Source organism: Haemorhous mexicanus, chromosome 22 (genome assembly GCF_027477595.1).
Source record: "Haemorhous mexicanus isolate bHaeMex1 chromosome 22, bHaeMex1.pri, whole genome shotgun sequence".
In the NCBI taxonomy this organism is placed as follows: Eukaryota; Metazoa; Chordata; class Aves; order Passeriformes; family Fringillidae; genus Haemorhous; species Haemorhous mexicanus.
The window spans coordinates 592,029-732,159 of record NC_082362.1 but is presented as its reverse complement, the minus strand read 5'-3'; the positions used below and the strand labels follow the sequence as shown (position 1 = coordinate 732,159).

The 140,131-nt window shown below is 49.5% G+C and overlaps 3 protein-coding genes across 8 annotated transcripts in view; all 3 read left to right on the top strand.

The window, feature by feature from the left end:
* Window positions 1-49,433, top strand: part of MTMR4 (myotubularin related protein 4) — a 55,071-nt gene extending 5,638 nt beyond the window's left edge. For 3 of the 4 annotated variants that reach the window (XM_059866342.1, XM_059866341.1, XM_059866343.1), the window contains exons 2-19: window positions 14,968-15,049; window positions 23,883-23,972; window positions 26,447-26,563; window positions 27,200-27,282; window positions 27,481-27,647; window positions 29,486-29,582; window positions 35,046-35,159; window positions 40,348-40,544; window positions 40,725-40,853; window positions 41,893-42,004; window positions 42,432-42,627; window positions 43,077-43,262; window positions 44,066-44,236; window positions 44,345-44,499; window positions 44,851-46,045; window positions 46,381-46,491; window positions 46,737-46,825; window positions 47,208-49,433. In XM_059866342.1, the coding sequence (XP_059722325.1) occupies window positions 15,047-15,049; window positions 23,883-23,972; window positions 26,447-26,563; window positions 27,200-27,282; window positions 27,481-27,647; window positions 29,486-29,582; window positions 35,046-35,159; window positions 40,348-40,544; window positions 40,725-40,853; window positions 41,893-42,004; window positions 42,432-42,627; window positions 43,077-43,262; window positions 44,066-44,236; window positions 44,345-44,499; window positions 44,851-46,045; window positions 46,381-46,491; window positions 46,737-46,825; window positions 47,208-47,385 (3,390 nt within the window). In that variant the 5' untranslated portion in view covers window positions 14,968-15,046 and the 3' untranslated portion in view covers window positions 47,386-49,433. The remainder of the gene's footprint in view (window positions 1-14,967; window positions 15,050-23,882; window positions 23,973-26,446; window positions 26,564-27,199; window positions 27,283-27,480; window positions 27,648-29,485; window positions 29,583-35,045; window positions 35,160-40,347; window positions 40,545-40,724; window positions 40,854-41,892; window positions 42,005-42,431; window positions 42,628-43,076; window positions 43,263-44,065; window positions 44,237-44,344; window positions 44,500-44,850; window positions 46,046-46,380; window positions 46,492-46,736; window positions 46,826-47,207) is intronic. The other variant, XM_059866340.1, reaches the window with a different exon arrangement.
* Window positions 49,434-68,707: 19,274 nt separating this feature from the next.
* Window positions 68,708-129,011, top strand: RNF43 (ring finger protein 43). Of its 2 annotated transcripts, XR_009489135.1 has the most exons (10): window positions 68,708-70,271; window positions 109,782-109,904; window positions 114,295-114,369; window positions 115,724-115,855; window positions 116,366-116,467; window positions 117,166-117,321; window positions 117,826-117,928; window positions 118,405-119,907; window positions 125,982-126,290; window positions 126,480-129,011. XR_009489135.1 is itself a non-coding variant. In XM_059865662.1 (9 exons), exons 1-9 carry the CDS (start codon window positions 70,035-70,037, stop codon window positions 126,023-126,025), a joined length of 2,475 nt encoding a protein of 824 aa, XP_059721645.1. In that variant the 5' UTR covers window positions 68,708-70,034; the 3' UTR covers window positions 126,026-129,011. The 2 variants fall into 2 exon arrangements, 1 of the variants encoding a protein (XP_059721645.1); XM_059865662.1 differs by having other exon boundaries at window positions 125,982-129,011.
* Window positions 129,012-129,116: 105 nt separating this feature from the next.
* Window positions 129,117-131,662, top strand: SUPT4H1 (SPT4 homolog, DSIF elongation factor subunit). 2 transcript variants are annotated; one of them, XM_059866013.1, is made up of 6 exons: window positions 129,117-129,260; window positions 129,786-129,892; window positions 129,996-130,051; window positions 130,227-130,280; window positions 131,154-131,180; window positions 131,275-131,662. In XM_059866013.1, the coding sequence occupies exons 1-5, from the start codon at window positions 129,183-129,185 to the stop codon at window positions 131,171-131,173; spliced, it is 315 nt and encodes a 104-aa protein (XP_059721996.1). In that variant the 5' UTR covers window positions 129,117-129,182; the 3' UTR covers window positions 131,174-131,180; window positions 131,275-131,662. The 2 variants fall into 2 exon arrangements, with proteins under 2 accessions (XP_059721996.1, XP_059721995.1); XM_059866012.1 differs by lacking the exon at window positions 131,154-131,180.
* Window positions 131,663-140,131: the final 8,469 nt, after the last annotated feature.

The following is a 140,131-nucleotide window of genomic DNA, read 5'->3' as shown; positions in this document are numbered from 1 at the left end:
AGAGGCGCTTCTGCCTTCCTTCCCAAGTGGCAGACTGAACTTCCCAAAGGCTAAAATGTTCTGTTCTTGCTGAAAACTTTGAAGCAAACCCATGGCATCTGCACACATGCCAAAAAGCCTGTGCTGCCCTGGAGTTCAGGCTTGGGGCAGTAGAAATGAGTCTCTTCAGACACGAGGCCTGGGGAGGCTGAAGTTGGATGTGGGATGGAGCAGCCTGTATGTGCCAGGACAGAGTGTGTGTTGGGATGGGGAAGGAACAGCTGTGAAGTATTTGGGGGTTTGGTGGGAAGAAACACAGCAAAGTGGGAGCTGGTGAGCTCCTTTGGAAACACTAGAGACTTGTTTTTCAAGCTGCTTTATGAACCACTGAGGATGCTGTGTCTGTGGTACATTCCCAGTGACCCGGGGATGTTAAACTTTCCTCTGGCTGTGCTGAAGTACAGTTCATCATTTGTGTCCTCTTGTCAACTTTCCTCTTCCCTTGGGTAAGTCTGGACCCTTTTCAGCCATACATTCCCTCTCCAGTGCTGCCTCAGGGTTTCTGACAGCCTGAGACTTATGTCCTCTTTATGTGGGATTTATTTCCTTTGATGCTCTAGTTCAGTGCTGCTATATTTTTTAAAAGCTGTGGCCCTTGTGACTTGGGGAACTGCTGCTGACTTCTGGCATGATGAGTGTGTGTCTGTGTGCTCCAGGGCAGCCGTTTTCCTCCAATCCCAATGGACCATGGGATGGCTGGGAGCCTGCAGAGGGATTAACTCGGACTCCTCTTTCTGGGGTATCAGCTTTTCCTTCTGTGTGTTTGGATCCTTTGTGCTCCTAAACAATGTGCCTGGTTCTTCTCAGTCCTCTGCAAGTATCTGTCTCACCTGCGCTGGCCTCTTCATCACCTGCCTCCTGTGGAGGGAAGATCTGCTGCTCCTGGAAAGTGTCAGTGCTTAATATTTTGTTGTCAGGAAGTCCTGGCTTGTGCTTTTCATATCCACCCCTTCAGAAGAGGTAACTTCTCTAAGAAGAGAAGGTTCTTTGTGTCTACACACCTCCTCTGACAAACAGGTTATATCTTAAGGCCATGGAAGTGTGTGCAAACCCAGCTAGGGGAAGTGGGTACAGTGGGAGGGAGTCTGAGCAATGAGCATTTTCATTTTGCTTGTAGCAAGAAAACATCTCCTCTAGACCTGGTTTCCACAAAGTGCCAGGGGCTCTGCCTGTTGCCCCTTTCCCTTCTGCAGAAAGAGGGAATAACACCATGTGCAGAGAGAGGGACAAGAGCTGAGGTCAGCAGTGGCTCTTCCCAAAGAAGCTGTGGCCTAGCTGAGCTGATTGATAAGCAGCTGATTGGGAATTTTGGTGCTGATGCCAACTCTGACACTGCCAGCCTTGGTTGATGCTACAGCTCACAGAGTACAGTGCCTTTATAAAGTAATTTTGTTACCATGTTGAGGGAGTTTTATCATACCCAGGATAACCATATCCTTCCTGTTTGCACTCCAGCTCCTTCACTGCTGCCCTGCTCAGGGCCTTGCTGCCTCTTAACTCAGGTGAAATTGCGTTGGCCTCGAATGTTTGTTATCACTGTGCCCTGAGTGTTTGTGTTTGGATATAGCTGCCTACAGGAAGAGAAAGTCCCTTGATTTCCAAGGAGAACTGCTTGTTTGTGCTGTGAAGTCCCTATTTTCTAGGGGCTGTTGAACCTGTGGTACTGCAATACTAGAGGATCTTTTCTTTAGAACTGCTGTGGTGAGGGAAGGGGCTGTGGGAGACTCCCAGGCACTGGAGGGGGGTGCAGAAATCCCCGAGGGGACCCAAGAGCGAGTCCCAGGCGTTCCCTGCATCTTTGCTGGATTGCACTGTCCTTCAGGGCCGTGTCAACGATCCCTTCAGCAAAGCTGTTGCTGCAGCAGCTTTGCTTGGTGACAGCTCCACTTCTGCTCCTCCTGGCACTTGGGATCCTTGGAATGGGTGTTTACCATGCCCGGTGAGATCAACGGGGAGTGTTTGGGGCAGCGTCTGTCGAAAGGGTGACCTGGGCACAGTTCATCTTTGCCATAAACTTCACAGGGATGCTGGCTGTTTCTGTGTGATGTGGTGATACTGGGGATTATTGGCCTGGAAGAGCAGATCCTTTGTTTGTCTCCCACAGCTGGTTGGGAGCACAAAAAACTGTGTTGGAGAGGAGCTTTGCTACTTGCTGAAGGTGAAGGATCAGCCTTGGTGCAGGAAGGGGTAATTAGTAGAGCTGCCTCAGGCTGAGATTTGATGGATGTAGGGAGGAGCAGGGGCTGCAGAGAAGCCTCTGCAGGACTTTGAGACAATACGTGATTAGAAGAACTGAATGAACGGACCTGCTTTGGCCTGAAGAACTGGTCATGTCCTTTCTGGTGCCTCTGGCTGACTCATACCACTGAGTAGCTCCCAGCATCCAAGGTACTGTGCTTGTTATAGGGCACCCTGGAGACATATTGCAGGCAGCTGCCAGAGGGAACGCCACATTACTGGCAGGCAGCCAGCACAGACTGGATGCAGATCCATGGGAAGTGGATGCCAGGGCTGGGATGTGCCAGCAAGCGAGTCATATTCCTCTCTGCTGTCCTTTGCACTTCCTTGGGCTGGCATGAGGTTATATCTTCCTTATCCTGTTCTTTGCTCTTTCCCCTTTCTGGAACTGGAAAGTTCATCTATCGGGACTCTCCAGGGAGTGCCACTCTTCCCAGTATGCCAGTGAGCAGATGGATCCCTCTCTGCCGTCTCATGTCTGCATTTCCAAACCAAAGTGGGTAGCTCAGCACCTTTGGATGCTGGCTAAGATGATCCTAGACAGAGCCTCTTTTGTTCAGCAAGGAGAGTAAATTGAGATTATTTTTTAATGTGAAACTCTTGGATGTGGAGGTTCTGTGCAGATTTAGCTCATTAGGAAACTTTGCAGAAAGCTTTTGTTGCCATTGCTAAATGAGGCAAAAGTGGAAGTAAAAGTGGTTCTGTGCTGTGAAGTGGAATAATAGTTTTGTTTTATAATAAACCACAGACTTATGGACAAGTGAATCCCCCACCTCCCTTTCTCTTTGTTCCACTGCATCGTTCCTTCTTCAATAGGTGTTTTTACTAGAGGAATTCTCAGAAGTATGAGAGGAACTGTTCTTCCTGTGAGCTTGTCTTTTACTGAAATACAAGAGGAAGTTCCTTAGACTTCTGTGAAAAGGTTCAATAGGTCTCCTGGCAGAGGAAGTCACATTTTCAGCATGTTTTACTAATGATGAAGTACTCAAAACCAAAGCTGGAATGAGCAGCCAGTTCCTCCTTGGAATTCCCTGGGGAGCAGCCGCCCAGTGGGTGGGATCCCACTGCCCTTGTGCTGCCACTCCTGCTTCCTCCCTACAGCAAAGGGTTGATACTAGAGCGATAGAAGCTGGGAGGTGGGATGTTTCACTGAGTGCTGCAACTCCAGCTTTCCATTCTGCCTGTTCTCCAGAAGATGTGGGGCTGGAGCCCAGGATGCTGGCCTGTGTGGCAGCATGGGCTGGAGTGAAAACACAGTGCTGGGGAAAACCTGGATTCAGCTGGAATTGCTGATAGAGCTGCCACTGATGTTGGTGACCATGGGGTTCCATCAGTGCATGTCAGTGATGCACTGTCAGGAGGAAGGGAACTGTGTTTGGGCAAAGATGATAAAAATCCCAGTGCTTCCTGAGATTTGTATTTGGGTTAGATGAAGTCTGATGCATTGCAGTCTTGTCCTAAACCTTGTAGAGGTAGGAATTTGATCCTTAATGAGTTTTATTATAGTCAGTTATGAAGGGGAAGAAATCCAAGGCTCTGTTCCCTCTGTGAGTTGCAGCAGATGAGACTAAATCGTCTGGCTCCTCTCAGTACTGAGCTCAGCATGTGGCCACCTTCTTCCCTCATCCTGCTGGAAGCTGCCAGCAGGGAAGGGACAGTGTGTGTGAATTTGAGCAGCTCTTGCTGCTAGATAAGCTGGGGACTTGCTATATATATCAAATTGCCTTCTCTTCCCTTGTATCAATTGGTTGGGGATTTCCCTTTCTAAGAGTGCCTTTGGAGCAGCCGGCATGGCCAGTGCTGTTTTTAGAAGCAGTTAAGCTCATGCTTAGAGAGAGCACGAGATGGGAGCACTTAAGCTCAGCTGAACTTGCTGATCTGCCCACATCCTTTGAGGTGAGGTTAATGAAAGCAGGTCAGTGTGCAAGGCACTACCTTCATGGGGTTTTCCATTGCTGAAGTGCAAACCAGTTTTGAAAGGCTCCAGACACCTGGAAATTAAAGACCAAAGGCTCTGATTTAACCTTCTTAAACTTTGGGGGCTTGGGGTAGGAAAGGGGAATTGTTAAACACCAGATAAAGTTTTGCTTGGTTTTAGGAGGCATACCCCCTCCAGAAAAGCTTCATGAAGGCCAAGTTTCCAAGTTGTTGCCTGGTTGTGAAGAACAGCTGTGGCAACACAAAGCCCTGAGAGGGTTCCTTGGGAAGGAGGATGTTCAGGCTGTAGACATCACAAACCATCAGGAGACAGTGCCTGCAAACTCAGGGTTTTCATGGGAGCCAACAGCTCTGACCATGCTCAGGTTGGACATGTAATTGAAAGTGAGCTCTTAGCTTATTAATAACTTGCAAGGGTTTTCATCTCCTCTTGTGGTCTTCTCTAGCTTGATGGTAAAAGCCCTGAGCAGATGTTCATTGCTCTGTTTTAGAGGTTCTTCCTGTGATGGTACAATTATTGCAAGTTTTGGAGAGGAGCTGGCTTTCCCCCAGGAGCGGGGAGGAGTGTTAGCAGAGCTGTGTGTTCCCAGCCATGTTTCAAGGGTCAGTGCTGCAGGGCCTGGCACAGGATCCTCCTTGTCACTTGTGAGGAGGCTGCTGGGGAAACTGGGCTTGGTCTGGGTGAGTCAAGAGAATAAATCCTGATGCTTCCTTGTCCTCTCAAGCCTGCCGATGGTTTCGGTCACAGCTTTTTCACATATGTGTTTATGTGGGTTACTAAAAGATACTTCATTTTATTCCTATGGAAGAAAACTACCCTTGGAGAAAACAGGCTTTCCTAGAAATTTTGCCTGTGGTGAATGGTGGCAGTTGAGCTCTGGCCTGGGGTCTGCCTCCAGCCAGCAACATGAGTTTCCAGAGCTGAGGAGCCTCAGCCGGACCTGAAGCATGGCTGTCACAGGGCTATGAATCCCAGCAGTGTTAGTGTGATCATCTGGAGTAAAAGCAGTATTTTCAGTTTTCAGACACTGTTTCTATTGACTGTCCCAGGGGAGATTCTAGATCCTTGCAGGCAGGTACCACTTTAGGTGCCAGAGGTGTCCTGGCTGCCCTTTACCAAGGGCTATAGTTCCCCCCATCCATCCTGTCCTCTGGCTGCAGGAGAATGCCTCAGAATCCTTAGGACTCCTAAGGTAATACCACATGGGTATGTTTATGCACTTGTATAAAATAATAATAGTTACATTTTTAATAACAACAGGGCTGACATTGTGTTGCTGCTGTTTGGTTGAAATTATTTTTAAGTACCCACATGTTGAATGCCAGGGTATTAGACATGGGTGCTTGGGAAAGCCCTGAGCTTAGCTGGGAAAACCTGTAGTGGGGTTGGGAGGGGAAGTGGCACGCTTCAGGACTTTGTCTTTGGATTTCAGAGCCTTCTGGCGTGTTTGGTCACATATCTCAGGTTTTTTCTGCAGTCACAAAGATTGCCTTTCAGAAAAAAACTGTGGCTGTCTGAGACTCCCCAAGCTGATGGGGAGTTACAGGTGAATTCTCCTTGTGCATAATGAGTATTGAGTGTTTGCATAGAGACCAGTTTGGACAGCACTTCTCTGGCCTAGAGACTTGGGATGTGACCTCAGTAGTGCAGGCACCGTTTCCTTGAAGCTGTTGCTGCTTCCTTCCTGAGATTGAGTTGAAGTCAGTGCACGGTGTGGAGGGACGGGTGAGAGCAGCCTGAGAGGGAGCCCCGGCCCGCACATCCCTCCCTTTGGAGCTGCAGGACGCCAGGAGCAGGCAGGAGCCTGGATGGCAGCTGGGATGGGTCTGTCTGCACTGCTTTGGGTAGGGACCAGGCAATTGTTTGCACTTGAATAAAGGCTTAATTGTGACTTGAAATGTCCCAACTGCTTTTTTAAAGAAAAGCAAACAAAGCTGAAGAACAAGAGGCTGGAGTTACAGGGAACTTTGAAGATGTTTGCCAAAGCCGTGCTTCCTGTCTCTGTCAGTCCCTTGGTTATGGAGTTCAGCTTGGAGCCTCGGCTTTTATTTACTTCTCTGCCAGCTTGTGATGAAAGGCCTGTATGGTGGGCATGGCACGGGGGCAGCAGGGCTCTCTCGGTCCGTGTTTCCTCCACGTGCCCCCATGGAAAAGACTGAGGGGTCTGTCGCTGTGTGCAGCTGCCTCGGGCTGGCTGGGATGGGAATGAATCAGTGCGGTGATGGCAGCGCCTCCGCCAAGCCCTGCTGCCGGCCCTGCTCCTTCCGAGCACAAAGCAGGAGGCAGACGCTGACCTGGCAGGGGACCATCCCCGGTGTGCTGCTGCCACCTGGTGCCACCGGCTGCCCCAGCCCGCGGGCTGTGGTGCCGGCAGAGCCACAGCCTCAAGAGGAGAGATGAGCTGAGAAACTCCTGCTCCTGGTCGTGGCTCTACTTCCTTCACCGTCATTGCATTCCCCTTGAAACTCCGATTTCACTGTCTTTAATGAAAAGAGCAGACTCAGCTGGCAGGCAGGCAGGCTGCTGAAATTAATTATGCTTAAAATCATTGCAGAGATGGATAGCAGTGCTCATTTGCTGGCAAAGTGGTGGGCTCTGTTCTCTCATTATCCCGTACACCTTGATAGCATCTGGGTGACACTGCTGGACCCTGCAGCTGGGGTCTATCAGAATCTGCCTGTGCACCCCCATCTCACAGACTTGCAGAATGCAAGGTTTGAAAAGGACCTTGAAGATAGTTTTGTTCCATCTTGCACATGATATAAACTGTTTTCTGGCTCCTCTGTGTATCCATCTCTCCTGACTCCTGGCTGAGCAAGATGTGGCAGAGGAAAGGATGAGACAGACAAAATGCTGATGGGGACATGGTCCTGGAGCTTGGATGTACCATAAAGATCTCCCCCTCCCTGGTTCCTTCACTCTTCTGCAAAACAAGTCGTCATTACACTGCTTTGACAGTGTCCCCAGGCTAAGCCGTCCCCTGAGCCTGACACAGAGGTGGCTGGTAGGTCTTGGCTCCAGGTGTATCCCTGGCCCAGACTATTGAGTTCAGCATTTTTTAAATTTTGGTGGTGTTTCCCTCCCGCAAGATCTAGTATTGTTTGTCTGTTTCCCCCTCCAGCTCTTTCTACACCCTCTTCTACATTCCTGCATCGTTCCTTCCATCCTCAGCAGTCCTCAGTTCTACACTGTTCAGCAGCACGAGCCCCAAAACTGCCTGTACCCCAGTGTTGCTCCTGCTCCAGTGATGCCTGCTCAGCTTAGTGACCTCTGTTCCCACCAGCAGCTCTGCCCCAGGGTCTGCATTGTTCTTCCCAAGCTCCGTGATCTTCAGCCACCTCATGTGTTTCCTTTTCCAAAATTACTCCTGTTCATTCTCCCTTTTGGCAGTGGTACATCCATGGCAGCTCTGGGGTCCAGGCCTGCCCACAGCCGTGCAGGCTCAGGGCTCATGGCAGAGCTACTCTGGGCTATACTAAACCAGAGCTTTGCTTTTATTTGGCATTAAGCCTGTAGCTGCTCCAGGCACCCCTCTGATTTCTCCATCCTTCTTTCTCCTTCTTTTTTACTGCAGAGGACCTTGTTTCTTTAGAGGGGAAGGACAAAACGCACTGTCAGCATTTCCTCCTGGCACTCAGCTCTTTTCCCTGCACCAGGCACAAGTTCTCCTCTGGTTTGTCCTCTGATCTCTGACCCTGTGCTGTCTGTTCCTCCCTGTTACACTATTCTTCTTCCCCGCTTGCTCAGTTGCTCAGCTGCCTCTGAATCCTTCTCCATGCTGTGTAGTTTCTCCCCTGTTAAAAGCAAATCTCACCTCTGCTCCTGCTCACCTCCTATGCCTATTTTTTTTTTCCCCACTTCCACAATAAGTCCCTTGGACACAGCCCTGTCAAAGGGAAGTCCCTCATCTCCTCAGCCTGGAACTGCTGCTGCAAAAACCCTGAGCTTCACTAAATCTCCATGTTACTCTCCCCACCTTCACCATTTGGGAGATTTGACTCCATGGCAGTTGTGCTCCTGAAATCCTGAACTTGCTCTGCCTGTTCTCTCCTTTGCTCTGCTGCTCCTCCTGCACTTCTTTGGGGATTTGCTGTCCCAGCAGGGCTCTGGTTTCTTTCCTGTTGCTCTGTGTAACATTATCCTCACGCATCTCCTGCCCTCCTTTGCAGCTGGCACAGGCATATTCTGTCCCTCTCGCCCTGTGCCTGGCTGTCAGTTACAGGCCTGGATAATCTGTCCCTGTGTTCCCTGTGTCCCTCTGTGGCTGAGCCCAGCCTCCAGCATCCTCCCTGTACAGCTGTATGGGCTTGCCCTGGGAATGGGCATGAGGACCAGCCCAGCACTGGCCACATGTGGGTGTGTTTTTGAGGGCTTTTCTCCCGGTGCAGTGCAGTCAGGAGCATTCCTGGCTACGGCACGTTTCCCTGAACCCTGCAGTCCTGCAGAGAGCTGATTTATGTGTCGTGGCCTGAGCTCTTGGGAACAGTCCCATGTTTGAAACCTAGATGTTCCTGCCTGGAATGCAACTGAAGCCTCAGCAGCCTTCAAAGAAGTCATGATTACTTTTAAATATGAAGAAAGATGCTTTCAGGGTATTTTAATCATGATCTGACTCCTGGCTTGGACAACCAGGAAGAGTTTGCAAGTCATGACCTTCTCCTGGTGGCTGTGGGTGAGTCGGGGTGGGATGTGGTTCTGTGCCATGGGCTAAGTGAGGCAGTGGCCGAGTCTTGCTCTGTGTTGGCCTGGGGCCATCCCCTGGAACTCAGGATGGGCCATGCAGTGTAATGGCAGGTGGCCCCCTCCCCTGGAGTAATTCCTCTTGCCCTCCTCACATCTCCCAGGTAGGATAACTTTGAACATGAGATTCAGTCTGTGGTCCCAAGTCACTGATCCTGGAAAGAGCACCTGGAGGTTGGGGTGTGCCAAGGGCACCATGGGCAGCTCTGCTTACCCAGAGCCTGTGGAGATTCATGTATTCAGACCTGGACTAAAACCAGCTATTTAATGGAGTTTTAAACACTCCGAGTAACAAAAACGACAACTTTTCCCATAAGCTTGATGGAACTTACTCCATTCTGAAACTTCATCTACCAGTAATTGGATTGAGATCTGTCCTTGGCAGCAAGACCAATACTTAGCATAAATACTGCAGTATATTGAGGAATTATTTTATTTTATTATCTTTGGGTTTTTAAGCTGCATAAGTTTTGCTTTGGATCCATACATGGCATTGGTCTTCCTGCTCCAAGTGTGCTGGCTGAGCTCTGGCAGTTGTAGCCATGGTCCCAGCAGTGCTGAGGACAGAAGTGCCACCCATCAGTCCCCTCTGTCATCACTGCTATTATATATTTTTGCAGTGGACTTTTTGCCAGTCCCTGTTGAGCAGCTCATGTGGGGGTGCCTATGAGATCCTCTAATCTGGACTTCCAGCAGCCCTTCATCCATGGGTAATTCTTCATCTTGGAATTCAGCCCTTCCCCTGGTTAGACCATATATTATGATCCCTTCATGCTGCAGAGCAATCTGAATACTTTGGCAACTTGTTACCATCATCTGGTATTGCTGTGACATTCGGGGGCTCTGGTAGCCCAATCTTTTCTTATTAATAGTTATTCAGCAGTAAAAGAGTTTTGTTGTTGAGGAGCAGCTGGTCGTGACCATCATTAGAAACAATCCTCTTAGCTGTAATTTTGTTTAAAATAACAAAGACCAGCTCATTCAATCTGCTTTTCATGTAACTGTGGGGTCTGACAATTACATTTTTAGCCTCTAATTAGTGGGAGGCTTGAGATGGCTGTTTCTGTTTCATTTGGGATCACAATAAGGCTAATAGGTTTCCTGGTTTTTTCCTTCTAACATTCCCTTTTTAATATTGGACTTGTTCTTCCCCTTTAAGTGCATGAGGACCAACTCTACCATTTTAGCTGAAATTAAAGCAAAAATCTCTGCCTGGGGCAGATGCTGAGTGCAGAGGGCTCTGCTCCAACTGCAAACAATGGCTGGAGTTTTATGAGCAATTAAAATCGAGTCTCGTAGCAGGGAGTGAGGAGCTGCCAGGGGCCACCCACCTCGCCTGGGGCACCCATGACACCCCTGCAACCAGGAAGCCTTAGCCAGCACTTGCTCCCTTTCCCAGCTTCCCAAAGCTCCATGTGTGTATGTGTATGGGCGCCTCCTTCCCACAGGACCCCTGTTCCATACTGTGCTGGCAGGTGATGGCAGGGAGCGAGTGTTGTTCCTCATTATTCTGTGTTCCCTACATTGTTAATCCCACTGTACTAGAGTTAGGACTTTCAGCTTTTTTCAGAGGTTCCTGTAAATTCACACCACTGTGCTTTAGTGGCACTTCCATGAGATCTGGGGAGGCAGAGGGATAGGAAGTGATTCTCCTGGGTTTTGACAGCCCAGTTGTTTGTGGGGATTGCTGCGATTCCTGTCACATCCTGGCTTGGATTGCAGCTGAGAGGGGACCTGGGTGTTGCAGGCCAGAGCTGCAGTTTGGACTTTCCTGCTGTGTGTGTGACAGTCTGGCCAGGGCTGAAGGCTGAGCTTCCTGGAGGATGCAGGCAGAGCTTGGTGGTCCTGGCCAGGTTCTTCCAGCAGCGTCTTCCACCCTCTGCAGGGAACGGGGACAGAGGTTTCCAGACACTGCTCCAGTCCCTGCCCCTCTGTTTCTCATCGGGAGGGCCAAAGATCCCTGGAGGCAGCAGTGTGGTTGCATAAGGAAGTGTGGTGTGAGTCACGCGAGCAGGAGGCGACGGGAGAGCAAATGGGGAGTTTTACGAGTGTTCTCAACTCTGACACGGCTTTATAATCTGAGGGCTTGTCTCCCAGACTGAGAGTTACAGGGGAGGTTACAAGCTATAAAAATGCTCAAGAGAAGTGAATTATTTTCTCTACTTCCCCCAGCCCAGCTGTGTCAGGCGGCATCACCTTACCAGCCCCACCTGCAGCACCAGTGCCTCTTTCCTGTACCCCCCTCCAGTGAGCTGGGGGGGGGAGGGGGGCAGGCAGCTGCTGGCCCCATGCTCTGCCTGTGACTGCACAGCAGCAGAAAAGCCCGAGGCTCTGGGCTTTGGGGTGACTCAACGTGAAAAACTCAACATGAGCTATCGTTGTGCCAGTGACAGGACAAGGAGGAATGGGTTCAAACTAAGAGAGAAAATTTAGGTTAGGTATATTGTGAAGGAATTCTCTGTGAGTGTGGGCAGGGCTTGGCACAGGTTGCCCAGAGTAGCTGTGGCTGCCTCTGGATCCCTGGAAGTGTCCAAGGCCAGACAGGATGGGGCTTGGAGCAACCTGGTCTTGCCCATGGCAGGGGCTGGAACAAGATGACCTTTAAGGTCCCTTTCAACCAAAAGCATTTTTTGATTAAGTCATTCCATCTGTGTGTGAAAGCCATTATTCTCTTTTATCTTCTTTTCAGTGTCATCCTTTTTGTCTTGGATTTCACTGTCCCTGGTCCCTTCTTCATTTAAATCTGTAGCATCAGCCTCCACCTTGGCATAGCAGGTGGCCAGCCCCAGCCCATCTCCTGTGACCAAGATTTCAAGGAGCGCTTCTGTCCTGGATTTTGGGGTAATCCAGCCTCTCGCGTGGGAGGCTCCTTGAGCAGGTGCCAAACCTGACTTCCGCAGGAGAAGTTGGTGGGTCCAGCCCAGGGAGGTGCTGGACAGCATTGCTGGGTGCAGTGGGCAGCTACCACCTCTCTCCCAAGGGCTGGAGACCCTGGGCTAGAGGCCACAGGGGCAGAACAAGCAGCCAGTGGGACACAGCAGCCTTTGTAAGGAGGAGGGCTATGGCCAGCCCTGAAACAGAAGGTTGCATTTGAGATGCCAGCACAGGGGCACGTGGAGCTGCACAAGTGCTCGAGCAAGACTGCCTGGTGGCCTGGGCCAAGTGTCATTTGGGTGAGGCTGGAGGTCCCCAGAGGAACAAGCAGCACGTGGATTATTGTGGTATCTCCTGGCTTTTTCTCACCCCATAAATTCTCAGGAGCCCCTTCAGCTTTGCCCGTGCTCCCACAAGAGGAGGAAGGCCCTGGGGACACAGGAGCAGCAGCATTCCAGCAGGCTGAGCTCATGGGGCCAGGAGTCCTGCTGCTGTGGATTGCCTTCCTCTTGGGCAACTGGCTATCCAGAGAGCTGGGGGATGGGAGTGAGGCGGAACCTCCTCAGTCTGACGCAGCCACAGAGTTTCAGTTTCTGGTCATTGCTGACTTGTACAGGGAAGGAACTGAGAAACTGCACTGGCCATTAGCAGTGATTGCATACACTGGTACAAAGCACACTGCAGGAAGACTCCTGGTGTTCAGTGTTGTCCATAATTCAAGTATCTTCATGTTTAGGGAAAAAAGCATATTTAACATTTTTCTTTCCTTTCTTACCTACAAACTAAATGTGCTTCTCATGTCACTTGCAAGTCACCAGTTGGCAGTGACTCTCCTGGTAGCTCCTGCAGGAGGCTCTTTCCTCTGTTAAGTCTGATATGTGAGATCATTTGCTAAGTAGTGGGAAAAAGGCTTTTATAGTTCAAAAGAGCCAGACTGATCTGGGTTTGAAGTGTGATAGTGCAGTATTTGTTTTTTTCTGTTTTCATAGCAAATTTGATTCCCAGTGTGTGGGAATCACAGTTTCATAGTTTCCTGGAACTTCATGATCTGCTTTTAAATGTAAGGTAATGTGACAGAATGGTTTGGGTTGGAGGGGCCTTACAGACCATCTCGTTCTACCCCCTGCCATGGCAGAGACATCTTCCACTGTCCCAGGCTGCTCCAAGCCCCATCCAGCCTGGCCTTGGACTCTTCCTGGGATCTGGGGGCAGTCACAGCTTCTCTGGGCGCCCTGTGCCAGGGCCTGCCCACCCTCACAGGAAACAAGTCCTTCCCAATATCCCATCCATCCCTGCCCTCTGGCAGTGGGAGCCATTCCCTGTGTCCTGTACCTCCATGCCTTGTCCAGCTCTCCTGGAGCTCCCTCAGGCTCTGCAAGGGGCTCTGAGCTCTCCCTGTGCTTCTCCAGGTGAGCACCCCCAGCTCTCCCAGCCTGGCTCCAGCACAGAGGGGCTAGAGCCCTCAGAACAGCTCCATGGCCCCAGAAAGATATGAATTAAATATAGAGATATATTGCACAAGACTGGAGTCCTTTCTGACCTCCCATTCCTTTCTCCTGTCCTTTCCTGTCAAGTGCATGGTGGAATGTGAGAGATGACCTGAAAGGCCAAGGATAACGATTCCAACCTGGGCACAGCAGGAGCAGGGTGGGAGCAGCTACCTCACTGTGGGAATCCTATCTCAGCAATGACTCCTCTGTACTGGCATTCACTTGGCCTTCTGACTTAATTCTGGGCTGGGAAGGAAATCCCTGAGCAAAGGAAAGCCTTGGGCAGATATTCAGAGCTCTTCTGTAACCAACACAATTTCTGAGTGGTGGAAGGAGGGAGATTCCCAGCTGGGGTGTGTTGTGTGAGATGTTTAGATAATCTCCAATTGCACATTTGTTGGCATTTGTATTTCACCTGAGGAGGAGAAAGGTTAAAATTAATGGTGGCAAAATTTACGGAAGACCTTGAGCATTCCCAGAGCTCTGACGGCTACAGGGAACCAGCAGAAATTAGGTTGAGTTGGTGAGCTCTGAGCCATCCTCAACCTACTTTGAAATACTGAAGATCCCTGTTTAAAATGTCATTGTATTTAAAAATCATTGGGACACACACATGCAGATTTCTGTGCTGCTTCGCAGAATCCCAGAATGGTTTGGGTGGGAAGGGGCCTTAAAGCCCATCCCACCCCCTGCCATAGGCAGGGATACCTTCCACTATCCCAGGTTGCTCCAAGCTCCATCCAGCCTGGCTTTGGGCACTGCCAGAGATGGGGCAGTGGGAGGCTGCTCAGGCACATGAGTGGTACCAGGAGAGGAGTGCCCAGGGTTCAGCTCATCCCTGGTCCCAGTCATTAATTGTAGATTATTCCATCCCTTCTGGGGGGCTGGAAGAGCAAAACAGAGGCAAAATGTGGGCAGATGAGAGAGATGTTGGTGATCAGCTGATCTTGGAGACACCTGAAAGCTTTGAGGAAGGGTCTCTTCCTCCATGGAGTTCCCAGGATCACCTGTGGGAACATCTGGTCCTGTTGGAAAAGATCTTGGAGCAGGACCTTATTCAAGTCTTGCTGCTTGGCTTTCCCTTTCCTATAGATGCCCCCTGTGACCTCCCTCAAGCAGGGCAAAGCTGGCAGAAGGACTTGCTGGTTTTTCCTGGTACTTGGAGTGCTTGCATCCTGCCCCATCTCCCAGGCAGGATCCAATTGGATTTAGAGGTGTTTTTCTCCCAGGACCACAATGATCTTCTCCAAACACTCAAGTTCCCTGTGAAGGATCTTCCCCAGGTCCTTGAACCACAGTGACCAAGCCTGTCTTCCTTCAGCTCCCTCCTGTGTTCCCCCAAAGTGGGGGGTTTGTGCTTGGGGGGCACAGGCTCTTGTGTGCTTATGTGACAAGTCCAGGGTGCTGTGTGAGTGACCAAAAGGATTTGGTGGCTCCCCCTGATGCTGAATCTGGTTTCCAGCAGCTCCTGGAAAGGGCACAAAGCAGAGGTTGGAAGGGATAGAGAGAGACTGGGCACTGGCCTCAGGGGGTCTTGATTTTTTTTCCCCTCTGTTCACACTGGAGGACCATTCCTGTAAATAAAATTTCTTAACTAAATTCCTATAAGCTAAACTTCTGCTCTGGTTTGTCTCCTATTTGCTGCAGGTGAGACTTGTGGAAGAACAAGAAGAGACTGAGCAACTGAGCTGTGATTGAACCAGGAGGGTTTAGACGGTGTCTGAGGATGGTGAGTCCATGTTCTATTTCATCTCTACAGGATGGACATTGAGGGGCTGGAGCGTGTCCAGGGAAGGGATTGGAGCTGGGAAGGGGCTGAAGCCCCAGGAGCAGCTGAGGGAGCTGGAAAGGGGCTCAGCCTGGAGAAAAGGAGGCTCAGGGGGGCCCTTGTGGCTCTGCACAACAGGAGGGGACAGCTGGGGGGGGTCGGGCTCTGCTCCAGGGAACAGGGACAGGAGGAGAGGGAACGGCCTCAGGCTGGGCCAGGGGAGGGGCAGGTTGGATATTGGGAAAATTTCTCTCTGAAAGGGTTGTCCAGCCCTGGCACAGCTGTCCAGGGCAGTGTCAGTGTCTCTGTGCCTGGAGGGGTTTAACAGCCCAGTGGATGTGGCACTTGAGGACATGAGTTGGTGGTGGCCTTGGCAGTGCTTTGGGGATGGTTGGACTCATTGATCTTAGAGAGCTTTTCCAACCCTAACGATTCCATGATTCTGGTCTGCCTCTGTGGGTGGTCTTGTTCTTTGTGTGTCCAAAACTTGTTCTGCTGCTAAATGTAGGAGAAGAAATACAAGAATGGGCAAGAGGAGTACAACAGTATTGTGTATTATATACAGTAACATAATAGAGAGGATGTATCACTGTCGTCAAGATGCTGTTAACAGGAAATATTTATTCCTAAATCTCTTATTGGAATATATTTTGAAAAAAAAGTAAGACTGAAACCCCCTTCTGTCTCCCTGTACTACTGACATAGTCATCCAGTTTTTGTGGCTTACTGATTTATTTTTTTCTTTAAAACTTACTGCTGGGGTTTCTCATTGTGTTCCTCTGTCGCCTTTCAGTGAAGGATTTCATACCATGTTAATAACAGCTCTGGTGCCACCAAAGAAGCAGAAATTTCACAAGAATTAGTCACAGAAAAATGTGGTAGCAAAGAATCTGAACCACAGCCAAAGAAGCCAGATTGCTGATAAACTCAGATAAAGGGCCTCTAATACCTCCAGCAAGAAATAACCCAAAATAAAAGGGATCTGCTGGGAGGAAAAAACTGGGGACTGGGAATGTTGAAAGATGTGCTGAGAGTGTCCTGAGGGGGGGTAGTTTGAAGAGGAGTGATCTGCATGTGGGCTGTGGGTGGGCAGAGCCTGAACTTGCTGCAGTGACATGGATCAGCACCAGCTTCATGTTGTTGTGGGGGAAGAGGTGCTGAGGAGAACTGCAGAGATAGACAAAGGGCTGGAAATTCAGACTGAGGACATGAAAATTTAGGTTAAACATATAGAAAAAATAAAAGATAAAAATCTGGCAGAGTGCTTGACGAAATGGTGACATCTCCTGAGGGATTGTCCCGGATATATTTTGTTAACAACTGGAATAGGAAAGGAAACGTGCTCTCTGCATGAGTTAAGCTCTCAGCTCGAGTAGCTACACACTCAGCATTTTTGCTGTAGCCCCTGTCCTTGTGCTTTCTGGTGCTGCCTCAAGATCTCCTGTGCTTCTGCTGGAAGAACTGATCCCCATGCTGCAGGGTGAGGAACTTAGTCTGGGGTGGGGAGTTGAAAGTCCTTGCCTGTCAAAACCTGAGAAAGGGCCTCACACTTCAGCTTGGAGCTGCCCTGGTGTCACATTGGAGGTGTGAAACCCAACAGCTCCTCTGGGTGGGATTGAGGTGAGAGGGATGCAGATGTATCCAGATATGAATAAAAAAAAGGGAATAAACACATGGAAAATGCATCCAAAATCTCCCCAGGATACACGGAGAAGGCCAGACTGAGCCCCCTGAGGGCAAGGCTGGTCAGACACCTGAGTGACAGGGCCCAGTGAGTGCTGCAGAGGTGCATGACTCAGGTGTGTGCCCTCACCTGGCAGGACCTGCAGCAGCATTCCCTCTCCTGACTGCCAGGATACCGACACTGTAGGCATATGGTTCTTACTCTGTGGAGGGGCCCATGACTTATCTGAGGTGGGCATTGGCAGCCATCCCTCATCTCCTCGTGCTGGTGCATGGAGTTGACAGCCTGTGACTTGTGCCCTTTTGTTCCTCTCCTCAAAGGTTTCTTGCTACATATTCCAATCCATGCTCACCTCTGGGCGCCCTTCTGAACTAATTCCAAATGCAGTATTACAGATCTATAAATTATTCTATCATCCAATCCAGATTAAAAGATGACACCCACCATCCCAGTCCTGGTTTATGGGGTATAAAACAGTAACTTCTCTTTGTACAGGTTTAAAGGTTTGTTTCCACCTCAGGTTCGGTAGCCTTTCAGTTCACCCACAAACCTCCCTAGGCTTTGAAGAAATTAACTATGTAGGGGGACGCGAAACAAAGATGCCCTTTGTGCAACAGAAGTAGGGGAGGCAGAACAAGAAGTGCCTTTGGTCACAGCTCATCAGTCTCAGCATCAGCTTATGGAGAGAAATATGTGTCTGAGGGCAGCTCATCTCACCCAGTGTAGGCATCTGCCAGACAGAAAGAGAATAAATTTTAACTTTTAGAATAAGATAAATGATGCGAGTCTCTGCCTTCCCCATCTCACCTGGAAAAAAAAAGATCTAGATAACCAGTTCCTAGTTTGATCTTCACTGAAAATAAATATTCAGACCTGGAAGGATCTAAAGTAGAGTATCCTGATGGCCCCTCTGTTGCTGGTGCCCCTGGCTGTCAGAGAGAGCTTCCCTGGCTCCCGCTGACTTATTTCTCATGTCCTGGAATTCCCTTTCCAGGACAGTCACCTCCTTCTGCCAATTTTTCTGTTGGTTTCCTCCAGCTGGAGGCAGATCAGAGCAGTCTGTGCAGTGGATGTGCTACCAGGGACAGGGCTGTACATGCAGATTTCTGCCAGCCCTTGCCTTCCCTCCCCTCTATCTGTAGGGTGATGTTCCATGCAGGGGTGAGGAAAAGCCCACCCTTAATCTATAGATGGGATGGGTGTGGTGCCTTCTAAGGAGAGAGCAATTTTATTTGTGGTGCTAAAAAGAAATAGGGGATAAAGCTACACCCGGGTTGGGAAGGGTGTACATGTCTGTGGAAAGCTGAATCAGGTGTGCTGCTAACTCCCTGCAGTGACTGGGACCAGTTTTTCTCTTAGAGTCATGGAATGGTTTGGTTAGAAGGGACCTTGCCAGGTGGGAATTAGCTGCTCCCTGGCCCCCACTTTCCCAAACTTGCAGAAAGCTTGACCAGCCACTGGCAAAATGATTCATTTCAGGATGCTGTCTGGCTCCACACCACAAGAGAGATTTCAGCATCCTGATGCCTGTCCTGTGCTCTCAATGCAGATTCCTTGGGCAAGTGGGACCAAATGTTCCCTGTGAACCCTGTGCTGCAGGCTGGGCTCCTGGTGCATGTAGACGTGTCTCCATAAGGAATATCATCTCCTTTGGAGGCAGCAGAATGGCCCCTTGAGTGCCAGTCCTATCTTTGCCATGCACTGTATCATCTCCAAGCCTCTAAATCCCTTTTGGGACCTTCAGGAGAAGGCTGCAAACTGTTTACCTGCAATGTGGATCCAGGGATGTTTGGAGGGGTGGGAGGAGCAGCACAGGAGCAGTAGGCATTGCTAGTGGGAGGGAAAAGGGGCGAATCACTGCCAGCTGCCCTTAAGAACATGCTGCCCACATTATATTCAGTTCCTCTTCCTCAGAAATGAGAAACACTTGTAAGGGTGGTTGGGAGATGATGAAGATTTCTCTCTCTGCCTACATGAACACACATACTGAGAACACTCAGAGGAGCCCAGTTCTGTGAAATAACCTTCTCTCCTCTGTGATTTGTGACAGTGGAGAAGAGAGCCCAGCTGGGGAGGCATCCGAGGTGGCATTTAGGAATTCCCTCTGGCTAAGCCAGCTAAGGAGTCTGGAGCATGCTCCAGTCCTGTGATGGACTGCCCAGCACCACTCTTGCCTTTGCCTGGGTCACTGGATGGAAAGGAGGGCAGGTATTCTGGGAATTCTTGAAGGAAGTGAAAGCAGAGTCTGGATCAAGTTCCTCTTGAAAGTCTGTGAAGCCACTGAACTTCAGAGCAAGGTTTCTGCTCTGCACCAGGCTCAGTGCTTGGGCAGGAGTTTCTAAGTCATGTGTGAGTCTTTTTCTGATACTAAAAGTGCAGAAATATTTCAGTGAAAGCAGAAGTTTTATTTGTGGATGTTCAGGTCAGCTTAGATTGGAAATTTAGGGTACTGATTTGACAAGCAGCCCTTTAACTCTGCACAGCTGCAGCTTAGGGGGGTTACAATGCCACAATCCCTGTGCCAGGCCCTGAACTGAGCCTTGGCCCTAAAAATCTTACTGTTGGTTGGAGCAAACCTCTTACCTACCTTGTCAGTGGTTTTGTGTGTTATAGTCTTGTGCTGTATGCACTTAACAGCAATGTGTGCTCACACTCTGCTCAAGAAACTCCTGGACTTCAGCTGTTCCCCAAATACGCTGGGTTGCTTTTCCCCTGATACATGTCAAAAACCCAATAAATATTGGCTTTACAGTGTTTCTAGCCACACTTTCTCTCTAGTACAAAAGGTTCCTTCAGCTTTAGCTGCTCCATCTTCTCTCAGCATTCCCTCCAGTGACCCAGGCAAAGGTCACCTGCAGGGAGCAGGGCACCTCGCTTGCCACTCACTTTTGGCCAAGACAAGTCTGTAACCTCATCCATAACCCTCTGTCCTTATGTGTAATCATCTGTTTGTGTCCATAACCCTCTGTTCTTGTGTTCTGGTTTGTGGGTGCCAACTAGTTCAGGTGCCCTAAGGATGAGCAATGCCTAACATCCACCTGCTGTGCTCCGTGTAAATGGTGGAGTGGGGCAATGCAAGGGTGAAATGGGATTTCATGGCTTATCTATAGGTGTGGCTATGTCTTCTTCTAAGTCTTTAATCCTAAGTAGTGAAACTGATGTAACCATGTGAATCTGTGGGATTGTTTTGTCAGCAAGGGAGCTCATGGAACTGAATTTTGCTCTGCAAGTGACAGTGGGCAGCATGTCTGGGTGTCACAAAGCTGTCCCTTTAGCCAAGGCAGCTCTGAATAATCTAACCATGGACAATTTTGCAGAGAAATGTTGAAGTCTTTTATCTGACTTAAGAAAAGCTCTTTGAGATCCCATTGGTATTGCTGGGGAGAGCTGTCTGTAGTGTCTTTGAGGCAGACATATCTAAGAGGAGCTCAATGGCTCAGGCTGTGCTGTTTGGATTTGTGTTTTGGGAGCAAAAAGCTGATGTGATTTGAGCCAGATAGTCTTTGGGGACTGATGAAGGATCAGGTTTTAATTTTGCATTTTAACAGAGATTCTCCCTCTGGCTCAGTGGTGGGGCAGAGCAGCAGCTGATGGTAGAAATGAAGATGGGTTTGCCCAGGAAGCTGCTTCTGTGGTTCCTGAGATACACTGTGACCTGGGAGCTGTTTGCTCCTGGGCTTGATGAACAGCAGGTAGTAAAGAAGAGCTCGTAGGGGGCTGGTGTGGGGAGGTGGGTGTTCAACCACAGCATTTCCTGTGCCCATGGCCTTACCCTGTGTCTGTGAGCGTTTCCAATGGGAGGTGGGGAAACTTCACATGGGAGCTGTGTCCAAGTGGTCAGCAAGAGGAGCCTTGTCCACTCCAGAGCACAGGCTCCAGCACACAGGTGCTGGTGGGAGCCAGGGACATCTGACTTGTGCCTGTGCACCTGAAGCTCCTGGAATGGAGGACTTATGATCTTGGGAGTGTTGAGTAGTGAGATGCAGCAGGGCAGCCCTGTTATCCTCATCTCCCGGTCCAGGCACGGAGGACTGCTCGAGGATAGCAGGCTCAGGGGTGCAGTGGCACATCCTGGCTGAGCTACTGGGAGCAGGGCCAGGGCTGAGGGCTCGGCATTGGAGTGGATGGCTGGGGGCAGAGGGGTCACTGCTGGGGCAGAGGCCTTGAGGCCAAGGGCTTGATGGAGGGGTCGACACAGGGTTGAAGGGCTCAGGGCAGAGGGCTTGATGCCAGGGTGGAGGGCTCGGAGCAGAGGGCACGGAGCTGGAGCAGAGGCCTCAGTGCTCGTGTGGAGGCGTTGGTGTGGGGTCAGTGGGCTCGTGGCAGAAGGCTCCGTGCCGGGTGGCCAGGGTGGAGGGCTCGGGGCAGAGGGCGCGGTGCCGGGGCACGAAGCAGCCTTCCCGCTATTGTTCCCGGCGCTTCCAGCGCCGCCATCAGTGCGGCACGAGGCAGGTGCCGGCGGGAGCAGCGTCATGGGCCGGGAATGCCGCTCCCGGCCGAGGAACGGGCAGTACCCGCGATCCCGCCGCCCGCTCCATTTTCTGTCTCGCCCGTCACGGAGATGCTCAGATGGCAGAGCCACGCTCGGCAGCCCTGGGAGGGAGGTGGAGTCTGCCCGTCCTCCGCCCGCCCTCCCTCCATTGTCGGCGGCGGCACCGGCACCGGCACCTGCTCGGGCCCCCGGCGGCCGGGATGCTCCTGCCCTTCCCGGCGGAGCGAGGACGCTGCCGCAGTGCCGGGGCCGCAGCTCGCAGCCGGAGGCAGGAGATGCTGCTTGTGCCTGCCCGGCCCTGCTGCCGCCTCGGGAAATGAACATGAGTCTGCCAGGCCGCGTCTCCTGCTCCATGCTCAACTGCTTTGTAAGTGCTGCTTTTTATTACCCTTCTCTCCTCCATGGAAGCGGGGCCATAAGCCAGCTGCGCTCTCCAACTCACATGCCGGTGGAGGCATCCTCTGCATCTGCCTTGGTGAAGGGGGATCCCCTTCTCCTGGCTCCCACATGCCGCCGGAGGACACCGTGGCCCGTCCCTGCTGTCCGGGCCGGGCCCAAGGGCACAGCAGTGCCCGGCGCCGCGGGCTGAGCCCCGGCAGGCCCTGGCCACTCTGCTGGGCCCCGCAGGCTCTGCTCCCTGCCTGGAGCTGAGAAATTACCGTGCGAGAGCAGCCGATCCCTGGGAAGCTCCGCGCCCCCTCCCTCCGGTGCGGTGCTGTGCTGTGGGGTCCTGCACTCGGCACCTTTTATATCTTCAGCGAGAGGGGGTTTCCTGCTCTGACCCTTCCTGCAGACCCACCCTCACCCCCTCCCGGGCACTCCTGGCCAGATGGGCTCCGAGGGCTTCAAGAGGCTTGTGAAGAGAGCAGGGTGCTGACCCCCGCCCTGCCGGTACTGGGGCTGGGGCTGTGGAGGGAGGGGATGCACAGCCTCCGCCTGCCCTGTGCTGCAGGCGAGGAGGGACTCAAGGACACCCAGACGGGTGGAGAGCTCAGGCCACCCTGTTCCAGTTGCTGCTGCTCCCTGGGATTTCTCTGCAAACTGCAAAGTGAGGGTGGGAGAGGATCTCTGCTTCCTGGCTGCTGCACCGGTACATGGGCACACACTTCCCTTTGTGCTCTCCTGGGCTGGTGCCTCAGCCTTGGAGTGAGCCACTGGCAGGAGGGGTCCCAAGCCCCCCGTGGTCTCCAGTGAGCATTGGCTGCTGCTGGAGCTGGTGCTGTGCCCTGTGTCTCTCACAGTGTGGTGACAGGGGCAGTGCCTTTGCCTCCAGCTGGGGCTGATGCTGAGTTTTATGAAGGCTCTAACAGCATGTTACATGTGTGCAGGTTCCTTGGATGTGACGTGGGAGGGGTCTGGCTGCCGCTGTCTGAGGTCCAGGGAGCACCTCAGGCCAGGCTCTTCCTGTAGGTGCTGAGGCTTCAGCCCCTGTCAGAAACACAAGAGAATTCAGCATCATTTGAAATATTCCTGAGCCAGAAGGATTGAGATCTCCTTTTTTCAGGTTGAAATTGGGGTTCTGGCTTGGGTGACATATTCAGAAAGATATGTCATTTTAAAATACTACTCGGTGCTTACAGAACACAGTGTTTCCTGTTAAATGGTAGAGCCTAGAGCTAGAGAGCAAGCAGCCTTCTGAAGAAAACATTCCCACACCAAATACATGTGGAATTAGCAGCATCCTGGACTCCCAGCCGTGAGCATCTGTAGCTGAATGTCTGGATGACACTCCCTTGGGCAGCAATTCAGTGATGTGACAGGGCCTGGGTGAGGGCTGGTGAAAATTGGCACCAATAGTTCACACCAGAGCTCAAGGAGCATTGGGACAGTGCTCTGAGACACATGGTGGGATTTGGGGTGTCCTGTGCAGGACCAGGAGTGGGAATTGATTATCCTTATCCTTTCCAGCTCAAGATACTCTGATTGCATGAGTGCATGAAAATTCTCATGTTCCAGACTGAGACATACACTTCACTTGTCAAGGATGGCATGTGCAGGTTCTGTGTGATCATCCTGAGGCCCCTGTGGGTTTTCTTGGGTGTCCATCTAAACAGGCTGGACATGTCCAGCTGCCCTGGGCTTGGTGCTGGCACCAGTCAGTAGTGCCTGTTGTGAATTATGTGCACTGGGGTGCAGTTGTTGTGGGGTTGTAGGTTGTTCACAGTTGTATCTTCTCCTCCAGAAGATTCAGGCTCTTCCCAGACTTCTTTGGTGTGAGAGTGAAAATGAAAACTCCCAAAACAAAGCAGTCCTTAAGAGGAGGAAGAGTAGGCTGACATTGGCCTGTAGATGGAAACCCTCTGTGTCCTGGTGTGTCTGCTCTGGTGCCACAGAATTACTGTCACATCAGTCCCCTGTGGCCAAGGTGTGTCTGCTTGGCTTTCCAAACACCATTCAGCTGGAGAAGGCGGGACTTGGAGGCTTCAGCATTTCACTGTGCTGTGGGCACTCTGCAACAGCCAGAGGAACTGCTGGGGTCTGGAGACAGAGCAGGCATTTCCATGCTCAGGTATCCTCAGGCTCCTGGGCTGCCAAGAGTATCCAGCAGCTTCAGTTTTTGGCTTTCACAGCATGTTCCTGCCAAGACTGTCTGACTGTGTGCTCTGTTTGCAATGCAGGGTGAGGAGGGCCCTCCCAGTTTGGAGTACATCCAGGCCAAGGACTTGTTCCCCCCAAAGGAGCTCATAAAGGAGGAGGAGTCCATGCAGGTAAGGAAATAAAAACACCCAAACAGCTCTGGGATGTGGCAGGCTTGGCTCTGCAGAGCAGCTCTCCAGCCCAGCACATCCTGGAGACCACAGGCTGGGGACACACTCGGGGCAGCAGGTCCCTGTGCGTGGAGGCCAGGCTGGCTGTTCCCAGGCCCTGGCCCTGGCTGCCCAGCCCTGGCAGGATGCGACCGGAGCTGCTGCAGTGCACAGCCAGCCCTGGCATTCCCTGAGGGAAGTGCTGCTGCCTGTCCTGCACTGCAGCCAGGGAGATTCTGGGACATGGGGAGCGTGGGGGCTGCACTACCTGCTTTCCCCTCGAGCATCTCGCCCCTGGTGTTTTCCTGCTGCACGGTGGCTGGAAGAAGGAACCTCCATATGGTGCCAGCCTCCTGCTGCAGAAAGCCCTGGGAAGAGCCCCGGGTGCTGTTGCTGCTGTGCAGCGAGGGCAGCATTCTGTCCTGGGAATTGGTGCTTCCTTTAACATCCTCCAGTGCTCACCGTCCTCCTCCTGGGGCTGGAGCCAGGCTCACCTTGTTCTTGGTGCTGCAGTGTTTTGAGTTTGTTCTGACACTGTCACTGCCTTGTCAAACAGTGCTGGGGAAAAGAAGGACTGAGAGCTAGCTATTGGCTTTAAAGGAACATCCACAGGCTGGGGAGTTGTACAGGGTCAGGCCTGCAGGGCTGTGGCTTTTGGGGGCCAAGCTGCTGAGGCGACTGAGCTGAGACTTCTGGAGAAGAGCACACTCTGCCTTAGTTTGCTGTGTGGAGAATTAAAGTTCAACCCTCCCAAGGGTAATTTGCCTTCAGTAAATTGTTAATTTATTGTAAAGCAGAGTGTTCAAGACCAGCTTGGATGGGACTTGGAACCTGGCCCAGCGGAAGGTGTCTCTGCCCGTGGCAGGGCGTGGAACTGGATGAACTTGGGTTGGGATGTCACTCCCAGCCCAAACCATTCCAGGATCCTGTGGCTCTAGTAGGATGCCATCAGTTGGTAACAAGCTGTACTGGGGCACCTACTGGTTTATTCCAGGATTTCCCTCCATCACTTCTTGCAGCCTTACCAGCCCCTTCCTGTTCTGTCTCCCTCTCTTGCTGTGTGAAAGAGCCACGTAAGCAGGAGAGACACATGCCAGATAAAAACAGCTTTGGCAAGCCTGCAGAAATCAGCTGCAGAAATAAAGAGAGGATATTCTCTTAGGCAAATAATTAATATTTTTCAAGAGTGTTCGCACAGATGCCAGGCTAGGGTGGTTATTTTTGTACAAAGAAAGGAGAAGTTGTTAGTACACTTGTCACTTGAAGTCTGAAATTCAGGTTTTTATACCCAAGCCATAGAAACAACTTCAAAATAAAGAGAAGGTGGTCTGACTTGTACTAATTACAGTGTAATGAATTGTGTCATCAGCTGCCCTGTCTGGCAGGTTTCAGCTCTGGCTGAAATAATAAACTGTCGTGACATTTTTTGCATAATTTGCTACCAACATCACCTGGTGTAAGTGGCATTCAGGGAGCAGGAGGAGCCTGATTAGCTAAGGACAAAGAGGCCTGGTGAATTTTAGGCTGTTCTGCCTTCTTTTTCTTTTAATATAAAAAAAAAAGTAAACTTTGACTGTTTGCCAGCCTCCTGTGTTTTAAAAACAACTATGGCGTGTCCAGACTGGTGGGGAAAAACAGATACTTAAATATGAAGGTAATTTTAATGAAGCTTTCTTGCAGTTTAATCAGGACAAGCTTCCTCAGTCATATAAATAACTATACACAGAATCCCTGAGAGCCTTGTTAGCAGGAACAGGGTACAACTTCGGTTCACTTATTTACCTGGGTGGTACTACTGAGTCTCACAGGCCAGCTGAGGGCACCCCATGTTTAAATGGCACAGCAGGATCACATAAGTAACACTGCCCTGGGACAGGAGCTTCTGATCAGCCTCAGAATCCCAGAATCACTGAGGCTGGAAAAGACCCCCAAGACCATCGAGTCCAACCTGTGGCTGATCCCCACATTGTCACCTAGCCCAGAGCACTGAGTGCCACATCCAGTTGTTCTTGGACACCTCCAGGGATGGTGACACCACCACCTCCCTGGACCCCTTCTAGTGCTTCCCCATGGTGCTGAGCTCTTCCAGGAGCTGTGCACAGCACTCCCCTCTTCTCTCTGAGCTGTCCTGCAGTCGTGTCCCTCTCCATACCTCTTGTGTCAGGGCTGGTTTCCCCTCTCTTGAAGAGCAGTTAGTTCCTCTGTCCCCAGGCCACCCCTCACTGCCAGGTGTGCATGGCACACAGGTGATGCTTCAGGAGGTGCTTGCTGGCTCCGTGTGCAGGGCTGGGCAGTGGTGCCAGTTTGTCTGTCCTGCTCTCAGGGTATGGGGAGCACTTGGGAGATGCACTGCGGAGGCAATGGGAAGAGTGGCTCTGGGAATTCCAGTGCACAAGGTACCTGTGTGACCTGACTTGGTGCTGTCTCCCTTCCAGGTGCCATTCACTGTGTTGCAGGGTGAGGGGGTGGAGTACCTGGGCCATGCCAATGACGCTGTGATCGCCATCTCCAACTACCGTTTGCATATCAAATTCAAGGACTCTGTGATCAATGTGAGTCTGGCTCTGCCTGCACCATCACCTCTCCCAGGGTTTCAGAGCAGGGAGGGGTGGGAATACCCCGTTCCTGCGGGCTGTGGCACAGGAAGGTGGCTCTTGGAGGATGCCAGGCCTGAGCGTGCAGTTGCTGTCTTGTTACTGTATTTAAGTGTGATGATGGGGTTTTCCTTTTGGTAGTAATCAGGTCTTTCCTTTGCTGTTTTCTTTAAATTCAAGCAATAACGTTGGTGGTTTTAAGGCTGTTGAGGTCTCTTGCAAGACAATTTTAATGAGACTTCTCACCAATGCAGAGTCAGGCAGTGGGAGCTTGAGGCTTTCTCTCACTGCCTTGACTTGCTGTCCCTTACTGCAGCTGTTGGCTCAGTTACCTGTGCTTGACTGGATGTGGTTGAGTCAGGAACTGGCCCCAAGTGGGAGATCACCAAGGGAGAGAACAGAAATCAGAATAATAATCATGGAAGAGCTCTGTGCTGACTCATGGCGCTCCGTAACCCTGGGAGTGGGATTGTAGTTCACAGAAGCAGCTTGTGACTGGTGGAGCTGTGCTGCAGCATGAGGAGCCTGCGGGCATGGCTGCTGGAGCTGCTCTGGCCTATGGTGCCATGCCCTACATCTGTCCCTCCCTTGCAGGTGCCTTTGAGGATGATGGAAAGTGTGGAGTGTCGGGATATGTTCCAGCTTCACATTGTCTGCAAAGACTCCAAAGTGATCAGGTATCTGGTTTGTTGCTGTGGTGCAGCTGCCGGTGCTGCAGGCTGGGACCAGCAGCTCTGGTGGCTCCCCCTGTGATGCCTTTGGAATTGAGCTGCCCATAGTCAGGGCTCTAAGGCCTGGGGCCGTGTTCCTTTTCCTGTCTCAGTCCTGGCTGGGTGAATGTCCCCACTAAGGGTGATTTGCCTTTGGGTTTGCAGGTGCCATTTCTCCACCTTCAAGCAGTGCCAGGAGTGGCTGAAGAGGCTGACTCAAGCCATTGCCCGCCCTGCCAAGCCCGAGGACCTCTTTGCATTCGCCTACCACGCCTGGTGCTTGGGTGTGTGTGTGGATGAGGAGGATCAACACGCACATCTCTGTCGTCCTGGTGAGCTCCTGGCCTGGCCCTTCCTGCTGCTCTGGCCAGCAGCACTGCAAGCACTGCACTGCAATTGAGCTCTTGCTCATAAACCCTGTCCGGTTTCAAATTTGCCTCCCTGGGTCATCCTGTGCCTGGCCTAGAGATCCAGCTGATGGCCATATGCTGCTGGATAAGAAGCACAGTGAAGGAATTAGTAACAAACACAACAAAAAACCTTCTGAACCAGCAAGAAGCTTTTCCCTTTCTCCTTGAGAGAAAACATCCCATACTTAAGTTCTCTCATCACAGTGATAGAGACCTCAGGCAGTCCTGTCCTGAAGTGGCAAACAGCATCAGCTTTGAGGCAGCCTAATTAATATGAGCCCATCTGCATCTCTTCACCAACACCCAAAAATGCTGTGACATTCCCAGGATCAGGTCGGTGGAGAGCTCTGGCTCATCCTTGCACAGGATGAGTCCATGAAGAGAAAATCAAAGCAAATGAAAGCAAATCAGAGCTCTGAGTCCATGAAGAGAAAACCAGAGCTGTGCTGGTGCCCTCGTGTGGACTGGGAGTTTCCCGTCCTTGGGAACACAAAGTTCACTTGCAGCTGCTTTGTCTTATCAGTGATGGAGCTGTTTAAAAATGGAATTAAAATGAATTAAAAATGGAAATAAACCTGGCTTTAGACTGAAAAATAAGCTGATCCTAGAGGAGAGCAGCAGTAGCCTGAATCGAATGTCCAAAGACAGGTGAGATGGAGGGATGGGGTTCAAGAATATAGCTATTCCAAGAGAAGCTGATAGAGGAAAGGTAAGCTCTGTGTCCTTACCATAGCCCCAAACCCCAGCAATCAGAGATATTTGTTGTGTTTCCTTTAGGGAAAGTGCTTACTGTAAATAAACTCACCGGTTAAAGTTGTTGCTGCAGGATATGGCTCAGGTAAAGAGCTTTGCAGTATTTGTTTATTAATTAGATTTGACACTGGAGCAACAAAGGCATCCAGAATTAGTGAGGCAAGGCTAACACTTGAGAGAGGAAACCTTGAGTCAGTGTCTGAGAGCAGTCTGGAGGAAGGAACTGCCTCAGGTGGGTGCTCAGTGTTCCTTGCCATAGGGTTCTTGACATCCACTTTGGAAGCTGTCTCTGCCAGATGGGCATAAGTAGGTTAAATTAACCCCCATATACCCCCTTGACATGGAGAAGCTGTTTATGTGCCCTGTGATGAGATCTGACTTGACAAAACAAGCAGGGGTACCCCTGTGAGGGTCAAGTCTTCCTGGCTTCTGAAGCACACTTATTTCTGCTATCCAGTTGCCCATGAGTTTCTCCTTGCCGAAAAGATGCTCCCAGGGCTGGAGCTCCTCTGCTCTAGAGCCAGGCTGAGAGAGCTGGGAGTGTTCACCTGGAGAAGGGAAAGCTCCAGGGGGAGCTCAGAGCCACTTCCAGGGCTTAAAGGGGATTATAAAAAAGAGGGAGCGATTTTCTCTGAGGGTGGGTAGTGACAGGACATGGGGGAACAGTGTTAAAGTGAGAGAGGGCAGGGTTAGATGGGATGTTAAAAGGAATTCTTGAATCAGGGAATGGAGAGGCTCTGGCAGAGGGTGCCCACAGCAGCTGTGTCTGCCTCTGTATCCCTGGCAGTGCCCAAGGCCAGGCTGGACAGGGCTTGGAGCAACCTGGGATAGTGGAAGGTGTCCCTGCCATGGCAGGGGGTGGAACAGGATGAGCTTCAGGTCCCTGCTGACCCAAACCTTTCTATGGTTTTGTGACTCTCTCCAGCCTGTGACATTTGCTGTGGAGTTCCACAAGCAGGTTCAGATTCCTCTGTGCTGTCAGTAACTTCCTGTGCTCTGTTCCTCAGGGGACCACGTGAGGTTCCGGTTCGAGATGGAACTGGTGAGGATGGGCTTCGACCTGCAGAACGCCTGGCGCGTTTCTGACATCAACAACAACTACAAGTGAGTGTTTCATCACAGACCCCCCCCTACTCTCCTCTTGCCTTACTTTTCCCTTGGTAATCCCTGTGCAGAGCAGTGGGTGAGTCAAGCTTCAACTAATCCTCCTTCCTGGCCTTGACAGCCCCCAGGCTGATCAGAGTATGAGCCAGATCCCTTTTCTTTCTGCCTTTCACATTGTGGAATTGGAGAAGGAATACGGCCCAAACATCAGAGCTAGCAGGAACTGTAAATGCTGACTCAGGTAGTTTATTATGTGGTGGCTCTTATTCCTCATGGAAAACATTTGGGAGTCTGGAGGTCCATCCATTGTGGGTTTGTCTTTCTGGTCAGTCCTCCTCTCTAAAAAGCTCGGTTTGACATGACAGCCACAGTTTTCATACACTCAGGCAGCTGTTCAGCTCTGTGAGGAGCTGGGGTTAGCCAGTGGAGAGCTGTTGGCAGGCTCAGGAGTCTGGGAATGAGCGAGGCTCATTCAGTCAGAGCAGAAGAAGCTGAAGGGTCATCTGCCTCCAGCTGCTGGCAAGGCATTCACAAAGGGCACAGAGTAAAACTTTTGGCAGTGGCACATGGCAGAACAAAAGGTGGCGGCCCCAAAGTGCAGCTTGGGAGTTTCACAATGTATAAGGGAAAAGAGCATTTCCTGGGAACATGATGGTGTGCTGGGCACATACCCACAGGGGGTTCTCCATCACTATGATGTCACGTTTCAGTTGAGCCAATGTTGAAAGTGTTCCCTGTGGACATTGGGGTGGAAATTTCTACAAGGTTTTCCCACTCTCACAGTGGAAGAGACCTTTTGCCACTAATCAGTGTTTCCAACCTGCCGTCTATTCTGGCAGGACCACAGGACTCTTCAAGAAGGGCAGCTGCACTGTTTGCAGCAGGCGGCATTAAGCCAATGGGATTTCAAACTTTGGACATATTTATTTGTGCATTTCCTATAATCCTGTTCTTGAAACCACTGCTATCCCTCAGCCTTTCCTCTCTGTCCCAGCCAGTCCAGGCATTCCCATCACCTATGGATTGGACAGTTCTAGGTCACTGGTTTCCTGTGGAGACCGTGAGAAATCTCAGACACACTGGACTGGGGAAATCCCAGTTTTGGAGCTTGCTGTCTGTTCTCTTTTCCTGAAGAATCCAGGCCACAAGCACTAAATGTGGGGGGTGATTTCCATTTTACCTCTGCCCTACTGACCACGTCATTGCTTTGGGACTGTTCACATGACTTTGCTGGCATTTACACAGTTTCTCCAAGGTTGCCAAATAAAAGTTGTTGTCCTGAACTGCTGTGTTTTGGAGTGCACAGCCTGTGGGTCCCTGCCCTACACAGAGTCTCTGTATGTAGGGTCTTCTTCCCTGCTGGGTCTTGGGGTGTGGTTCCCTCTGACTATTTCAGGAAGTTCAGCTTCCATTGACCATCTGTGTTTTGCTTCGTGGCGAGTAATACACAGCCATTAACCACCTACTCTGAAGACAGGTGTTTGATTTCCAACCAAACCAGGGAAGAAAGGACTTAAAACAAACCTCAGCAAGCTGGGTGTGGGCCTGGCTTTGCTCCTCGTGCCAAGTTGCTCCCTGGGGATCCTCAGCAAGTCCCAGCTTCCTGCAGACATCCCGGGATCTCAGGGGTGGTGTAATTGCCTTGTGCGACTCAAACCAGTTCACTCATGCTGCTGGGGGAGTGTGGCTTTAAATCCTGCCCTAGCTTTTGATCATAACCACCTGCCTCTATTCACAGGGATCAGGTTACTTTTTAACTGTTTATAGTCCTTTTATCTTTTATTTCCCTGCATTGGCAAAACAGTGTTGTTAAAGACAGGATACTCCAAGGTAATGGCTTTGTTCCTTGTCTTTCAAGTCTATTCCAAGATGTCCTTATCTGGGAACTATTATCTCCTTCCTGGCGACAGCCCTCGTAAAATGAGAGCAATACAAGCTTATAATAGCCACTCCTTCAGTCTAGATAAAAGTGTACAGTGATAATAAAATTATTACACGGTCTCTCCCTGGCTCTCACATCTTCAGGGATCTTATACCCAGGGAAATGGGATCACTCCAGCATTGCCCATCTAGTCCACACAGGCTCTCTGAGGTAGTTGCTTCATATCAGCCTTAGTACTGGTGCATTTGGTACATATGTAGTTCCTTCAAAAAAAGGAGAAAAAAACCAAAAACACTTTGCCTCCAATGTTGATGCTCAGTTTTAGGTTTCGTCTTTTTACAGTTGGGATTTTATTTAACTTTTGAGTTGATGAGGAGAAAGTTGCCTGGAGTTCTGTTACTGCTTTAGCCAGATGGTGTTTTCTACTGGTCTCTGAGACTGCTCTTAATTCAAATTTTGTCTTTTTTACACTTCTCTATAAATTTTAATACTATCCATACCATTGGAAAGATGTAATTACTGTCCCTGCTTGAATTTGCCACAGGAACATGTGGACTGTGAGGACTGTTAGTGGTATATGTGTTTGCCTTCTGTGAAACGAGAGCTTGGACAAGGCTCTCAGGGACAGGATGGGATTGTTGGGGTGTCCTGTGTAGAGCCAGGGGCTGGACTTGATCCTCATGGATCCCTTCCAAACCAGAGTATTCCATGATTCCTCTCCCTCATTGCTATCTCTGTGGTAAGAACGTTCTCCATCAATCCTCATTCACAGGTGCTGATTCCTGTGTCTGTGTTGTTCCAGCCACCCTTTCTTTCCATCAGACCTCACAGTTCAAGGCTGTTTCCCTTTGTTGTCTGGCTCAGGCTGGGGCTTTCCAGGCCACCCCACTGCAGGTGGTTCCCTTTAGGACTCCTCTTGTGGTGAAAATGATGGTTGAGGTTCCGAACTATTTCTTATCTTCTCAAGAGCAGCTGTTTCCTAAGTGGAGCATCCTTCAGCTCTATGGGGACATACCTGGGAAAAAACACAGGCACTCAAAAAATTTCAAAAATCCCTTCTGAAAATCTAAATTTGCCCTATCTGCTCATTCACTGATGATTCAGGTAGCTCTCACACATGAGGAGTGACCTCCCTCCCATCAGTTGTGTTGACTCAAAACCCAAGTGCCCTGAATTTAACCCTTTGTGTGGTTGTTGCTCTTGTGGGAGCCTTATCCCCTCTAAAAACACTACTGAATCTACTGAGTGATGAATGCTGTGACAAAGGGAATTTTCAATTATTCTACTTTGGAGCAGCTTAGGTCCAAAGGAAGAGTCAGAGACTTGATGATTTTGTTGGTAGCACCAAGAAACACCTGAGTGTGTCTGAAAATGTCACCTTTGGTTCAGACACTTGTGTGTTCTGTGTAGAAGCAACACAAGTCTCCCAGCCTTTCTTCTTCTCTTCCATTCTCTGTGGATGCCATTACTGTCACTCCAGGGATTGGTAGTGTTGCCTCAATGCTGTCCTGTTTCTCTTCAGGCTTGGGGTTTGATCCATGCACATTCTGGTGGATGCTGGTCACTCTGAGCTGGTCACACTGTCACCCTCACCTTCCCCTGGAAGTTGCCCACACTTTGTTCACAAGCTCAGCCTATTTAGGCCTTCCTAGAAAGCTTGTACCCTGAAACTTACGGTGCCACAGATATCCTTCCTTGTATCTGTTTATAAGATACTGTTAAGCCAACAGAGTTGCTTATCCTGGGTTTTCACTTCCTCTACTGTATTCCTCTGGAATTCTAGCCTAGAAAGACATGTCTCTTTGTCTTGACCTTATTGCCTGTTTCTATGCACCCTGCTTGAATTTGGCTTCACTTCTTAAAGATGTCCTGTTTCCTACCTGAATTTATTTGATTTCTATCTTACTGTTTCCCTAAGGCTACAAAGTTTTAGTGATTTAACTCTTGGAAGATACACTCCTGAGCCTCTCCTGGACTACCCCTCCCCATTCTGTACTTTTAAGACATCACCCATGTTTCATCTGAGGTGCCAGGGAACTGTTTGCACTTCAGTAAAGCCTTTTCCTGTATAGACTCAGCTATTCCATAAGTTCCTCCAGACCAGAACAGGTGCTAACCCTCTCCCACATTCCTGCATCTTCAGTCATGCTTCACTGCTTCTCTAATTTCCTGACCACCTTTACTTATGGAATCTTAGGCATTTCAGAGATGTCCAAGCCCAGACATCCTACCACAAACAACCTGGTCTTCACCTTCTTAACTGACAGCTTTAATTTTGCTTCCTGAATTCCTCATCCTCACCCACTTGTTTTTTATCCCTTAGCCACCTTTGCTTTCTGCCTGGGGCTCTCAGAGGAGCTGTCTAGACACTGCAGTGCCATTTTCCAAGGTGGCAGGCAGTTCTTCACTAGCACTATAAACTAATACTGAATCTGTGCTTGTTGCCATCAGCTGGAATAGCCTGGGCTCAGGAACACCGGACCACCCTCTCGAGTTTACTGGCTGGATCCTTTCACCTGCCTCAAATTGCTCCCCATCTGCCCTGAAACATTCCTGCTAAAAGATGTGGGATAGCCTTGAGCCAGAGCTGCTCTTTGATGCTACTTGCCATGTACCCTCCTGTGCCTTCCTGGCTGCAGGGGCTCAGCTGGTCCAGCTCCCAGGCACTGCTGTGTCTGAGCCTGCCCTTGGCCTGTGCTGGGAGCAACAGGGGCAGGGGAGGAATTGCAGGAGCCAAAAAGCCCCCACCACACTCCTGGAATTTTGCGTGTGCTACAATCCCAAAATAGTTTGTGGTGAAAGAAACCTTAAAGCCCTACCCACTCCACCCCCTGCCATTGGCAGGGACACCTTCCCCTGTCCCAGGCTTCTCCAAGCCCCGTCCAGCCTGGTCTTGGGCACTGCCGGGGGTCCAGGGGCAGCCACAGCTTCTCTGTGCCAGGGTCTCTCCACTCTCACAGGGAACAATTTTTCCCTAATATCCCATGTCACCCTGCCCTCTGGCAGTGCTCTCTGCTCTCAGAGTTCTCTTCTCACTGCTGGTACATGTTCAGATAGTTATAAGAATTTGGTTTCTGGCACCCTACCAAACAAGTTATGATGTAGATTTCACTTCTGCACTTTATTTGCATACCCCCAGTCCCCACTGCTAAATTTCTGGGCAGATCTGTGTCTTCCTTACTGAACAATGTATCCTGTTCTCTCGGGCAGAAAGTGGTTGGCCACTCTTTACCAGAAACTCTGTGTGTTACCTGCTACAAGAAAACAAAAACTCCATGTAAATTATTGACTATTTCCCTAAACCCTCGTGAACTTTTAAATACAGAGGTTGTTCCAAAGGCATCCTGAGAAGTACTAGGATACTTAATATGAGCCCAGAGGTGAGGCCTGAGGTGAAAGGAGGTTGTCTTCTCTCAGCTCCTTCCTGACAGTACGTTTTGTCTCACTTGTCGAGGCTGAGACAGATATGAAGAGGAAGAGGCAAAGCCCTGCATGTTGAGTTTGGGGAAATGTGAGCTGCTCTGGGGCAGATTTTTGATTGCTCAGTCCTCATCTTGCCTTTCATGCTTTCTCTTCTCCAGACTTTGTTCCAGTTATCCCCAAAAGCTGCTGGTCCCTGTCTGGATCACTGACAAGGAGCTGGAGAATGTGGCTTCATTCAGGTCATGGAAGAGGATCCCTGTGGTGGTGTACAGGTAAATGCAAATCCAAATTCCCTCCCCCAAACCCATGACAGCTGCCATGTCCTTGTAGTCCTGCAGGGGCTTTGGACAGGGATGGCAGGAGACCTGTTTATCCTTTTGCCTCCTGCTTGCAAAGGAGATGCTCCCAGCGTTCCTTCTCCCAGCACCATCTGCAGCAGGGTGTTTTCCAGAAGAGAGAAGCAGTGTTCCAGAACTGTCCTTTGCTGTTCTCAGTCACATTTGAAAGTGTGGGTGACTTTCCTCCTACGGGAGATGTTGCAAGATGAGGTCAAATTAAAGTTCTCTCAGAGTTTCAAAATCTTTCCACATGTTGGTCCTTGTCTGGCTGCTACTTTGAAAAGAAATCTGAGCCAAAAGGAGCCTGCTAGGTGCCCCATGCTCAGCAGGGTGTGCAGGCCTGGACAGACCTGGGTATGCCCAAATCTGCAGCTTCTCACAAGGGGCAGTGGAGGGGCAGCTCTGATCTCTGCTCTTTGACCAGGGACAGGACTCAAGGGAATGGCTGTGTCAGGGATGTTTAGGTTGGATTTTAGGGAAAGGTTCTTCCCCTAGAGGGTGCTGGGCACTGCCCAGGCTGCCCAGGGAATGGTCCCAGGCCCGAGGCTGCCACAGCTCCAGGAGCTGCCAGGGATGCCCAGGGTGGGATTGTTGGAGTGTCTGTGCAGGGCCAGGGGTTGAACTGTATGATCTTTGGGGGTCCTTTCGAGTTTAGAATAGTCTGTAATTCTATTAAATATTCCTGACCAGCCTTCCAGAAGTAATCTAGAGGAGCATGCAGGAGGCCACACAGTCAATGGAGCAGGGCTCTGCAGGGTACAGGCTGGTTCCTCATTAAATGTGTCTCCCAGGAGACTGATGTGTTTGAAACCAATGGGAGGCTGATGGAAAGGGGCACCCAGGCAGTTGTGCTGTTGTAAAATGTACATTATGGTTTGTAGCCTTAGACTGTGTGTTAGCAGTCACCAAATCCAAATATAAAAAAACCTTAAAAGATCAGAGCTGTATTGGAAAATACAAAAGTCAGGAAGCAAAACCAGTGAATTTACAGGTACCTTAACTCTGCATTGTCACACTTCATGGCTTGCTGTTGGATGTGGCAAAACACTGTGTTCCTTCTAGAACTCAGCTCTGCAGCAGAGTGGGAATGAGCACAGCTTATTGGATGGAGCCTTTCCCTCCTTGTAGCCAACTCAGCTAAGAAGTTAATTGTATTTGTGATTCCTTTTGCTAAAAATGGCTTGGTGCTGGAGCTTGTCCCACTGTGCCTCCCCACCCGAGGGCAAAGCCATGTATTTTTCCTACTCCAGCAATTATTTTGTTCCTTGCTTTACATCTCTGTAATGGTACCCAGTAATTTATGAGCTGAGTACAACCCTTTGCAGCCTGGGATCAGATTAGAAGACGCTGACAAGTGGTGTTACAAGATGGGGCAAGTGCTTGCCCATGTGTCTCTGATTTTCGTGCACTTTTTTTAGTCTTTGCCCTCAAGATTGAAGTCTTTGAAGCAGGAGGATCCTTGAGGGTTGTGGTTGCTTCTACAATGCATTGTGCTGTGTGGAAATGAAAAGCCTGACACTCAGCTCCTCCTCCTCACTTGGAGCTCAGGAGAGAATGGATGGGTCTCTGCATCCCAAGGGACTCTGATAGACCTCAGAGCTTTTGGATAAATCTCACTGGGTCACAGTCAGAGCTGTAAAACATGATAACAAAGGTAACCCATTATCAGATTTCTTGAAAAAAGTTTAAATTAGCTATTAAGCAAAACAGAAATTCAGGTCTCCATCTCAGTCCTCAGCGGAGATGTGCAGGAGAGATGCAGAAGCCTCCAGGCACAATCCACTTCTAAAACAAGGCAAAGGATGCAATCAATTATTTAGCTGAGTAGAGAGACAGACAGGCATGGTGTGGCAGTTCTGGCTGTGTCTGCTCAGCCACCTTGAGGAGACCTTGGGCCTGTGGCATCAGGAATGCTCCTCCCAACACTCAGCGTCCCCTGCCAGGGGACAGCGGGCACTGCTCCACCCCACAGCTAAACTTCGCTCTCGGGCTCTCACATCCTGCCACAGTGAGACAGGAGTTTATCCCAATGATCTGGGAAATGGAGCACTTATACATACACACACCTCAGTTGGGAACCTTTAGGCTTGGCTCAGGAAACCCTCTTCAGGCTCTTTCTTGTGCTTTAAGCCAAGCTCCTTGACTTGTCCAGGAAATAACAGAGAGACTTGGGAGATCATAGAATCATGGAAGGGTTGGGTTGGAAGGGACCTTGAGAATTGTCTACTTCTAACCCCCCTCCTGCTGCCTTCCACTAAACTAGGTATTAATCCATTGTGGAGGATTGTTGGAGGTTAAATGGCATGTGCCGACAGTATCAGATGTGCTCTAGCCTTGTACTTAGAAGGAATCTGTGAGGAAAAACTCAACTGATAAACTACAGAGGCACTTCATATTGCAGCTTTGGACCATGAAAGGGTCTTGAGTCGTTTAGTCAAAACTAAACTGAGGATCCCTAAAGAATCACTTGCTCCATATAAGTTAAAACACTCTGGCAACTTCTGACATTCCAGTTTCAAGAAAGAAACTTTTTCCTTTGAGAAAAACTCCCCAAAACTCCCAGGTAAGAAAAGGCCTTAAATGGTTCCTGTCCTCGTGCTCAGGAGATGTGCAGGGAAGGCAGAGTCAGGTTCTGGTGCTCCCCTGCCCTGGGAAGCTCCTTGGAAGTTCAGCTGTGGTTTTGGTTCCTCTGCTGGCACCTGCTGTACTTTCTGCTTGCTGGTGGTTTCGCACGCATTGGTGCTGCCACATTTCCTTGTTTACTGGCAGGTCACCGTGTCCCTTGAAGGTCTCCAGCCATTGTTCAGTGCTCAGAGGTTTGTGTTACCAAGAGTTTTGTGAGTTCAGTGTAACCGTGGTGACATCGGCAGCTTTGCCTGGAGCAGCTGCAGTGCCCTGCACCCTGTCCTGCCCCTCAAGCTGCCTGCTGGGAGCAGTCCCTGGCACAGCACCTGCCTTTCCCAAAAACGTTCTCAGGCACTGTCTGGGAAAGTGTTGCTTGGCACAGGCCAGGAGCTGTGGGTGGCTCACAAACAGGCTTGGATGATCACAGGCTGGTGCTTAAGTCCACACCTTGGCTCTGTTTCATTTACTACTATAAACAAAGCCTTTGCTGCTCTCTGTTATCCATCCTTGAGTGATCCTGAATGCAGAAATAGATCTCCTGGGAGTGACTGCTCTGCAAGTCACCTTGCAAAACAGAGCAGCACTTAAAGTAAAGGGTCCCCACAGAGTTTTGACTTGGCCAAACAAACATTATTTCTTTGGAAGGCTTCAGTTTAAAGTCTTCATTGTTATTATCTGTGAGATGTCATTAAGGAAGCTACGTAAACTGACAGAGGACATGAGATATTGGGAAAAAATTTTCCCTGTGAGGGTGGTGAGGTCCTGGCACAGGGTGCCCAGAGTAGCTGTGTCTGCCCCTGGATCCCTGGAAGCATCCAAGGCCAGGTTGGATGGGGTTTGGAGAAACCTGGGACAGTGGAAGGTGTCCCTGCCCATGAAGGGGGTGGAATGAGATGGGCTTTAAGGTTCCTTCCGCCACAAACCATTCCTTGACTCTGTGGTCTCCAGATAAATGCTGCAGCAGGGGTGGTGGGATGATTGAGCATGGTTGGTGTGTGGGTCTGGTTCAGGGGTGTTGAGTTCATTTTCCCATCTGCAGGAAGGACCAGGCAGCAAGAGCAGCACCTCAGGGAAATGTAACAAACGGGATAGGGATGCAGGTGTTCTTTCCTGGTGCATTTTTGGAGCATCTGCTATCTTAAATTTCCTACACCCATTTGAGAGAATGGGTGACTGTCTAATGGTCACTCGGTGAACCTGCTACCAAGTGTTGGAACCAGTTAGTAGTTCCACATTGCACTGTGGCTGTGAGTCCACTCTTGGTTTTGTTTGTTGTCCAAGAAATACTTGTGTTTCTGAAACATGGCATGACCATTCCAGTGCTTGCTTTTGTCTGTGCCACCCATCTCTGGAGCTTGGTTTGACTCAACATGATCCTTTCTGAGAGGACTTTGTGTCATTTTAGGATGGTTAAGATGTGAAGCCATAATATTTTATTTCTTACTCCTTTCCCAGTAACTGTTAGCATATCCTTAACCTTCATGCTTCTCTTGAGCACTGAGTTGAGGCTTTTGAGAGCTTCCCAGTGACCTCAAAGCCTTTGGGATCTGCACCAAACTGCTCCATGTCACAGCTGGGGTTATGCTTTGATCATCTGTAAATACTCTTCACTTATTAATGCTAAATTTCACACTCTCTGGATCATTCTCTATTGTCAGCAGCTTTGTCACATCACAATGACTTCCTTTTCCAGGCCAGTTGGGAATGACTTGACCAGTGTGTTCATGTGAGAAATGCGCTGATTCCTACTTCAGGCCTCCTTGTCAGGAAGCACAGCCAGGGTAGGGTTCACATTTAGGGGCTGTTGATAAACACCAGCTCAGGCCTCCCCCCAGAAACTCCCTGGTCTGATGCCAAGTGAGCTCATATTCCCAACTTACAGGTGATAAGTGAAATGGTTTAACAGTGGGTCTGTAATTGGAGGGAGGAAAAAAAGAAAGAGAAGGAGAGAACAGAACAGCCTTAAAATCAAGTGGAAGGTGTTCCTGCCCATGGCAGGGGGGGGTCAAACAAGATGATCTTCAACCTCCCTTCCAACCCAAACTATTCCATGATTCTATGAAATAACTATTACTTTCCCAAAATACAACCATAATGATTTTAAGTTCTTCTCTCTGGTTTAATTTATAAATACAGTCATATCTATATACAATAATATCTATTTTATATATTTATAGGTTACAGGATATGTTAATATATATAAATAGAAGTAAGAGATTGGACTTGGGGATCTTGAAGGTCTTTTCCAACCTAAATGATTCTATATTATTGTAAATAAAAGTGTGAGGCTGATTTAGTCTCTCTGTCAGTGCTGTGGTGATGAAAAATGTTTTTTTGAGATTCCCTGCCCTCTTTCACTTCTCAATGAGAGTCAGTGCTGTAGATAGAGGAGCTGCAGCCAGGAGTAGCTCAGGTGTGGCTGTGCACAGGGAGCGTCTCCCGGGCCGGCCCCACGCTCCCGGGGGCTCAGCAAGGCTGTGTCTGCGTGTCCCCACAGACATGTGCGCAACGGGGCAGTGATCGCGCGCTGCAGCCAGCCCGAGATCAGCTGGTGGGGCTGGCGGAACGCCGACGACGAGTACCTGGTGACATCCATTGCCAAAGCCTGTGCCTTGAACCCCGGAGCAAGGCCGTCAGGCACCGCGCTGCATGCCGGGAGCAGCGACGGCAGCGAGCCCTGCGACGCTGACTTCGGTGAGATGGCTCCTGCCAGCCCTCCTGAATGGGGACATTGCTGTCCCAGGGCAGGGCTTTACCCTAGTGTCCGGGGAGAGAACCTGGGCCCTGTCGTGCTGTGACCGTGGTGTGCGGGTGGCTCTCTGGGCTCACTGAGGAGGGAGGTGCCAGGAGCTCAGTCCCTGTGTGTCCCTGCAGACTCGTCCTTGACAGCGTGTTCGGGCGTGGAGAATGCAGGAGCCCCTCAGAAGCTGCTGATCCTCGATGCCAGGTCCTACACGGCAGCCGTGGCCAACAGGGCCAAGGGAGGTGGCTGTGAATGCGAAGGTACCAAGGGCCAAGAACATCCCAGAGCATCTTCTTCTTGGGCCTGGCAGTGGCTCTTAGGGCACAGCTGGGGATTGGGACAGCATTTTGGTGCTTTGTCTCTGGGAGTGTGTTCCCACACAGGGATCTGGTGGGGCTGGATCAACAGGCCAAGGCCAATTGGATGAGGTTCAATTAGGCCAAGTGCTAGGTCCTGCATTTGGTTCACAGCAGCTCCACTGGAATGTTCCAGGCTGGGGCAGAGTGGCTGGAAAGCTGCCCAGTGGAAAAGGACCTGGGGGTGCTGGTTGGCAGCAGCTGAACACAGGCCTAGGTGTACCCAGGTGAGCAACAGGTCAATGACACCTGAGCTGTACCAGCAATAAAGTGGTCACAGGGCAGTGACAGTCCCCCTTATCTGGCCACTGGGGTCAGTTTTGTGCCCATTAGGACAAGAAAGACCATTAAGAGGGAATGGAGCTAGGAAAGGGCCTAGAGCACCAGGAGCAGTTGAAGGAGCTGGGGAAGGGGCTCAGCCTGGAGAAAAGGAGGCTCAGGGGGGACCTTCTGGCTCTGCACAACTCCCTGACAGGAGGGGGCAGCCAGCAGAGGGTCAGGCTCTGCTCCCAGGGAAAAAGGCACAGGATGAGTGGAGGTGGCATCAAACTGTGCTAGGGAAGGTTTAGGTTGAATATGGGAAAAATTTCTTCAGTAAAGTGTTGTCAGGCCCTGGCACAGCTGTCCAGGGCAGTGTTAAGAGTCCCTCTCTGTGGAGGGGTTAACAGATCCATGGATATGGCACTTGGGGTCATGGTCAATGGTGGCCCTGGCAGTGCTGGGAAATGGTTGGACTCAATGACCTTGAAGGTTTTTCCCAACTAAGGTTGGGAAAAACCATGAACACCAGGGGTGGTGTGGGAGGGGTGGCTGCACTGGGGTGTGGAGGCAGTTGCTGCACTAGCAGCAGAGTTGGATTTGATGACCCTTGTGGGTCCCTTCCAGCTCAGAATGTTCTGTAGCTCCTGTAGCTCTCTCTAAATGTTCCTGTCTCTTGTGTCAGAGTATTACCCCAACTGTGAAGTCGTGTTCATGGGCATGGCCAACATCCACTCCATCCGGAACAGCTTCCAGTATCTGCGTGCTGTCTGCAGTCAAGTGCCAGACCCCAGCAAGTGAGTGACTCTTCTTTGAGTTTGATGCCATATCTGTCAGTGACCTCGGGGCGGGGGGGTTTCTACTCTGTTATCCTTTTTTTATCCCAGGTTTCTAACTGAGAAAATGGAGGGATGGGAAAGTGTTCACAGTGCTTGAATGCTGCTAATTTAGATCCATTAATCCAGAAGGGATTGTGGCACTGGCTCAGTGTCACTTGGTTGTGTGTATCCTCTGGGGGTTTCTAAAATGTGGGTGTATTTGAGAAAAATTCATTTTGGGGTTGGATTCTTTGCCCTTCTTTCCAGGTTCCCTGGCTCCTCTGGGACATGTTTTAGAAAAGACTGATTTTCACTGAGGACTTCAAGAAAAATGAAGTTAAAATGTAAATTTTTTTTTTTCAGTAGAGAGCTAAACAACCATTCTTGCCTTTTTTCCCCTTTGCAGCTGGCTTTCAGCCCTGGAGAGCACCAAGTGGCTGCAGCATCTGTCTGTCATGCTGAAGGCAGCAGTGCTGGTCTCCAGTGCCATGGACAGAGAAGGGCGTCCGGTGCTGGTTCACTGCTCTGACGGCTGGGACCGGACTCCGCAGATTGTGGCGCTGGCAAAGATTCTCCTGGACCCTTACTACAGGACCATGGAGGTAGGACTGTGCTCTGGTGCGGTTCATGTCTGTTCAAAGGCAGCTTTTATCTCAGAATCTCTGTGGAAAGGAGCAGCACTGCGTTTGGGAATAAGCTTAGTGGTGTTTCTGAGCTGCTGGGGTGGGTGTTGAGTTTTCCCTGTTCTCTTCCTGCCTGTTTTGGGTGAACTGTTCCTCATTCCTTTACCCAGCCTGGGGAAATGTTGTGGGAAACACCATCTTGTGCTCAAAGTTCAGTTCCTTCCCTACTCTGAATTCTCTGAGCTGGTTACTGCGTAGACATAACAACTGTTAGTTTGTGTCTGGAAACCTCCAACCCTGGTGTGCTTTGCTCCCAAACCAGGCACCGCAGCAGCCTCCTTCCCAGCCTTTCCTGGTGGATGGGGCTTGCTTTGTCCTGCCACATGTCCTCGGCAAAGTCTCTGCAGTTGCTTTTCTTTTAATCACAGGGCTTCCAGGTGCTTGTTGAATCGGACTGGCTGGACTTTGGTCACAAGTTTGGGGATCGCTGTGGACACCAGGAAAAGGTGGAAGATCAGAACGAGCAGTGCCCAGTTTTTCTCCAGTGGCTGGATGCTGTTCATCAGCTTCTGAAGCAATTTCCCTGCCTCTTTGAATTTAATGAAGCTTTTCTGGTAAGAAATACATGTGAGCAGAAACAGAGGGAAGGTCGTGATGTTTTACAATACTGGAGTTGAAAGAAAAGAGGACTGCAGAACCTGGGACATCGTGATGTGATGTGATCACAGAATCCCAGAATAGTTTGGGTTGGAAGGGAACTTAAAGCCCATCTTGTTCCATCCATCCCCTGCCGTGGACAGGGACACCTTCCACTACTCCAGATTGCTCTGTCCAGCCTGGCCTTGGACACTTTCAGGGATGGGACAGCCACAGCTTCTCTGGGCAGCCTGGTCCAGGACCTCACCACCCTCACAGAGAACAATTTCTCTGTAACATCTCATCTAAATTTGTTCTCTTTTAGTTTAAATCTGTTCTCCCATGAAGGGGTGGTGGAGGGTTTGCATACTCTGGTTTTCCTGAATCCCTTCTCCAGTCCCTTTCCACCCCAGGGAATTCAGATGCCAGCAGCAGCACTGGTTTGATTTGCATATCTCAGAGCTATATGGGTCTGAAATACTTTTTTAAAAAATAAAATAGAGGAAAAAAATTCATCTCTGTCTTGCCAAAATATGTAGGACAAGGTTCTAGAGAGTCATTTGGTTCTAGAGGGATGGGTTTGGTATCAGCTGAGTGAGACTTTCCCTTCAGTTGAAGTGATCCCTGTCCTGCCCAGTGTGGAAGCAAGGACAGCAGTGAGGTCACCCAGGGTAGGCAGTGCATGAGCCATCCCAGAGGAGGGGAAGACATGTCTCCTGTAGGCAGGAGCCCCCTTTGGCCCCCCCCTGGCTCTGAGTGTGGCTCTGCCTCCCTGCCACAGGTGAAGCTGGTGCAGCACACATATTCCTGCCTCTATGGGACCTTCCTGGGGAACAGCCCCTGCGAGCGTGAGATGCACAACATCTACAAGCGCACGTGCTCCGTGTGGTCCCTGCTGCGGGCTGGCAACAAGAACTTCCATAACCTGCTCTATATGCCTGGATCCGAGCAGGTCAGTAGAGCTCCTGACCCAGCTTTCCAGGCTTTTCCCCTGGCAGGCACTGGGGAGGGGCTGAAGGGGTTTCCGAGGCGTTGGGATCTGACGTGGGCGGTGTCACAGGTGCTACATCCAGTGTGCCACGTGCGTGCCCTGCACCTCTGGACAGCCGTGTACCTCCCGGCCTCCTCGCCACATCCTCTGGGACAGGAGGACATGGACATCTATATGCCCCCTGGATCTCAGAGCCAGGACTTCAGTGGCAGGTATTTGGACAGGTAAGAGCTTAAAGCTTCAGGCTCAGGGTGTTGCATACCCACAGATCTTCCTGCCCTTCTTGTAGTCTGTTGTCATTTCCCTGTTGTTGTTCTCATCTTCCTTGTGAGAGCAAGAGCTCTGTAGCAGTGCCCCAGCCACTCAGAGAAGGAGTTGAGGTCCCTGCTGCACCCCAAAGGCAGAAAGCCACACTGTGGTGTTGTGCATTTCAGCTCCTGCAGCTGCGCTGCCCATCTCCACCGACCCCTGGAGCTGTAATGGGGAATATTTCCCTGTCCTCATCTCAGTTTTGAGTGAAACCAGGGACGTTTTGGGGGGTTTATTGTGAGATTTGCTTTGCTTTTGGGTTCTAGATTACCAAAGACAAGATCTATGGATGACCTGCTCTCAGCCTGTGACTCCAGCAGCCCTCTGACCCGCACATCCAGTGACCCCAACCTGAACAACCACTGTCAGGAGGTGCGGGTGGGCTTGGAAGCCCGGCATGCCAACACTGAAGGGGGTGAAGGTGCTGCAGTGATCACAAGAGAGGCACAGCCCAGGGAGGAGGAGAACCCTCCCCTGCAAGGCAGCAACCATGCTGAGCACGAAGGGCCGAGCAGGCAGCTGGGCAGCCAGTCTGCTGTGCCAGCCAGCAGTGTCCCTGTGGAGGTGGAAGAGGGAATTGGAACACTCATGGAGGAACTGGATGGCAGAGGTCCAGATTCAAATCCTTCTGGACAGGAAAACAGTGACAAGGTTTCCACCAGTTCTGGAAGGCATTTGGAAACCTGTCCTCAGGAACCTTTGAAGGCTGCTGGCACTGTGTCCAACGGAAGAGGCTGTCCTAAAAGAATCACCACCTGCATTTCGAGCCAGGAGTCCCTGGCACCAGGCACCCCTTCTCAGGACATCCCAGGCCCTGCCCTGGGTATCCCATGCCCAGATGCAGACAAGGGCAGAGGTGATGCTGGCCGGGGCATGCCTTTCGAGGAGCCTGGCCAGCCAGGGAGGCTCCTGCTGGAGCAATGGCGCAAGCCCATTTCCCAGAGCCAAAGCAGTGAGTTCTCCTTCCTGGGGTGCAACTGGGACAGTTTTCAAGGCATGGTGACATCGCTCCCCAATGGGGAGCCCACACCCAGACACCTCCTCTCCTATGGCTGCTGCAGCAAGAGGCTGAGCAGCAAACCCCTGCGGGCCCCAGGCCTGTGCCTCAATGGCCCATGGTCTGGCAGGGAAGGTGGGAAGCCCTCAGCCTGTGCTGGCCATGTGAGCACACATTTTGGGAAGCCCAGCCGTTTGTGGCTGCCCTGTCACCTGAAACAAGCCTCTGGTCCCAAGCACCTGCCGCCAAAATGTCCTTCTCCTGTGCCTCCTGTCTACCTGGATGACGACGGGCTGCCCTTCCCCACGGATGTGATCCAGCACCGTCTGCGGCAGATCGAGGCCAGCTACAAGCAGGAGGTGGAGCAGCTGCGCCGGCAGGTGCGGGAGCTGCAGCTGCGCCTGGACATTCGCCACTTCTGCGCCCCTCCAGCCGAGCCCCCCATGGACTACGAGGATGACTTTGTGAGTACAGGCCGCTCACACCCCACACCGGGTCCCTGGTACCCCTGTACACCTTCCTCTCCAACCCACAGCTCTCCATACCTTTGGGAGGGGGTGGGAAAAGATTGTTCCTCTGTCAGTCGTGTCCCCGTCCTGGCAGTGTCCTCTTCCGTCCAGAGGTATCTCTGCTGCTCGAGGACCAAACTCCTACACACTCATGGATGCTTTGCACCCTGTCTGGGGGCTCGGGAGCCACCTGGGTGCCCCTCACCAGCACAAGAGTGTGTAGAGCAGGGCATGCCCTGGAGTGTGTGCCCAGCAGAACAGGGGATTGGTGACCTAGTCTCGTTTTTCAGACGTGTCTTAAGGAATCAGACGGCAGTGACATGGAGGATTTCTGTTCGGACCACAGTGAGGACTGTTTGTCAGAAGCAAGCTGGGAACCTGTGGATAAGAAGGAGACTGAGGTATGTGTCCCATCATGGAGCTGTGATGCAGTGGGAGGGAACATTTTTTGCAGCTGACCTGGCTGAGCACAACAGCAGAGAGTGGTCTGGAAGTGAGGCAGTGAGCATGTCCTTGACTCATCCTCTGCTGCTAATGGCTCTGGTGGGGTAGGCTCACTGTGAGGTGTGGCCCAAAGCCACCCCCAGCTTGCTCAGAGCTGTCACTGGGGGGGTTACAGATGGGAGCTAACTGGTGTCTGCCCTAGGTCACGCGGTGGGTCCCAGACCACATGGCCTCACACTGCTTCAACTGTGACTGTGAGTTCTGGCTGGCCAAACGGAGACACCACTGCAGGTAAAAATGTCAGCACTCTGGGCCTGTCCTCCCCTCAGCCTGGTGTCAAAAAATGCCCCTTTGCCAGGTCTGCTCCCTCCAGCTCCCAAGAGAAGCTTTTAGGTCTTTCCACTACATGGCAGGCCTCATCAGTTCCCTGCAGAGTTACATTCTACATTGTTCTTGTTTCTATTTTTCCAAGGCCTTTGATCCCTTTCTGGGACAGCAATGAATCCCTGTCAACACTAGCGGTTTGCTTGCACTGCTGACCACAGTATAAAAAACACATTCAAAATCCTCAGTCAGGCTGGTGCTTTGCCCTGACCTGGACCCTTTGTACTTGCTAAAGTTCTGCTGTGGTGGTCTCAGCTCTCTTCTCACTGGTTTTCTTGCTCCTTGACAGGAACTGTGGGAATGTGTTCTGTGCTACTTGCTGCCATCTGAAACTGCCCATCCCTGATCAGCAGTTGTACGACCCTGTCCTTGTTTGTAACTCCTGTTTTGACCATATCCAAGTGTCTCGTGCCAGGGAGCTCATGAGCCAGCATATGAAGAAACCCATTGCCACAGCTTCCAGCTGAATGCCAGACCAAGGACCTGTCTAAGCCCAGCCTTTTCTCTCATGGGTTTGAAGGGTGACTCTGCCTCCAGGGTAACTGTGAAGGCCTTTGGTGCAACACTTGAACACCAAGCTGGAATACACTGTCTGCAGCAGCCTTGCTGCCAGGCTGGAGCAGAGGAGCTCAGATCAGAGTTTGCTGTGTCCCCACCCTGGAGCTGGTGGGCCCGTGTGTTGTAGCCCTGATGGCCTAGGGCTGAGAGAAGATCACAACCTCTTCCTTTTGTGGGCTGGAAAGCAACGTTTTCACAGCTGTTTGCCTGTGCAAAGTCCCTTCAAAGCAATAGAAAGGCATGTTTAGAACCACCTCCCCCTCCAAAGGCAGGCTGCTGTGTGAGAAGGAAGAGGGCAAGCTCCCGATGGTCCTGTGGGCATTGGAAGGGCCTCAGGCTGGAGCAGATCTGTAGATTTTCTTTCCATGAGTGTGATTTGCGATCAGCTTGGTGAACAAGACTCACGAGCCATCGCTAATTGATTTTCTCTCAGGCTCTGAAGAGAAATTCATTCCAGCTGAAAAGAGCTGAGCAGATTGTGCCCATTTTCAGGCTCCACTGGGTTTGGTGTCTCACTGGACTTCGTCCCTGCCCCCAACACCATGGGGAGATGGGAGATTGGCTTTTCACTTCTGCTCTGCCCCTCTGCTTTGTCTGCGGTTGTGTCACAGCCTGGTGCTAACACAGGAATGGCACACTGATCCTCTGCTGGCATGGAAACAGAACTCATGTTCCTGTGTTTCTCCTCCTCCCCTTTTCTGCCCTCAGCTCTCCACTTCCTACTGCTCTTTATCCTGAAAACTTGATACCTTGAGGGTATAGGCCATAATGTGTTGTTTTACCTCCTGGAATGTGCTGTCTGGTGTATGTGAGGGTTTCAGTCCAAATGCTGCTATATATTTCTGTGCACTTAATGTAACCCGAAGAAGGGAGAATGAAGCATCGATACCAAAACGGGAGCGGGGAAGGACACTGGCTGACATAGACACTACGGTCTGTGCTTTTCACTTTAGGATGTACAGCTGCAGTGATAACCATGACATGTGGCATTTGTTCAGTGATGGAAACAATCTCTCTGACTTGCCCCACAGCTACCTGAAATGCCTCTTGAATTTGACTTCTTTTTTTGTCTCCTGTACAGCGGTCAAAGTTCAGAGTTGCCAACTTGTAAATGCCTCTCTGCTTCTTCTTTAAACTAGAGAGCAGGAATCCCAACTCATCCTAAGGACAAAGAACTGGGTTTAGAAAGGAAGAATGTTTTTTAAAGTGGGCTTCAGTGGGCTTGTAATCCCTGGATCCCTTGAGGAGCATCCATCCTGCCTCCTCTTTAAGGCATCTGTGGATACTAGTGAGGAAGAAGAGTTTGAAAGTGGGGTGTTTCTTTGCAGAAGTGTAGGTTCTCTTTCCAATATATTCTGCACTTCAGGAGCTGAGACTCGGTTTGTGGCAGGGAAGACCTTGGTCTGCTAACAAGGCAAAGGACTTGACACTGTTGTGATCTGCCAGATCTTTTGATAACGGTTTGTCATCTCCATCAGATAGAATGAAATAAGGACCCTTTACTGCACTTTGACTTGTCAGCCTCTGGTTTTGTAAATCCTCATGTGTAAGTGAAGCTCATCTTCTGAAGACCCTGTACTTACTTAGACTCTGCTTCTTTTCCATACTGGGAGCAACCAACTTGGCTCTGGGAAGAGAAGGCACCTTGCTTCAGATTCTCCCCTGCCTTGTACCTTGCAGTCATTGCTGGACATGGAAACGTGATCATTGGCCTGGCAGAAGGAACTTGGATTTACTCCTGTTTTGCACATGTTGGAATGACTGCAAGTGATGAGGAAGCCAGAAACCAGGTACTGCTGGCCCTCCCATTCAGGCCATTAGTCCAAACTGCTTTTAGCTCTTGTGAGTTTCAGCGTCACAATGTGCTGGCCAAAAACTCCAGTCAGTTTGATGGCATTGTGACAAACGAAATGTGCTGTACAACTCGATACGGTCGAAATAAAATCTCTATATTAGTGCTGCTGGGTTTGGCCCCTTCTTTCCTCTGTGGGGAGTTCTGCTTGCCCAGGGGGTTTCAAGCTGCTGTTACTCACCGCCTTTTCCCTTGATTAAGGTGTGTTTGGGATTTAATATCCCTTTGCACAATCAGAATCACAGGCAGGGCACAGAACACCTCTCCCCTCTTCCAAACAAACCTGCAGGATGTCCTTCCCAGGATAACCAGAGCCTTCTGCCTCTCCTATAAGGAGTCGAGGAATTGTTTTCTTTCCAAGGAAGCATTGTTAGGCAGGATTCCCTGCTATGAAGAAAGGCTGAGAGAGTTGGGATTGTTCACCTGGAGAAGAGGAGACTCTGGGGAGACCATAGAGCCCCTCCCAGTGTCTAAAGGAGCTCCAAGAGAGGGACTTTGGACAAGGGATGGAGGGACAGAACACAGGGAATGGCTCCCACTGCCAGAGGGCAGGGTTGGATGGGATATTGGGAAGGAATTGTTCCCTGTGAGAGTGGGCAGGCGCTGGCACAGGGTGCCCAGAGCAGCTGTGGCTGCCCCTGGATCCCTGGAAATGTTCAAGGCCAGGCTGGACGGGGCTTGGAGCAGCCTGGGATGGTGGAAGGTGTCCCTGCCCATGGCAGGAGGTGGCACTGGATGGGCTTACAAGGTCCTTCCAACCAAGTCACTCTTTGATTCTATGATCCCCTCACTCCTCACTGATGTTTTCCTACCACTTGTTCCAGGTGGGTGTGTGACTTGTTCCTCTGTGCTGGATAGTGGGTGGGAGAGTTGTGCTTTGTCAGCTGGATGGTGCTGCAGGTCAGTTATAGTTTGTGATGGAGCCGGAGAGAATCTCCTGGAAAGCCTGTCCTCAATTCAGAGATCCAGGGATATTGAAATTCAGCAGATGCCTGGTAAACTACTCCCTCAGTTTGGCTCAGGTGTTCCTGTCAGACAGATGATACCTAAAGGCCTCGTATCAGAAATGTTGGGAACAGGACAGTTTGTCACATTGAAACATGAACCATTGTTCCTCACAGTCGAATGCTGTCAGCTCAGGAGGCTGCTTTTGCTGGAGATTGCAAAACTGAGACAAAGAAGGTGTTTAAATGAGATTATTTCTAGAAACCAGATAAATCAGTGAAATTATAGCCCCGCAAACACTTGAATACAGATTTGTGATGTGAAAGGGAATTGGTACTACCAATGAGAACTGACATGAGAATTATGAAGAGTTTAGAGGGGTAGCCTATCTATGGAATGTGCAGTCACTGCCCCAAGGAGGCAAGGGCTTGCCTTTGAGGAATTCCCTCAAGCAGCTGCTGACTCTCAGATGAGACTCTGCTGACCCTCGGCAGGGCTCCAGCCCAGTCCAATCTGATCTGTGGTCAAATGCTCACATTAACCATGGCTGGCCAGCATCTGAACTGCTGCCCACCACAGCCACCACAGGTATGACAGGCTAGGCACACTGGGACTGCCTGTGGCAGGACACTTGTTGGAGGGGCTGGAACCAGCTGTGGTGGCTGCTCTGCCACAGTGACACTGCTCAATATTAGTCACGACCGGCATTTTTGCAAGAAAAGGCCATTTATTATTAACTTCCATCTTTAGCCGTCCCTGTCATCTGGAGAGGCAGAGGAAGGCTGACTGCTGGGACATGGCTGTGATCTGTTGCCTTATCTCCAGCAAGGAAAATACCACAGCTGAATTCCCCCATGCACAGTTAAAAGGTAAATAATTATTTATAAATAGTATTTATTAAGTAACAAACTGCTAGGACACTTGTGGCTAGTGTCACATCAGCCTGGCCCCCCCAGTGAGGGGCAGTGAACTCTCCTGCTTATTAAGCATGGAGGGAAGTGTTATCACTACAGGAACATAAAGCCCTCATTGCCAACACGTTCAACCTGAGGTAATCAATATCTGCCGAAATGGGTCTGAACCCAGCACAAACAGGGACATCAAAGCCTTCCCCATCCATGCACCAACTGCCAGGAATCCTTGGTGAATTAACAACTGGGGCTGCGTGTGATGTGCCACGCTATCTCAGCAGCCACTGAACAAAATAAACACACATTTCGGTGTAGTGAGAAGCCAGGTCAGGCTGGCAAGGGCTGGGGTTACTCAGGCGTGTTAATGGATAACACTGAAACGGCCTGGGATGTGCAGGAAGAAGAGGAGGAGGAAGGTGATGTGTGGCCTTGCGAACCCTGCGAGTCCTGCACAGGAGAGTTCAAAGTGCGGGACACAAGCAGGCAGGATTTCTGAGCTTTCTGAAGTGTGTAAATGTCTGTCCTTTTTCAGTGATAGTTCACACATTTCACTCCCAAAATCTTGGGCTTCTGTGAAAGTGAACTGGGGGTGCTGCCATTTGTTTATGGGACCTCTGGTGTCTCTGTGTGTCCTTAGATAAAATAATTGTCTGTAGATGAAAGATGCTGCACACATCCTCCAGTATGTTTAAAGTTATCATAATTTGAAACAAAAAAAAAGTTGACAAAAGCAGTGCACAGCTTCAGTCTCACCAAGCTTAGGCTGCTCATGCAGCTTTAGAATCACAGAATAATTAAGGTTGGAAAAACCCTTTGAGATCACTGAGTCCAGCTGTTCTGCATCACTGCCAAGGCCACCACTGCCCCATGTCCCCAAGTGCCACATGCACAGGGCTGTTAAACCCCTCCAGGGGTGGGGACTGCACCACTGCCCTGGGCAGCTGTGCCAGGGCTGGACAACAAATTCCAGGTAGGAATTTCCCCAAAATCCACCCTGAGGCTCCCCTGGACCAGCCTGAGGCCGTTCCCTCTCCTCCTGTCCCTGTTCCCTGGAGCAGAGCCCGACCCCCCGGCTGTCCCCTCCTGGCAGGAGTTGTGCAGAGCCACAAAGGCCCTCCTGAGCCTCCTTTTCTCCAGGCTGAGCCCCTTCCCAGCTCCCTCAGCCGCTCCTCATGGCAGTTCCTATTTCCTGCCGTCTTACCTCAGCCCCTCCCTCAGGGCGCTGAGCACCCCCGGGCCTCGGCCGGAGCCAGCGCCGGGGGTGGGGGGGGATGTAGCCTGAGGGGACGGCGGGGCTGTGAGGGGATGGAGGGGCTGTGAGGGGATGGAGGGGCTGTGAGGGAATGGAGGGGCTGCGAGGGGATGGAGGGGCTGCGAGGGGATGGAGGGGCTGTGAGGGGATGGAGGGGCTGTGAGGGGATCGAGGGTCTGCGAGGGGATGGAGGGGCTGTGAGGGGATGGAGGGGCTGTGAGGGAATGGAGGGGCTGTGAGGGGATGGAGGGGCTGTGAGGAGATGGAGGGGCTGTGAGGGAATGGAGGGGCTGTGAGGGGATGGAGGGGCTGTGAGGGAATGGAGGGGCTGGGAGGGGATGGAGGGGCTGCGAGGGGATGGAGGGGCTGTGAGGGAATGGAGGGGCTGTGAGGGGATGGAGGGGCTGCGAGGGGATGGAGGGGCTGTGAGGGGATCGAGGGTCTGCGAGGGGATGGAGGGGCTGTGAGGGGATGGAGGGGCTGTGAGGGACGGCGGGGCTGTTAGGGCTGCGAGAGGGAGGACCTGACCTGGTGGCTGCTCGGGTCAGCCGGGGTAGGGAAGGGGTTGTTTTCCATGTTTAAGAGCAGGAATTACCATCTGATTCCTCAGGTGTTTTCTGTGGTATATGTGGGACTTCACCGGTAATACCAAGAAAATAGAACTAAGCATTTGAGAAAGCAAAAAGCTCACCTCAATACCAAGTTAGGAAGAATTTAAGTTAAGATTTGATATTAACACTGTAAGATGAAGATGAGTCATTAGAGACTTCTTCAGTGCAGCCTGCTCTGTCTGATGCCCTGCAGGGCAGTGGTCGAGCAAACTCTATGCCTTTTGATTTTTTGGCCTCTCTTTCCATGGGATGCAGCTTTAGGGAGCTTTGGTTCTTGGAGTCACAATTTCTAGAAAGGCAGAACAAAGCAAACATTGGGTTTCATGCGCAGCCAAGTTCCGACAGGCTGACAGTTCCCTGTCCTGATGATTTAGGCATGGCTTTGCTGTAAATGTGAGGTAATTTGAGAGATAAAAGATGTTTTTGTTTACAAAGCGTCAGTCTGTTCCAAATGTCTTGCAACATGGAACTTTCTGTTAAACATCCAGGAAAAACTCCGGTCAAGCAACTGTTCTTCCTAGCTTGGCATCCTGTGGTTTCTTGTTGATATGCTAAGACTAGACAATCATAATTTCCTATCCAAAAGCAAAACATAAACAAAGGAATTCTCAGATGTCTGGTCATTCTCTGTTAATATATGGTAAAAATACTGATTGAAATAAAAATGTTTACTTTCTGCTTTTTCTGAGCAGGAAATAATCAGTCCTAAATGATAACTCTTAATAGATTTTCAGGACCAAGTTGAATTTATTTAGTGAATTTTAATGATTTCATGTGAACTTGCGGAATGACGATTGTAAGTTGTCCATCTTGAGTTAGTTCTCATCATAGAATCATGGAATGGTTTGGCATGGAAGGAACCTTAAAGCCCATCCAGTTCTACCCCTCTGCCATGGGCAGGGACACCTTCCACTAGACCAGGTTGCTCCAAGCCCCATCTAACCTGGCCTATCAGAGGACAGAAAGAGGCAAATGTGAGGCTATTTTTAAAAATTCCTTTAAAACTCCAGGGTGAGAAAGCCTGGCTGCTGGATGAACCGTTTTGGTGTAAACTATCCTGAAATTTGTACTTGGCATGTGACACCTCTGCAGAAAAGGCACAAATGCAGGTGTGTTTGTAGGAATTCAGCAAGCACAGGGATTCTGGATGTTGCTGTCAGTGTCCGAACAAATTCACTACAGCCTCTAATAGGAATCAAAGTGTCACAGCTTATGAGCTAATTTAATTAAATAACCAGCAAGAGAGGAAGTTAATAGAAAAATAAAGAGAATATCTATGAAATTACAAAATTGCAAAGTTTTGGATATTTTTGTCTAAACTGAACTAGTTGAGCTGACTGGAAAAAAAGTGGACTTTGAATTTTTATTCTTGAGAAAATGCCTTGTCATAAAGTGCTGCCAGGGTCACCCAGAGGATTTGGACATTGCTCTTCCCCAAGTTGTCCAGGAGCTGCTAGCTAGGAGTTCTGGTGAAGCCTGGCTTTGTGATTTCCATTGGTTTTTGCCACATTGTCAGGTTTAACACACATCACTTTCTGAATGACTGCTTTGGTTTAGTGGGTCCGACACCATGGGATTTCCAGCGCATTTCTGAGCACTGCTGACTTGTTCCTGGGTTGGAGGAGACTGAGTGCTGCACAAAGGTGGGCTGGCACTGCCCTCCTGCCACTGCAGCAGCACCATGTGCTCAGGGTGGGGATGCAGCCTGGTCCTAGGCCAGCTGCAGCAAAGGTGGTCCTGCTCCCCCAAAGCTTTGTGGAGCCTCAGCTCCTCTTGCTGCCTTTCACTGCCTGGGAAAAGTCCTCTCCCCAACACTCGTTTCACTGTCTCGTGTATCCCTCGCAGCACTGCGGACTTAGGGCACTTTTATCACTTTCTTTCCATGCTTTTACATAACAACTGCATCCCAGAGACAGGAAGATTCCCAAACTTTTCCAGAGAAAGAAGTTTCCACTCTGGCTGCTTCAGCAATGGGCTCAGCCCACCTCCACTTTCATTCTCCAGCCCTGCACATCCCCAGGGCAGGACTCAGGTCCACCAGGTGTGAAAAGAATTTCTGTACTTGCTTGTCAAAAAGAGAGTTAAAAGTGATACTTTTATATATATTTCTGCAATGCTCTGTTGTGTGTATATCTCAAGTGAGAATTGGATAGAAAGTGGAAAGTCTAAACAGAAGAGAAACCTTTAAAGCCAAAAGATTCTCTGTTTGGTGTTCCTGTCCTTCCTCCAGATTTTGAGCATTCCTTGGTGATTTCCAGACAGGCCCTGCTGAGGATTAAGTGCAAGGAGAAAAAACATTTGTCCACAACTAGTCACTGTTAGGCTGACATTATTTTTTTTTTTTAAATTAAGCACAATTAGGACAATAAAGAACTGATGATGTGTCGAAAATTTCTTGGTCTCATGTTTTCCCAGGTTATCTTTTTAAAGGCAAAGATTAGTCAAAAATATTGTGTAGAACAGTTCATTCTGCTCATATTTCTATTTCTTGTCTAACTTCTTTATGTTGTATTTTTTTATGCACTGAAGAGCAGAAAGTACAAAAATCATGACTTCTTCCTTTCATCCAAAATGGTTCTGCTAAAATTTTCAGTCTCACTGAAATATTTGGGGGAGGGGGGGGGGCCTGGCACAGGGTGCCCAGAGCAGCTGAGGCTGCCCCTGGATCCCTGCCCAAGGCCAGGTTGGACACTGGGGCTTGGAGCAGCCTGGGACAGTGGGAGGTGTCCCTGCCATGGAGGGATGGCACTGGATGGGCTTTAAGGTCCCTTCCATCCCAAACCATTCTTTAATTCTGTAATTTTGTGTATCCTTTAATCTCTCAGCTCTCCTTCCTTCTTTGCAGTGTTACATACAGAATGATGAAAGCTTATTAATTCTTGTGTTCACATAAAAACATATTCCCTTCATCTTAAGGACACAGCACCAAGATTAGCTTGTTTGCAAAGTGATACTTCAAATATGTATTTCCTAAGTGAGTGGACTAAAGAATATATTTTCAATCTTATTCTTGACTCTTTTCATGTCACTGTTGAAGTCTCAGTAAATTGATTCAAATAGAACTTTGTCAAAAGGTTTCTTTTTATGTGTGTTCAAACTTCTTTGTTGACTTCAGCAACAAGAAGATTTCTCTGGGTTTTTCACTGTGAGGGCAGTAAAAGAAAAGATGCCCACCTGGGTCTTTTAGACCATAATTATTTGAAGGATTTAGTTCTGTTTGCTTTCTACTATTGGCAAAATCTTTGCTAGAGGTAGGGCTGGATCAGAGAAATGCAGTGAAGCTTTATTATCAGAGAATAACGAAAAATCAGTCGAGGAGGCTGAGTGAGAAATGGGAGTTATTGGTGCCACCTGACTTTGCAAGTCCAGTCATGCCTTCAAATGCATCAGTGGCCGAGGGTTCTTTTGCCCATGATCACCTTTATGGTGAGTGGTAACCTCAGAGCAGTCATGGTGCTCTGAGTGATACACCCCCACTAAGATAAATAATTGTCTTTGTATGCAGGGCTTAAAATTCACATGGCCAAAAGGGGATTCTTAAAATAAAAAGCAGCTGAAAACATCTGTTTTAACACAGTGTGAAGAGCACCACATTTTCCCTTGAGAAAAGCAGAATAGCTGCATTAGTAATGCACTTGCAAAACTCGTTGTAGGATTCTTCTTGCCTAAGATTCATCTGAATGTGTAATAGTCAGTTGGATGTGCCTGGGCTTGCACAGTGATTGCACAGAGAGTCAGTGGAGAGAAACAGGCACCTCCCAAAGCTTGAATCACTCCAGCTTTCTTAGATGGATGCCTTTGGAAGACAATTAATTTCTTTCTGATGAGCCTATTAATTCATCAAGTGTGCAGGGAGTAGACAGCTGCCAGACCTCTGGGGCTGTGGCAGGAAGGCATTAATCCCACCTGGCTGTTGGAATGCAGACAACACTGTCTCTCCCATTTTCCCTTCTTGAAGAGACTTTCTTCATTTCAGTGAAGAGATAATTTTCATTTTCACCAGTCCTTTGGCTGGTACAGGACCAGAGCTTGCAGAATTTGTATCCAGACCCATTCCGAGTGTTCATTGATCAGGCAGGAACGGGCACAGCTGCATTCCCTAATTTCCTGCACAGCTTTGAGTTCTGTTAACCCCAGATGAGTAACCATCTCCCCTTAAGCATAACTTTTGGGCCAGACTTTATAAGTTCCCAGTGAAAGGATGGTCTTAAATTGCTTCCTCGGTATCTCCCGTGTAGCGTGTGCACGAGTGGGATGGGAGATGCTGAAGAGTGTCAGTCTTGTGTCCTTTGGCCCAGCTGAGCTGGTGATAATCCCTTTTGAGGCCTATTCCTACCCAAAATGCCTGGAAATGATCTGGATATTCCTTCAATTTCTAACAGATCTTTGGAGAAATGAGGTAGCACGTGCTACTTCGAGCTTGGAACACATCTGATGCTGATCATGTTGGATTTGCATTTATTTCATAGAACTATAAAAACATGGAATGGGTTGATTTGGGAGGGACCTTAAAGCCATCCCATTCCACCCCCATCATAGGCAGGGACACCTTCCACTACCCCAGAGTGCTCCAAACCCTGTCCAGCCTGGCCTCGGACACCTCCAGGGACAGGGCAGCCACAGCTTCTCTGAGCATACTGTGCCATGGCCTGCCCACCCTCACAGCCAAGAGTTTCTTCCCAAAATCTCATCTATCCCTGCCCTCTGGCAGTGGGAAGCCATTACTCCCTGTTTTGTGACTCCAGGCCATTGTAAATAGTCTCTCTCCCTCTTTTTTGTTTGCTCCTTCAGGCACTGGAGGGTCACAGTAAGGTCACCCCAAAGCCTTCTCTTCTCCAGGCTGAACAATCCCAACTCTCCCAGCAGAACTGCTCCATCACTCTGATCATCTTGGTGCCACATCTGGACTTGCTCAAACAGGTCCATGTCCTTGCTGTGCTGGGACCCCAAGGCTGGATTTCTGGGCTTTCCAATTTCCTAAGCTTGCAGGCAGCCCTGGTACCTGTGAAAAGTACGATGTGAGCCCCTCCTGAGTGCAGACCCCACTAGGAGGAGTGCCTGGGGGTCTTCCTCAGCCTCCTCACTGGACCATTGGACTGGTGAAAGCTCTCCCCAAAAGTGCTGGGCTTAGTTTAGTGCTTGGCGTGGGGCCATTCCCACCAGGCTGTTTGGATGTGGCAGTTCTGAAATGGAAGAGTAATAGATTTTCCCTGTATTAACAGCCTCTGTGCCAGAGAGTGGAACTGGATACAGTCGCTGGTAAAGCTGCAGCCTTTGTGCCTTCAGCTGAAGTGATGATTGATTTGTTCTCTAGTGGACACTGAGAGACACAAAATAATATTTTCTCAAGAGGAAGGTGTCTGTAAGAATATGGTGTTAGTGTTATCACCCCTCCAGCTAGATTTCACATGCTTATTTCTATCCAATTAATTCAATTTTTTCCAGTTTTGAAAAAGCAGGATTTAGTGAATGTTTGAATAATTCTCTAATGAACAGATCTCTGCTTTGAAGATAAGAACACTGGCCTTGGTCAGACCAAACTCCCATCCCAAAGCTCACTGTCTCTTTAGACAGCAATGCCCAAGGAGGAGGCAGGAGCACAGCAAGCAGGACCTGATGCATTCCCAAAATACTTCCAACAGTGTATTTCCTCACTGACAGGGTGGTCAGGCACTGGAAGAGGCTGCCCAGGGAGGTTTGGAGTTCCTGTCCCTGGAGGTGCCCAAGGGAAGGCCTGGACATGGTACTCAGCATGCTGGGCTGGAGAGAAGTGGGGATTGGGTACAGCTTTGACTCCATGGTCTGGGAGGGCTTTTCCAATCCAAATGATTCTGTGATTCCATGTGGGCTGAGGGAATTAATAAACCATAAGTTGTATTTAATAGCCCTTGGTGTATTTAATATCCATGAATTTGTTTGTCCCAATTGATGCAGACAGTGGGACATGCACGACTGTGCCAAGGAACTTCACCATGGGGCTGTTGTGTCCAGAGCCACCTTCCCCTGTCTCTTGAGCCTCCTGCATACAACCTCCAGTAGGCTTTGGTGTGATTGGGTCTCCATCCACATCTCTCATGGCCCATGATTTTAAACACCTCTTTCTTAGTTCCCTCAGTTGCATTTCTCTGGAATGGAGAGTCCTGCCCTACTTTGCTGTTCTTCAGGACAGTGGTCTCTCTACCATCCATGTGCCTTCCCTGGTATGTTCTTGCTGAGATGCAGAGTACATCCAGAGCTTCTGTGGTCCCAAGAACATCTCCTCTCTGACCCAAAACCAATTTGTTTTAAGGATGATCTATTTTGTTTGGAAGAAGGAAGGGGCTGTATTTGTTTTTTTTTTTTTTTTTTTTTTTGTAATTTATCAGTAAATATTGACTTATTCCATAAAATGCCATTCATCCCTGTTTCCATAGTACTCAAAGGAGATCATTGCTCCCTGTCAGCTATTTCATAACAGCTGGTGAGAGAATGGGCTGTAGCTGGTAATTTCTCCTGGGTAGGACTGGATCAACCACAAGTTCTCAGACAAAAGAGCTTAGAAACTTCTCTCGAATTAACAGGGCAGGATGCAAACATGTGAGTGAAGTCTCCTGGGTCTGTTTGTTGACTTTTGCTTCAGTCTTGAAGTCTTAGAAATTTATCACCACCTTCCCCTTTGATATCTCTGCCCTCAGCAAACACTTCCTTCACTGGTTTTGACTTTTTACTTATAGCTTTTAATAGCATATGATCTGGATTTGATGTCTAACACTTATCTTCTATTCCACAAGCACTTTTCCTTTTAGATCTTTCCTTTTCTTTTCTTAGAAGATTGGGTTTTTCTGTAGTATCTGTTTGTTTTCCCTTGGAATCATTCCAACAAGCTACAAGAAATTTCTTCCTTGCTATTGCTCGCTCACTTTGTCTTCACTGGAGCCCTTCAAAGGTTTCTTTTGTTGGTTTCTCAGGTTTGCAAACACGCTTTGGAGCTTGCAGTGAGAGATTCACAGGTATCATTTAGGGATTTTGGCAGTATCCAGAATTGTGTTCTGTTCACAGGTCACAGAATGTTCTCAAAGATGCCCAGATTTCATCATAAAGCTGCTCAGAATTAGCTTTTGGGTAGTGTGAGTCATTCCCACATCTGCTGCTTTGGAATGATGGCCACCAGCTCTTTCTGTGTTGTTCAGCTCCAAACAGCACAAAATACCGCAACATCCTATTAAAAAGGGCGATAGGCAGAAATATTAAGAACTTCTTGGTCATTGTAGCAATGATCTCATGTAAAATCCCATGTAAGTGCCAGGTATTGCAAGTTAATTATCTGAGCTGTTTGCCATCTCAAGTTATACCTGTTACATTTACTGATTATCAACATTGGACTAAATTTGATTTCATCAAGGATTTCTCTCTTGCTCAGAACAATTGCAGAGTATAAAGACTGTCTGTTCTGCAAATAATGCCTTTGCTTTTAAATTATCTCTGTGTATGACCAAGTAATACCTGCAGAAAACTGCCTCATCTACAAAGTTGATTTTTAGAATACAATCAATGTTTAATTTCACTATGAAATTTACATTCTTACGTGAATCCACTTTCTGTGGCTTGCTGTGAGAATAAAGCAGCTAAATCAAAAGGTTGATAGTAAAACACTAAAGACTGTGGACTGTAGTTATGGAGTTTGTACGTGTGTGTAGATCAATTTTCCAATGTATATTTTTCATATTTACTAGAATATATATAAAATGAATATATATATATATATATATATATATATACACACACAAAATAAATAGAATATATAACATATATTAGAATAAATGTTCAGAATAAATGTTCTTAAGGACAAAGAAATCAGTCTTCAAATTACTTGGGTAAGAATACATTTCTGGAATTTATTTTACTGTGCAACTTTTGAAATGTTAAATCAAAGGAAGCCATAGCATACTGAGCACAGATTCTAGGAGTCTGGTGGCTGTGTTCAGATCCTCGAGCCCCCACCATGGGGTTGTTCAGCCCCCAGCCCTCTCAGTGGCTATGCTGGTTCTGCAGCTCCCCTGCCACAGCAGCAGCACCTTCCAGGGGAGCCCAGGGAGCAGGGGAGAGCAGGGCAGACTGCAGGAATGAACCAGAGGCTTCTGGACTTCTGGAATGAAGGCTATAAATTTGAAAATTGATCCAATTGAGAAAAGGGAAAGCATTGTGGGTCACAAATATCTATTACAAAGAAGCCCTGAACATGAAACAGCAGTTCTGCAATTCAAGTGAGGTTCCAGGGCAGCAGCATAGTGGGTGTCCTCATCAGTGCAGTGGTTTGTTCTTCAAAAGTCTTTTGCTTGACTTCACCAGAATTTATCTTTGTTAACGAGTCTATGTTTATCTTTGAAGAATGTCCTTGCCAGGACAAAAAGAGATTTTTTATTATTATGAAAAGACTGGGAAATAGCTCCACTTTTTTTGCCAGAGAGCTTTTTGCAGCCCTGAGTTTCACTTGATGAATGAGAAAAACTATGGTGACTTTTGGAATTGGCCCCACCTCCAAGGTGCCTTATTAAAGAGAATGACAGGACTTACTCTAAATGCTTTATATCATTCCAGTGGAAAGTGCTTCTTACTTGGAGGGCCTGGCTTATCAGATATCAAAAGATCTGAAGCAAAAATGCAAGGGCTTCCTTTTCTACTACAGCATCATGCTTATCCTTTTTTTCCCCCTCACAAAGGACAAGCAAAGCAAGTTATGCTTATGTGTGTTGAAAAAGGTGACCTACCCAAGCTTGATCATCCAGTTTCCTGCCTTGCAAATATCAACCTTTGTCTTTTATTCATGATTTCTTTTTAAAATATAAGCTTATCCAAGTTTATCCAACCATATCCAACTTGGCCAGGCTATGGCTAGGATAATGTGTTGGTGTAAGGATGGTTATAGCCAGCAGCCAGTCATGCAGTGATATTCCAATATTTATTTTTCACCCAGTCCACCTTTGTCCTCTCACTTTCATCATGAGCTTCTTTTTCATCCAGGACCTAAGGATCAGAGTGGTGGAAGTCACAATCACAAAACTTATCTCAGAATGGATGTTTGAGATAGAAACATATTCCAAAGCTTTTGATTTAGTCATGGCAGTCCCTGAAAAGGGCTGGTTGTCAATGAAAATCCCATCTTCCCTTTCACCACTTTGGCTAAATATGACCATTTTTACTCTTGAGCTCAAGTGACTAGCAATCCATCAGTCTTTTGAGTCCTGACTTCTGAATCTTTTGTCCCTTTTTGTTGTTTTACTGCTGCCCCTGTCCCATTCTTGTCTTTCCTAGCTAGAGATACTGAAAGAATTTAAATTGCACTTGGAGCATTTTTTCCAGTTTGAAATGCATGTGAGATCCTGTACTGCATCCCAGAAGATGATCTGTCTTACCGCAGGTGCGAGCTGAGGTCCCTGAGAAGAGGCAGAAGAAGTTTGCAATGTGGATGGGTTTGATTTTGGCAGGATGAGCTCATCCATTCCTGGACAGTTGAATTGGGAACCAGGATCTTACCTAAAATCCTGGCTGTTTCAGACAATAATCAACCAATGGAGCAGAAGAGAAACGCCTTGTTTGTGGTTTAAAAAACATAGCTGAAAAAAAAAAAAAGAAAGGAACTACATTTAAACCCAGACAACAAAAATATAAAAGTGGCTTGCCTTTAATGGAAGGACTTTGCTTAACTTCACCTCTAAACTTCTCCAATTCCAGCTTTTCTCTTCCCCTCCCTTTGCCCCCCTCCACAGGTGATGGCTGTCTGCAGGCTGGCACATCTGCATGGTTCACAGCAGGTCTTGACTTCCCTCATAGTGATCCTGTGGCTTCCTGTTTTCATTAATTCATCTATGGAATTAGCTTTTTATTAACCATTACCTCAGCCAGAAAGTCTGAGGATAATCAGGCACTGAGGACTAATCCTTCATTCCTAAATCTCTTCCAAAATAAACCTGTACTTTAACTATACCAAAGTTTCTCTTCATCATATATGAATGACTCATCTTTGTCAAAAGAAATTACCTTTCCAGTGTCCTTTAACTCTGATTTATCTCCAGAAGAAGGAGCAGGACAGTCACTGGTTGTAAAAATGGGATTAGTTGTTTCCCTTGGGTAGGACTTGCTGGTTTTGAAACTTCTCCTTGTCTTCTTTCTGCTTTGAAGGTTGTTTGATCTCTATGAATTCTACTAAGAAAAAGGCCATTGGAGGTGACTGTGTCCTGTCAGCTTGTGATCACAGGAGAACATTTCAGCAGCTTTCAGACCTACTCTGTAATGGCAAAAGCATCCTTGGGAGTCATCCCCCTGTAGACCTGGACAAACCCTTGAAGAGGAAGAAAATGTTTTTGGCAGGTAACTGAGTGCAGGTGAGTTCATGGTGATGAAGTGGAAGCTTTTAGAAGTTGTATTAATCTTATACAGAAGAGTATTTTGAGATTTGCCACTGAAGGCAAAAAATTTCGTTGAAAATTTATATAAATGGTCAGATTGTTTCTGATAAACAGATATTAAGTTTCTGTTTTCTGTGGAAATTATAATTTGATAACATTTGGTTGCTATAAAGCATCCTCACAGGCTTATATTTGGTGGTGCCTGAGAAGTTGCAATTCCATTTTATGTACCTGTGCCTGCTGTTCCTGTACATAAGGTTTGGAGTGCCCTGTGCAGTGGTGCAGTGCTGGGTGTCCCTGACACAGCACCAAATGCAGACTCCAGGAGAGTGCTCGTCCCTGTGCTGGTGCTGGAGCTGGTGGGATCTCCCTCAGCCTCCCTTCCTCGTCTGCAGTGTTGGCCAGCCCCAAACACTGCCAGCTTGGATAGCTCCTGAGCTGCAGATGCCAAACTACATCACAGAATCATGGAATGGTTTGAGCTGGAGGAGGCCCTAAAGTTCATCTCATCCCACCCCAGCCATGGCAGGGACACCTCCCACTGTCCCAGGCTGCTCCAAGCCCCGTCCAACCTGGCCTTGGGCACTGCCAGGGATTCAGGGGCAGCCACAGCTGCTCTGGGCACCCTGTGCCAGGGCCTCCCTACCTTGACAGCCAAGAATTCATTCCTAATATCCCACCTAACCCTGCCCTCTGGCAGTGGGAAGCCATTCCCCCTCATCCTGTCCCTCCATCCCTTATCAATACTCTTGCTCCATCTTTCCTGTGGGCTCCTTCAGATACTGGGCATTTTCTCTGTTGCTGAACCGGTTTGGAGTTTGGGGCCCAAATTTCCTTGCTGGGAACTGAAGGATCAGGTGTGTGAGCCCCCTGTTTTGGGGGGAGATAGTTTGGTTTTTAGACTCCATGTCTTGGGTAACTAGTGAGAAGGCTGATAGTGGTCCTGGACATGAGCTGACTCAATGACTGGAGCTTATTCTGTGTTGAAGGGCAATTCAGGGACTATTAGCCCTTTTGTTTGACAGATTCTCTCTTTTTTTCAGAAATACCCTTTCTCTAACTCTTCTCTTCTTCCCAAACTGAAGTATTCAGTTACTATATTTGCACAGGTCTTTAGGAATATTGTTACATAACACTGTAAAATAATGTGAATGTAATTCTACTAATATGATACACATATTATCTATCTATCTATCTATCTATATATATATATATATTTAACACTGAGCAGACTCACAGAATCACAGAATTAGTAAAGTTGGAAGGAACTTGGGACACTGATTTCATCTGGTGGGACTTATGAGTGGGACACATCTGGTGCCACCTCCCTGCTCAGGCAGGGCCATCCCAGAGCACAGGGCACAGCATTGTGTGCACAGGGCTCTGCAGTATCCCCGCTGAGGGAGACTCCAGCCCCTCCCTGGGCAGCCTGTTCAGGGCTGGGCACTGCCCAGGGCAGGAGTTGTGCCTCCTGGGCAGGGGCAGTTCTGGGCTCAGTCCCTGCCCAGGGACAGAGCCTGGTCCCTGCTTTGCCCCTCCCTGCACACAGGGACAGGGGATACTGCAGAGCCCTGTGCACACAATGCTGTACCCTGTGCTCTGGGATTCCCTGCCTGAGCAGGGAGGTGGCACCAGTGACCCTCTGTTGTCCCTTTCAGCCTGACCCATTCGGGGATTCTGGCTTACTTCTTCCGGACAGTTTGATGGCTGAGGGCACAGTTCAGACTGTGAGGCCATGTACTCTAAGTTGGTGAATTCTAATTTTCTGACTTTGTGTTTTCTTAATTTTGTACGAGCCTGAGTTTCAAGCTGGCACCCTCAGTCCTGAGTTACTAATGTATTATGTAACGTATCCAGGTAGTGTTCACCTCAGCTTAGATGCCCTTTTGGAGTGGACAAGAATAGTTATTCTTTTACGCTGAAGTGATTACAGGGAAATATTGAGGGATGTTTGGCCTTCCTTCCTTCCTTCCTTCCTTCCTTCCTTCCTTCCTTCCTTCCTTCCTTCCTTCCTTCCTTCCTTCCTTCCTTCCTTCCTTCCTTCCTTCCTTCCTTCCTTCCTTCCTTCCTTCCTTCCTTCCTTCCTTCCTTCCTTCCTTCCTTCCGCCACTTCCGCCACTTCCTTCCGCCACTTCCGCCACTTCCTTCCGCCACTTCCGCCACTTCCTTCCGCCACTTCCTTCTGCCACTTCCGCCACTTCCTTCTGCCACTTCCTTCCGCCACTTCAGCCACTTCCTTCCGCCACTTCCTTCCGCCACCTCCTTCCTTTTTTTGGGGGGGGGGGGGGGGGTTTGTTTTGTTTTGTTTTGTTTTTTTAAAGGAGAACATCAGTGTGATCTGGGAATATTCAGACACTCAGCATCTGACAGAATCTTTAGAAGGAACAGATTCAGTTGGAAAACCTAGCAGAAACAATTTCCTCTCCCTTGGTAAAAAAGGGATTTGACTTTTTTTAAGAGATTGCCAAGAAGACTACTTTGAGACTATTAAAGAAAGGGGAGATAGGAATAGTTTAGGTATTGGTGGCAGTGTGAATCCTGAAATATTACAGTTAAAATATTACACTTGTACAGCCTCTTAGTGTTCTTACCAACACACTTCTGCAGAGATGCTTACACTAATTCCTCTTCCATGGAAAAGGTCTTAATTAAATTAGTAGTTAAAACCTTAAGTTCTGGGAGTTGTCAGAAACCTGGAAGTCACAATTTGGAGCTGATGTCCACAGATGTGTTTGCTGAAGGTAACAGTGCTCTAAAGGAAACACTGAGTAATGAGATGACTCTGGAAGTAAATGGGACAAAACCCACCAAACTGATGAAGTTGATGTAGAAGTCCAAATATTTCATCTCAAATCACAAAATAAATGTTGTACCTGCCTGCTGGTATCTATGCTGACGTACATGATAAAAACCAGCAGCAGAACATCTCAGGGCAATCAATCCTCTAATCTAGTAATGAAAAGAGAAACCTAAATGTCCACAGATTAGTGAGACATAAGAGGACGCCAGGAGCCCTCTGGATACATTTTAGAGCCAAAGTTAGTGGCACCTTCAGCCTTGTAGCTGAAGGTAACCTCTCCCTCCCAGCTGTGCATCCAGGAGCTGGTGGTGGAGTTGGAAGAGCTGTTGCTCACTTCAAAGGGGAGTTTGTAGATTCCAGATAATGGTGCTAGTTAATAATTCAGCCCATAACGCCCATCAGTTTGAAACATTTAAGGAAGAATGAGGTGTCTTTGTCAGTACAGAGAAAGAACAAGGGCTGCAGCTCTTTGCCTCAGATGTGAATGTCTCTGCTGAGAGATTAAAGCTCTCCTGGGTGCTATTCCCAGGGCTACTGTGGGGACTTAAGGGCGCGTGTTCACTTTCTTGACCAGACATTGGAAATATCCTCACATTGCCCCAAATTAGGGTAATTTACAAAAAAAACCCAAAACAAATAGCCTCTTGTTTGTGCTCTTTGTCACACCTCGAGTTTTCTGTAGGATCTTAGCACCAGCCTTAGCAATGCTGAGGCAGTTGAGCCCTCCATGGATCAGGGAAGGTGTGTGTGTCCCATGTGAGACATTCCTGCAGGTCCTGCCAGCCTTTAGATTAATTAACGGTGGGCAGCTGGCATTCATGGAAGGGAAGGCAAAGATCTTGGAGCATGGGAGGATTTTGCTGGTAATTTGTTTTGTTGTTGTTGTTTTATATTTAAAGCTTGAAGAACTAGAAGGATTCCTGTACTTTGAACTGCAGGCCTCAAATTCCCAAGTTGGAGCTGTATTTTTTAGTCCCTGATAGGAGCACACCCGCCATGTGTGTGCCAGGGGACACACACAAGGCCCCAGATTTACTCAGCATTCCCGCTTCTTCCTAGATCTCCATCTGTTGGCAGATGTGCCTTTCAAGTGGGGGTGCTTTGGAAAGGAAGGAACAAGAGAGAGCATGTGAAAATGTGCAGCAGCTGCCAGCTGGGCTCCCTATGTATATAGTTATATTTATATATGTGCACAGCTATATTTATATATGTGTATGTAGCTATAGTTATATATATGTCTATAGTTATAGGATAGTTATGTTTTTATATATAGTTATATTGATATATGTGTATAGTTATATGTGTATATAGTTAGATGTACATATATAGTTATATGTATATAGTTGTAGAGATATTGATATTTCATAGGTGTATTGATATTTAGGTAAGTATATAGATATTTACATACATAACTTGACCTTTTATACTGAAACTGCAGTAATTTTTTTAATAGAAATGGGTGCTGAGTTGCATTTTCTCTGTGTTTTAAATTGCAGATGATCGAGTGTTGTAGTTGAAAACATGCTTCGTGTTTCAGTAGTTGTTGGCTGTCACGACAAATAACTCTCAGCACAGCGACAAGCTTACAAAAGAGGGGACCGACTCCTCGTTGGCATCATTTATTCATTTCCGTGAGTGACTCCAGCGGTGTCACAACCCTGCTTGCTGACTAGTTCGCTTTCCTGGGGCCCCTTTTCCAGGAGCAGCGGGTGCGACCCCCGGCCCGCTGCGGGTCCCGGTCCGCGGTGTTCCCGGTGGGTTCCCCAGTGCCCTCCCACATCCTCGCTCCGGCCCGAGCCCGCGGCTCCGGCCCGCAGCATCCTCCACCTCCGCGCGGAGCCCGAGCGGCGGAACTCCAGACCTCTGACATCAGCCCGACCTGGAACCTCCCCGAGCCCGAGCCGGAGCGCGGGGGCGATGGGCAGCGCCCCGCGGGGCAGCGCGGCCGGCCCGGAGCCGCGGCGGGCCGAGCCCGGCCGGGTGTCTCCCGCCCGCGCGGGCCCACGCGCTGCAGGCGGGCGGCGGGGCGGGAGGGGGAGCCCGCGGCCCGGCCGGGGGCGGCGGCTCGGCTGCTCCACCCGCCCATGTCCGCAGGTACGAGCGCCCGGCCGGCCCGGGGCTCCCCCGCCCGCCCGCCGGGACCTTCCGCCGCTGCTGCCAGAACCGCGCTCCGGCCCCCGCCCCGCCGCCCGCGCCCCCGGCAGCGGCTCCGCCGCCGGGTCGCTACCCATGTCCCAGCTCTGCTCGCCGTCCGCGCTCGCTGCCGGCACGGCCGGTGCCCGCCTCCGCTGCGGGGACGCCGCGCTTTGGAAACCTTCCCGGAGCGCGCGGGGGTGCTGGCGCAGGTCGGGCGATTACATGCGGAGACTTCACTTTCAGCCATGCCTGCCTCGGGAGCTCTCTGTCTGCTGTAATTTTCTCCCTTTGATCTCCCTCGATCCTTTTTCGGGCTGTGGAGCTCCGCTTTTACCTACCTGCCTGCACCGTGTGTGCGAGAGAGAGTATTCCTCTTATTCCTCTTTTTTAAATTCTTTTTTTGGTTAGAAACTCCAATTCTATTTTTTTAAAGACCGAACCCAAACATCATCAGAGCCACACGGTTTTGTTAAGCTACTGGAAATAACTGGGATTTACAGCAGGATTCCCTCCCGGCCCGGCCCCTGCGGACTCCAGCAGGCTTACTGCCTTACAGGTTTGCAAAGTTTTTTTTTTTCTTGTATACCTTTTTCTTTCCAGAGCCATACGATCACTGGAGCTTCAGTTTAATCGAAGTCGATGCGTTTCATGTGACCTTTGGGCAGACCGTGGAGCTTTCTATTTTATTTTGTGGGGCCTTGAGTCAGGATCTTCTTAACGTGTGCTTGGAAGTGGTCATACCGGAACTGGGGCACGCACAGAAATAGTGCGAGAGAAACCAGATACGCCGTAACTTTCTGTCTGATACCTGTTGAGCTTCGCGACTAAACTTTGGCAGTGTTTGGGGGCCTTTTTATTTCCTGGGAACTTCCAGCCATGAAGAGGAGCTCTGTGTTCTATTAATTATATTTGAGAACTCTACGCGTTGTCAGACTGTGAACATGGATTTCTAAGGGAAAAGTAAAGCCGATCTCCAAACTTGATGAAGCACTTCTGGCATGAGGAAGATGGAAGGGATCATCTTCGTTTGGAAGGGAACAGTATTGGAGCAAGCTTTCTTATCACCGTAAATTCAAGGAATACTGCCTGCCTAATTTCTGAGAGGGATACAAATAAGTGCAGATAACATTCAAGTTGTGCATATGCTATGGGAAATGATATCAAGAAGGTGAGGTGTCTCTCGAGGGTATTTGGGATGGATGTTTTGAAGCTGTGGGTCTTCATAACTCTTGACCAGGAGACAGGAGGCCTCCACATCCGCGGGGACCCCTCCCCGTGCCTCATCTCGGTGGGACCGAGGAATTCCTAATGCTCCCTGTGCACCCAGACTGACTTCTTGCTTGCAACCTGTTTCACTGATCCTTCTGGATTTATCTGCCGGAGGAGAGACTCACAATTTAGGATTTTTTTTTTCCTGTTTGTTTGTTTAAAATATGCCTCCGAGCTCCCGGCGGCCTCTGAGCACGTGGCACGGGGCAAGAGGAGCGGCGATGGCGAGAGCCGGCGTCGCCGGGGAGCCGCGCTGGCGGTGACCGAGCCCCGCTCTGCGGCCCCTGGGTCTGTCCGCAGCCGGCTCGGAGCCCGGGAGCGGTGCCGCGGGCCGGGCCCGCCGCCGTGAGGACGCGTTCCCGAGCGGTATGAGCGGCCGGAGCCCGCTGCTGGTAGCATGAGTGCTGGCCCCCAGGTGCAGCTGGCTGTCCTCTGGCCTTGGCTGCTCATGGCGACCCTGCAGGCAGGACTGGGCCACACCGGGCTGGCGCTGGCGGCGGCCGTGGAGTCGGAGCGGGCGGCGGCGCAGAAAGCCATCATCAGGGTCATCCCGCTCAAAGTGGATCCCATCATCCTGGAAGGGGAGTTCGCCAACGTCGCCGAGGTGACTCCGGCCGAAGGGAAACTGCTCCAGGTAAATGCAGCGGTGCCTGGTCGCGTTCCGGCGGCCTCGCCACCCGCCCCAGCCAGTCCCCTTTTCCCTCCTGGCTGCCTCGGCTCCCCGAGCGGTGCCTTGGGTTCCGTGTCCCGGCGTGGATTTGTAGCGCGCTCCGTGCGCTGGTCCCGCGGGTTTTGGTCACAGGGGCCGAGGTGACGGCATCGTGCAAAGGGCTGAGCCTTCCTTCGGGGCCGAGCTGTGGCTGCGCCTGATTACTGCTGAATTGTGGATGTGGTCGGCTGATTCCATAGAGATTATTTCGTATCTTAATTGATGTTATAAAGCTGAGTGTGTCAAGTCACAAGTCGGGATGTGAAACATCTGACAGAAGGCAGGATTAGCATTTTTTTCTCTGAAATTCATGAGGTTTTCCACACACTCTGCCGAGGTCAGGGCTCTGTTTCAGCCCTGCATCCCATCGTGGCTGTGCCTACCAGAATCCCTGGCCCTGCTCGTTGTTGCTTGTACCTAAAGGGTGAATGTTACCTATGCAGGAACTCCAGTGGTGTCACCACCAGGTATTTTTATAGATGAATTACTGATGTTCTCTGACCTTTATTAAGGATAATCTATTAAGGCCACAGGTATCTCCACACCTGGGCAGGAGGTACATGTGCTGCACAGCCAGAGCTGAGCCATTCACTGAACAGACTCATCTCCTGCACACACTGAGTTTGGAGTTCAGTTTCCTGAGACCTGGTGTGCATTCTCTCCATTCTGTGGCTCATCTGCTTGGCAGTTGTGTGCTTTATTCTTGAGAACAAAAAAAAAAAAATTACAAAATAGTCTGCATTAATATTAAGTCTTAATTTTCTCCTGGACTTTTCCAGACCTTTCCAAATGGGGTATGTTGAAATCTTAATTACATTTAGTCTGAAAATGTAAATAAAAGTAATAAATTTTGTGTAGTTTGAGAAGGACAGTTGAGCCAGCTTTAGAACGTGGCCACCTGTCTGAAAGTGAACATGGACAATTTGTGACATGAATGAAGCCTGCTTTTCCATGCCTTTTGAACTCCTCAGAATGAAATCTCTGCTATAAAATTATATTACCGGGCTAAAAAGAAATCTGAGACAAATGCACTCAAGGTTCTCTTCTGTTGTGAGGCAATGTCCAGGAAAGTCAATATTTATTCCTTACTAAAGCTACAGTGGTGTTGCAACCGAGCACAAAGTATAGAGTAGGACCTTTTGGAAATGCGAGGATGATAACCTCTCCTGAGGGATGTGTGGAGGTTTCTAACCAATGCAGCAATACCAAGTGGGAATTTTGTGCCATCTGTGCCATCACAGCAGTACCAACCAGGTGTTTGGAATAAAAAGCTGTGAATGGTGTCCAGTTTCATCTTTTAAAAGTCATCCTCCAAATGGAGAGGGCTGGGGAAACTCTAATCCAGCCTGTTGAGTTTGGGCACAACTGACACTGACCTGCCCTGCATGTGTTTTCAGGCCTTGACTCTGCCACTCTGTGTGCTCAGGTGAGCTCCCACTCCACATCCCACTGGATCCAGTGCGGGAAGTTTTAGCTGGCAGCACTGAGACAGGGGGTCAGGCTGTGCCTCCTGCAGCAGGATGTTTGCCTGGTGCCAGGCACTGTGCTCTGGGAGGGCTTAGCCAAGTGTACCTGTGACCTCTCCTGCAGATCTCATGCTGTGGTTTCTAATTCTGCTGCTAAATATTGAAACTTGGCCTATAAAATGACGTTTAGAATTGTTCGGGTCCTGATTCTGCAGTGGGTTCTTACCTCTGGAAAGAAAAAATGGGAAATGGAGATGTAATTCTCCAGGTACAAAAGAAGTAAATTAGTGGGATGTATACTTTGTAGTTTGCTTTTAAATAGTGGGATATTAAACAGACCAGATTCAGGCTTTATTGGGACGTCTCATTTTGCACATGGTTGTCAACATCCCAATCTTGCAAAAACTTTAGGTCACACGCTGAACTTTGATGTCACTGGAACTCCTACTTAATAAATAAACTTATGGCTGTGCATGCATACCTGCACAACTGCTTCTCCAAATGTAGTGTAGGAACATAACATGGTACATTTACAGTTATTGAGTCAAGAAGTGGTGTTTTTACAGCATTTTTGGATAGGTGTTTGTTATATCAGACTCTGTAAGGTGCAGTCAGCCTGTCCAGGAGAACACCAACTGCAGAACTTAGCTTGGAAGAGAGGCATGGATGGCCCAGTCCTGTTTCCAAAGCAATGCTCTCTTCTTTCAGAGGTGGAATAGGATTGCCCAGGGATCAGTGGTACAGAGTTGGCCCTGGAGGCAAGTCAGGTTCTCTTTATTATGACTTATAATTATCTTCATAGTGCTCTCGTCAATATATTTTTAGAAGTGCATTCTTAATTTAATGCAGAAAATCCTGCATGAAAGTGATGGAGCCTCACCAAAGGTACTTCTACCAGAATGTTTTCCTGGTTTCGTTTCTCCTTGCCCTATTTTCCAGGATGATCTAGAGAAATGGACTTTGACTGTGGTGTGTTACATCTTAAAAACCAACTTTAGCAATATCCTCTTTACGTACAATAAAAGAGCACCAGTGTTGAATTCCCCCTCACAGCCTTTGCCCCTGTGAGTGGTTTTGTGGGAAATCTCTGTATTTCTATTGTTGCCCAGTGTTGCTTGCCCAGTGGGCAAGCAGGAAGATGCCAGGTAGCCGCCAGCCCTGCCAGTGTAAGCCAGCAGTGTTCCTCTGGCACTCCAATGCTGCTGCTGCTGCTGTGTGATGCAAAGGGAGAGGAATTTCTCAAGCAGGCAGAGACACTTAAGCCTTTATAGGTCAAAAAACCAACACCTCAGACTTCTTGCAGAAATCATCTCCAGGCTTGTGCAGTGCTCCAGCTTGTTCAGGGAGCTCTGAGCATTAACTCTTGCTGGACATGGGAAGAACCTGTGGAACTCATTGGCAGTTTCCAAACTGGAAATTTGGGTTTGGAAGTTTGAATTGGGAAGGAGTCCTTCCCTGTGAGGGTGGTGAGGCCCTGGCACAAGTTGCCCAGAGAAGCTGTGATTGCCCCTGGCAGTGTCCAAGGCCAGGGTGGACTGAGCACCCTGGGAAAGTGGAAGGTGTCCCTGCCATGGCACGGGGTGAGCTGGATGAGTTTTAGGATCCCTTCCAACTCAAACCAGTCTGGGATTTTGTGATCTCTGCTAGGCCACTGTAGGAGCCTGAGCTCCTGTTAAAGGTTCCATGGAAGTCAAAACCTGGCCCTTTATTACAGATGGAGTAACCAAAGCTTTTAGACAAGTAGGTTGGAAGGAACAAATTTGGAACTTACCAACAATGAACAATCCATGAGCAGCTCAGGATTTGACATGCCCTCAGAATTGCAATTCCTGTGGCTGCCAATTAACTCCCATTGTTATAGAGATTTTTAGTCTTCTTTTTTTGATACTTCTGCTGCTCTATTGACTGATTTTTGAGGAATAAATCTTGTTTCCTTCTTGCCCTTGACTCAGTCTCCACTTGGTACTGGAGTGAGTAGATGTTGGTTTGAAGGAGAATAGGAAAATAAGGAATGTCTTGGAAATAAACGGAGACAGTCACTGGAGAGAGTTGCAAGAAGATTTTTCTAATTTGAATTACAACATGTGCAAATCTAATTGTGGAAGAAAATAACCCCTTTTTATTTGAGATATAGTTCATCACTTACAGTCTTGTTTAGGACAGTTCAAGGATGATCAAGATTCAAGGATGCATTATTAAAACTGAGCACTACAGTTATACTCACTCTGAGTGTGTATAATCCCCATCTTATACACAGGGGAAAAGATGATTCCTTTATTCCCTGCAGAGTGGCAGGGGTTGGTACAGTCTCTAGTTCTAGGGTATTTGAGAAAAAGTGTTAAAAGTTTGGGAAGAGTCCCTATTAATAATATTTAAAAAGAGATGGATAACCTCACATCACTACAGGGAGGGCAAAGTGATCAGCAGTTCCAATCCCTTCACATGCTGACAAGTAGAAAATTCCAGTGCATATGTGGGACAGTGGCACAGTCTCACTGAGAAGGCAGTGTATAGAACTAGTTTTCCCAACATCCAACATTATTTCATTGCAAGTCTCACAGTACTTTATTCCATTTCTGGACAAACTCAGCAGTTTCATAATGAGGGGATTGTAGGAGAAAGTCAGCTTTCACTTACCAGCGGAGTGCATTGTTTTAACTTATCACTGAAGGAAAACACCTGAGAAAAATAAAAACAAAATTGAAGAAACCCACAGAAAAAACTCCCTAAAGGCTCTGAACCTCTAAACCAAGGATTATCCTCCTTCCTCTTCTCGTCCCTGAAAAATAAATTATTTAAAAAACATTCAAATCTATCTATTTAGGATGTATTGAATGAGAATTGGAGGAGGAGCCGGAATCGCCATTTTTTTAGGTGGCATGTACCATTCAGAACGAGAAAATCAATCACAGATCCAGTTAGAGGAGGAGTGTGGTGTTCAGAACAATGGTGATAATTATCCTGTGGAATTGCTGCAGTGAACCTTATGGGATCACCCTGGACAATGGAGAGTGTTCCCAGTGTTGCAAGTCACATGTAGTTGGAATTGGAATCACCTCCTTCAGTGCTCACAGAGGTTTACACTCCCAACCCATCCCGAAGTAAATACCTTAGTATCTTCTATACTCCCAGCTCCTGCATCAACAAAAGCATGTTGAGTGCATAATGTTGACAGAGAAGTGGGAAAGTTGAACTAAATTATTATGGGGACTTAAATTACGTGTGAATAAACTGGTCAGATAGCACAATACGAGGCAGTTCAAAGGAGCAGTTTCTGCCTCTTGGAACAGCTTGTACTCGTGTACACAGACTTGACTTAGCGTTAAGTAATGTGCAAGAACTGCCTCAGAACCAGCAATAATGGAGCCACTTGGCCTGACTGCAGCACAATAAAAATGGGTGCCTAAGTACCAAAAAGTGTTACTCTGACACAAACCATTAACAGGAAATCACACCGAAACACTGAGATGAATGGGTCCTACAGAGGAAAATAACCCACTTTTTTACATGGCGCATAGACTCTGCTCAGGAAAGGCTAAGACATTTAGAATTGTTTTGCCTGGAAAAAAGAAGTTCCAGGGTTACCTGATCATGGCCTTCCAGTACCTGAAGGAGCTGACAAGGAAGATGGAGAGAGACTATTTACAGGGAGAGACAGGACAAGGGGGAATGGATTCAATCCAAAAGACAGCCGGTTTAGATTAGATATTAGGAGAAAGTTCTTCCCTGTGAGGGTGGGGAGCCCTTCACAGCCACAGGGAAGCTATGGCTGCCCTGAATCCCTGGAAATGTCCAAGGCTAGGTTGTAGGGGCCTTGGAGCAACCTGGGACAGTGGAAGGTGTCCCTGCAGATGGCAGGGGGTGGAACATGCTGAGCATCAAGGTCCCTCCCAGCCCAAACTATCCTGTGATTCTATGAAAGCTGTCTTGGGGAACACACAAAGCAGTGACTCAAAAAGGCTGTAGTCACCCAACACAGTGACATCAGTAGTGTTGAAGAAACCATTTGGCCCAAACAGATCTCTTAGAAATTGGACATAGAGTATCAGAGTCCAGTGTAACCCACAGTGTGGATTAGTTCAGTGTTGGTGCAGGATTTAAATGTAACTGGAAAGCAAGCCATTAAAATCCGGATGCAGAGTGGGAATCTCAGAGTTGGCTCCTAGAAGAGGTTGATCTCAGAGGCTGCTTCTGAATCTTCACCACTCTCTTGAGTGTATACAGCGGCTGAGCTGGAGCTTTCCATGGTGTGTCTTCTCCTTTCCTCACCCAGAAAACATGTGACAGGGAACTGTTCCTTGCTTAAGGACTTTAAAAGACTTTAAACTTAAATCTCCCAGCTTCCCAGTGCACCATCTGGTGCTGGTTGCAGTTGTAGTTGAATTATTTATAATGGTGGGCACAGATCCGTCTTGAACTGAAGATTTTCAGTACTAAAAAAATGACAGTTCTGGAGACTCACGACTGGACCAGAGCAAAGATCTGTGGTCAGGAGACTGAGCCCACAGGGCTGGAGTGAGTGACAGTCAATAGAGGACATCTGGCCATGCACAGGCCCTGGAATACATCCAGGGAACAAGTGGACATTTCCCAAAGATAAGCTGGCAGAGGGGTGAGATTACAGGAGAAGGGAAACAGGCCCCTGTGATGCTTGCAGGCTGCAGCCAGGCTGAATTTGTGGTAGAATGGTTCTGAACCATAAGAGGAATTTTTTTCTGTGCCTCCATCAAGTGAAACTTTGGTGAGCATTTCCTATTGATGAAGGCTGTTCTGAGCTGCATGTGAATTTATTATTTTAAAACAAAAACCTTCAGAATTGTCAAAATAATACAGCACCAACTCAGTATGATCAAAGAGGGCTCTGTTGTATCAGACTGGATTTTGGACAAAAATTGACATGCCTTTTTATTTAATATATCTCAGTGGCTTTCCATGCAGTGAAACATGCCAAAAACATGCCTAAAAACCTAAAATGTTCACAAGCTTACCTAAAAGTTTTCTGTGGACTTTGCTCAAAAGTCGTAGTATGAAAACAAGCAAGTTTTAACCTAAACTGAGAAAAGGAATAAGTAAGTACAATGGGAAATGTGCAGTGTAGTTTGACCTTCAGGTCTATCATCTTCAGTATCATCAACAGTCTATGTTGCAGGGATTGCCAAGGGTCAGATAAGTGAAATTTTTGGTTATAAACAAATCAGAAATATAAAATTAATCTCAATACAAAGGAATATATCACGCTTCAGTAATGCACATTCATATTTTATTACCCTTTTGGTCTTCCCTCCATTCAAGGTCTCGCTCTTGGCTGCAGCAGGACAGGTGTAAAGTAGACAGAAGTGGTGTGGATGGTCATGGTGGTCTCTTTTTCTGTCTTTGAGTTCCGTGATTTATGACTTAGTTTTAATATCTGTTTATTTTTCCCCTTATTTCCCTGACTGTAAAGAACAGGAAGCGCTGCACAGCCTTTCATTTGCCCACAACACTTTCAGGCTGCATTAAGGAATTGTAATCACATCTCATGCTTTGGAGCTCTGGGCCTGCTGCCAGCATGGCTCAGGCGGGAGTTGGCCAAGAGTTGTCTTGGGACCTTTTCATCTTGTTTTTAGGAGCATCAAGGATTGGCCTTAATTCAGAACAAGGCACTTAAACATGTAGGTCAGTGTTCAAAGGCAGTAGAGAGAAGATTGGTTTGAATGTTCTTAGGTTGTATGGGTTACTCCTGTGCTGCCAGAATTCTGTGGAAGACTCTCTTCCCCCCTGCAGCCACCCCATTCAAATTATCTAAAATTTTGGGTGTGTATCCTCTTTCTGTGCATGTTGAGATCTGAATCATCTGCCTAAATCAACGGATGTATTCTCACCTCGTCACTTCCCCATCCCTGAAGGGTCTGGTTAAGGGCATTAGTGGCCCTTTGATCGCTCTTTTGTTCTCCATCTCAGTAATTTGGTCTCCAGTGATCAAATGGGTTAATCTAATGCTTATTACTGTGCTCAGCATCAGGGTAGTAGCAGAGATGTACTGGATTGTCAAACACAGCAGTCCTGACTGGGGAGTTGAATAAATTCCTCTGGCCATAAACTCTGTGAAACAAATCAAAAGCTTTTGACTGAATTTGGTTATGACTTGTTACTTCTGAATGTAAAGTAAAGCAGTTTGGTGATTAAATGTGCTTTGTTTTGGTAAAAGGTATGTGAATTCTTGTTCAAAATTACATGAAAGGGTAGATTTCAACTTCCTACTTCCAAAGCTCCTCAGCAGCTGTGTTTCCACGGGGCGTGCGTTGGGCAGCACTGTTGGTGCCAAACTGTAGGAGGGACATGTCCATTGCAAAAACTCAGGAGAATGACCCTGGGATTGAGTTGATCCAGATGTGAAAAATGAGCAGCACTCCAGTCCTGTTAGAGATGTGAAACAGTTCTCCTTACAAAGGCTAACAAGCTGAAAAACAGAGCAGAGCAGGCACAGTGTCTAGAAAGGGTATGTGGTGATGGCCACATGGCAGAGCAGAAGAAACAAGTTCTAGGGAGTGAGTGGAGAACACTGGCTCTCTCATTAGATGAATTTTGTGCAGGATCTCGCACCAAAACGCTACTTTCAGATTGTTTAAATACGGGGAACATTTCTAAGGATATGAAAGTCAAATAAGAGAGTGAATTGTGATGATTCCTGTAGCTCCCTGTGCGTCGGTTGGAATCAGACGTTAAATCTTGCAAGTTGGTCTCTTTACACAACCATCCAGTGTAGAGATACAGCTCCAGAAACCCAGCCTTGACTACTTTTTAGAGTAGTAAGAGAGATTGCGTTTGTGTTTGTGTTACTGCTCCAGTCCTGAGTCCTGTTCCTTGCAAAATGATCTGAATAACTTTTTATTTACTAAGACAGTTCTATTCTAAAATAAGTGGAACCTCCCCAAGATCCTGAAGAGATAAGGGTTCCTCTTCTTCTGCTTGTGATGCTGTACCTCTGCTGTTCCTTTGTTCTCTAAGTGTCCTGTTGGATGGTACTCCTGCAGCCATGCTGTGGGTCCACATTGTCCCTGAGTGTCAGTGCTGGAGACTTGTCTCCAGACATTTCCCTGGGGCCACCAAAATGCCACTGTCCTCCCCATAATCCTCTGTTTCAGCTGGCCTCATTCACATAACATGCCTCAGGCCATATAGTCCTACTCAGATTTTTTTTTTCTCATCAGCTCTCTCAAATGTCTTTTTTTAATCTTCTATAATTTTCATCTTGCTTAGAATAATGGTTACTCTCGTTGCTTTTCTCTGTGCGTTGTTCTTGTTTGGTAGCAGCTCACAGAAGGGTTTAGGCTGTTGCCTGTCAGCATTTCCTTCCAACACTTTGCTCTCCTCAGAGGGAAGACTGGTCTTTCTATTACCTCCTTAAGAGGACCTCTGACCTCTCTTTTGTCACTCCAGGGGACCCAAAGCTGCTGTTTGTAAACTTTGCCCAACTTCTCCATGAGCAAAGTACGTCAGATTTGAGTCATGGACGAACCCCGCATGCTTCTACAACATGCAGACCTTATGTTAAAAAAGATCATCAAACAACTTGTGTTGGGTTTTGGTTGAGAAACCACCATTTCATTATTTCTGGCAGTTGCACCTGGTTGTGGCCTGAGTTGGTGGCAGCTCTTTTCTTTCTGCTCCTTCTCTGGCTGCCTCTTTCGTGGTTGCTTTCTCCACAGAACAAACTGGGGAATGCTATGCTGGCATTGGCCTTTTCCAAATCCTCATTCGAAATCCTGCTCCTGAAAAGCCACTCTGGGACAGTGACAATCATGTACTTTATTCCTGATGAGATGTTAAGAGGCCAAAAAACGTCCACAGCTGTGTTTTAATTTAGAAAAGGGTGACATGAAATCAAGTAAGGTCATTCAAAAGAATCTGAGAGGGCAACCAGGAGTTACATCCTTTGCATCAAAGTGTTTGGGGACACTATAGTAACAATGAAGATAAAATGTACCTCTCAAGAAATACTTGAAAAATGAAAAAAGCCTATCAGGATTTCTGAACATAAGAGTAAGAAAGTATATAAAAGCATCCTGGAAAACAAGAAATTTGATAAAATTAGAAAAAAGAGGAGCAGCTTAAAAATATGTGAAGACAGTGAAGAGAGGAGAAATAACTTGAAAATGGTAATGCTAGATTCTCTTCAGTCACAAGCAGAACACTCACCTGACAATTGGTAGTAGCTATAAAAAATTAAAGTCTAAAAGCTGTGCTTAGGCTGCTAAAATCCTAGCAAAAAAATGAATGCAATTCTCCTTGCATCTGTACTTTCATCTGTCTCAGGCTGAAATGTCTGGAGATGAGATGGTGATGGAGATAGACATAATTACCGCTATCAGTTGCTGGGATCAGGTGGTATTCACCCAGGGACTGGGGAGGATGAAATCATTGAACTATTAACTTCTCTGTGAACTCTTGTTTAAAATCCCTGGAAGGTGGCTGATGGGATTCCAGTTTTTCTCTGAGCTCCAATCCCCAAAAGCTTGGAGCAGTGTGTTGTAAAATGATGAGCTGATAGAAGTTGTAACACAAAGTGCTACAAGTGCATGCGAAGGAGTCAACAGTGGCATCAGTTGGGCAGGTCTGGCTGAATTCCCCAAATGCAAAGGCTTCCAGGGAAACTAAGATGTGGATTAAGAAGGAGGCTTCTGGATAAATAATTACTGGAAGGTAAGAAGCAGGTGGAAGGAATAAGGAGCCTGTGGCTACAGCTGTGTGTGCTGTAGCTGTGCTATCCCCAGTGTTGAGCTCATGGAAATGGGAATGCTTGGTAATGTTCTAGAGCTTTCCAATACATGATCTAATTAGAAATAATGAAGACAAGGTTCATCTGTGAATCATTGTATGACCTTATGAGACCAAATACTTCAGGAGAACATGGAGAATCAGTCATTTTTTACATTCAGATGGGCTCTAATTTGACCATTGCCACAACTGTGTCTTGTGATTTTAGCAGACTGGTCTGTGCAAGTGTCAGCTTGGTATGTGGTGGTTGTCATGAAGACAAAGGGAACATTAGCAATGAAAATGAGAGAATAAACCAGAGAATCTCTTTTGATCTCCTGTGGAAATCTCAGATACATCTAGATGTTGAATCCTGTGTGAAGTTCTGTTCCCTACATCTCTAAAAAAGCAGTAGCTGTATTGGAAGATGTTTGGAGAAAAACATAAGTATAAAAGAAAGCATAAGACGTGTTTTAGCTGAAGAAAAACAAACTGGACTAACTCTCTTTTGGCTGGAAAAGAGGCAGCTGAAGGGTGATATGGAGAAGTTCCAAAGAGTCGTGAATAAACAGCCGGAATTGACTGTTAGTTTCTCTTCATATGAAAATAATGGGACATCACATGAGGCTACAAAGAGGTTCAAAGGGAAGTGCTCTTCACTCACTGTACAATTAACATGAACAATCCCTTGCTGCAGGAACTGCTGTGGATGCTGAAAGTTTACAGAGGTTCGAAAACCACTGGAACTAATGAATGGGAGAAGGCTCCATCAATGGCTGTAAAATAACAGGTCCCAACTTTGCCTCTGGGAGTCTATAAAATGTTGGAGGCTTGGAGAATGCCTGGGACAGAAGCCCTACAAGCTTGTCCTGTTCTTACTTCTCCTTCAGAAATCCACTGCTGGCAACTATCAAGGCAAAGATGCTGGGCTGCATGGACCTTTGGTCCAAATCCACTCTTGCATTCTTCTCTCCTGCAGAAACCTTCCAGCCCAAGCCCCACTGCCCTCAACACCAGCCCTTCCAGCCCCCTTCTGCTCTTTTGGGCAAGTCTGGGAAAAACTGCCTAAGTACCTCCTCCATTCTCCATCACTGAGATGAAGGTCAGCACTTTGTTCACATAGAAAGCACTTCAGGGTTCCTTAGGTTAAATATTGAAACTCTCACAACATGGCTTTCAGTTTCATGGTGCTGTTAATCAGCATTTGTAGCCCTTGGCACTTTGGCCTTCATATAATGGAATCTTGGGTCAGAAGAACCTTAAATATCTTGTTCCAGCCCCTTGCCATGGCCAGAGACAGCTTCCACTAGACCAGGTTGCTCCAAGTCCTATCCAGCTTTACTGAACACAGCATTTTTATTCTTTGTCTCCCTCATCATTCATGATTCCCTAAGTATGTTCCACTGATGGGATAATAACTCTGTGAGTGTATCTTGAGCAACAAAACCTGGATCTTTGATACCTTCCAGAGAGTTTGAGTACAACACATGCTCTCAGCCATTTTCTTCTCTTTCTAGGAGCTGTACCTCAGTCAGATATTCCTGCATTTGAAATAAGAGTTTCTCTACGTGTTAGAAAAAATATATTTTTGAAGGTGTGTTGGCATATTCCCCTTTCCTTGCCTAGGGAATGAAACAAGGTAACCTGCAAATATCAGATACTTCATCACTGAGAAAACCAACTGTTGTGGAATCACAGAATCATTTAAGTTGGAAAATATCCTTAAAATCATCAATTGCAACCGTAAACATTTATCTTGAAACAAATAGGACTGAGATATCATACTACCGGGAAAAAAAACCCCAGCCGTAATCCTAATCAGCTGAATTACTCTACACTGCTAATTTAAGGAAGCCCCTAAATTTGCCCTGAGTGGCCATGAATACTTTGTGCATTTTAGAAAAATATATTTTATTTAGAGGTATCAGATAAATAAATCAGATAACTTGTTCTGGGACATAAATTCTTACCCTGATTGGGAGGTCAAAAATAAGCTTCAAGCCCTTGCCCACCATACCATTTTACACTGGATTTTGGGGCAAATTTTTTCATTGAAGCATTAGTCAGGCACTGGCAGGGGCTGCTCAGGGCAGTGACGGTGTCCCTACCCCTGGAGGGTTTTAACAGCCCTGCAGATGTTGCACTTGGGGACATGGGGCAGTGGTGGGCTTGACAGCGCTGAAGGAATGGTTGCACTTCATGATCCCAGAGGGCTTTCCCAAACCAAACACTTCTGTGTTTCTATGACTTGCGTTTTTAGGTCTTCTTGTTCAGCTAATGTCAAAGAAGGTATTTCAAGGTCCTGTAGTTTCTGTCTCAAGTCATGAAGCCAGGGAATGCAATGTGCTTGATGGTGCCCAGCACTGGAAATTTTGGCTGTTCCAGGGGCAGAAAGATGTTTTAACTGACAGGCCACAAGTGGGAAATGTAGGATAATGTCCCAAAGGGCAGCTTGCAGAAACAGGGGGCTTTGCAAAATCCATTTCTTCAGGTGCCAACAATTCCTGGCCCCATTGCCTACAGGCCAGCCTGTTCCTTGGAATCCTGGTATCATGTTCTTGATTTTGCAGCCTGAAGGATTGATTGACATCTGTTTAATCCTTCTCCAAAAGCTGAGTTCAAGATAAAGCACGTTGGTGATTCTGCAGGCTTTGGTCTGGCTGGGACAGGCTAAGGGAATGTTAAAGCCAGAGGGACTGGGGCATCTTGCCTGTTCTCCCAGCCTGACTCAAACAGAAGACAAGACATTTGCTCCAGTCCCTCTTCTGAACTCTCCCCTCCAGATTTTGGTTGTTATTAGAAGCAGCTTCTCTTTTCTTGGCCTCTCATCCCTACTGTGTTTCAGTGGTCCTGTATGGTTCACTGGGCCTGGTGAGCTGTGATGTACAGATCACACCAATGCAGACACCTGGGCAACTATTTCTGTCCATCTGAGGGATTTTCAATTCTAACTCCATGGTCCTAAAATACTGTAGGAAGCTTTGGTAAAAGAGTGATGACTTCTACCCCAGCATGAGATCTTAAGCAGAATCTCGCCATCCAGACACCACAGGGCTGTGGCAGCTTGTTTGTTATTGTAACCATGTTCCTAAATGTGACTTCCCTGGCAGCACAAAGTCCTGCCAGAAGGTGAGAAGGACCCTCTGCTAAATTTTTGACAACCAGGATCTTTGGTTCCCCTTCCCAGATAAGTTTTCTTGTGTGTTTTCCTGAGGCCATTCCTAAGTTTTGCTGGAGCCAGAAAATAGCCCTTCTTTTCCCCCCAGTGACCCCCAGACCTTCATGGACAGAGAACTATGTTTCCTCAGACACTGATGTCAAGCAGAACATCCCCTTCTGTCTTGCCCAGGACCATACCCTGCAGGAGGCCTCTGTCCATTTGTATCATGAGCTGGGACATAAAGAGGTGCAGTGATATTGATAATTGCATAACATACTGTATCAGGAGATGTTGTGATACTGCCCAAGTGTTGTGCCTCCAGCCATCAGTAAATTCCATCAAAGGTTAATTTGTTCAATGGCCTCTCCACAGGATGGCTTCATTCCTGATGTCTGCATGGCTGTGGAGTTCCATGAAACTCTACACCATTGCTGATGCTTTCAGGAATGCTACCCAGTTAGGCAGACTTTGGCTAGCAGGCTAGTCTAAAATTGCTTGAAATGCCCCATCTGTGGAGAGAGAATTGGTGCATGGAGTTGCTTCCTGAATGTGTATGTGGATTGTCATTTAAAGGAGAAAAGGAGATAAAGGGATAGTGATTGGGTTGTTTGGAGATGTACAAATCCACATGAACTACTGTCCCTGCTTCTACTGCAGTCTTGTTCTTGGGGTGAATGTTCTTGTTCTTGTGTCAGCCCACAATGGGAAATCTGTCCCTGCTTCCCATTCTGAGAACATGGGAGTCTGCATCCCAAAGAACACTGCTTAATACTGGGAACATTTTCCTTCTTCTATGGCGGCACTGGGTCCCTTGTGCCATGACTTCTGAAGTGAGGGAGAAAAAAGGTGAAATGAAACTGGTGGTGTTTTTGGGTGGCCATAGTACTTTAAGCAGACAAGATGAATGCAGGGAGTAAGACTGATGTCTCCATGAAGACAAATTTCCTTGTGTTTGTTTAATTCTGTTGACCATATTGAGAACTTAAAGAGATTTTTAAACCTTCTAAACTCCAGCTAAGCATCTGTGCAAGCATGGGCTTAAGGAGGTAGGCTGGAGAACTGCAGATGTTTTGGGAGTTTTCCTTTGCTTCCCTGAAAAATCCTGTGGGACCCAGGTGAAAGCTGCTGAAGACCCTTGAGGATTTTTTCTTTTTGGATGTGTGTATGTTAGCACATATTTGAAGGATGATTTTGTATTGAATTGTAGCTTGTCTGTGTCCTGATGGAGAGGTCACATTGCCTGGAGAGGTCAGTGATGGTTTGGCTGCCTCGTGGCCATGCAAACCGGTGCACAGTTTGGGTGTTGTTACGGATTTCTTTTAATCCAGTCTGGCAATTCCTGTGATCTTCGATCTCCTCCATCTGAATTGTACCCAGAGGTTCACATCTGACCTTTTGACCATGATATCAGTCTGGCAGGGTATGTTAATTTGTTATTTCATCATGATACTGTTCTTTCATTGACCTTTGGTTGTTTTCAGAGTAGGTGCTTTCATGAGTACAAGTCCCTCATCCTCTGTATTTTGAGCTCTTTGTTCTTGGATTATATTGGTGTCTGAGACTGTGTCTGGTCTCACTAAAAAGTGCATTTCTCATGTGGAAGATATCAGAGCTGGTGGCAAGCCTTGTTTTTGACATTATTTATGATGGTCCAGGACTTGGTGTTTGTTATCTGCAGTGAGACTGCCACAAAGAACTAATCTAAGTTCCTCCATTTGATTGACTTTTCCAGTTAAATAGGTAGTTATTAAATGATTAAACTTAATTGATTAGAGTTGGGTAAAGAGGACAGAAAAATGTATGAGCATCTCAAGTGCATTTCTGATTTATTCTTCACCTGTGGAAATTTCAGTGTGTAGAGTCTTGCCCACAGAAATGTTTGAAGCCTGACACGTGTAGCTGAATTATTCATTAAGCAAATCTCTACCAAACTCCCTTCTCTCTCGCCAGTTGAGAAATGAAACATCTTGGGGTAAAAAATGAACTAAAGCATTGTGTTTATCAAATGTTTCTGTAGAATTTTTTCTCTTATGCAAAGCCCAGTTCAGTGATCACCCAGTGAGCACTGGTAGAGGGGGAGAGCTCTGAGTTTCAAAGTAATTTCTTTTTCATCTTTAAATTTGGATATTCAATTGTGTTTTGTTGGAATTCAGAGTAACTTCAGAAATTGAACTGTCTTTCAGATATGTTTGCAGGGAAAATGTATCTGCCATGTCCACTCAGACTGTACCTGTAAGCTGATATCTTTTGGTTTCTCTGAGCTTCAGTGGTTTGTTTTGCTTTGTTTCCAACCATGTTTTGACAAGATAAGCATCTTTCCATATTTTCCCTTTTTTTCAGTAATTGCCTTCTCTAGTGACCCATTCCCTGTGCTCTTCTGTTCAGGTATCAAGACCTCTGTGCATAGCCCATGCACCCCAGTGGATAGAGCCTTCACTTAATCATATTTTCATCTCAGGTAATTCATTAAAAGCTCCTCAGAGTAGCAAATGGAACAAAAAAAAAGCACTTATTTCTCCCAACTCCCTCCCCGAAGACACAACCCTTGTAAAAAGAGCTGCTGATCAGATGCCTGGAAATTTGACATCATTAGCTACCGAGGTGGGAATTGAGCTTCTTTCAGGTATTCAAAGTTCTTTCACTGAAATCATTTAGCCCCCCCAAAAATTCCATGCAGTTATTTTCAACTCTGTGTTTGCCACTGTTCAGGCGTGCTGCAAAGCAATAAAGAAAAAGACATGAGTTTGAGTATATGTAAGATTCAAACCATAAAGCAGTTTGTAGCAAAAACACAATAATTGAGGTTTTACATCAAAGAAATAAGGAAACAACTCTGTCTCTTGAAGCCAGACGTGATGTGTTCTCTTAAAAGGAGCTGACCAAGTGTTCAGGTCTATTCTGCATCCTCAGAGCTCACGTTTGTGATCTTGCTTGATAGAAATCCTGGATAACTGATGCAATCTCCTCAGGCAGCAGGGGGATGGCTGCCTTGCAGGAACATGGGAATACAATGTACTTTTACCTGCGATTGACTGGAAGTTCAGGCTCAAATGAGAAATCAAGGTTGTAAATTCAGATAACTGAACAAAAGTCAAGTTGATAATGCTTTTTCTCCTTCTTGCCTGGCAATATTGTTTTGGTCTTACTGGGACAGTGCTGGGTCACTGTTTGTAACTGTGTGATCCTGCCTGGAGCCAAGCAGACACAGACTGTTGTGTTCATCTTCACACCCCGAGGTGTCCAGGGGCCTCACGGGCTGCAGGGGGAGGTGAGCGAGGCTGGGCTAAGCCAGTCCAAGGGCAGCAGGAGAGTGACTGTGCTGTGTCTCTCAGGGAGCCTCCCCAAAGATACCCACAATAAACCCAGCATTGCTAAACTGTCTGATTGGTTTTTTACTTGACATCAAAGCCTGGAGCCAGGTTTAAAGGAAGTATGAAAACCTGAGCCAGGAGGTTAATTCTGTATCAGCTCTGCTGCCTTTTTTTTTTTCCTCAGCAATAATAAACCAAGAGTAATCAATTGGGTTATTTCAGCCAAGAGAAGAAAAGGCTCCAGTGTGACCTAATTGTGGCCTTCCAGCACCTGAAGGTAGCTGACAGGAAAGATGGAGAGAGACTATTTACAAAGGCCTGGAGTGACAGGACACAGGGAATGGCTGCCAAGTGCCAGAGGGCAGGGCTGGATGGGGTAAGGGGAAGAAATTGTTCCCTGACGGTGGTGAGGCCCTGGCAGAGAGTGTCCAGAGATGCTGTGGCTGTCCTGGATCCCTGACAGCGTCCAAGGCCAGGTTGGACGGGGCTTGGAGCAACCTGGGACAGTGGAAGCTGTCCCTGCCCGTGGCATGGGATTGGAACTGGATGAGCTTTAAGATCCTTTCCAATCCAAACCATTCTGGGATTCTGTGATTCCATGATATTAGATAGTGTTGAACCTCTCCCAGCAGTGCTCTGAGATCGCTGCTTCCGTAAGTTGTTCTCTCTTCATCTCATTACGGTCAGGATTTTTGTACAGACAAGAGACTTGCTTTGCTGATTTTAAAATTACTGTTTTCTTACTTTTACTGGAGAACGTGAAGCCAAAGGTGCCTTTAGAAGTAAGAAAAAGATTTACCTAGTAGTGAATGGTGCTTCTTTCTTCAGGGAATCCAGTCCCTGCTGTTAGACTTAACCTCTCCAAAAGGTTGTTTTCTGTGCAGAGGAGTTTTATCTCTTTGGTGGAAAGTCATTGGAAAGGACTGGGACTTCTTGGGTCAGCTGCTTGAACACAGTGTGGGTGTCTGTCACAGGGCACATGAACCATGCAAGGGCCCAGGGCGTCTGGGGTTGTCTCTAAAGGGAGATGGGGCAAAGGAGCTCGGTAGGTGTGGGCTGCTGAGCACACATGGGCACAGTGAACCTGGCAGTGCTGGGAGTCGGGAGAGAAAGCTCAGCAGGAGAAAAATATCAAGGTGGGTCCATCGTCCCAAAATCCCAGCATCAGGAGCTTTGGGGTTATCCAGGCTGGAAATGACAGACAGGATGCTTGAATTGTTATCTGGAATGGATCTTGCCCCATGGTTTATCTGGATCTCTTATATCTTCACATCATCTGTCAGCAGGGAGTGTCACTCTGAACCTATGAGCAGAATTCTTCTTGTTTATTTTACACCTTTTCCTTGGTTTGAGGTGACACCTTCCTCTTTGCATTATGAAGAATAGTGAATAATTAATCTGTATTTGCATCATTTCCAATGTTCACAACTTTACAAGGTACCATCCTCTTCTGGGTGGACCATCCTGGGCTCCTCTTACCCACAAATTCCCACCTTTTTGCTACCTGTCTATTTTTTTCTACCTGTGCCCTTTTTCAGGTTTTCCCATGTTGAGATAGAGTCACCATTACCCAATGGTCTGTTGGGCTGTAAGTGTGCCATGGACAGCATTTCCCAGTCTTTTTTTCCTATAAATTCCTAAGTTTATCTGCTTTATTGGATAGGGCAGGAATATATAGATATAGAAAAAAAGAGTAGATACAGTGCCCACCAAGAATGTGATGCTTTCAGAAAGTGTTCTAGAATAATTCCAGGATCTCTCCTGAGTTTAATGAGCTATTTTAAAGTCTATATCCTTGTCTTTACAGCTCAAATGATTGTTCCCAGGCACATCCCTTTGTCCTCACTGGTACTAAATTTCCCCCCTCCCAGCACAGAGCCATTTCAGCAGCAGTGACACACAGGGCTGATCCCAGCTCCTTGCTGAAGAGGACTTGCTCTTCTTTTTCCCTATCTACTGCTTTCCCCTCTCCTACCTTCTGTGCCATAACTCATCCCTCATTTGGCTGTGACCCCAGCCATTGTGAGACCCTTTCCCAAACCTGTCCAACTCATTACAACTGCAGCAAATGCTCAATTTTACTTGCTGGGTTCATTTTCTGATGTTTTCATGAGCTGAATGAGCTTATGGAGGAGTCAAGGATGGGGTGAGCAGTGGAGAGTGTGTGGCCAGGAGCATGGGAGGAGGTGGGAGCTGTTGGTATCGTGTTGCTCAATAAACCGTCCAGTGGGTAGCCTGAGATCCTTCATGCAAGTCTTCCCAATCAGTCTGAGATTGAATAATTTGGATTTTGAAGTGTGGATAACTCAAAAAAACCCTATTTCATCTGCAAATTTTGTCACCTCATTAATTTATTCTTTCCCAAGTAATTTATGACCGTGCTGAAATGCTCTGCATGGGAACTTCATGGGGGCTTCATTTGCATGAGGACTTCCTCTGTGGTGCTCTGTGATGCAAACAATTAATGTAGTTCTTTTTGCAAATATTTTTTGAGTGCATCTTTCATTCCCTGAGTTATTTGTTTGCCACAGAGACTCACTAATAGACATCCTACTTCTAATGTGTTGAAAAAGACTTTATTGTTTGTATGGGAGCCCCTGGCATGTTTTTTTCTTTTGACCAGTCTCCTTAACTTGCCAGAATTACAGTCTTTGTGTTCTCATCCTTTGGAGTCAAGTTCCACTTTTCAAAAGTTTCCTTTTCTTTCTAGTCTTCTCCTTTCCTGTATTATTCACTGTTGGGGTTTTGGGCTCAATGGTGTAAATTTACTCCAAGCCTCCAGCAGGAAATCTTTCAATATTTTCTGTATAACCCCAAAACATTTTGCCTTTTAATTTGCTTTCTAAAATGTTTTTCCAACTACTTTTTTTCTTATTCTTAGAATTCTAGTACTTGAGAATGTTTTATTTATTTATTTATTTTTCTTTCCTATGAATAAGGGGATTTGAATACATAATGGGCACTATTAGAGAAATAATCTGTCTTCAGCCAACTTCCCTGTGCACTATCCAGGACTGCACCTACTTTGGAGGTTGCTCCAAACTCTTCCATAATGAAGTTGATAAAGATACCAAAATCTGTCTTTTGATCAGATTTCAATACAACATTTGCCCTGCTGGTATGGAGATGATTGAAGTCACCCATTAATTATGAGCTGCCCAGGGAGGTCTGGAGTCCCCGTCCCTGGAGGTGCCCAAGGGAGGGCTGGACATGGCACTCAGTGCTCTGGGCGGTGATTGGGCACAGCTTGGACTCAGTGGTCTTGACGATCTTTTCCAACCCCAGTGATTCTGGGATTCTGTGGTTAATACTGTGCTTTTCTACTTTTGTTACCTCTCTCACTTGCTTTTGCCTTTCCTGATTCTGGGATCACCACGGAGAGATCATCAGTTGGAAGCTTTGGTATTTCTTTTCCATACTGGTGTGGAATTTCAATCTATGGATTTTTGAAACTGTTTCATGCAATTAAATATATTTTAGTGCAGCCCACTGTTATTATTATTATTATTCCTGTATCTCTATTATCACAACAACATCTGAATGAACTTCTTTACCTTGAATTTCCCAGGTGCTTATGAAATTAATTTTGTAATTTGAAAGTAATCAATTTGGTTTACCCATCTTAACTGCAGGCTTGAGTTTTGTGTTTGCTGTACAGATAAATATTGATATATATTTATATATAGAGATGTGTATCTGTATATGTGTACACATATAGATATATATATATACACGCATAGGTACATATACGTTTACACATACATTATATATATTTATTCATCAAACCAGAAAGGTTTGGTTTGGGAGGGACCTTAAAGATCATCCAGTTCCAGCCCCTGTCATGGGTAGGCAAATCTCCCACTACCCAAGTTGCTCCAAGCCCTATCCAGTCTGGCCTGGAACACTTGCAGGGATTATTGATACCCAGAGCATTCTTGCATGTGGTATTAGTATGATATTCAGTTTATTAAGTGCAGGAATTAAGAGACAAATTTTATCCCCAGATACCAGCTATGATTACAAAAACTTGACTTGCAGAATGACTTTGGACACCCAAGGGATCAGCGTGGTGTGGGGGTGCTGCTGGAGTGGGGCACTCCAGGAGCTCCAGTGCCTCAGGAAGCACAGTGGATTGGGAAAGGCTTCCTGGAGTGCCTTGTCCAGAGCTGGAACCAGGCACAGAGGGAGGCAGCAATGAAACGTCTGTAGTGCTTGATCTCTGCAAATGTTCATCAAAGTCTGAGTGAGCAACAAGTTTCCTCTTGTTGTGTCCTGGTTGGATCTCGCTCGCAGACAGCACGCCATGATCCTCATCTTTCCTCACCATCCTTCACTCCAGCAGCAGCTTTCCCGAGCCTCAGGCACCACAAGCTCTGACTCATTTACTTAATATTCCTCTAATGAAACTGCCCAGAGCTCTGGACCTATTCTACTCCAAAACAATTCTTCTCCTCCCTATTCTTCCACACCCTTCACTTTCTTCTCAGCTCCCGTCACAGTCCTAATCAGACTTTAGCTGAGCTCTCCTGAGCAGACTTTCCCTTCCATTCCCTGCTGGACCCCTCACGTCCTGACAGCCCAAGGAGGGTGTGAGTGGCAGTGGAGGAGCCAGGTGACCTTTAGAGCAAAGCCAGTAGGGTGAGAATTAGGCAGGAGTTTCTTCAGCTGTGGTGCCATGGGAAGAGAGGGATAGACATCCCAGTGTCCTCCCCACCCTGGAGCAGGACCCTGGGTAGCTGGAAGCTGCACTGATTCCAGGGCATCTGTGTCAGGGGAGCTGGGACAAGCACAGGTGCTTCTTCTGGAAAGGATGGGAATGGCAGAAAAGGCTGAGAATGAAAAATCTCCCCCAGAGCTGTCTGTATTGGTCGGGTGGGCTGGAGGGCACAGGGATGAGCAGATCCCCGAGCCAGGGGCTGCCACCCAAATCAGCCAGACAGCAGCTGTGGAAATTCCTGGCCAGCCTAGTTGAAAGACCATGTTACCACCGTAATTCAAAGATGACAAGGTGGTAGCATTCCTGGAGTCGTGATCTCTTGATTGCAGGACCTAAAATCCCAGGTAGCAACCCAGACTGCTCAAGGGAAGCTGGCTGAGATGATTTTTCTCTTTTTGTGGAATCTGCATCTTTCAGGATCGACCTGAGACTCCTCCCAGGCATCTCCTGGAGCCTTTTCATATCTCCTGCAAGCAGCTGATACCCCCCAGGCACCATCTCCCAGAGTCTTTTAATCTCTGAGTTAGGCAATGAATATCCTCAGTAGCAGCCCCATACTCCTCCAAGTAGGTACCCCAGGGGCTTTTTCTGTTTAGAAGGAAAATGTATGTTCTGGGATCCACCTGAGCCGAGCCCTTTCTCAAGCATTTCCTGATGTCTTGATCTCTGATTTCAGGGACTGAGATCCCAGGTAGCAGCTCCATACCACTCCAGGGAAGCTTCCCAAAATGTTTTTGCTCTTTTGGTAGTAGTTCTCTGTTCCGGGCTCCAGTTGAAACTCCTCAGGTGTCTGCAGGGAGGGGCAGAGCAGGGCCCAGGTTCTGCTCCAGGCCCGGAAGTGGCACCAGAGCCATGGGCAGGGACTGAGCCCAGAACTGCCCTGCCCAGGAGGCAGAACTCCTGCCCTGGGCAGTGCCCAGCCCTGAACAGGCTGCCCAGGGAGGGGCTGGAGTCTCCCTCAGCGGGGATACTGCAGAGCCCTGTGCACACAATGCTGTGCCCTGTGCTCTGGGATGGCCCTGCCTGAGCAGGGAAGTGACACCAGGGACCCTCCGGGCTCCATTCCAGCCTGCTCCAGGATTCTATGGGATAAAGGGAACTGCAGCACACATTCGTTGACAATGATGAGGTCCAGGAATATGGAGTCTCCCTTCCTCCCTTCCTTCCTTCCTTCCTTCCTTCCTTCCTTCCTTCCTTCCTTCCTTCCTTCCTTCCTTCCTTCCTTCCTTCCTTCCTTCCTTCCTTCCTTCCTTCCTTCCTTCCTTCCTTCCTTCCTTCCTTCCTTCCTTCCTTCCGCCACTTCCTTCCTTCCGCCACTTCCTTCCTTCCGCCACTTCCTTCCTTCCTTCCTTCCTTCCTTCCTTCCTTCCTTCCTTCCTTCCTTCCTTCCTTCCTTCCGCCACTTCCGCCACTTCCGCCACTTCCGCCACTTCCGCCACTTCCTTCCGCCACTTCCTCCCTCCCTTCCTTCCTTCCTTCCTTCCTTCCTTCCTTCCTTCCTTCCTTCCTTCCTTCCTTCCTTCCTTCCTTCCTTCCTTCCTTCCTTCCTTCCTTCCTTCCTTCCTTCCTTCCGCCACTTCCTTCCGCCACTTCCTTCCGCCACTTCCTTCCGCCACTTCCTTCCGCCACTTCCTTCCTTCCTTCCACCACTTCCTTCCGCCACTTCCTTCCTTCCTCCCTTCCTCCCTCCCTCCCTTCCCCCCTCCTTCCCTTCCTGGAGTCCTTCCTTCCTGGAGTCCTTCCTTTCTGGAGTGAGTCCTTCCTTCCTGGAGTCCTCCCTTCCTGGAGTCCTTCTTGGAGTCCTTCCTTCTTTCCTGGAGTCCTTCCCCAGGTCCACTGAGTTTGCCTTCTCCCTCCTCAGATGCTGGCACTAAGCCCTGGGAGCAGCCCTTTGCATATTTTATATAAATATCAGTAGTGGAAGCACTGCATGAGAGGCAGTCAAAGCTGTGTAGTGGGAGCAGAGGGAGAAAGGAAACATAGGGTTAACCAGCACACCGATGGTTTTTCCTGGATGTGGGACACAAATGGTGCTGGAACAGATGAGCAGTTGGACTGCTCAGGATGGCACAGCTGAGTCTGGAGATGCTGGTGGGCCTGTGGTATTACCTGGACTAGGATGCAGAGGCTGTCAGGGGGATTTCAAACCATTCTGCATTGTTGGTATTTTTTTGTTGTGGGTTTGGGTGTTTTTTTTCTTTTTTAAATGTATTTGATATTTTACTGAATCTAAAGGACTTTGAAGGACTTTGGTCCTCTTGGGAAGCAGGTGGGGCTGATCCAGAGCAGGACTAGCTGCCCAAGGAAGGATGTTTCTTCCTAGGGCTGGAAAGTCTGTGGACATGGCTTCTCAAAGTCAGTGTTGATAAGCAGATTCCTTGCTCCTAAGGATCATGTTGTGTCCATCCTCAGAATGTCTTTTTAAAAGTGTTGCTATGGCATCTGCAGAATGGCGGCATCCAGGGCAGAGGATTTGCTGGGGTATTGGTAAATATAAAATAATAGGTGGGTGGATGTTCCTGCCAAGATCTGACATTGTTGTGTGGAGGATTTCTTCCTCCTGAGTAGCTTTGAAGGGTGCACAGGGTGGTTCTGAGCAGCAGGAGAGAAGGATTTGGCTTTGGGTGGATGATGGGGCTGCTGAAGAGCACATGAGGCAGGTGGGTGATGGGGAAGAGGTTTGGCTCTGGAGGAGGGGATTAGTGGGGTGAGGAGGACAACGTCTGTCCAGGGGTGCTAATGGGAGGAGCGGAGCCATTTCCCGTGCATGAGCTGGAGGCTGGTCCTGAGCAAGGCTAGGCAGAGGCTGGTGGGTGTTGTTGGAGCTGCACACACAGAGCTCTCCTGCTCCTGCAGCCTGTACAGACAGGCCCGTGCTTCTCAAAGGAGGGGATCAGATTCTTACCCTCCGGGGCTTTCCAGCCAGCTCGCAGTTCAGAGGAGTCCTTTCTTTCTCCTGCTGTTCACGCCCTGCAAAGAATTTTCTATCAACAAAAGAAATTGTTTTGTAATCAGCTTGATGTTCATCCCCAGTTCTGGGCTATGAAAGGGGTTTTGAAGGACCAGGGAAATGGAGCCTGGAGGTTGTGGAAGAAGAGGACAGCAGACAGTGCCACAGCCCAGCTGGGATGGGTTAGAGGAATTCTGGAGACACTCAAGAGCCAGGGCATCTCTGAGAGTGGGAGAAATTGGATAAAATGCAAAGCAAAGGAAAGGAATAATCCCTGGAAAGAAAGCATTGGGAGATCCCCTGTGTGTAAGCTGAGAAGACTTCTACTCCTGCAACTTTTCTGGCTGAATTTAAATTCTGTTGGGTGCTCCATGGCATGAAGGTCCTTGAAATGTTGGTTGTAGCTCAGGCTGTACCTCAGCCAGTATGACCATGTCAAACTCAGAAGGATTTTCTTTGAGCACAGTTTGTTATCATTCCAGGGAAAAGCCAGTCCTGTTAAACCCTACTTGATGTCAGCCCTGTTGTGAACCTTCTCAGGTCAGGCTGGGCAGAAGAACTGTTTTGAATTTTCTGACCATGCCTCAGGCTTTTGGAAAGCAGCTGTTGTCTCCTTTTGCAGTACAAGTGTCCTTGCCTGGGACTGCAATTGTGGAGTCAATATTTTTTAGAGAAAGATGGAAACATGGGCTGCCTCAGGAGCTGGACTTGGTTACCTGTCTGGTTTTCTTGGCTTCCATGAATGTGTCCAGAAGCCAGTGAGTTTGGAAATAAATTTTTTTGTGCTTACAAAAGGCAATTTTTAAATGTCGAAGTTGAAAGTACTTAGTAAAAAAACCACACATCATCACCAAACCATCCTAAGCTGGCTGGGCGCAAAACTGCATGAGCAGCTGAGCTGAATCTGTGGCACCTTTTGGAAGATTTTTTAGGGCTTTGAAAGGAGCCCCATGTTAGTGTTGTATCTCCCAGACAGGAGCTCACACTGACCAACACGTCACAGCCTTTAAGCTGTTTGTATCCAAATTGTTTGGTTACTTAATTCTAAACCGACCGCACCCCCATATTCGGAGGAATTGCCACATCATGGTGCTCTGGAAGTGTCCTGTGGCACTTGATTTATAGCAACTAAATAGCAGTGGGGTCAGTGGTCAGCTGGCCACTGAGCAGGAAACTGGATGACAAGAATGCATAGTTTTCCATGGAAGCTGGAGTGTCTGATGGCACTGGGAGGTGTGAGGATGGATCAGCTCCCAGAATATTAACTATGGAGATGGCTCTCAGCGTTTGCTGCCAGTGCTGATAGCCCGGGGAGCAAATGGCATATGGATTCGTCTGCCCCCTTGCCCACCAAGCCGATGACTTTGGCTGAGGATGAGGGAATTTGATACAGTTGTACAGAAGCAGCATCTCTGTAGTTTCCAAAGCATGAGAAACAGCCATCCCTGGACAGATCTCTGGGAGAAGTAGCAGTGTTTGGGAATTCCCCGCTCCCAGTAGCAGAAGTGATTGGGAGCTGGGAGGTGCTGGGGTTGGTACATGAGCAGTGGTGTTTGGGCTGTCAGGCTGCCCAGGCTGCGAGGGGAGCTGTGATGAGCAGCGGTGTCAGAGAGCAGTGAGGGATTGAGCACAGAGCTGGGAGAGAGCTCAGGCCAAGAAGAGTGGGAAGGAGGGGCTGTGCTGCTCCCCATCTGGATTAGATTCAGCAAGGAAGGTCACTTCCAGCCTATTTTTTGGTATTAGAGGAGGATTTGAATGCTCCTGCAGGAAAAGTGCCACCCCCACTACCACACAGCAGTTTGTCCAAGTTGACTTCAGTGGTTTCCTGCCAAAAATACCTGTGAACAATAATGACTTGTTAATGATTTATCCCTGTGTTCTCAAGTGCTGCACTGATTCCGAATACCACAGAAACCATTGGGACTCTTAAAGTTTTGGCTACAATAGCTTTTTGTCCTTCCCCTTTGACAGGGATGCCAGTTGCATGAGGGAACCAAGGGCTCAGTGTACTGGGCAGTGTAAATGCACATTGTTCAGTGTGACTTTAGGGAATATTGGTGGGAAAAGCAACTGCATTGGACCAGGTGAGAAATCAACTGTGCTGTAATGCAGGATTGTCCCTTGCAGAGTTTGCAGAGTCGTGAGCAGACACCAGCAGGTTCCCCATGGTGCCAGCAAGGCACAGCTGTACAGAGAGTGTGCTCTCTGCAAAGAGCTGCAAATCCACGTTGTGTGGACCTGGCATGGCTGTGGACATGGGATCCAGCACAACAAACTCTCTCCTTCCCTGGGAGATGAGCACCTGCCATTTTCCCAGGCCATCAGGGCAAGAGTATAGAGGTTTTATGGCATAGAGGGATGAGGTACCACATCGAAAAGCTCTTCCCTGTCCTTCCAGCATGGCTGTGCAGTAAACCAGCCTCAGCCATCCTGTCTTGGGAGTGGGAGCACCACAAGATGAAAAGCAGCAGATAGCTAGGGAGAATCTGTGATTGCTACAACCACCTCCACCCTGCAGAACCAGGAGAAAAGGCAGTGGAGCCCAGGAACCAGAGTCTGCATGACTGGACCCAGGGTGTCCGTGGCTCATTTTACTCAACAAAGTAGAGTTTCAGTGCTGGGCAGCCAAAGCAGAAGCTTCAGGCAATGCTTGACTCTCCCAGTGGTCTTTGTCTGTCAGGGGCCAGTGTCATTGTTAAGAAAAAAGCAGAAAAAGTAGAATTGGCAGGTGCCAATGGAGACTTCATCCATCATGTCTCCTCTGCAGGAGCCAGAGATGAGAGCAGTAGACCTCCCTCTAGTAACCAGGAAGACTTTCTCCTTTCTGAAATTTTTTAGTCTGATGTACTGTGGCTCCAGATCCCTCATTATCCTAGCACTCATCCTCCTCTGTCCTCTCTTGCAGAGATCCAGGATGGCAAGGGCTGGATGCTCCAATGGAGGCAATGTCACAGCTCACCTCCTTTCACTGCCCCAAACAAATGGGCTGTGAGTGGCTTCCTTCCCATTCCTTTCAGCTGGCATAGCTCAGTCATTTCAAAGGAATGTTTGATGAAATTATTGGAGCCCTTGAATGAAAACAGTGGGTAGAGCATCCACTGAAACTCACTCTGTTGAGCAGGGAATTTATTTCACTTCCTGCCCTGTTTGTCCTTCATCCTGTGTTCACTGCACTGTGCTGCTCTGGACACATCAGCAGAGATGCCTGAAAATGGAAATTTCTCCACATTTTTGGCCTCAGTCTCTTGAGTCCTGTGGCAAGACTTCTGTCACCCCTGTCCCTAAAAACTTCCACATGGAGATTTGCCCTTTGGTGATGAATGCTGGAGTCTCCAGAGACTCCCAATAGGCTGAAACTAAGGGAGGAGTTTCATGATTACCTGCTTCAAACTCCTTCCAGTATGCTAGCTCAGCTCTTTGAATGTCTGTGACACCGTGGTGCCACCTGCTCTAGTGGAAGGTGTCCCTGCCCATGGCAGGGGGTGGAATGAGATGGTCTCCAAGGTCTCTTCCAGCCCAAACCATTCTGGGATTCTGTGATCTTCAGTGGCTGGAGTCCCCCAGGATGCAGCAAGGATGGTAACAAAGTTCACTCTTGGAAGTCTTCTGTGAAATTATCTTCAGTACAAGAAAGAGTATTTTATTGACTTCTCTAAAATCCTTCATTGAGATCAATTGCAGGGAATGTTGTGGAACAAGTATAAACGGGCTAAAAGGAAATAAGGTGTGTTTTTGAAATCCTTCAGGCTGTTCACCAGCTGGCTCTGGGTACAACTCCAGTAATGCTGGGAAGGTATCCCAAGTGGAACACCGAGTGGAAAACCACTCTTTGAGTGGTCTCTGTTAGCCTGTGATAGGTCACAGATTCCCAGAATCCCAGAATGGTCAGGCTGGAAGGGGCCACCATGGGTCACCTGGTCTCAGGCCCCTGCTCAGCGGGATCATCCCAGAGCACAGGGCACAGGATTGTGTCCAGATGGGTCTGGAATATCTCCACCCCCTCCCTGGGCAGCCTACTCAGGGCTCAGGCACTGTCCAGGGAAGAAGTTCTGCATCATATTCAGGTGGAACTTCTTGGGCATCAGTTCCTGCCCAGGTCACAGTCTTATGTCAATTCTGGGTCTGACCCCTTGGGCCTATGCTGAAATTCTTGTTTTTGCTCAGCATCTGAAGACATCAGTGAAATAAATTTTCAAGCAATTTCACTTCTGCTATTTAAACTGGTGCAGCCCAGTTGTTGTGTGGCCTCAGGAAGAGCAGTGATTGTAGGTTGGAAGTGAGGCAGGAGTGCAACCCAGGCACCCCACCTTTGGTGCCTCCTGCAGCAACAGATGAGCTCAGCATCCCCAGGAGCCCAGAGCTGCATTCTCGGCATTCCTGCAGCTCCTTAGATGTCAGTGATGTCATTTATAACAGCCAGCGAATTGCAGATCCCAGAGGGCCTGAACTCATGTCTTAGCAAGTAAGTGTAGGAGGAACCAATTTCTGTCGTGTACTGCACTGTACCAGCAAGTTTTGTTGAATCAAATTACAGCAAATGTATTTGCATCTACATTTCTGTCTTCTGGGAATACAACAGTGTCCAACAAGAGACACTTGTGTCCTCCACCAGCCACTTGCATGAGCATGCTACAGAAAACTACATCTGAGCAATAAAACAGTGGGAAGATGGTGCAGAGTGAGATTGAAAAGCAAATAACTTATTCCTTTAGCTGTTCAGTCTTTGTTCTTGTGCCCAGGACTTGCTGATATAAAACATACTTCAAGACAGAACTGGCATGGAGTGAAGGCATCAGCCCTTCTCTGGAAAGCATCCCTTGGAAACTCCATCTCTTGTCAGCCTGTGAAAGAGATGAGTTTGCATTTTTTTGTGCAGGACAAAATAGCTTGTTTCAGGAACACAGAAGCAAAATTTTAATTGAAGTTTCATAATTTTATCACCTGGCATTTTGTACCACAAGCTTTGGGATGATGGCAAATCAGTACTGTGCAGGCTCTCAGTAGGCATGGGATGCATCAGTTCCTGCTGCTGGTGTAGCTGGGAGTTTGGAACCCTGGGATGGACTAAAGCAGCACTTTTTTTAACAATGGTGGTAACTCAAAGCCACAAGGGCACAGTCTGCACATGAACAGCATTAAATAGCATTTCACAGGCTAAAGTTTGGTGGTGAGGGAGACTGATGGGCCATGAGACGTTTCTATCTGAAATGGAAATCTTAATTTTTTTTCTAGTTGTATTTAGTAAGTTACCTCTGACAGGACCTTCCAGGGCAGAGCATGGTGGAGGGATTAACTTCTGCACTTGCTGAGCCTCCCCAGGTGGCTGTGGGTGCAGGACCATGGGTAGGATGGACCCTCCTCTGCAGCTGCGGAATTTCCCGCTCGGAAGCAGAGTTTGCTCTGCAGCCTCAGTGCTGCTTGAATGTGGCTCTGTGTTACTCAGCTGTAATTAGAGCAGCTTGCCAGTTCTTTATTTCATCCCTTTATTTCAATGGGATTTCCAGATCTGGTGCAATTTGCCCCAGAGAGCTGGGGTTTGTTTTCAGGCCCAAATCTTGCCAGACCTTATACCTATGCCTGCATTTCTCCATCTACAAATAACAATGGAAGTGATTTTATCTCATCTCCCACCACCTGGTTTGTTCTTGTGCTCACTCCTAGGCATGAGGGTATTGAAAATGTTTTTGGCAGGAGGCGCTTTAAGCTGTGTGACCACCAGCATTAACGCAACTACCCAGGCTATGTGTAAAGAACAAGGTATGGATGGCAGTGACCTCCTGCAGGGAGGGAAACCTGACAGCCAGAGCTCGTGGATTGTGTGGTGTCCTCTTTGAAGGGCTGGAAGGCAGCACAGCAAAGCCATGGCCAGTGTCCTGCAGGGAACAGCCCACCTGCTTGCGGCCCTGGGCGTGAGGGACTTCTGGGAGCCCTCAGGCCTTCCTGTGTCTCTACGTGACTTGGTGCCCAGATCCTAGGACACCTCTCCGGAGCAGATCTGTGACTTTCTACCTTTGGTTTCATGACGGAGCACCCAAGCCCCTCCTCTACGCTGTCATTTTGGCGCTGCGCTTTGGAAGGACTCCAGACCAGCAGTGAAGGGCTCTTTGATAATATCTGACGGGTAGGTAAGAATTTTGGGCAGCAGCCAAGGTACACATTGCCTGTAATCGTTAACTCGGTCTGTAAACAGTTCAAACGGCACTGAAGAGGCCGTCAGTTATTACATTAGAGAGAAGCCTTTCATGTGCCCGCGCAGGAGCCAGAGCCGCACAGTGCCGGCCCCTGCGGAGCAGCTCTGGCTGCAGGGCTGCAGCATGGCCTGACCGTACAGCGGGTGCTGCACGCCTGACCTTCAAACCCTCAGCGCTGCAGCAATAACTAAATATTGCTTTCCTTTTGTTCACCACCTGGCTCAGCAGTGGAGCCCAGCGAGATGGAGGGAGAAGGGATCAGGCAACGCTCCCCCGGTGCCGGCCGAGAAGGTTCAGCAGGGCTACTCCTCCACCCCAAATCCATCTCCTGCCGGCAGCTTTTCCCTGGGGTGACTCCTCCATTCCAAGCCCATCTCCTGGCTGTGGCTTTTCCCTGCTGAGAGCAGCTCCATGTGCAATCCTAACAAAAGTTTCACTTGTGAACTGGTAAAGCCTCCCTGGACCATTCCTGGTTTCTCCAGAAATGGCTGCAGTGCTGGTTCAGGGCCATGTCAGGGTCCTGACATTTCCAGGCAATGATGCTTCATCTTCAGAAGAATCTTAGAGAATTTCCCAGTCCACATCAACTTCTGGAGAGCCCTTTGATCTCTTTCCAAGAGCAGTTCAGCCCTCCTGGAGATGTGTAATGCTTCAGAAGAAATTGTTGCTTAATTTGCCCCAAAAGGAATTTTCTTGTCAGTCTTTGTTCTAGATCCACTTTCTCCTTTCTAGAGGATCAAGAATGCTCCTCCTGGAGATGGCTCCAGAGTGGGGACAGGCTGGGCCCTCCAAGGTGTTTGAGGTGAGCAGGTCACTGTGGGTTGGATGCTCTCCATGGGATTTGGGATCCAGACTGCCTGCAAAGAGCTTGAGGCAGAGGAGCATGAGCTGTTCTCCTGTGACTTGAGCCAGCTTGCCTTTACTTCCATTTAGTGCTGTGAGTCAGGGCTGACCAGACTCCCTTTGCCTTTGATACTCCAACATGGATGTGTGGAGCAGACAGAGACAGTTTAAGCAGTCATTGTTATGGAATTTTGCTGGAGGTTTCCTTGCCAGTCCATACAATCCTCATGGTGGCTGGGCCAACAGAAGTGACACTTGCTTCCCTCCTGTGGGATTTCTCTGTCCGCAGGAGAGCAAAATTCAGCAGAGCTGTCTGTGAGGGGCATTTGAGAGTATTCTCCAGCCCCATGGGAATCATTTAGGCTGGAAAAGCCCTCCAGCACCATCAGGTCCAGCCTGTGCCTGATCCCCTACCTTGTCACCAGCCCAGAGCACTCAGTGCCACGTCCAGGCCTTCCTTGGGCACCTCCAGGGATGAGAACATCATCATCTCCCTGGGCAGCCCCTTCCGTGGCCTGACCACCCTTTCCAGGAAGAAATTCCTCCTGATGTCCAAACTGACCTTCCCCTGGTACAGTTTAAGGCCATTTCCTCTTGTCCTGTCCCTTGTTCCCTAGGAGCAGGGCCTGACCCCGATCTGGCACGGAAGTCCTTTCCAGGAGTTGTAGAGAGCAACAGAAAAGATCCAGACCACCTAAACTGTCTAATCCAGCACATGTGGTAATCAAATAAACATCCCTTTTGGGTTCAGCACTGCTCTTCATTGCTTACCAGCTTGGTTATGAAAAAGAGAGGGAAAACCAGTAATTTCTTGATTAGGAACTGATTTGTTGTATCAAACCCTCAGGCCCTGCTGACCCTTGACTCGGGCCAAAGGTAGTGAAGTTCATGAGCATGAGTAAGGGCACAAGCACAGGAGTATTGCACAGGCACCTCGTAAGTCTTTTGTCTCCTCTCCCACCTCTGGCCATTCCTTCAGGAGACTTGGATGGTTGTCTGAGTTCTTCACACATTGAGGTAGGACCTGAGTCTCTCTAAGAATAATGCATCTGTTATCAGTGAATGTGTTTGTCCGTGACTCACATGTGGGTAAGGTGTGTTTGCTGTTATAACAGCTCTTGAAACTTTATGCAGGTAAATTTAAAAAGCCCCATATCCTGATGGCTGAACTTCATGCCCAGGAGTCATGGAAGTGGCAATTTTCCCTTGGGCCTCTTGAAACACTCTGCTCTTGTTTTCCAGCCAGCCATTTCCATCTTCTTGCTGGCTAAAATCCACTTCATCTCCCTGCCTCGTACCTCCTCATCCTCCCATGTCCTTCTAGCAGTGTCCCACAGCACTTTCCAGCTCTGCTGTTGCTGTGTTTCAGGCTCCTGGCAGCATCTCCTGTGCTTGTGGTAGTGTCCTGTCATTCCTACTGCTGTCTGTGAATAGAGTGGAATGGTCTTGGGGTAAGAGTGGATTCTGTTCAGCTAGTAAGCTGGAGAGTTCAGATAAACTGGGAAGAGCCTTTCTTACAGCAATAAAGACATTCACACAGTAGTATTCATGGAGTCACAGAATCACTGAGGTTGAAAAAGACCTCGAAGAGCATCAAGTCCAACCTGTGACCAGTCCCCACCTTGTCACTCAGCCCAGAGCACTGAGTGCCATTCTTTGGGCACCTCCAGAGATAGGAACTTCACCCCTTCCCTGCGCAGTCCCTTCCAATACCTGGCATGAGGAAATTCTTCCTAATGTCCAACCTGAACCTCCCTGGACACAACCTATAGCTGTTTCTTCTTGTCCTGTCATTTGTCTGGGAGAAGATTCTGATCCCCACCTGGGTCCAGCCTCTTATCAGGTTGAGCTTTGGGGCAGGCTGGGAGAGGAGGATCTGGTGACTGGGTTGTTCCGACAGGGCAGTGTTGCTGTCAGGAGCATTCTGCAGTGACTGAGAAGTGTACATGGTCTGTTCCGTCCCAGCGGTGCACGGTCCCTGGAGGTGTCCCTCATGCCAGCAGCTGGGACACTGTCTATGCTCTGACACCTCTGGGAGATGCACTGTGCAGGTGCAGATCTGGCATTTAGAGCTGAGACTTCTGCCGTGCTCCTTCCCACAGGAATCCTGTCTCAGGTGCCCTGTTTCCATCTCCTCATAGATCCAGCAGAGGATCTTGCCCAGTAATTCTTACATCCAGGCTCATGTTGACAGCAAAGATGGAGAGGGTGGTAGGAGATCACTTCCACTTGTCTTTTGAGGCCTACAGAGGAATACAAACTTACTTAGCTCAGAGGCTCACTGACAGAATTCCAGCAGGGAAGAGGTATCTTGAGCCAGACATATCCACAAATCCAGGAATATCCATATCCTGCCTTAGAAGCTCATGCTGGGAGACAGTGACATGAGAGCTGGGTGAAGCCAGCAGTGGGCCGTGGGTGTTTCCCATGGATGCATGGACGTGGCACTACAATGCCCGAGATGCTCCGTGTCACCAAAGGTGCTGTTGTGGTGCCCTAGGCTCCTTCAGCCCCTCACTGCCACTTTGGCTGTAGCTCATCTTTGAAAGAGATTTTCCACAAGGCATTTCATCCACTCGAGGATGTGGTGCCAGTGGCATGTGGAGAATGGTCCTGGCATGAGCTGTGGTAAGGGAGGCCTTGCTGTCCTGAACAAAATCCTTGCACCCTTCTCCTGGCCCTGCATGTGTGAGCATTCCCTCAAGGTCTTGCATGGGATTCTACCTGCTGGAATACTGACGAGAGGAGGGAAAGGAAAACTGGTGCTGGGACACAGCCAGAAGTCACAGTACTGTCCCACAGATAAGGCAGCAGCTGGCTATGCTGGTGTTCTGGGCACAGATGCTATCCTGGCTCTCTGGCACCACTGACCCCAAATCCCAGCTGTATTCTGGAGTTTGATTCCTCGATGAAATATTTGTGGCAAAAGTCTTCTAGTGGGGAGGTGAGTGTGCCGCCCATGGTGCTGCCTGGTGAGTGCAGAATCCCATGTGTGCCCCAAAATGTGCAGAGCACAGGCAAATCTCAATGGATAATCCTCTGCAGCCCTGTGACTGCAGCAGGCTGTGCCCACAACCAGGCTGGTGTCCTGACGTTTGCATTTAACAGCTCTTCCTGATGTTTTGATCCAGGAATTTTTCATATTTTTAATGAGTTTCTGTAGGTTTAACATATCCCACCTGTAGTAAGCTGAAGAATTCTTGTTCACTTAATGACTTGTACAGAAATCTCTGTTTGAGATGGAGTGAGCAGGACTCCTTGTAACAGTCAAAATGTTGACACACTGCAGCTTTATCTAGTGGATTTTCATTTTTCATTTGATTTTTACAGTAATGCCTGTTTGCATTTTGACTGCTTTGGGTGATTCAACAACGGTTCCCATAAAACTCCCTGCCATGACTCCAAGCTCTTTCCTGTTCATTAACTGCTCACCTAGAACTCATCCCTGTGTAAAATACCTGGATATATTTTTTCATATTTGCATTTTTTAATATCTTGTATCACTCCATCACTCAGTAGCATGAGATCCTTTGCTAGACAGTTTTAGTATTTACTGACTTGGATTTTTATGTTTTACTGAAGAGTTCGGTCGTTTCACCATCCCTCTCATTTTCCATGTGGTTTGTGAATATTTGGACAATACCGTTTGACTTGGGACTGTCCTGATGAGTTCATTGTAAGGGCTGCCCTGCTTTCTTCTCTTTTTAGTCCTGAAGATCATAGAGCCATGGAATGGTTTGGATTGGAAAGGATCTTAAAGCCCATCTCATCCCATTCCCTGCCATGGGCAGGGACATCTCAGGGTGCTCCAAGCCCTGTCCAGCCTGGCCTTGGGCACTGCCAGGGATCCAGGGGCAGCCACAGCTGCTCTGGGCACCCTGTGCCAGGGCCTGCCCACCCTCACAGAGAACAATTCCTAATTCCCAATATCCCATCCAGCCCTGCCCTCTGGCAGTGGGAGGCTATTCCCTCTTGTTCTGTTGTTTCGGGCCCATGTTCAAAGTCCTTCTCCCTGCGCAATACTGCAGAATATTCCATTGTCTTCCATACCCTTGACCTTGCAGAAGAACAGGAGAGGAGACAGAGTCTGGCATTCATGGAACTGCCTTTAGTCCCACACTCACTGACTGCTTTGAGGAACCCTGTGGCTCTGTGAATCATCCCTTTCCTTTTCCCAAGCTCTGTTAATTCTTCACTTCTCTTCATTAACCTGTTTTTTTAACCTGACTTTTCTTTTGGCAGGGAAGTCAGCATTATCAATCGGCCATTCCCTGCATTGCTCTCAACTCCTTCAAATGCATTTTAGTATTTGCTGCCTGCAGTTCTTCTGGGATTGTAGTCAATGTAGTGGAGTTCCGTCCAGGATTTTCTCAAGCCCTTTGGTGAACACTTTCCTGTCCTGTTCAAATGCATTTTGGTATTTGCTGCCTGCAGTTCTTCTGGGATTGTAGTCAATGTAGTGAAGAGTTCCGTCCAGGATTTTCTCAAGCCCTTTGGTGAACACTTTCCTGTCCTGTTCTCTTCCTGTCTTTTCCATGTCAATCCTATGGGTTGGTTATACCATTTCTCCTGCCACTTCAGATCAAATTTTGATTCCTCCCCCATGAAGAAAGTGTGGGAAGTGCTCTGAGTTCCCTTACAGAGAAAATGAGGATTTTCTCTGAGTCCTTTTTCAGGCCTTGTCCCTCAGGACTCCTTGGTGAACAGAAAGGAGAACAGAAATGTTTAAAGGCTCCCTAGGGAGGAAAAAAAAAAAATAGCACAAATAATCTCTTTTCCATGGGCATGGTTGATTCAGTGAGAATTAATAGGCTCTGGCTGGGGCAAAACCGACTCCAGTGAGGCACTGCAATACACTTTCTGAGGTGGAGGAGAAGGGAGTCCTGCAATGAGTGAGGAGTCTCCCTTTTTGCAGGTCTTGAAAACAGGTTGAGCAATTGTCTCAGAGGAATGTTTTAGGTCTGGCTGATCCTGCCTTCAGGCAGCAAAGTGGGCTAGATGACCTCTCAGGGTCACCTTTTTTCCTCCTGTTTTCTACATCAAGTTCCCAAGTGGGAATTGTGCACCTCTCCATGCCTGATTCCGCAGGACCTTTCCCTGTGTTTCTGCTGCTCAGTGCTACCTGTGATTCATGCTGGTGTGAACTTTGGTATTTTAGGAGTGGTCTTCTGGACAGAAAAGGTAGAAAATAAAGAGAAGCCATAAGATAAGGAAACAAGAAACCAAAAAGATGATATCAAGAAGATAGGGATGAGGAGGTGCTCTGTGTCTTCTCCAAAGATGTGACAGGTGGGATGCGGTGACAGAGACAGATGGAGTGACAAAGCCAGGAGTCACAGGTTGACCGTGTCTTACTAGGGCCAGGGTGTGGACAGAGGTGCAGGGCTCAATTACCTAAGAGTGGATCCAAACCCTGCCAGCTGATCCCAGCCCACCACTGGGATTCTGGGAGCACAGAGGCAGGCAGGGATTGTGCTGGGAGAAGGATCTGGCAGAACAGCAATGTGTCTTCCACCAGGGAGCCCTAGCTGGAGCAGCATAATAACCCCAGAGGTCCCTCTGCTGACTGGGAGCCCCTGGGAGCCGGCAGTGCTGGAACAGGAGTGTGGTGGGATTTAGGCAGCATGTATGAAACCTCTTTGATTTTGGGTATGAACATATCCCCTCCCTCCAGCAATGGGATTTTATTGTCTCCTAGATCAGATAAAGGTTTGTAAGGAGCTGTTGCCCCGTGGCTGTGGCAGTCGGTGCTGCAGAGGTGCCCAGCCCAGCAGAGAGGGGGATGCCATGCATGGGAGCCCATCTGCAGCCACAGACCCAGGAGGGAGCGAGGGATCCTGACTCTGCAGCTGCAGCCGCGCATGGGGCATGAGTCCTCTGCACTGAGAAATCTCATATTTGTTTTTCCACTTCATCCTCAGATGATTTTTCAAGTCTGCTCCTGTCTTGTGAGCACAGTGTGCAGCCAGGATCCCTCACTCATAATACCAGGAACGGGGCAGTGGGAATGCCAAGAAATGCTGTTGAAGGATGTAGAAAGAGCCATGCCTTGCTGCTGTGCTGCTGCTGGAGTTGACTGTACAGCAACAAACAGGAGAAGGAGATGAGGAGAGGAGTGGGAAGAGGTCTCTAGAGCAGAGATGAGTGGAGTGTGTGGCTGTGGCAGATGGTGCCTGTGTCCCCACTCCAGGAATGTCCCTGAGCTGCCCTTGGGCATTGCAGGGTGCTGAGAAGGCTTCTGGGCTCGGCCTCAAGCCTGATCGATGTCTGTGAGGGACCCAGCACAGAATAATGAGGGTCCGCTACTCTGCCTCAGCTCCATGGACAGCTGCCCATGTGGGAAGGGTCTCAGGTGCAGGTACCAGCAGGTCTTATCCAGATTTATTATGTGGGTCTTGCTCCAGAGCAGCTGCCAGCATTTTCCATCTGCTCCCCATGCACATTTGGAGGTGCAGCAGCTTGGCTCATTGTTCATATTCCTGGTGGTCATCATTAGTCATGGAATGGCCTGGGTTGGAACAGACCTTAAAGCTCATCTTGTTCCACGCCCTGCCATGGGCAGGGACAGCTTCCACTGTTCCAGGTTGCTCCAAGCCCCATCCAGCCTGGCCTTGGACACTTCTGGGATCCAGGAGCAGGGACAGCTTCTCTGAACACCCTGTGCCAGGCCCCCTCACCCTAATGCTGGGATCAGGCCCAGCAATCCCCGTCATAGAGAGGCTGCTCCGAGCTCAGCACACTCACTGCCCCATGAGTGTCACAGCCAGGGTCAGACACAGCTCCAAGGTCCTTCCCAGCTTCCCCAGGCTCCAGGAGCAGCCTGGAGAAGGCTCCAGTGGGGTCCCTCTGAGCTGTTGGAGCTATCCTGAGACACACTCTGCATTTCCTGTTTGTTGTTTTTCTGTGGCTGTGACAGGCACATATTAACCCAAAGCCATGCTGACATTGTAAGCCCAGCTCCCAGCCAGGCACGCAGGGCACAAAGCAAGGCCATGCTGGGTGAATCCTGCGGGATCACAGGCACTTGGAGACTGTGTCGGTGTCGGTGCTCTGAGGGAGCAGGGGCTTTTTGGGAGCTTCCCTGACTGTTTCAAGCCATAACAGATCCGATTGCTTCCCTGAAAACCTGGATTTATAGAGTTTGTGGTGCTTGGCTTGGTACAATAGCACTCTGCTGTCCTGTAGTCTGAAGTCTAAGTTGTAACATCCCAGAAAAGTTTGGGTTGGAAGGGACCTTAAAGATTATCCAGTTGTTCCCACTGCTATGGGCAGGAACACCTTCTACTAGACCAGTGTTTTGACAAAAGGATACAAACTTTTGCTTTAAAATATTTCAAATTTCACTGAAATCCTTTGCTTTTACTTTGGTTTTAAGCAGCTCCAGAAATGATTAGGAGTTGGATACAAACTCACAGCCACAGACATTTGCACTAGGCATTAGAATAAGTTGGTCTTCATGCTGTCATCGTAGGATTTGATAATTTTAACTTTCATAGTTTTGTTAGACCTGTTCTTGTTTTGATGCCCAAGACTTGGTGCTACCAAAAGCAGCTCTGTGGCTTTGTGGTGCCTCCCAACCCTGCAGTGCTGGGTGCTTGTGGATGTGGGATTGGTGCTGAGTTGTTTCACTGCACAGGCAGCAAAAGGCCTCCCTGTGACTGGCAGCAGCATTCCTGGCACTTTTCTAATACGTATAACCCTGGGATTGAGGAGATTGTCTGCCAGGCATCTTCCTGGGAAGCCCAGTGCTAGGGGTGGATTCAGTGGGGCGCTGCTGGAGGCCGCAGAACTGTGGTCTCCAGCTCCAGAGTCCAGCCAGGCTCTGGAGGGTGGTTGGAGTGGCTGGGGTGACACCCAGCTTGGACAATGAGTGTTCTTTTGTGTCATTCAAAGCTTCACTGGCTCGGGCAAGGCCGGTGGATGTAGCAGTGCTATGGTGACACCCAGCAACAGGGGGTCCTGCATCTCCAGGCAGGTCCAGAGGGTTTGCAGTGTGGGCTTGAGCTCCCTTTGCAGTGCTGAGCCCCAGGATCTGAGTTCCCCCTTGCTTTTGTCCTGCAGTCCCACCCACTATCCCTGTGCAACACCAGCGAGGATGAACACACAGAATCGGGATTCATCACCATCGTCAAGCTGGAACAGCCGGACCGGGATCCCAACCCCTGCCTGTCCCTAGCCAACAAGGTAAGTGCAAAAATGCCTGAAATGGCATCAGCCTGGGAAGTGAAACCGGTGGTGCAGCCATGAAAAGGGAAGCAGAAGGCAGCAAGGAAAGAGCTGTTGGGAAGTAGAGAAAAGGACAAGGACAGAGCAGGTTCCTTGGCTGAAGCAGTCCTTGGCAGAAGGGGTCCTTTGGGAGAGATGCTGTGCCAGCCATCCCAAACACCCATCCCTTGACCTTTTGGACTGCCTGACTTCTTAAAAGGTGTGGAGTTCCCCCTAGCCTGGCACCTCTGGGATGGTCAGACCTCACCCAACATCCCACACTCTTTGCTGCCCAGTAGCCTCGTGCCTCTCCTGTTTTACAGCCTCACGTTTCTTCCTGGTCTGTGTGATTTGTGTTTCTCTGTGTTCTCTGGCCTGTGGGAAAACATGGACACAGAAAACACCTTCTGTGGCTCTGTTTCCAAAAATAACGCTGCAATACTTCACTGGATGAGGCATGGGAAGAGTCAGTGCTGAGCAGTGAGGTAAATGCAGACCAGCTGAACTAGTGGTGGGTCATGACTTGTTAACAGTTCGTGCCCTGGGAGATCTCAGAGGTCTTTGGATCAGGCACCTCAGTGAAACAGCACTTCCTGTGCCAAAAGCTGAGGTCAGTGATCCAATTCTCTGGTAATAAGGAAGTCAGGTAGGAACAAGGGTCATTTTAAGCCTTAAAATCTTTGTGATTCTGATTAAGTTGCATGGATAAGGATGACATTGGCTTTTTCTTTTGATTGTCTCTCTGTCAAATGCTGGGCTATTTTCATGCTTGTGCAAGTGTTGTACAAGCATGAAAATTCCCTTGTTCAGCTCTTCTTGGCTTTACCTGGATTGCCTTCAGGTGATTTCACCCGGTTGCCTTCCTGCTGGTGGTGACATAGTGGGGATGGGGACAGGGTCCTTTTCCATGTTCCCTACGGCTCAGCTGAAGAAGGCTGGCAAAACTTGTACCCAGTGTTTGCTCCTGCACAACAGGGTTTTTTCATGGAGGCTGTGGCATCAAAGGTAAGGAAAGGGATGTGATGCCATGGTGGATTTGCCATCCTAGGGCTGGTTCCCTCTGGCTGCACAGGCAGACAGGCAGTGGTACCTATCCATTCCTGGGTTGTCCGACCCAAATTTGGGATGCTGCTGCTCTGGAGCTGGTGCCAGATGTTGGCATGAGCCAGTGTGATGGAGTTGGCAACCTGCTGTCAGTTCCCCCACACCTGGAAAATGGCCTGGGCCCACCTGGGCAACTTGTGACAGACACAGGGAAAAGGGCTGGGGAGGTGCCTCCAGCTCTGTCATGTCCATCCCGACATGAGGGTCACATGATGGTGGTGCCAGGATGCCTCAGGATGTTTGGGCAGTGCAGCTGCTGTGGAGGATCATGAACAAGAGGATGAAGCAGCTGCAAAGGCCCATCTTCGATTTCAGAACGTTAAAAGGCTTCAAAACTTAGGCCATATTGGATGGAGCTTGGAGCAATCTGGACTAGTGGAAAGTGTCCCTGGCTGTAACAGGGGGTGGAAGGAGATGACCTTTAAGGTCCCTTGCAGCCCAAACCACTTGGGGATTCCGGGATTCAGTTTCGCTAGTTTTGTCCTTCATCTTTGAGACTCTGATCACTGCACTGGAAGTACCAGTGTGTTACTGAGTCCAAGGATCAGCTGAGGAAGGTTGGCACAGGGGGGACAAGACATGGTGCACTGCTGCACTCTGCTCCTCCACCTGGATCCCTTCTCCAGGACTCCCAAATCCCCGCAGGCAAACAAACCCTCAGTTCACCTGGTACACTGAGTTCACTGACCGTCAGTCATCACGACCACTCTGTTACCAGAGCCAGATCCAGCACTGGAGTTTGATCTCCAGCAGTTGCAGTCCTGCAGGTGTTCCTACTCTAAAATCTCACCAAGGGAGGCTCCCATAAACAGGAGTAGTTTAGCCATGAAATAGAGCTCAATACTCCTTAAGTTGGCAACATCCCTGGGCCTTGCCTTGTATCATCAATGCTCCATCCCCTGCAAATCCTCCCTGTCTGCTTCTCCAGCCTCCTGAAGCCTCTGCCAAGCTCCCTCCCTCTAACATCGTACAGATCAGAGAATCACAAAATGGTTGGGACTGGAAGAGAACCTTAAAAGATATTGCGTCCTGAGCTGCTGCCATGGGCAGGGATGCTGAGGTCTCTTCCTCAGAATCCCAGGACCACACTCCTCCTCTGGAGCAGGGGTGTAGCTGAGGGATTTGGCTGGTGCTGAGTGAAGCTGTAGCCTTGTTTTCCTGGCAAGTGTGTCTTGGGGCAGAGCTTTGCATGTGGAATTGCAGGGCTGTATCAATGATGATAAAAATAGCCATGTGCAGTGTTATCACAACCTCTGTTTCTGCTGTCACCCAGCCAAACCCTGCACATGGACTGCCCTGGCCAGCCCAGCATGAGGAGAACTCCACCACTCACCTGAGGCACTTCCCTGCTTCCTAAATTCTGTCACTGTTTCAGCTTCCAAAGCTAAAACCAATAGGGAAAGCATTAGAGGAGAGGAAGGCATGGGAAGGACCTCTGGAATCAATTCAAAGTGATTTATTGTTCTTTCTGATCATAATTTGTAAATTTTTGGGGGGGCTTTTTTTTATTTCTGAGTGAACCAGGGATTGCAAGCCTGGTTGTCAGACTGCTGAGACCTCCAAAATCATCCTGTAAATACCTATTTGCACCAGAAGTGTTTCACTCCTAAAAGAGGGAGCTCAGCTGTGCCTTCTGGCTGAAGAGATACAGTGCAAACACAGCTAACACTGAGCAAATTACTGTATCAAGCAAATTGTGAAAGGCTTGAACAGAATTACAGAGTATCTTGAGTTGGAAAGGAGCCCCAAGGATCATCCAGTCCAGGCCCTGGCCCTGCACAGACACCCCAGCAATCCCATCCTAGGCATCCCTGGAGCTCTGGCAGCCTCGGGGCCGTGCCCGTTCCCTGGGGAGCCTGGGCAGTGCCCAGCACCCTCTCCAGGAAGAACTTTTCCCTGATCTCCACCCTCAACCTCCCTGGCACAGTTCCATTGGAGGAACTGTGCCAGCCATTCCAGCCATTCCCTGGGCCCCGTCCCTGGTCACCAGAAGTTGTATCCTTTGCAAGGAGTCAGAAAGATGTTGGGAAAAGTCACTTGTCCAGTCTCAGTTGTTCATTGCCCCATAATCAGTGTCTTTAGCAGGATAAAGTCATTATAGAGCTGTTTGTTGTTCATCAAAGCCTGACTGTCAGATGGAATTCATTCCCTCAAAGTTCTCTTCCCCTGAAAGTGCTGGCAAACACTGGGGTTCCTTCAATCCTAGGCAGGACCCAAGTCTCTGATCCCTGTCCTGAGCCTTAATCCCACTTTTCCAGCTTCCCTATGAGTGTTAAATCCCATCAGCAGTTCAGAGCCTACTCCTCTGCCTGTTCTGGATCAACTGCAGCTCCTTTCCCATCCCTTTACCCAGACCCAGTCCCCCAGTGCTCCTCGCCAAGGTGACCCGGGAGCAGGGTTGGAGCTGGTGCCCCTGGGCCATGCCGGGAATGCCGCATCACTTGGCCCGGACGGCTCCCAGCCCTAAGAGTGCGGCTGGGAGCAGGCAGTGCCCCAGGCCCCAGCCGGCTCTGGCAATGCTGCTCCTGTTTGCTCGGGATCAAAGGGCTCCACCTGAGCTACCGCGGCCCAGCCCAGCCCAGCTCACCTTCCATCTCCCGGGGCTACCTCTGCCTGCCTGAGGGCTCCAGGGGCTGCCTGGGAGAAGGTGGGTGACCGGAGCTCCTGGCTAGTTACCTCATCCAGGTGGCATGTGTTCTCGGCTGGGTGGGTCTCTGAGCTGTCCCTTCCCTCTCGGAAAGCCACTGAACTGCTAATCCTAGAGCAGACCTGGCTCCACCTGAGCTTCTCCCTAATGAGCAGGGGGAGCCAGGCAGAGCAGCGTGAGTGGGAGTCAGGCCCTCTGACAGCCCTGGTGTTGCCAGGTGACAGGGGACCTGTGGGAGTTGCTGCTGTCCGTGGAGGTCAGCAGGGCTAATGGGGCTGCACGTCCCTCCCCAGCAAATCCAGCTCTGAAACAAGGGAGCAGCTGGCACGCGGACAGCTGGGGAATGGTTAGGTTTGTGTTTTGCTGTGACTGCAATGCCACCAAGTAGTTCACCTCCACAGCTTTAGGAAGAAACCACCCGTGAGCTGCAGGGCTCTGGCAAGTGTAGATACTGCAGCCCAAAACAAGTCAGGAACCGAGGTAGGGGCTGTTTCCTCAGTCCAAACAGGTGCTTCTTTCTCCTGGGAAGAGACCAGGAGGCAGACATGGATCTAGTGTTAGGTGTGGACACAGGGTACAGTACAAAATGTCTACTGAAACTTCTGTTGTTTTGGACAGGCAAAGCTGGCAGGGGAACGTGGAGCCCGTGCGATCCTTTTTGACATCACCGACGATGAAAGTGCTGCTGATCAGGTACAGACCCCTGTGATACCCTCAGCTAAAACACAGTGCTCTTGTGCCATCCCAAAATGTGCTCAGGGCAGGACCCCCTAGCCACCAGTGGGAGGCCCCAGGATGCTGCTGGTGTTGGGTGTTGGCTCTTACCCCACACAGACACACAGCATGGCACTTCCATGCTCTTAAAAGACATTGTCTGGTCAGTCAAACTTTTCTGCAAGGAGCTGGATGTTTCCTCTTGGGAAGTTGTAAATTTCCCCATCCCACATCGTCCAGACAGCCTAGTATACCTCAGGAAAGGTAATTTCTCAAGTTTCCAAGCCATCCTGCTTTGCTGTTGGTGCAGGTTTAATCTTGTTTAGGACCCCTCCAAAGGTCCCTTTCCTCAGCATTGTTGTCATCTCTGGAAGGGAATCAATTCCCTATCCAGATAATCTAGGGATATGAAAAGCATCCAGTTTTAGGTAGGGAACAGACAGGAGAGCTGGTGCCTGACCTCATCCAAGCTCTGGGCTGACTGCTTGCTGGATCCATCCCTCGTGGCTCTTTCATGCACTTACAGCTTAATTTCTGGTGCCAGAGAAACATAGCAACAAATGCAGGTCCATGAGGTGATGCCAAGGTTGCTAAGATCCCAGGCTCTGATCCCTACCCCAAGCCTTGGCTCCCACTTTTCTGGCTTTCCCATTTGGTACACAAAAGCCAAAAGCATCAAATCCTATCAACAACTGAGAGCCTTCAGCCTTGCCTCCATGGTCTTCTTGACCATCTGCACCTCCATTCACATCTCCATCCCTGTCCACCGACCTTTGGATTCCCCCAGGGTATGGGAAGGGGTTACTGGGTCTGATGGCCACCCTGATCCAGGTCAGTTTGGAGGAGAGCAGGCTCGGACACTTGCTGAGCCAACCTGTGCCATGCTACCTGGACCAGTGGAAAACTGCCAGTGTGACAAGCAGAACAAGCAGAATATCCTTAGGGAGGAGGGGAACTGGAGGGGTCCAGAGCAGAGGAAGCATTTCTGTGGTGATGGCAGCACTTGGCAGTGCTTTTGGCACTTTCACAGGGAAGAGGAGGGGCCAAGAGCTTTTGCACAGGAGCTTGAAAGGAGCTCAAGAGACACCAAGAAATGGCTGGTTGTGCATGAGGAGTTACCACCAGGGAAAATTAAGAAATCTGTGCTGTAAAATTGATAAAAGAGAAACTTCCATCTGATTAATCATAGAGGGATAGTGTAAACTTGGAGGAGCAGTCAGTCTGTGAAGAGTTGCAAGAAGCATAGTGAGGAATGGACTTGCCTGGGGGGGCCAGGATCGTCCTTGTTTCAGGCCGTTCTGGATCAGCCCTCACTGTGTTTCTTTCTTTGCAGCTGAGGAAGCCCAGAGGCCTGAGCCAGCCCGTGGTCCTAATCAGGGGCCATGATGCTGAGCTCCTCATGGGCGTTGTGAACAAGAACAGAGAGGCCCACGTGAAGATAGAGGTCAAGGAGCCACCAGCTTGGGTGAGAGACACATGATTCCCACTGCCTCCTGTATCCTCCCTCCCAACCTGCTAGGCTTTCCCAGAGAGGCTGAGCTTTCTTCCTCAGGGGTGGAGATCACAGCCTGTGGCAGGAGTTGTCTTTAGCATTCAGACCTGCTGCAAGTAAAGGCTCAAAAGCACTTTCAGCTTACTTAGTTTCTTTGGCTTTAAAGTCATGAGTGAGGCAAAGGGATTCTCTGTCGCTTCAAGTAAAATCAAGGCTTGATTTTCTCATTTTGTGCTGCCTTAGACCATGGTCTCAAGGGAGCTGAGAAGCTGCAAGACAGAGATATTCTGTTCTTGTATGGATGTGCAGAAAAGACTGAACAGTTTTTAATTTTACTTGTAAAGAACAAAGAGGAGGAGCTTGGCCGAGGATGATATTTCCCAAGACTGATGGTCCAGAAAAGATGGAGGTTCCCCTAGCCTCTAACTCTCACCAAGAGTAATTTCCACACAAGAGTAATTTCTGTCCTGTTTTATCCAACAGCCAGACTACGACGTGTGGATTCTTCTCACAGTGGTCAGCACCGTGGTCGTCATCATTTTGATTTTTGTTGTCCGCACAAAGTGCCAGCTGAACAGGACTCAGGTAGGGATCTCATGGAGCAGTCGTGTCTGAGCCAACAGAAATACAGGAAAAGCAGGAACAGACGCCTTTTGGGAGGGGAAATGGGCAGAGAGTGATAGGACAGGGAGAGCAGTTTTAAACTAAGACGAGAGATTTAGATTAAGTGTGGGAAGAAATTCTTCCCTGTGAGGGTGGCGAGGCCGTGGCACAGGTTGCCCAGAGAAGCTGTGGCTGCTCCTGGATCCCTGGAAGTGTCCAGGGCCAGGTTGGTTGGGATGGAGCAACCTGGCACAGTGGAAGATGTCCCTGCCCATGTCAGGAGAGTGGAATAAGATGAGCTTTAAGGTCCCTTCTAATCAAAGCCATTCCTTGATTCTGTGATTGTATGATTTAGTATTCTTAATAGAAATTAACAAATGAAATAATCATCTTTCCAGAGTCAGATGTATTTCCATGTTTGAGACTATCCCATTTGTAGAGATAGAGAGACATAGAGAGACAATCCTTTGGGGGATCAAAAATTCAGCACTGCTAAGTGATTTGAGTATCTAGGGCCAGATGTCTCCTGCTGGTGACAAAGCCTACTCTGGCTGAATCAGCTTAGACAGAATGTCACCTCTGCAGATAGGTATCGTCCCCAAATTTCTGATAATCCCATTTTGAATATGGGAGGGCACAGTAAGGCTGAGCCTCTCCTCAAGCCCTGTCTGTCTCTGCAGGACTCGGTGCAGCAGCAGACCCTGCAGGCCATCGGGCAGCTGGCCACACGCCGCTACCAGCCCCGGGCGCAGCCGGCCCCGCGCTGGGACTCGGCCAGCAGCTGCAGCTCCACCCCGGTCTGTGCCATCTGCCTCGAGGAGTTCAGCGAGGGGCAGGTAGGGTTTGGGCAGGACTGCTGCACTCATGGCTCTGGCTTCCCAGGTTGGAGGGGCGCGGTCAGCAGTGGGAACTGAGAATGGCAGGAGCCGGAGGCCTGTGAGGTGCTTCCTTCTGAACTCCTGAGTGCTGGAAAGGGATTGCATCCATGGAGGTGTGCCAGCCCCTGGGCTATAAAGCTCTGCTGAAGTCATGTCTCCAGGCAGGTCTCCAGCTGTGGCTGTGGGGTAAAATGGCCATGTTGAAACAGGGTAAAATTGGGTTTGCTGCTCCAGAGCACCCAGCCTGAAATCTCCCTATTCCCAAGGGCTTGGACTATTCTGGATGTTCAGAGAGCAGGACCAGAGGTGCTCCACAGCCTCCTCCATGCGCAGTTGGGCTGCAGATCCCTCACTGTTAGACGTCTGTCCATCCTTCAAGGCTCACTTCCATCAAGAAGGACCCATCCAGGTCTTGGAACACGGTTCTCCTTGCTCATCCTCCTCCTCTCCACTTTTTTCTAGGAACTGCGGATCATCTCGTGCTCCCACGAGTTCCATCGGGAGTGTGTTGACCCTTGGCTGCAGCAACACCACACATGTCCACTTTGCATGTTCAATATTCTTGGTAGGGCTCAGACACGGCATTTCCTGGCTGAGGACAGGGTTGGGTACAGGATTATGCGCAGGAGCTCCAGTTACTCTTGGGAGATGGATCAGCAGGTCCTTGTGTCCCTATGCACAGAGTTGCCAGAGGACTGTGTGCATGGAGAGGAGTCCCTTGCCTGTGAGCCCACCAGGGTACAGAGAGGTGGTGGGCTTGGGCTGGGACCTGTACCAAGAGGAGGGATTCCAGTCCTGAGACCTGTGGGGATGGGAAGGTGGGATCTGGGGGTCACAGCAGCAGGGAGAGTGTGCAGGACCATCAGGGTGGTTTGGTGGTGGCAGCAAGGAGTTGCAGAGTACAGGTGGGACGTGGAGCCATGGTGGGAGGGCAGTGGAGCATCAGTGCCAGGGTTGTTGCAGCTGAGCTATGAGACATGTGCTGGATACTCCCTTCTGGGCTGTGGGATGTGTGCTGTATACTCCCTTCTTTCTCCACAGCCAGAGACTCAGGGGACCAGGCCATGGCTGCCAGCTCCAGGCTGGTCCCTCAGGACATGGAGCCAGGGCGGCGACTCCACCTTTTCCGCCAGCATCCAGGACATGCCCTTTACCACCTCCCGCAAGCATATCCTCAGAGGAACCTCAGGAGCTTTCCCCAAGAGTCAGCCCATGGCAATCCCTTCTTCCACTCTCCAGAGCTCTCCCAGCTGGATTTTGGCACCATCCACTACATGCCCTACAGACCAGCCACCTCCCTGCTGGCCTGTGGCCACGTGGCCCCGCTGGCCCCAAGCTTGCTGGGGCAGCAGCATCCCAACCCTTCTGCATGCGGGCAGGCGCTTGCACCCCACAGGACATGTCCCCTTCAGCCTCAGCCCCACTGTGTGGCACCCAAGGCAGTCATGGCACAGAAGCAGCACCGTGTGCCCACCCTGCGCCGAGGGCTTGGCCACCAGCACAACAGCAGTGGCTCTGGGGAGAGCTATCTCACAGAGCATAGTGGGTACCTGGCCGACGGGCCAGGCAGTGACTCCAGCTCGGGGCCCTGCCATGGCTCCTCCAGTGACTCCATGTTGAACTGCACGGACGTCAGCCTGCAGGGCATCCATGGCAGCTGCTCCACATTCCGCAGCTCCCTCAGCAGCGACTATGATCCCTTCGTGTACTGCAGCTCTGAGGGCCCCACCACGGACCACAGTCAGGAGCAGCTGCGGCTGCCCAGGGAGAGGCGGCCCCACTCCTTGGACCTGATGGTGCCCCAGGGGGCTGCTTCGGCCAAGCCCCAGGTGCTCAGCCACGTCCACTACCACCACCACCAGCATCACCACTACAGGCAGCACGCGGAGTGTCCGCCTGGACGAGCCGGACAGGGGCCCGAGCCACGCAAATCCCGGTATTCCGGGGCCAAGGTTGCCTTCCACAGTACTCGGACACAAAAGAGAACTGAGAAACGCCATCACTCTCAGCAGCCTTTGGAAAGTAGTGCCATGGTGCAGGAGGCAGCTCCAGCAGGCCAGCCAGCCTGTCCCCAGGAAGGCCAGGAGCCCACTCATGCCCCCTCCACTTTTCCAAACAGGCTGGACTTCAGTGTAGATGCCAACAGACAATTGGGAGCTGTCCCGCTGTCCCCCAGACACAGCTTACAGAGCAGGCATCACCGAAGGAAAAGAAAGTGTCCCCTGGAGCTCGACCCCGCTCTCCTGCCCAAGGACTCAGGCGAGCCCGGAGCCTGCAACACTCACCTTCCTCCCAGCCATCCTGCTGGCTACCGCTGCTCTCCCGAAGCCCAGCCCCTGATCCCAAGCGCTCCCCTGCCCAGCGGCTCCCGGCCGCTCTGGAAGTGTTTAGTGCCACAGTCCAGCTCCGAGCTGAGGAAGCAGGAGGAGGGGTTGTCAGGACGGGAGAGAAACTGCTCAGTTCCTGTGGATTTGTCAGGGACGTGCACCCCCAGACACAGTCTGAGTGTCCACCTTCACTGCCCATCTCAGCTGGGTGGTCAGGGTAAGTCTGGTCTTCACCTCTACTGGCAGCAAGCAGGTGAATGAGGAGGGGGTTTTCTGAAGGAACTCCAGCTGCCTGGAACACCTGGTACCTTCCTGATGGATTTTCCTACAGGAGCACTGACTGCAGGAGCATTCCAGAGCTCACCTGTGAGGGTGGTGGCCTGAATGATGAGCAAGAGTGCACCAAACCCTTAAATACTACAACTGAGAAATAAAGTGGCTAATTTTAGTTAAACATCTTCAGCAGCTGGAATATCTCCCAAAAGCAGGGGTGAGACCACATTTTTCAGTGTCCTTGCACAAGTCTTGGGTGTCTTACTGGCAGAGTTGTTATCATTAAGGCTTTTTGGGCTCCAGTTGTTTTAGCCAAGCCCAGCTAACTGGAATCAGTGAGAAAGGAAGTGTGTGTGGCCTGGGGTAGTAGAACAGACTAATTGAGTTGCTCGATTTGCACATCCCTCATTTCTCACCTGCCTCTGTTGTGTGGGAGTTGCTTTTTAGAGTCTTTTGGAAATCAGATGTAATTAAAGTTTGGCCTTCTGCCTAACTGCTGCGCTCTCTCACGAAGAGAGGGAAAATGCCTTTGAGACGAGTGTCTTTGAAAGAACCTGAGTTTTGCGCCCAGGTCTTGCTCTCTCAGGTCCTCTGAAGGCAGCAACCTGCAAGTCAGCAGGGACAGGTGCTGGCTGGGAGCAGGGCCTGGCTCCCTTCCTTGCCCTGCCACTGACTCATTGCAGGTCCTCGGGCAAATCCTTTTGATTTAGGCACCAAACACAGATCTGGCTGTCTAATTTCTGTTATAACACTGGCCTTAAACTTGTGACTCACTGTGCCCATTGTGCCACAGAGATAATAACTTCCTCCCAGTGCTTGTCTATCCAGCCCCACCCCACGCCCAGGCTCCTGGTGCTGCGGAGGCAGTGGGGCAAGGGAGGCTGGATGGGCATGGTCCTGGCTCCCTGCAGCCTTTTGGCCTCCCAGACTCCCAGGAACAGATATTTTTCCCACGTGCAGAAGTGCCTGACACTGTAGATAGGTGATAGGGAGGTTCTTCCAAGGCCTGGAGGGATGCTGGTATTTGGAGAGATAAGGAGGCATCAGGGCAGAGATGTCTCTGGGTGCAGGGAGCTCTGAGTGCCGATGCCCTCCAAGGGCACCCCACATGGAGAGAGCCCTCCTGGCTCAGGGCAGGCTGCTCAGGGCTTGCTTTGAGCTCCCAAATGAACCTGGGAGGGCTTCAAGAGCAGGAGTCTGTACACCTAACACAAGGTGCTGGGCATTGTGAGGTCTGTGCCAGGATGCTTCTGTGTTTTTGGAAATGGTCCCAGTGGCCCCAGTTGGTGGCCACCTCCTGATGACCCTCTGACCCCCACCCATAGCCAGTGCCAGCTGCTTTGCAAAGCACACCAAGCCTTCATTCCCTCTTCACTCCCCATTCCAGCAGGTAGAAAGACCAATGTATCTGAAAGTGCTGTGAATCTATGTCTGCTTACTGCAGTAGCTTCTGTGGATGCTTTCAGGACCACCCAGAAAGTCAGAATTCCCTTGCAAGATTGAGAGACTACACAGATTCAGGATCTAACTTTATTAAGAGCAGAGGACAGAGCACAGAGCTTGTGCAGGGCTTATGCAGAAAAGCCACCAAGCTGAAAACGTTGGTTGACATAACACAACCTCTGAATTGTAATCACATTGGTTCTTTATCTTGAGAAAGGTATAAATCAATAGAGAAGTAAAAAAGAGCAAAGAACAATCTCAGTAGATAGTCCCATAAAAGCAGGACACAAAACACAGACAAAGAGACCAAGGAAAAATGCATTTCTGCCTCCACATAAATGGCTGGCATAAGGCTAAAAATATAAGTGGATGAATTAGAAAGCCCAGCTTTAAATTAAAGTTTTGACATAAGCTTCTCAGAAACCCAGTTTAAAAGAAAAGCAAACAGTGGGTCCCTGTAATTCCTAGATGAAATTACAGAGAGGGAAGCGTGTCTTTCTTCTGGTGGCATGGGAGACACTGCACTAAGAAGAGTGTGAAGTCCAGTGACGAGTGACACAAAAATCCCCAGTTGCCCCCAAGTAGAAGGAGGGTAGCATTAGGGTTATAATGCTGTGTCGGCACAGGCTGCAAAAAGGAGCCTGCATAGACAGGAGAGTCTTACGAGAATATTGCTAAAATAAGCAGTCAAAAGATGCATTTGGACACTGGGATCATGCACAGCCCCAGAAAAGGGCTGGTCAAGCATCAGGGCAGAGAGGGCACTTGGAAACTGCTGTTCCAAAGCCAAGGTGTGGCTGGAGAAGGAAATCAGAACAGAGCTGGATGCTAAGTGAAGTACAGAGCCATGGAGAGACAGGCCAGGGAATATTGCTGTGAACAGCTTGTGTAAAGCAGACTATTAATGCAAACATTTTCAGCTGCATTGGAAGGGAGAAGGCTGCCTGGGGTTCTTCAGATCTAGGGACTGACAGAAGTCTGAGGGTTGTTCAGGGGCTGTAAGTGAGAGCAGAAGAGCAAACTGCCTTTATTGCATTAGTGATTACCAGGAGTGCTCGGGGAGGTTCTTACCTGGCACAGCTCCATTCAGGGCAGGGGGGGCAAAATCCCTCATGAATCAAATCACCAGTTTGAGCACTTCTGAAATACAGTGGAGAGTAACAAATTGCCAGGGGTACAGATTACCCACTGGGCACCCTGCAGGGCTCAAACACACAGCTGATAAATCCTGAATGTGGACTACAATCTCTTATCCATGGCCCAGACCAAGGAGGAAGAGCTGAGGGCAATATCAGCTTTAAACAGCTGAAGCCACAGAATGATGAGCCTGACTTTCCAGCCAAGCAAATTGTTAAAAATTCAAATACAGGATCTGACTTGTAGGCACATGGCTGAATGTGAAAACCAGGGGAGGAGGCAGCCCAGTTTTTGTAGGGAGAGGTATCACCTGGCAGATCTTTTAGGGGAAGAAAGCTCTGAAAGGATAGAAGGGAAGGTGCTCCCACAGGTAAATAACTCACTGAAAAAAGGAGACAAGAGTGCAGATCAGACTTAATGGAGGGGAATTACTCAGAGAAGGAGAGAAGTGGAGTTCTGCAACTGTATGAACCTTCCAGCAAGCTCATAAATATCCTGGACAAGGAGAGGAGATAGCAAAGTGTATAACATATAAAATCCATCAGGATGTCAAGCATTAAAACTGGATACAGAGTGTTACAGGAGGATCTCCTGCTGCTGAGCTGTTGAGTGAGAGAGTGGTGGATGAAATCCCCCAAAATGCCACACATGAGCAGAGCCACTTTAAGTAAAAGTCACAACATTATTATTATCATTATTGTTGTTGTTATTATCATTATCATTAGCTGGCTGGGAACTATGTGGAACAAGCAGAAAGTGCCTTTATGCAGCTGTGCAAGCCTGTGGTATCTTACAGCTCCTGATCACCAAAAAGGGTGGAAAAAGAAAGGGAAATAATTTCTGCTCCCTTGGAAGAAGGGCAGAAATGTATCTGGCACAATCCCAGCAATATTTTTTTTCTGAGAAGATAGAAAGAATAGTGAGACTTTCATGTGGGAAAAAAAGTGATCAGCAGAGAATAGGGAAAAGAGGATATGAAATCAGGAGAGCAGAGGAGAAGGCAGACAAGAGAGTGCTTAGAACAAAGTAATTGATGGCATCAAACAGGAGCCAGAAGCTTTAAAACACCCAAAAGGCAACACATGGTGTGTAGTGAAACTGGTGATGGTTGCCCCCAGGATGTAGATGCCAGAAGTAAAATGGTTTTGAGAGCCCAGATCAAGAGGTAGCAAATGCAGAGATGCAAATCCACCCTCTGGCTCAGGAAGTTCTTAAACCAGGGCTTCCAGAAGCTGCCGGTGCTCCTGTGGGATGCAGCACTTGCCAGGTGTGTGCTAACCTCGCCCAGCTGCCTGGTGAGGCTGAATCTTGGTCCACAGCCTCTGGAGAAATTCCACTTGTGCAGGCAGTGCCATGCACTGGCATCGCAGGGAATAACACTGTGGATGATCCCAAAGAGCCTTGCATGATCTTGGAGTTTATGCCTCTTCCTTGAGCACCTCCATCAACCCTTCTTGGCGGGCTTTGCATAAAGATGCATCCCTGACCCTTCTGTTGCCTGGAGAGACCACACCTGGGAGTTGGGTCCCTGGAGAATCAATCCTGGAGCAATGCTGATGGATCCTCTTAAGGGAAGACAGACAGCTGGCAGTGAATTCCAGCTGGATGGCTTCCTGAACCGCCCTGGCATGCCCGGGAAGCATCCTAGAACAGCCACATTACTCCAGCACAGGCTGATGAAATCTCTTGATTTCTCTCCCTGTGAAAGCTCACCTCCTGCAGTGCTCTCACCATCCTCCCCATCTCCTCCCTGCTGCTCATCCTGAGTCCCTTTTCCTGCCACATCTCTTAACCTTACTAGGTAGGGGGAAAAGGATTAGAGGGCAAAAAAAGATCACCCTTAAGAGAACATGATTTCTTTGGTGTCATAAGGGTGTGCTCCAGGTCGTTGCCCTGCCATGGCTAGTCCACCAGCCAAGGTTCTCTGACCTCTCCCAGTTTGTGATCTTTTCTTAGCACAAGCAGGGGACACTTATGTAGGCACAGCTTTCAAAAAATATTTTAGTAATGCTATTTGAGACTGAAGGCATGTGAACGCAGAGGGCTTGAAGCTGGACAGTCTCTTTTTGGGTTGCACATAAGCTGGTGACAAGGGAAGCAGTTGGAAATGGCTTATTCCACATACTTGTGACTCAAGGCACAAACGCAAGAGATGCTTAAACTCCATCTTCAGGAACTATGGCCACGCTTGCACATGTGTGTACGTGTAAAACATCATGTGCATTCATTTTCCCACCTTGATTAGCTACACTTTTCCAAGCAGAATCTCATTTGTTTGTTTTCTTCCCACATATTTAATTTTCAAGGCTCTGCTCCTACAGCTGGAGCAGGTATATAGGCGATATATAACCAACAAGAATTTGTTGTGACTGTTCTGAAAAGCTGTTTTGAATTGCCCTCAGTGAATCTATAAGAGGGCATTTCATTCCTTTGATCTCAGAAACATTCACGAAAAGGGAGATAGGAAAAATAATGCCTGTATGCCTTTGCTGGGCTACGCTGACCTTGTGTAAGAGTTCTGGGCAGGCTTGGAGACATCTGGGAAGGGATAGTGGTGTGTGTGACAACAGGCAGTGACTTAGAGAGAAAGGAGCTGTCTGGAGCAGTGACTTGGGTGTACCTTTTTAGGCAGCCCTTTTGTTGCATGTTTCCAAGTAAACTGCCCAGCACCTGCCTATCAGTAATTCTCCAGGCAGAAGGGGTTGGCAAGAGCCTGGGCCTGAGCTGGGCTCAGAAGCAATTTGTGCAACCTCTAGAACACTGTGGAACATGTGTCATTCCTGTCTTGCATCTCTGCTCTCTGCTCTTACTGCCTGGACTTTCTGTTGCCGCCCCCTGGCTCTGTGACATGTGAATTGGTGTTATTTTCTTTTCCTAATAATTTTTGAATCAGCAGTACAGATTTTCACAAAGAGCAAACATTAAAAAGCCTCAAAAGTAAACACCAAGCAGTGATGTGAATCCTAGGGTTCCCTTAGCCTGCCTCCTCTGAAATGTATAAGGAGTAGCTTGATGTCTTAAGATTTTATTGTACTTCACCTCAGAGGAATAAACTGGCTGGGAGGTGGCCAGAAAATTCCCTCTGAAAAACTGAGAGAAACTTCCTAGAATCATGCAGTATTCTGAATTGGAAGGGACCCACAAGGATCATCCAGTCCAGTCCCTGGCCCTGCCCAGGACACTACAACAATCCCAGCCTGTGCATCCCCGGGAGTGTTGTTCAAACACTCCTGGAGCTCTGGCAGCCTCAGGGCTGGGACCATTCCCTGGGGAGCCTGTTTCAGTAGCTTAGTGGCTTTTTAGTAGCTTCCACTTAGTGGTTTTTCCTGCAGCATCTGTTCTCTGGATTACAGGGTCAAGCCCCCAGCCACTGCAGAGCCTGGGAATGTTCAGCCAGGTGTAGCTGACACTTTTCTTTCTCCTTTTCTTTGAATGCAGGATCTGAAGAGGAGGTCCAGGATGTCCATGAACACTCAGTTTAATAAAACACTGGCCTGTTTGCTTGCTGGGAGTTGGAGTGGACACAGATGTTGATGGAGTTGCTCACATGTGGCTCTGCCCAGCCCTGCCCTGCTGAGACACAGACTGGCAAGAGCAATGGGCCACTCATGGTCTCCTGACACGTCTCCACGGTCACACAGACAGAGCCCTGCTCTCCGGGCTGTCTCCTCTGGAGGCACAGGCAGCCCCTCATCATCCCGTGGCACCGCTCCGAGCTGGGCAGGGCTCCCAGGGAGAGCTCACCGAGTGAGTGCAAGCTGCTATTTTGGCGTGATCATGCCACAGAAGGTTTTGCTAAACACTGCAAAAATAAACAAGCCTTCAAGACCAAAAGCTGCAGAAATTACTTTCTGTGGCCTGGTAGCTCCTGACTTCATTTCCTCACTTAGGTCAAAAGCCAGATTTCTTCAATTAACTTTTTCATGCTTATTTCAGACACAGGAACAAGCTACTCTCCATCTCACCGCTCATAGGGCTGCCCTGCAAGGTGCTGCTTCTGACTTCAGTGGAAACCAAGAGCTCTCATCACTTTTGGTCACCTCAGTGTCCCTCAGCTGACGCCGTCTCAGCCACTGACTGTTTGCCAGTAGCAGGAGAGGGGAAGACACAGGGACGTCAGCATTTCTGGGAAGGAGCTGGGTCAGACTCTTTCCATTGCAAAGAATCCACCCTCTCATCTGGCAATGTGAACAAAGTCTCTCACTTACCCCCTAACTCCTCCACCTACCCTCAAAAAACTGTCATGGCCAGCCCTGTTAAGAGCATATTTCAAACATATGTTAGATGTCCCCATCACAGGAGTCATACAAAATTCTGGAGTTCATGTGGTTCCTGCTTCTCTCCTTCCTCTCATTGCCCCAAGACACAGCAAAAATTCCCAGCAAAAGCCTCCATAATAAATGAAGAGCAGAGCCCTATCCATCACCCAGCCTAAACTTCATATTCTGAGACTCCTGAAATCCTTCAAAAGGATTTTTCTGTCTTTTCCAACATTTTGATGATGCAGGGATAAAACTTGAGAAATCATCAGGCTCTAGTTTATTACATTCCCCCTCCCCTACATTTATGAATATTTTGGATTTTTCTGAATGTCACTAGTTCTTATTTCCTACATCTCATAATTTGCAGACATTCAAGCAAAATAAAACCTGCCAAATTCAAAACATAACCCATGCAGCTTTCAAACAGCAGAGAATCCCCGTCAGGTTCATTGCCCTAAATAATCAGTCAGGCCAAAGAATCAGCCAGATTCCCATGTGAAGTGCACGTTTTCTGTGGCACCAGGTGCTTCCAAGCACAAGGAAGCATTGGTGAGGATACAACACTGGAGCTAAAGATAACTCTTAACAGTTTGAAACTTGATGTAGGGACAGACTTTCCCTTCTGCTCAGTAAAGCTTCCCGTGTCTTTCTTTGAAGCAGCAGCTTCTCAAGAGAGCGCTCTGGTGATGTAGTCCCAGTTTAGGATAATCCTCTGCCTTCCTTTGTTGGTGGGAAAGGTTTTTACAGGGTTTGCTGCCCTTAATCCTCGAAAAAGGCATCTTTGTCCCAGCTGCTAATCAGTCCCTGACAGTCAAGTGATCAGCCAATAGCACTATTTTAAACCCAACATTATTCTCTTGTAGTGCTCATTCCTTGTCTCCTTGTGACCAGGCTGTGTGGGACCTTTTCAGTCTAGGGAAGAGCTGAATTTCCTTCTTCAAAGCACCCAGCAGAATTAGATTCAGACCTTTCCAGGCTCTTGTTTGTCCTACAGTGGAAGCAGAAGACACAAGCTCAGAAAGTTTTCTCCTGTGCAGGGAAGTCAGTCTTAACTACAGGAAAAATCTAGGAGTGGGTCTGGACTCACCCCATTGGGCTTCCTGTGCTCCTGGTCTGTGGTTTGTCTGAACCAGGTCCCTATGTCCTTGACCATCCTGGAGGGCTCAGAGGCTTAACAGAGGGGGAGGGTCATGAAGTCAGGGTGCTCCCACTGCTTTATTTAGGAGTCAGGAAGGCAGAGAGCCTCCAGGGATGCATTTCACTGCTCGAAAGAACAAGTGCAGCTCTAAAGTCCTCTCTTTCCCTCCTTATCCCTAACAGAAGAGGAGATTCCTGAAATTGTGAGAGCCACAAGCTTCTTTGGGAAAGCTGCACCCTCTCCACTCCCCACTGCAGTATTACCAGGCTGCCAGGGCAGCACCTGCTTCCAGGTGTCTCCCTTCCCCAACCTTACGCTGCTGCTCCTGTTCACATAGGAAATCCTGGAGTGCAGGTCTGCATCGGTGGGGGCTCAGGTGGAGGAGAGGGAGGAACTGTCTGGGAACTTGGGTTTGAAAGATCCTCTTCAGTAGATGGATGACTATCCTTGGCTGCCTGGAAGGGAAGAAGCAGTATCTGAGAAAATAGGGAATGGTTCCTCTCAGTTCTTTACCTCTTGCTTCCGGGTGATGCTTTTGAGTGCTCGGTGCCTGTGGGCTCCACCGTGGAATTTCTCCAGCATTCTTGCAGTGATGCAGAGCTTATTTTCCTTCTTTGCATCCCAGGTCACAGCCAAAAACTGATGGAAGCCAGAGCATCCCAAGCTCCCTCTATCCAAACTGAAGGCCCAGTCCTTCTGCTGGGACCCCCTTCCCAAAAGCTCACACCCCCTGAACTGGCCATATGGTCGGGTTGGCTGGATATCTCCCCTCCTGCACAAATCCTTCAGATCCTTCAGAAATGTGAATATCGGTTCGTCTTGTTGTTGCTATTTGTTTCGTTTGTTTTTTTTTGCTGAATCTATGCTGGCTGTCGGGGTTTGGGAATAAATTATGACCCAGGAAAAAAAAACGACCACACACGGGGGAAAAAAAAAAACCAAAAAAAAACCCATTTTATATATATATGCAAAACTGTGTATTTATGTCCGATAAACACAAAGATGTGTGAATATGCTGATGTGCTCAGAAATATATTTATTTACTAATATATTTATCCATGTACTGGTCTGCTGCCTGCGTTTGTTCTTTGTGTGAGGGGCTGTGCTCGGGCCCGGCCCAGCCGTGACAGAAACCCCGCCCGCCGCCCCCGCTCGGGCCCGGGGCGGGTCCGTTCCCGTTCCCGTTCCCGGGGCGGGTCCGGGGCCGCTGCGCAGCCGCAGAATGAGAGCGGTGCAGCTATGGCCGCGATCTCGCTGGAGACCGTCCCCAAGGACCTGCGGCACCTGCGCGCCTGCCTGCTCTGCTCCCTCGTCAAGGTGGGACCGGGAAGGGGACAGAGACAGGGGCTGGCACAGGCATTGCTCCCCGCCGGCTCCGGACCTTCCTCCGCCCGGCTTAAGCCTTGCCGCCCCTGCCGAGCCCTTTTACCCGACCCCGACACTCCCTGACCCAGCCCCACCACGTCGGCTCGGGCCTCCTCGCTCCGGCCCCGGCCCTTCCCTGCATCGGCTCTATTTCCTCTCGGCCCCGGTCCGAGCCTTTCTGCCCTTCCCGACCCTTTCCCCGCCCGTTTTGGCCCTCCTTGTCCCGGCCCTTCCCGACTAGGCCCTCCTCCCCGGCCTGGTCTGTCCCTCCGACCCCGGCCCGGCCTCCCGGCTCCTGCCACGGCCTTTCCCCGCCTGAGCCTCTCTCCCTCCTCTGCCTCCTGCAGCCTCTGGGCGATTCCCGTCCGCCCCGGCCCTGGTCCTGAACGCTCCTTCCCGGGGATCTCTCCTTTTCCCCGGCCCCGTGTCCACTCGGCTCCCGGCTGGTTCCGGTCCCCAACACCCTTGTTCCCTTAGACCATCGACCAGTTCGAGTATGATGGCTGTGACAACTGCGAGACATATCTGCAGATGAAGGGCAACCGCGAGATGGTCTATGACTGCACCAGCTCCTCCTTTGATGGGTGAGTGGGGCTGGGCCTGGCCGCGGTCCCCCAGGAGCCTGGGAGCACTCAAGTGGTGCTGTGAGGGCCAGGAAACATCCCCTCACTGCCATCCCTCCTGCAGGATCATCACCATGATGAGCCCTGAGGACAGCTGGGTCTCCAAGTGGCAGCGGATCAGTGAGTAATTTGGGAGCTGGAGATCCCTTCTCTGCAAACCATTCTCAGGGGCAGTGGGAACTGCTGGTTGGGATGTGGAAGGAGTTCTGCCTCCCCAGTGAGGGGACATCTGCCCAGGTTGAGGTTTCCCACCTGGCTGCTCCATGTGAGGTAACTTGGGTTTTATTTCCTGCAGGTACCTTCAAGCCAGGTGTCTATGCAGTGTCTGTGACCGGCCGCCTGCCCCAAGGTACCTGTGTGATGGAGTCAGGGTTTGGGACTCTGAACACTGCATAGGGAACATGCCACGTGGGTGATGGGATCAGCAAAGGTGTGATAGGATCAGCAGAGGTGACTGTGAGAAGGTGCTGGTCTAGAGAGGGAGTTTTAGGGTTCAGCACTGCACCTGCCAGAAGTTTATATTGTAAGCTGCTGGCTAAAGCCTGGCTATCAGAGGCATAAACTGGAATTAGTCATTCTGGAAAGTGGGCACATCTGAAACCATTCACCTCCAGGATAACATGGAGATTTGTTCATAAAAAAGGGTTTTGCAGAATGGGGTGCTGTTGTGGCAATCGCAGTGAGCACACCCCTCCTCCTGCACTAAGGGCTTATGCCATGGTGGATTTGTGTGTTTACAAATGGAGTGGAGGGTGCAGAGGATTTGCTTCATCTCTGGAATGCAGAAAGGGCATCATCCATCCAGCTGAGTTCTTGCCCAGTATGTTTTCCTAGAGTAGACTCCTAACCCAGGAGTGAATCCCAAACCCCTGGGGTGAAAGCTATGTCTGTGTCTGGAATCCCCGGTTTCTTATTTCTGACTGAGCTCTGCATTGGGAAGGAGCTGGAAACATCATGAGGCCGGAAGCTGAGGCCTTCTGACACAGCCCAGGCACATCTGAAATACCCAGGGTTAGGGTTTCAGTGGATATCAGGGAAAGGTTCTTTCCCCAGAGGATGGTGGGGCACTGCACAGGGGATGGTCACAGCCCTAAGGCTGGCAGAGCTCCAGGAGCATTTGCACACTGCTCCCAGGAATGAACAGGGTGGGATTGTTGGGTGTCTGTGCAGGGCCAGGGACTGGACTCCTGTGATCGTTGTTCATCCCTCTCTTCCAACTCAGGATATTCCATGATTCTATGAAGTGAAGGTGATTGTCCAGTTCTACATGACAGAACCACCAGATGTTCCCAAGGCTCCTCATTCCAGGAGAAGACTGAAATGTGTTTGTCTCCTTCCTGCAGGGATTGTCCGAGAGTTGAAGAGCCGTGGAGTGGCCTACAAGTCTCGGGACACAGCCATAAAAACCTGAAGGGCCCTTGTGCTGCCTGGAGATCCCAGTGTTGTGTGGAAGAAGCAGTGGGCACTGCTCCAAAACCTCAGCTTTATCCTGTCGGGAAGTGGGGCTGGACTCTGAGTGTGCTGGCTCAGCTCCCCTCGCTCAGTACCTCCAGACTCCACCACACCACAGACCACAGACATTTATCTCAGCCTTGACAGGGGGGAGGGTGTGAGTAGAGCTGAGAAAAGGTGTTTAATCATGATGCCCAAGCTTTTTTATAATTGGTGTGGGAAAGAGGGGATTTAGGAAATAGCTGTGTAAATAGTTTAATAAAACCCACTGCCTGGTCACGGCTGGGTCCAGCTGTCTCTCTGTCACTGGTTTCACCACTGCAGGGTGGTGAGGTGGAGGGGGCTCACACTCACCCCCCTGCCTGTGCCACACTGTGGAGCCTGCAGTTGTCACTGCTTGTGCCATGGGCCACATTCCTGCCTTGAGAGCGAGATCCTGTCCTGGCTGCACGAGGTGTCCTTCCATATAGGAAACCTGCAGCTGCCAGCTGGATGGAGCAGAGACGGTGATGGCCAGTGCTTCCTGTGGAGTTGGTTACATGGAGGTCACGGAGCCCTGGGCCTGCAGGTCCATTACAAGGGACAGGTAGCAGGATGGAGCTTCCAGGACCATCCACTGGCTGTTGCTGGGCTCCAGGGCAGGCAGAGCAGGACGAGCCCGTTGCTGATGTGGTTGGGAGGCAGTACCAGGCCTTGCACACGGGTGGGGTGGACAAGCAACGGTGGAAACACCTACCCAGCCACCTATTGGGCAGATCTGACTGTTACAAGTGTCAGTTACAAGTGTCTGTAACACTAGGAACTCCTGAGGGATTTGGCCTTCTTGAATTACTTTGTTTCAGTTCAGCAGCAGTCATTGACCAAGAAGGGCCGAGTCCTCAACCAGTAGCTCTATGAAATAACTTTTTTTTTTTTCCCTGAGATGATAATCCTGGAGCTGGAAAGGTCAAGTTTTGTTTTCTGGAGACAAGTAATAGAAAACCAGTAAAGCCTGAACATTGCAGTTGGTCTGGGATGAAAGCAGCTGCACCGCAGGGAATTCAGGACTGGCTAAGGAGTCACACTGCCAGGAATGCAGAGGTGATGCCCTCCCTGCACTGCTCTAGTTTGTAGAGTTGGCCATGAGAAATGAGTCCTAGGTGCCCCAGGTCAGACAGAGCATGGCCTCCTGTGGAGATCTGGAGCAGAAATGTGGGAGAAGCCTGGAGCACAGGGAAGCTGGAGGGGAAGGTGCCTTAAGCCACCTTTTGCATAGACCCTTGAAGATGTGGTGCTGAAGTAATGATTATTTGCTCAGTGCAGACCAGGGCCAAGTCAAGTCCTTGCTGGGCTCTGAGCTCCAGCAAACGTTTCCAGGTGCAGGTCACCTTTTGTGGAAAGAGCTGAGAGCCCCTGGTCTGGGGGTTGGACTCTCCTCTTGGGTACAGGGAGCAGCAGGTTTTGGTTCTACAGTCAAAAGGGGAGCTGACCATGACTTTTGCACATCCCTGGTGAAATCAAAGCCCTTGAGTTGATTGGTGAATCATCCTTCAGGCTTGCTGGGTTGCATTCTGGGCAGAAGATGGACCTTGGGAATTTCCAACAGGCCAGTGGGACAAGAGGTGGGACTGTCCCAGCAGCCCAGGGCCTGCCTCTGCAGGATGCTCTGGTTTAGGTATTCTGGGCATGCACCTCTGGGCTCTGGAGGGCAATTTTGCCCCAGCTGTGCCATCTGGGGATCCCCCCCAGATGCATTCATTCCCTGTGGAATGGTCTGGGAAAGCTACAGCCATGGGCTGTCTAGGCTGTCTGGGCAGCCTGACACGTTCAACATGGCAGGGGGCAAGGAGGATGAGGTGAGTGGCTCTTTCTCCAGCTGGCTGGAAACGGGTTTGGGGAGCAAGGGTTTGGCTCCAGCCAGGCTGGGAGGATGTTGGATGGCAGATTCACACCCCTGCCACGCCCAGCCCCGGGAGCCTCACGCTGGCAGTGCCACGGGGTGGCAGCACGGTCTTGTGCTGGGACTGGGGAACTGCTGGAGACCGACTGAGGCACAAGCTCCATTTTCTGCTGTTTCACAGCACATTTCAATCCAACTGCCTTCCCCTGGCTGCAGGGAATGGCCATGCTGGAGCCCCATCAGGACCCAAGACCTGGTCCCCTGGCCCATTATGCAAAAGAGGGGACGAGAGGGCTCTGCACAGGACCCTGAGCAGGATGGGCTCGTTTGACTGGGATTGCTGTGGGGCTGAGGCTCTGAGGTTCTCCTCTCCCTTTCTGGCAAGTTGCAGTCACCGCTCAGGGCTGGGAACTTTGCTTAGGAAATTGTTCCCAGGGAGTAGTGTGCACTGTCACTGTGCCTCTCGGGGAAACTGAGGGGGTTTGGAAACCCTGCAGAGACCTCACCCCTTGCCAGAAGCCTAATTGCTCCAGGATATGTAGAGGTAAGACTGGCCAGAGCTGCAGGCCAGATGCAAAGGAGCCACCTAAGTGAGGAAAATGAAGGTGGTGGTCCTTGAAAGCTGCACCTCCTGTGCCTGTAGTGCTTCCTAGAACGCAGTGCCTCTCACCAGGCTGGCCCCTGAGCCCATTCCCTGTGAGCTCCCTCACAGCCCATGGCGGGCCTGCAGCTCACACCGCACAGCCCTGGTGATTCTCTGCTCCCGCAAGGCTCCCAAAAGCAGCCCTTCAGTGAGAGTCCAGCCCCGGATCTGTCTGGGGTATGTATGAGCAAAAAAACAAATGATGCGGAGCTTTATTGGCTGCAAAAAGTAGGGCAGGGAGCTCTCACGTTGATGAAACGGGAGGAAAAATGTGCGGCAGCAGCCGGAGTGGGAATCGGGAGAGAAAAGCATCAACGGGCTGGGAGCTGAGATGAGTCAGGACGGCTCCTCCCCCTGCACCAAATGACGCTCGAATGTTTCAGCTAGGCCCGAAAATGCTGCAGGTTTGGCACCCCGAGCAGCCTGGCAGTTCTGGGCGGCAGGGCCAGGGCAGGAAACACGAGCTAGTGGATTTTCGTGCGGGTTTTGAGAACTGATACCCTGGCTCTCCCTGCGGACGAGAAAAGCGACTTTCCAAACCGCAGAGGCCTCGGTGCCTCTGCAGAGGCAGCTGCCGGGAAATGCCTGTCCCCACCTGCGTGGGGCCCCTCCGGTGCTGCCCGGGGACGGGGACCTGCCCTCAGCCGGGGCAAGGCGGCCCTCGGCCTCTCGCCAGGGCCACCCGGGCTTCAGGTGAGGGGGACATGTACGAGCCACACTGGACCTTGCCCAGGGGGCCGAGGCAGGGCGACCTCCCCATTCTGTCCCCGGGGCTGCTCTGTGCCTGCTACATTGAGGTGTTGCCGGCGCTGGCAACTGCACCATGGAATCGTGGAATGGTTTGGGCCAGAAGGAACTTTAAAGACTGTCTTGTTTCCTACCTTGCCATGGGCAGGGACACCTTCCACTGTCCCAGGGTGCTCCAGCCTGGCCTTGGGCACTGCCAGGGATCCAGAGGCAGCCACAGCTGCTCTGGGCACCCTGTGCCAGGGCCTGCCCACCCTGCCAGGGAACAATTCCTGCCCAATATCCCATCTAACCCAGGCCTTTGTAAATTGTCTCTCTTCATCTTTCTTGTAATTTCCCTTCAGATACTGAAGGTCATAGTTAGGTCACCCTGAAGCTTCTTTTTCCACTCTGAACAATTCCAATTCTCTCAGCCTTTCTGGATAGGAGAGGTGCTCCTACTCTCTGAGAATCAGTCCTGCTTCACTCTAAATCCACTTTCACCTGCTTCACTGGCTTCCAGTGTGGAGTTGGACTTCCCCAGGTGTCTTTTGGCCACCCTGTGTGCTTGGGGGAACTGGTTACCTCAGGGATGTGGAAACCCTTGGGGACAGGTGGTAGGGGTGGGGGAAAAGCCCCAAACAGACCCCAGCTTAAGACTGTTTTCCTTGGAAACTGGCTGAGGAGACCTTGGCAGGTGGAGGTGATAGGGAAGGTGACCTGAGTTGTTCTGGTACCTGGAGTGAAATGCTGGTGTAGTTAGGATGGCAAAGCCTGGGGCATGCCAGGAATGAGTGCCCCATCCTGCCTGTCACCTCCATGTCGGGGCACATGGGCAGAAGCCATCAAGGCCCCATGTCTGATGTGGGGAGAGGAGGCACCCAGGGGCAGATCTGAGCAGCAGCAGGAGGGGGGCAATTTTTTAAGTGGGGAGGGGGCAATCTACAAGAGCTTTCAAAGCATGGCAGGAACAGGGCCCAGCTGCCATGTGCCCATCCCAAGGGGACTCTGGTGCAGTGGGTTGGAGGCAGGTGGGCAAGGAACTGGGATGTGCTCCCTGCTCATGGGATCTGTAAGGGAACAGGGAGCTCCGATGCATGATGGGTCCTCTGGGTGCTTTCCCCTCAGGAACTGTGGTGGAAGGAGGAGGCTCTGCCTTGTGAAGGGGAGAGACTGGTGCGCTCCTGACAGAGGCCTGCATACTGCACCTGGAAGTGGAACATCCACCTTTTGTGAACTCAGGGCTGTTTGCAAAGAGCCCTAAACTGCTTAATGGTGGATGCACCTCCAAACCCATGGGTCTGCCCACAGAGGTGGGGTTCTGGAGTCTGGTGGGGGGTCCCAACCCTTCTCTAGACTGAGATCTTTCACCTCCCTGGTCTACTCCATCCTGGGAAGGGAGATGCAGAGGGTTGGGCAGGGCAGAGTGGAGTCTCACCTCAGTAATGGAGGTGTCTGAGAGTGCTGAGGACACATTTCCTGAGGGCACATGGCAAAGTGAGACCACAGCTGAAGTCCAAGGAGGGATTTGAGAATCTGATGGTATCTCTGTATCCCCAGCTCTCCCAGACCTCCTGCTGCATCCCAGGTGGCACATGCCCTTCCCTCCTCCTGGCCAGCTGCATGTCACCCAGGCTGATGCTGATGCTGGGCTGGAAGCGGCTTTTCCCCTCCAAGGGAATGGTTCTTCTGAATGGGCAGTAGCAGAAGAACCACCGAGTGCCCAAACAGAGCCCTGGGACTTGTTTTGGGAATGGACATTGCACCTCTGGTCCCCAAACAGCCCAGGTGTGTGGCACAGGGCAACACGTTCCAGTGGCTGCAGGATCCACCCCCTTGGCCAGGTGGGGTCTTTGGAACTGCATAGCTAGCTTGGAAAGGTGCTGGAAGGTGCCATCAACGCCTGCTTCAGGGAGATGCTTCCTGGCAGCCCTGACTGCCTGTCCCCCCTCCTCCATGTCTCTTGCCCTCAGAGATGCTCAGCTATTCCTGCCCCTCGTCTTGGGAGGACCAAGGTCAAGGGACAGCAGGGTTTGTCACCGCAGAGCTCAGCCCTGCACCTTCTAAGCCCATCCTGCCCTGGGAAATCCACAGCCCAGCCTCGTGGTTCTCATCCCTCCTTCCCGGTATCCCTGCTGGGCTCTGTCCCACAGCATCCTCCATCCCAGGAAGAGGGGGAAACAGGAGTCGCCCATCTGCAGCAGCGGATGCTGTGGGGGCCCCTTCAGCGCCGCCAGACCATGGGGTCCCTCCCCCCACCCTGCGTGGCCGGTGGCAGCAGGTGCCACGGAAAGTGACGGAGCGGCCCCGGCCCAACCGCCCCGCGCCCGCCATTGGCGCAGCCGGGCCGCAATTTTCTCCATATTTGGGCAAATCCAGCGCCGTGTCCCCCGCCCGCCGCGTCACTTCGCCTTTTTGAGGTTTCCCTTCGCGCTCTCATTTGCCTCCCGCCCGCCGCCTCCCTGGCCCGGCAGTTTCTGGTTGAGTCACTTTTAACGGCCCCGCTCCTGCCCGGACTCCGGGACACCGGCAGGGAGCGGGCAGGGGCGTGGGGCTGGGAGCACTCCGGGAGCTCCCCGGACATCCCGCACAGGGCCTCATCCCGTGCCCGGTGGGGAAATGGGGTTCGGCCCACGCCCGTACCACAGCTCCTCTTTTGGGTGCAGGGGTGGCCTCTCAGCCGTGCCACAGGTGCTGCAGTTCTTCCTTGAAGGTTTGCCATGATGGTGGCAGACCATCCTCTTCCCATCCAAAAAGCTCTCAGGGGCAGTGCTTGGCGCTCCTGAGTTTTTGGTGCTGCATATATCCCTAGCATCTGTTTTCCTGGAGAGAGAGGGCTCAGAGCCCTCTGTCCTGGGGGGTTTTAGGAGGTCACTCTTTGCACTGTCAATCAGAGAGAAGAGAGAGCCGTGCCCCCCGCACCCCCTCCACCCCCACATGCCTCTGTGCTCTCAGGGAGACGTGGTGTCATTAGCCTTTGCTGTGAACAGGTGGCCTGACTGAGATACTCTGGCTCCTTTGGGGCCTGGCCAGGAGATGCTGCAGCTTGGCTATGCGTCCTGTGGCTCACCTGGCCACTTTCCTGCTGGCCCCAGGGCAGTGGAGGTGGCTCAGGGAGGGTTTGGGTGAGACCATCCTGTTCCTCCTTCTCCTCGTCCTGTTCCTTCACAAGGTGCCATTGGATGGAGCCATGGGGTGCTGGATGGATGGGAATCACATGAGCGTGGCGGGGCAGCTGCCTGTCCCCACCACCGAGCAGGGTTCACAGGCCAGGCTGAGGTGGCGGCAGGAGCTCAGCTCATCTCCCAGCCCTGGGCTGAGGGCAGCACTTCCCCTGCCGGCAGCGAGCGCCGCAACCGCAGGCAAGGAGGGGAAGTTGCTGCAAGGCCGATAAGAAATATCAGCGCTTTCGCAGCGCCTGGGCTGCACAGCCTGACAAGGGCCCTTCCCCCTGCCGAGCACTGGGCCCGGCGGCGCCGCTGCCCCAGCCTCGGGCTCCTGCCCCCCTGTGCTCCCCGATACTGGGAGAGTTACTGGAAAAGGAACAGCCCTGCGGGCTCGGGGACCTCGGTGCTGCAGGGTGGCAATGAGGCACCCGCGGTGCTCCGTGCACAGGAAATTTTGGGCTGCATGGCAGTGTCTGAGCTGCATCCAGGTGCCCTAGACGAGGGCAGGGGAAAGCAGAGTGGGGGAGTGGTGCCTTGGGGGGATCATGGTTTGTCTCAGGGAGCTGCACCCCAGGGTCCATCAGCAAGCCCCTGGGAGATGCTGAGCAGGTGGGCTGAGTGTGGAGAGGGGCCTTGGGAAAGCTGGGGACCAGATATTCTCATGAGGCTCCCAGGGGAGGAAACGCAGCTGTTTCAGCCTCCCCCAACCCCAAAAAGCTCCTGGAGCTCCTTCAGACAGACATGAGTGGAGCAGGACCAAATAATGCAGAGCCAAGGGCTGGAGTAGGAATTCCCACAGCCTTGTTTGCCAGCCAGTAAAATTAACCAATGGCTGGGAAATGTGGTAAGTTCATCATCAGCTGGAGACTTTCAGAGACCTCATCAGAGCCCAAGGAACCAGATCTGCTGATTTCTTCCTTTCTGAGACCCAAGCAGGCAGAAGGAAACCAGGCCAGGACCCAAAATGTCATATCCCCCATCTGTGCAGGGCTGGGGAAAGAGGAAGCGTTGCCACCCCCCACTTCTCTGCTGGGAAAGTGCCTGTGGCCCCTCTGTATGGCCCCTCAGCAGCACAGACAGGTGCTAGGCAGGGCTCTGCTTGCTAGGGACCCCATTTTGGGAAGGCACAGCTTCCTCCCTGCTGTCATCCTGCACATCCCCAGCTGTGCTTCACTCTCCCCTGACATTTTGCCCTTAGGTGCAGTCTCCTCCAGCCACCTCTGTTCAGAAATATTTTCATCTTGCTTTGCCCCATGGTCAGCCTCAAACTTGGGTTTTTTCATTGGGCCCAACTTCTCATCCTGTCCCCTCATCCCAGCCTGCAGTATTCACCAGGGACCAGTTTGTCATCAGCCAGAAGCATGGCCTTGACCCTGGGTCACAGGGAGAAAGTCCCTCAGCAGCACCTTTGGGGCCAAATCTCTCTCTGCTTGCCTCCCCAAAAGGCTCTCTCTGCTGTAAGAGTGTGGTTGCCTATTCCCTGTGCAGTTTTCACCCCTTGTGATGGCACCCACCACTGCTGGGGAGTGTGCCATGGCATTGAGGTGGCTGATGGTACTGGGGGATGTCTTCAGGATGGTCTCTGGGTGGGCAACAATCTGCTCTCAGGCACAGGGTGGGATTGTTTTGGTGTCTTGTGCAGGGCGAGGAGCTAGATTTGATGATCTTTGTGGATCCCTTCCAAAAGAGCATATTCTGTGGTTCACACCCAAAATTATATTTACACGTTTCAGGTTCCCAGGAGGGCCAGTCTGGGAGGCACCTGAAGTCATCTGGCATCAGGAGGCCACCCCATGGACCCAGCCTGCATGTGGTGGCCTCTGCCATGGATGAATGTCTGCCTACCACAGGCCCCTGGCAAGGCAGCACGATGCTCCTGGGCTCAGAGCTGCCAAAAGGGTCCTGGGAGACATCACCAACAGCACTTAAATTCCTTGCTGAATTTCTCTCCAGCACAGGGAACACAGGGTCCCCAGCCCCGTGACCACAAGGGATGGAGACGGGCACAGGGCCAGGGAAGGGTGGGAGACAGGGCAGCCCTTGGTGGCCCAAGGCACAGGGCTCTGATTGTTTTTTTCCACTGAAACTCCCACCAGCCTTGGTTTGGAAAGGGCTTCCCAACCAATTCCCTCTCTCCTAAAGCCTCCTTTACCTGCTGCCATCAGCACACATGCAGCTCAAGTCGAATCACTTCTGCCTATGCTGCTGCTTGGCTCCTATTGGCTTTGCTCTTCCCCTGCCTCTTGCAAACCTCACCGTTTTTTAATACATTTCTGTCCAGATTATAAATATTGAGAATGAATTGCATTGGCCTAAAAAGAAGCCTTTGGCAG

Coding starts and splice junctions, on each gene's coding strand:
- RNF43 (XM_059865662.1), top strand. CDS start 70,035: ATGAGTGCTGGCCCCCAGGTGCAGCTGGCTGTCCTCTGGCCTTGGCTG. Junction 70,272..109,781: donor CCGAAGGGAAACTGCTCCAG/GTAAATGCAGCG, acceptor TTTGTCCTGCAG/TCCCACCCACTATCCCTGTG. Junction 117,322..117,825: donor AGGAGTTCAGCGAGGGGCAG/GTAGGGTTTGGG, acceptor ACTTTTTTCTAG/GAACTGCGGATCATCTCGTG.
- SUPT4H1 (XM_059866012.1), top strand. CDS start 129,183: ATGGCCGCGATCTCGCTGGAGACCGTCCCCAAGGACCTGCGGCACCTG. Junction 129,261..129,785: donor TGCTCTGCTCCCTCGTCAAG/GTGGGACCGGGA, acceptor TTGTTCCCTTAG/ACCATCGACCAGTTCGAGTA. Junction 130,281..131,274: donor GACCGGCCGCCTGCCCCAAG/GTACCTGTGTGA, acceptor TCCTTCCTGCAG/GGATTGTCCGAGAGTTGAAG.